Here is a 141,988-nt window from a genome sequence, read left to right on the forward strand (position 1 = left end):
ATTTTCCAAATCCACAGTTCCAAGTTAGAAATTAGATTTAGGTGAAGGGCTTTTAAAAACATGACCTAAAGTCGTTATTGCCCCTGAATGTCTAATAACACAAATGATCTACACTCAAAACAATGGAGCGACTGACAGAATGCTAATACAACTATGGACATATTGTTAGTCAGTCCACAAAGGCAAGAGACAGTTCAGTTCCTCTTACTACAAGAAGAGGGGGCAGAAAGGATGCCAAATTATATGTGAGAGAATCCAACATATAAAACTGTGGACATGTGCCATTTTAGTCTCAAGAGTCGTTACAACTCTATCGAGCAGTCAGAGGTGAATAATCATGAACCTATAACAGTGGTTTTATATGTAACATGTACAGAGACAGCAAACAGCAAGTACACATCAGAACACTATGCAACTGTAACATCTAGAAAATCGCTGTCCATAAACAACAACAGTACAAGCTGAAAATAAAATCCCATTTTTCTTTTTATGTTTTCAACAGACAAATAAAGATAATTTGCATTGTAGTGGGTCACAAAGAAATGAAGGCTCACATGCTGACATGCTGACAGACTCTAAAATGGTCCTAAAAGGCGTCTTCCTTCGTCAGAATAGTGTTTCCTTTTATCTTGTCAGTCAGAAGGGTTGTAGTCATTGTGGTCATTCTTAGAGCAGGAAAGGAGCATTTTGTCCAGTTCCTCAGCTCATCAACACTGTACATAGTGGTTTCTTTAAGACCATTCAGTTCATGACACAGACAGACCACAAGATTTTTATTTTTTGTTTTTTTGTCATTGTCCCTTGTAGGCAAGCCAGTAGTTGTGTGCAGATCTCCTCAGCTGGATGTTATAGGTGAGAATGTTGACAAACTAGAGTTAGGAGAAGGTGTTCAGGCTTCCGAGCTCAGGGAGGTCCGTGTGGGACTGGGAGGAAGGCGAGCAGCTGCACTGTGCTCTGTACGGAAGCTGTAATCATACTGACAAAGGGACAGGCAAACATCACCATCTTATAACATGGACTCACGGAAAAGACCAACACAGTACACAGAATTAAAACCAGCTGCCAACCAGCTGTTATTCACAATAGTAACTCAAAGCAAGATGCACAGTGGCCTCTAGTGGACACAGTAAGTGATAACAGTCAATTTAAAGTGAGAGCACTATTCTCCTATCTGTCTACTTACTTCTTTCTCAATATCAGCCACTGACTTTATTGTGATGCCCATCAGATCCACCTGCTGCAGCTGTAAACAGAAAACAAAGATAGTTAGTGTTTCATGTTCATTATTATTTAACCCATTACTGCTACATATATTTTCAGTCATTATGAGTATTAACATCACCCACAGAACATCTTTCAGTCAAAAGCAATAACTAGCTTACGGTTTACATTTACATAATTTTTATGTAAATGTAGACAGGCTGAAACAAATAAACTGCTGGATACATCCCATACAACCATTAAACCATTAGTCCAATCAAAACAATCACAACCTTCCACAGGATAAACAGAACATTCAACTCAAAGGTTATATAACTTACATCAGATGAAGCACATGCAAACTTCTCAGAAATCATGAAAGGCACTCCGTCCATTGCTGAAAATACAGATACAAATGAACACTATTAATCCAGAGTGAAAGCTACGGAGAAGCCCAGTAGTTGGAATGACCCTGGATTCCAAAGTAAATTAAAGTAAAGTTTTGAATATTGCCAAGACATTAAGAAAAAAAATTATATACTGACACCTACGTAGTTATATTATTAGCATACTCTTTTAGGTTCTTACAACAATATATTTTTTTATATATTTTGCTTTAACAAAATATATTATATATTTTAAGTTTTTTTTTTTAGCAATTAGGTAAAATTCTAGTTATTACTGACAATCAGTTGCAACCATTCAATGCCTCAGAAAACGGAAGCTTTCCTTCAACAACACAGTTTATAGAGAGGAGGGAAGTTGCTGATCTCAGTTTGGGATTTCAACAAATGGTGGAATACTTTGAAAATCTCCTCAATCCCAGTGAGACTCCGTTTGTTAAAGAAACAGATGTAGGGGACACAGAGGTGAACTGATCCATCACCCAGGCAGTGGCAGGACACTGAGGCTGTATGACATCCGTCCTGAGTACCTCAAGTGTCTGGATGGTGTGAGGTTACCTTGGCTGACAAGCCTTAAACATTGCTTGGAAGGTGGGGACCTTGCCTTTGGACTGAACAGCAGGGTTGTCCCTCATTCAGAGAGAGCGTGTTCCTATAAGGGAATCCCGCGTAACATAGCATACTACACAGTACTGAGGAGGGATCAGACAATGGTCAAACCTTAGATTCAGCAGTATGAGTCCTTTGTTAAGAGCTGTCCTTCCTACGAACGACAAGAGCAGGAGCCTGTTCTGGATTACCAGTTTATTTACCATTAAATTTCAGTATGACCTAAGTCAACGACTCTGTTCATTATGGTTAGAATTTTTAGGTGCAGCTAGGGACCAGGTGAGGTCTGGTTTAGGGACCATAGAATGTGATCTCTGCTTTTTGCAAGTAACGCTGTCCTATTGGCTTCTTTGTAGCAGCACCTTCAGTGAGACAGTTTGTAGCTATGATGAGAATCAGCAAGTCCATGGTTCTCAGTTGAAAAAGGGCAGTTTGCTTTCTTCATCTTGGAAAAGAGTTCCTGCGTCAAGTGGGAGAGTCGTAGTATGAGTGAGGGAAGAACAGAGCAGGAGACTGACAAACGGAACAGTCTCTCAGCAGCAGAAATGCAGTCAGTCACTTGTCAGGAGAGAGTCTGGGGGTCACTGCTTGAACATCTCCCGCTACAACCCGGATAAAAATGGCCACATGATGGTAGTAGTAGTAGTAGTAGTAGTGGTAGTTGAAGCTGATAATAAGTCAGGGACTAGTTACTGACCTGAAATCGCATAGAGGTTGGAGTTCTGGTGTTCATAGTCTGGTCTTGTGGTGTTTTTCCCTCTGAAGCTGGCTGGTAGCGTCATTGAAATATGCCTTAGGAAAAAAAGGGGAATCAAAAAGACAAATAAACAACAGAACAGTGGATCTATAACATTTGTTTGTACTGTGTTGCCTTCAAGTTTCAGATTTCTCTTGACCAACAGTGGTGGTACTAGCTAGAATCATTTTGTGACACTTAGTTCACTTAGTTTCTGGGGTTTCTGTTATGGTCTTAAACTTAAGCCCATTAAAGTTTCAATGTACTTTTATTGTAACAGTCTACTCTTTTTTGTCTCTAGTTCTTTTGGCATTTAAAGCAGTTTAAGCAACCAGGTTACACGCAATAATATTTGCTCCTATCCACCCCTTAAGGAATATTTGCTGAAGGACAGTTAGCATCTGCAGTTCTGCAAGAAAAATGAGAGTGGACATACTTGAGCATAGGAGCTGGTGCGACTGGCACTGAGCTGGAGGAGGAGTTCAAATTCTGGATGTTGTTGGTACTAGGTGTGTGTGTGGAGTCCTGGGCCCGAGGGACGTTCCCCATTCGATACCAGATCCCCATGTTGTTCAGCTCCCTGTCAAAAAAGCCAATAAGCAGGAATAAAGAAAATTGACGATACTGAACAAAACATGTTTACATCAAATTCATCAACTGTGACATTTTTAATTTTTACACCTAGTTTCACTTTTCCATTGGAAAACTTAATCCACGCAAGTATTTCATGAAACCGCTTTAGATGTGGAAGCTTCTTAACATATGTTAAGACATAACATTTGAAACATCATTCACAAATAGTGACTTAATATAAAAAGGTAAAACACATTTAAGCTAGCATGCGATTGCTAGCCACTCACCCTATAAATGTATATTGTGGAGGAGCCTGTTTCGAGCGTCCCAGAATGCGGATGTCACAGATGGCTGCCTCTGTGGAATCCCTTGGGATGAATTTAATGCAGAGTCTCCTCTTCCTAAAGGCCTGTTCCTCTGTTGCACACAAGGGGCAAACAAACTTAGAGTCACTGCAAACAGGAAGCTGTGTACAGTGGTTCTATGAAGTTCCTATTAGTCTGTTAATATGTATGCTTCAGAAATATTGTGATGCAGTGCCTTTCACCTTCGCTTGATAACTTACGAGTGTCAACAGTCTCCTGGATTGGGATGAAGCCCACAGGCAGAGTGTCTTTTATGTCTATCAGCTTCATGTCCACAAGAACATTGCCTAAATGACTCTGTGACATGATAGGAAGAGGGGATAGTAAAACAGAATCAAAGGGAACAAAAACGACATAATATTCTCATGTAAACAACTAGTGCAGGAAGTTAGTAAATTTACATTTTCTTTAGAAAAGACTCTGGTGAAGCAGAGGTAGCGAGTCACTTTGGATTTGAAAAGGCCATCTTTCCACAGGTCAGCATCCAGGCCATCTGTTGTTGTAGAGACCTGGTAGCAGGTAAGAGAGAGGGGGGCATTACAAAGGCAGATAAAGTCTTTGGTTGCAGGGTTTCATTTGAGTCAAGAGGTTTACTGTGGGGCAATATTAATACATAATGGTTTTCATGGATGCACCACAATAAAAAAAAATAATAAAAAAAAATACACATAAGTAATAATAAGACATCTAGTACAGCTGTTACTATCACACCTAGGCCAATTCCATTTTTTTCATAGTAACATTTAGAATTCATGTGCAGCTTCCCAGTAACTTCTCAGTAACCTACCACATCATATCCAGTGGGTGCCCTGTTCCTGGAGGCTACTACTCCCACTCCTGTGATTGGATCCATGGGCATCTCTGGCAAAGCTTCAGACAGATCTCGAACCTCAGGCATTTCTGTAGAGTTCTAAAACCAAAACCAATACAAAACAGCATTTAGACAAGCCGATGAGTAAAGTGTGACAGATACAATAACCTCAGCCAATGTATGGTTATCTGAAAGAAAACAAGCTGTAACTCTAACTTTTTTAATTCCAGTATAGTATAAAGTGCATAGTAATTTTTGTTGTAGTGGATGTGGTTGCTATGAGTGTAAGCTGATCACCATGTACAGGTCATTATGATGTAACACATGCTGTACATCAACACAGATGAGGAGCGTCAGCTTTGGAGGCCATTACATGAGGTGGAGTTTGAAAATAATATGTGCAGAGATGAACAAAATCAATAAGTAAATCAATACATTTTTGGATGTTTTGGCAAAGAAGTATCAGTAAACTGCTGCAACCACTGAAATATTCAATCATTTATCTGATTCACTGTATGGTTTTAATAAAGACTTCAAGCTGTGAGTTCAATGATTTAAAATATTAAGCTAAGATGGCTGGATTTGGATAACAGAGAACAGAACAGTTGATTCTAGGCAGGAACATAATTTTTATGGTGGCATGTCTCCCAATGAGTGATATGAGCAGGCGCTGCCAGCATTTGAAGGAACCCACTGTTCTCTTTATTAATGAGGAATAAATTAGTTCTGTCAGGTCTATAGAGCCCGATAGAAGTGTGTTAGTGTAACTACTGCTACCAATATCTCACTCCATGTGCTCAAGCCTACTTACCAAGCAAGTTTTGCCACTATGGTTCTACAGTTCTTTTCCCTTGACCACTGCACAGCTTTCTCCCTCATCATTTGCAAATCTCCACACAGTGGAGAAATCCTTCTGAGCCCGCCTAGACAACACAGACCTCCTACATAGCATCTCCTTGGCTACTAGCTCTCTGTTCAGAGTCATGGCGCGCACACACTTGTCCTTCCATCCATGTGAGGACAGCCACTGACATAATGCATTCCCTAGCCGTCACAACTCAAGGCACAATTCAAAACCTTGCACAAACCCTTGTAAATACAGAATTCTAAGCTTAGCCTCAAAACCAAATATTAACTCTAAAACAGTCCTTCAAAGTCTTGAGGACCACTCAAACAGGACCGGTTTCAAATTGAGAATCACTGTTCATGACTAATGCACAAAAAATCTTGTAGTGAAGTCCAGCAGTTGAACATCAGCATATTCCGCCCATAGCATGGAGTTGATTGTTTTAATCCAGGGGTGTCAAACTCGAGCCACCCTCTTTCTGGTTCTTCAAGTCTCCTGCCCTTGCTCCTACTGAAGACTAAATTTAGGTGTGTTCAGTCAATCAACAGCTGGATAAGCCAACTGACACACACCTGATCCGGGTAATCAGCAGCACACACATCCCACTAAGATGACATTTTGCTGAGCACATCGGTCAAAAGAGAAGAAGAAGTAGTATTTACTGTCAAATGTCACATATGTTACAATGACATTTTTCCTCTGCATTTAACTCATCCTCTACGAACGTGTGGCATTCCGCATCCCAGGACAATGCTCTATCCACTGAGCCACCATAATGTGTCTATTAGATAGCCGTCCAGGGGTCATGCTTTCAGAATTCAACTAGTACTAATTTAGAATATATCTGACTATGTTGCCATGATTACTAACTAAATTTTGGAAACTGTATTCCTAAAACTGCATCAATCGCGCTCTATAAACGATAGTGATGGCTGGTTTTACTAGAGAAATATGAACAAAGGCTAACTTGAGTTCAGTGGACGGCTTTGTACTGGTGTACAACCACATCTATGTGATTTGAAAGTAAAAAGTAACACTGACGCAGATGACACTGACAGCAAGGAATGCAAACTTTCATGGGGACACATTTAGTAAAAAGATGTAACATAAAGGTTCCAAATAACTTATTAATAAAAAATACACAGTGTAACCAACATATTATAACAACACACACAATAATACAATTATACCATAGACAAAATGGGCCATTTTCATCACGACTAAAGGAACAGTTACATAACAAATCTACCATTTGAACTTTTGAAGTACACATTAACATTCAGTAATATTATGGTTTTTACAGTAACATTTACCAATAGTAAACATCATCCCTATCAACACTTATGTGTAAAGTCACAAAGACAGAAAAGTCAGACCAGTCTGTAACAAGGAGGCATCACTGCTTAGAAAGACCATCAGTAACTAAATATTAACTGTGTCCATAACTAAGACATACGTATCGATTCATGTGGGTACCCTAAGTTTTAGTTTAAAACAAACCTTTACAAAAATGACTAACCTTATGACAGCAAACCCTTAAATACATCGAACCTGTGTCTGGACCGCGACGTAGTTTGTCAGCTGTAGCCCAACAGGAGAAAGGCTACTGCTGCTTCGCTAACAAGCTAGCCAACTAGCCTAGCACGCTAGCAGTAACGTTATCCAAACACCAGCAGCGACCATCGGACAAGGCTGTCAAACCCTAACGCTGGCTATAGTTTTTCTCCTGACCGTCCCTGGAAACAAATGTTGTCTATTGTTCGATTTAAAACATTATCATACACATGTAAATGACTGTAACATTAAACCACCAACGACGAACTCCGAGTTGGATGCCAGTCTGTCACTCGGAGCAACCGAATTTGCATTAGCTGCTAATGTTTGCTAATTTGCTAACAAGCGTGAGTCCACTCACCCAGCGAGAATATTAGTCGGACACGACCGGTCTTTGTGTCTTAGAGTTAATTCTCTTTCGCTCCTTTTTCACAGTTCCAGAAAGACCGGTCTTTGTGGAATAAGTGTATTTAACGGAGCGAAACAAAACGCCAGCTGCCGTGTGTATATTAGCATAGCGGTTCTCCAGCTAGCGGTTTCTGAAGCTAGGTTTCTGATGAAGCTGCTGCGGGAGCGACCCTCCAACTGGAGGAACCGTCGCCTCCACCCCCGCCTCGTGTCTACGCACTGAACAGAACCTGACACTTGATGTCGAACATCTATACGCGTTTTTACATATTTTATAAACCTAGTAACCAACATTCTTAATACGTTTAGGTGCAGACATTTCTACTGAAAAAGGGCTTGTGCTTGACTAACAGCTTACTTACAAGTAATAGGGCAGAGAGCGTCCAACAAATGTATAATAATAATAATAATAATAATAATAATAATAATAATAATAATAATAATAATAATAATAATAGGACATTTCAGAGGGATTCGACCTTTTCCTACAGAATATTGGAATAATAGCTCGCCAAAACTCATAAAGGCTATTTGGCTTTAAACATATAGAAACAATTATGATGTTCTTATTCTGTTTTCTTAATCCCTTTCCCTCCTTACAAGTGGCAGTTATTACACGGTGCAGGCTCCTCAGAACATTCAACACATCCTTGCACACAACTATAGAGGGTCCAACAAACAGAGCACACACTGAAAGTCAGCTTGCACTGCTCACACACCACAAGACAGTCCTAAAACTGGACTCCTGCACTCAAACTCTGTACCATTTGAACCAGACTGTTGCTAAGTGCCTTTGTTATTGTTACACTTTTGCGCTGTAGGTCTTATATAGTGTTGCAGTTTGAATTCCATATGCTTGTAATCACTATATAGACTCGTAGTCACTATATGCTTGAGGTCATATTCATTTCCGGACCTCTTTTGTTGTCCTGTTGCCATGGTGACTTGTAATATCTTCACTCCATTGATCAGGGCTTTGTATCGTCACGGTGCACGCGCTTAACTCTAAGTCAATCAACTCAGAGTTGCTTACACCAACTCTTCTCAGCTGTTCTGAAACCGAAAACTCTGTGTAAGTCAACTTAGTCTAACACTTAAAAAGTGTTAGACTGGTCGTCTATGGAGGCTGAAAGAGGAGGGTGGACTTGAAACAGAAGAAAGAGGAGAAAAAGGCAAGAGGAGACTATTAATGTAGTTCATGAGTTGCATAATATAGTGGAGATAAAATACAGGGAAAATGTCCTGATAAATGAACTTTATTGATCCCACATTGGGGATGGTAACCTCTATATTTTAACCCACTCCTGGGGAGCAGTGAGCAGCCACGATGCAGCACCTGGGGAGTATGAAGTGTATTGGTACGTCACACTCGCACACCTGGTGATCAAAAGTCTGTGGAAACAGGTGCAGGTGTGGTGGTGGAAAATTCAGGAGCAGAAGTGGAAATCAGAACATCAGAACGTTTGAGTGTGTTTGCAGGGGAGTTGGTTGCAATCAGGGTGGCACTGAGGTCAGTGGAGCATAGTGGGTGGAGGAGGGTTTTAACCTGAAGTGACTCTCTTTCAGTATTAAAGTCTTTACATCGGAAAAGAGCAAAGTATCATCAGGATGTTTGGTTTGACGTTTTGGAGTTATTAACTAGAAACAGTAACGGGGAGATTGTGATGATATGAGCTTTATAGGAAAAGAGTGGTTGGATAGGGTGGCGAAAAAAGCAATGCAGCAGAGGAAGGTTGAAGAAAATGTTAAATTGCCAAAGATGAAAGAGCAAGTTATTTTAAGTAGGTCAAGAATCTGACAAAAGAGCTGAAAAATAAGCAAAGGAGGGTCTTAAGCATGAGCAAACTGACATCACTCTAGCATTGTCAAAGTCTGAGGGGGAGAGTGTGGTGAGGAGGAAGGTAAATGAAAAATGTCAGTACTGCTGGGACCAGGGGACAAAGGGCAGATATTTGTATAGGTTGCAGAAGAAAGTGGGAGAGGACAGAGGGTGGAGCAGGAAAAGACGAGAAGAGGTGGCTTTGACCAGTAACTTAAACAGCACTCTGCATATACTGGGGACTTCCTGTAGATGGCAGCAAGGCAACAACTTTGGATGCCGGCTGCCGTGAATCCTCAAAAGAAGAAGAAGTAGCAAGCTGAGCACAGGTGATCATGCTAAAGAAGTTAGCATTATCACTAATGAATTTTTTTATTGTCACTGCTGGTGGTATGCGCAGATATAACTGTGGTGGGCATGTCATCGTATGTGACATATAAAGGTGAGAAGCTATTATTGATTCGCTAACGTTAATCTGTCTGGGAGGCTAAGATAGCAGCTAACCATAAACAAATAGCTATGGAAAGCTTTTGTGATTTTAATTCTGAAAAAGCGTCTTGGCTAATGTAATACGAGCTGTTTACTTTGCATGGGCATCCGTTTTATAGTTTTATACTAAGTATATAGCCAATACCAGTTATTGTTTGAGGACACGGTCTTTGCTAGCGTTGTTGTGTTGTTAAAGCTACCTAATTAGCGAGGTTCAGAATAGCAAGGAAACAATAGCGTCTGGTCAGCTAATGTCAGACTAGTCCCCTGTAGTTAACACGTCAGTGGGTACCTAGATAGGTTATTGTCATTCTAGGACATTGTTGTCATTTATACGAAACTTTTCCCTGTGGAGAAGCTGCCTATATAACGGCCAACATGCGAAAACAAACTTGTCATCACACTGTATCGGCATTAGCGACAGTTATCATCCGCTGCAAAAGGTCTTTGCAGGAACTAGCCTCTGATCCTGAAATAAGGGCCAGTAAAATGTGTGAAAGTGTGTGACGATGTTTTATTAGCCTATAGCGTCTTAACCACTCACATCGTGTTGCTGCATCATGTTTTAACAAACAAACAGTATTTGCTCTCTTAGGTTAATCTACGACCTGTTTCCTTGTTCCTTGTCTAGGCTCCTATTACCGTGCTGCATTTATCAACAGCTTTTGTTCGTAGTGTAAATAATAAACACAGTCAAGTCTCTTCATTTGTTTATAATTCACTATAAGTGAGTGAAGTCAAGTGACAGTATCACTTTAAGATCACACACTTGTTCTGACAGTTCTGAAATTTCCAACCTTTAAATAGTTAAATATATTAATTGCACACATTAACTTAAAGTTGCACCGTTGCATTAATTTACATCAAGAGATTTTTAGACTACTGGCATAGTTAACGGGCTTTGAAGTTGTTGTTTTTTTTAATTGTATGCTTTAGCAAGTGTTTTGGCCAGAATTGGGCAAATTACATTACAATTATGTTATATAAAACTAAACGACTGTATGTTACTTATTAGACTTAGAAGTCAGACGTTTTACTTATTTGTCATAACCGCATATAATAACTAGATAATAATATCTCCAAACAGATTGTGGGATCTGCCGGATTGAGGGAAAAGGAATGGAAAAGATGACTCTCTACTTGTCATCAGTTCCTGCTTTAACACTTTCAGATAGAGACTGAAAGGAAGCAAAAGGCATCTTCTGGCATTCGGACAAGAAGTCCAAAACTCCAAGCCAGACTACATAAAGCAGAGAAATATGGCTTTCTTGGACAATCCAGGAATTATTCTGGCACACATCAGACAGTCTCATGTGACAAGTGATGACACGGGAATGTGTGAGATGGTACTAATCGACCAGGATGTGGATTTGGAGAAGTGCCAGGTGTCTCTGGTAACCAGCAGCAGCTGTGGGTCAACGGGGTCAAGCTCCCAGAGTGATGGGGGCAGCAGTGTGACGGACAATCATGCCTGTGACCTTTCTCAGTCCATGGACATTACCTCAAGTTGGGACTTTGGCATCCGCCGGCGTTCCAATACAGGTACACTGCAGTCTCTCCTGTTGTTACAGACGCAGGAACTAGAAAGTATGTTCTGTTGTTATAGAGGATTTGAGCTTAGTGCCTGAAATTAATAAATGTTCTGAGGGGAGAAGCATGGACCACTTGAGGCACAAGTCTCTACTTGTATGCTTATATGCTCCATAAATTAAGAGTCTTTAGATTATACAGTCAGGCCAGAGTTGCTGGATTGTTGATAGAAAGATTTGTTACTTACCTGCTTTAAGATTAAGAACTGGAAATGTGTAGATGTCTCTGTCAACACAGGCGCAGGAAACCTGGGGCAACTGTAAAATCACAGCACTTTGTGATTTGAAAAACGATGACTTCATTTACTGTGTATTTTGTGACTTTGTCTTCCATGTGACAGAAGGTTTAATGCTGTTATTTATTTTCAGCCCAAAGACTTGAAAGGCTAAGAAAAGAGAGGCAAAACCAAATCAAATGTAAAAACATTCAGTGGAAAGAGAGGACATCCTCACAATCAGGTAATTTTTAAAAGCAAACTTTTAAAACCCTGTGTATTGAAACATCAATATAACTTTATTGTGAGCTATAAGGGAATTTAAAAATCTGAATGCTATTTTTTAGTTGTAGTATTTTTCTGCATAAATGAGAGAACTATTCCTTTGAATTTTTCTGGTAACATCTTGTTAGTGTATTAAAATATGCTGCCAGTAAATTGTTGGTTTAAAAATAGGGTATAAAATAAGTCCAAAAGTAAGATTATCAAAGCCCAGTTTTACATAAAACTTTACATAAACCTGGATTTACTATGTGGACATTTGGTTGACAAGATTATGAATGCATTTGAAGAATATTATACAAGAAAAGGTACCTTCTATGTGCCACCAACAGATCATTAGAGCTTATCTCTCCACATTTACATTTGATGTAAAACGACATGTCTCGAAACAAAACCATACAGTATGTGAATGCTACTGCAGTGAAAATCACCCCACGTCTTTTGCTGCATTTTGTTTTTGTTCTCTGATTTTTGTCCAGTGGAGGATCTGGGATCTCTGTTTGAAAAACGTGACTTCAAAGACAGGCTGCGAACAACAGGTATCAAGTCCACCCTCTCGCTGCGACTGGAGCAATGTCCCCAGCAGCTCAACAACCCCTTTAATGAATACTCCAAATTTGATGGCAAGGTGAGTTAGTCCACTTTGTAATTAAGTTTATGTTTTTGCTCAATTGCCTATTACCTGAAATGTTATTCTATTTAAAAAGTTGGGTTTTACCTTAAGTCTTTGGACAGACAGTCCCTTTTGTCGGTTGTCCAGATGCACAAACATAAAATGAAGTATTGATTTATTCCTTCTTGTTTTAGGGCCACGTTGGCACAACAGCCACAAAAAAGATTGATGTCTACCTCTCAATGCAGCTGGCTCAGGAGAAAATACATCCCATGACAGTAGTGACCATTGCCAATGCTCGTGTTCACGACCTCATTGGGCTCATCTGTTGGCAGTATACGAGCGAGGGTCGAGAACCTAAACTCAAGCGAGTACAAATGCTTGTTAACAGTAGTTCTGTTTTGCTCTTCCTCTGCCTATCTCCACTCATCTGTCATGTCTCCTCACAGTGAGGATGTCAATGCCTACTGCCTCCACATTGCAGAGGATGATGGAGAGGTGGATACTGATTTCCCACCACTGGACTCCAATGAGCCAATTCACAAGTTTGGTTTCAGTACCCTGGCCCTGGTGGAAAAATACTCCTCACCTGGCCTTGCTTCCAGACAGTCTCTCTTTGTCAGAATGTAAGTAACAACCGAGAGTGTCACAGATCACAAAAAAACATTTATTTGGCTATTCTTATGACCCCCCCCCTCCTCCCTACAATATTCAAAATACCCAGTGTGTATCAATAAAATTCAGAAAATGTATGCTCCTTTAGATTTGTGGTCACATTTTATATGAATTGCTGTTTATATGGATTTTCTCATGGCACAACACTTATATAAATAAGAAAAGATATAGAAAGGAGTTAACTTAGCAATTAATCAGCAGCCTATGTTGAACTGCAAAGGGTAATCTAAAATAATAGATACATTTTGGTCTATGACACTACAAATATAAAACATATTCATGCATCAGTGTTTGCACGAAGGTGTGGTTATCGCCAAAACTAAATATTTCTAATTAACTTTGCAAAAAATAGTATGATGGGTGTTTTACATTGTGAATGTATGATATTTAATTAATTGTATATTGCTATTATGTGGTTTCATTAGTGTTTTGCTGTGGTTATAGAAAAAACTTTTAATTGTGTTAAATTAGATTTTAAAAAGTAAAGCAATATTCTGTAAACGTAATAAAACAAAAAATATTAGAATAGTATTTGCATTACAGTCGGTTCACTATAGTGAAAACAGGTTAATACTTGAGGTGTGCTGTCAGAGCTGTATTATTGCAGTTTCAGTTTTGTCAGTATGTAAATGACTTGCCTACTTACTATTTTTTCTTAATTTTTTCCATTATAGAAATGCTGCTCACGGTTTCTCTCTCATCCCTGTGGACAGCATGAAAGTAACAATGAAGGATATTCTCCAGAAAGCACTCAGGAAAAGAAAAGGCTCACAGAAAGACTCAGGTAATGACACATATCAGGTAATAGATACTACCAACACACCAGATACAGTCAGGTGTCTGGTTTTCTTATCAGGGTGCAGCCTCACACATTGGCACAGTGTATGTAATTAAAGAAACTATGTAACAATGTAAAGAAACTAAGTACTATGCAGTTTAGATAATGTGTGGTAAACTACTCTGATGTTAAGCCACAGGACTCATTCACATTTAGAGGAGCATTGGTCATTTGCTGTGTTTCTTTCTCTTTGCCTCAAATACAAATAAGACTTGTTATCACTTCCCTATTAGAGATGAAATGTATCCACTGCACCTTCCTGTAACTGGTAGTGTTGATCTGTACAACCAACAACATTCCATTTTCTATGCTAGTTTGTTTGTTGTTGGACCTCGTGGTATGTCCTAGTAAGTGTTTCTCAGTTTGGCCCTTTTTCATGCTGGTTTTCACAAACCTGGACCTCTGTCTTGCATTGTGAGTAGAACAGCGATAAAGTTGATTTCACAAAAATGTTGGTTCAAAATGTCAACAACAACCCACGAAACTGCGACAATTAGGTACGAAGGCAATCCTAAAATTGAGGTTTCCTATTTTTTTCCTTTTATTTTCTAAAATATTTACATCAGTTTAAAGTTTGAATTGATATAAACTTTTCTATATAACCACCATTTGGGTTGATGCATTTTTGTAGAGGCTAATGCCCGTGTCATGTCAAAATGCAGAGAGCAACCAGAGTGATCCGCCGGTCTTCACTCCTTTTTTCCTCAACCTTCGCAGCTGTCTGGTCGGAATTGACGGTCTCCCTCTCTTGTTGTTTGTCATGAATTTCATTACGGCCGGCTGTAAACTATCAAAAGTTAATTATATTCCAGCCTTTAAAATAACTTACTTTGGGCATTGCCCTCATGTTAAATATTATCATATTGGTAGAGTTTGTATTACATGTCAAGAGACTTGATGGAGTTGACTGTATCATACCACACAAACCACACAAAGGTCAAAGTGTGAAGAACAGCAAACATTTGGATGACGTGGTTTTACAGCCCCATGTAAAGGTGCCACGTCTTGAACCATGACAGCAATGTTGGATGCTGCAGTGTAATAAGAGGTCAGGATGAAAGGAGCCGCCTCCGAAATAGGATGTGCTCAAATGCCAAGTAAACCCATGTAACCTGTGGGCAGTAGATAAGGAAGTATTGAATGGTGCTTGGTCACATTATCAGGGAAACTGTGGTGACATTTCGGCAGGCTGACGAAGATCTGCCAGTTGGGTTTGTTACTTCCTTTCATATTTTCCTCTTTCATTAGTACAGAAGACAGATTGACCGGCCAAAAGTTATATTAGCAATTTGTAAACTTTACCTTGTGTCAAGATTTTTAAATATTTATTATCCTCACACAGAAACAGTGCAATGAAAATATTAAGAAGCAGACACTTTTATTCCAGTTTAACAGGAATCAACAGTTTTGATGTTGCCCTTTTATTATATGCTCTTGAAGGATTTACCCGATCCCCTTTGTTGTCCCATAGCCAATTATTAGTGGCCAAGATAAATCGCCTTAAACCTCCCCATACTGTATGTTTTTTATGAGCTCTAAGGGACTATTGACATTGCTATAATCTTTGACCAGTTCCCAGAGGATCAGGTACTGATGTGCTTTTTATTTCCACCCCTACTTTTCTTAAGCTTCTATCCCTACAATTCCTTATCAGGGGACTATCATTGTAAATAATTGAAGCTGATAAGATTAGACGAAAATTTATCCTACAGTTTATTTGCTGTGGTTGAAACTAAGGCAACAGTAGGTGGAGCTGTGTTAGAATAAGCATGCATAGGCCACCTGATGTGTTTGTTTATTTTTATCTTAATGAGAAAATTATGCATTAACAATTTAAATGAATAAAAAAAAATAGTTTATGTTGCCTTTAAGGCATTGTTGCCATTAACTGAGGCAGCATTTGTTGATAATTATAATTATATATAATGTGAAATAAATGATACTGTTAATACTATTAATGGAATACAAAGAATAAAAAAGTAACATTTATAATAATGATAAATGTGTATTAACAAAAGTAGGTGAACAAGAAAAGCCAAATTATGTTGCTGTTGTTTGACTCCGTCTTTCTCTAGGGCCAATGTATCGTCTGGAGAAGCAGACAGAGCCTAATGTTGCAGTAGACCTGGAGTCCACACTGGAGAGCCAGAACACCCTGGAGTTCTGTCTGGTCCGGGAAAATAGTAAGTACTCCTAGGAGGTAATGCGTCTTATGCCATATCTTCTTAGTGATTCCACAGTAGAGCTTTCCAGTTACCAGTGATTGAAAGAATAAATCATTGTCCAGAGCTGCATGTAATCAGAAATATATTTATCATAATTCATATATAAACAATCCCTTAATACAAACTAAGGTTGTTTGAGGTAAAGATTATTATATTTTAATTGTTTGAAAAGCTGTTTTTGATATTTGTTTTTCTTTCCTTCTCAGGTTCCAGGGGTGAGGAGAGCTCAGAGGAAGACCCTCCTATTGATATTACTACAGTACAAGACATGCTGAGCAGCCACCACTATAAGTCCTTCAAGATCAGTATGATCCACAAGCTGAGATTCACCACAGATGTCCAGCTAGGTACACGTGTAGTAATATTGGCTGCAAATCTGAGGCACAGTACTTTTGTTCAAAATAATCAGTGGCACGTTTACTACTAAATGTCAGTGGGCCATGGAAATATTTTGGTAAGATGGTAGGAACCTAGTTGAGTCTACTGTATTAAATTTTTCTTAAAGTTGTCAAAAGTTGTCGGCTAAATGTGAACACTTCACCGTCTACAGTATGAGGATGGTTTTGAAATGGATAAGACTGTAAATCTGGTTACTGTGTTGTTTCCTGACAACCAAGACTTCTCAAATAGATAAACTAATGTATGATAATGATATTGGTGCTAAATGAAAGTCCAGAGGAAAAGTGAAAAAAAGTAAAAAAAAAAAAAGAAATACTGGAAACTTTTATATTAATCTGAAATTTAATTAATCTGCTTGCACTAAGGGGCTTTTTGGTGTTTTCTATAGACGTTCTATGACATTCATCTATTTTTTTCAGGCATTTCAGGTGAGAAAGTGGAGATCGATCCTGTCACTAATCAGAAGGCCAGTATTAAGTTCCTAATTCGGCAGAAACCCATCTCCATCGACTCGGACCACCTCTGTGCCTGTGACCTTGTAGAGGAAAGAAGCCCCAGTGAGTCAAACATGGAAATAATGGCTGTACACATTATGATAGTAGAAAGTTTCACTTCCTTTTACATGTGTAGACATGAAACCTAATGCAGCGGTCTTTGGTTTTAGTCAAAATAACTGGTTATTGACTCCTAGTTTGTTCAACTCTAACTCGAGTCACTTTTCTGTTTTGTGGTCTTTATCCCAGTTTGTGTAGTTTTGATATGGCCCCATTGGTGAAAACGGCAGCTGCTTTGCCTCACAGACATTTAGTTGATCACTGTGAAAATGAATCACCTACCATCAACCAAAGCAGAAGAAATGTTCTCACAAGGCTTGAAATGGCATATTTTAGCCACTTCAAATTATACTTGAAACATTCATGGATAACAGCAGCTAATTTCCATTACGAATACACTGTACTGCTGAATCGTTTTTTGACTCATTATTTGCTTTGTATCAGATTGGATTACATGGCGTCATGTTAGAGCTGACTAAGCCATTACAGGCTTTAATTGGTTAAATACGATGAATTTTAGATTTGAATTTATTGATTTCTTCCTCTTCTTTTCTTTGTATACTCACAGCGGACCATTACCCAAAATAAATCTTCTTAATCTGAACATTAATCGGAAATATTTACAACAAAAAGGGTTGATATACATAATGTGTCACTTCTATCTCATCATGCATATTTTGCTCTTACAGGTCATGCAATATTTAAACTCACTTATTTGAGCAACCATGAATACAAGCACCTCTTCTTTGAGTCTGATGCTGCTACTGTCAATGAAATAGTGCTAAAGGTGAGTTCTGCTTGTGTTGTGTTTACAAAAAGTTAACATTTCTTGTTGGTTTTTAGTCTTAAATCTGTAGTCTATTTGTTACATTTTATTAATATAAGAGGATTTTACTTCACTGTTGGTTTGCAGGTGAATTACATCCTGGAGTCCCGTGCCAGCACCTCTCGAGCTGATTATTTTGCCCAGAAGCAGCGAAAACTGAACCGCCGGACCAGCTTCAGTTTTCAAAAGGAAAAGAAGTCTGGTCAGTAGAAAGAATGAGGCTGCTTCGACTATAAACAAGGCCAAGAGTCAGGGAAGACCAAGAAAATGAAATGGAGCAGCAGTAAAATATAGACAATAGAGACACATCCCTGCTCTAGAGGAAACATGACGAAGTAAAGAGAATCCACAAATGAAACCGCACTAATTTTCTTTCTTTATTTTAATTTAAATTTTATTTTAGTTTTTTTAATATATATACAAAAGTAAAAAGAAGACGTGTGGGACAGAGCTGTGGTTGTACTTTTGCTGTTTATGCTCATTCATTGTCTCGAAATTCTGGCCTCTAGGACAGATCTGTACAGCTTCAGTGTGATGGTTGTGTACATCCAACAGAAAAGAACTTGCTATGTGGTAAATGTTGGCTTCTGTTCTCAAGCTTCATGAACTTTAACATGTGCGAAGAAACCTTTTACATTTTTTATGTTTTGTAGATAGACTTTTTAAGATTAGGAAATGAATTGATAAGAACAACAATAGTCCATGTGGGTTTTTAAAATACTCACCTGCCATGAACTCAGATCCTGAATCAAACATCATCTGCATCATTAAAGCAGCAGTTTGGTAACTGGTGATTTATTACATGCATTTAAAGTTAAAGTGTATGCTGTGTAAAACAAAAAACATTATTTGCATAATAAACCACTTTAACAAAAACTAAACATGCTTCTGCATAAAAATGTTGTATCAGGAAAAAAAACTGTTAAAATCAAAAAAGTCCTTTTTAAAATTTTCTCCTTGTGGTGTGATAAATTAATATAAGAATGCAGTATTGCCAGGGTGGGATCACAGGGAGGATGATTTTCAATATGAACAGTTTGAGTTTGTGCAGTGTTTTAATTCTAGTCTTTCTAGTACTTTGTAGTACAGTGGTTTGCTGAATTCACTGCAGCTTGGGCCGATCGCCCAGCACTCAGAACATGTGGACGTCTTAGTTAAATGCTATATTGGTCCTTTCCCATTCAACAGTGACTTCAAACATGGCTGCATCATGTCTGTAACACAGTGACGTGACAGTCGTGTCCAGAAAGGCAACAAAGCCAGTGTGTCAGCTCTGCTGTCGGTCTGTGAACGCGTGACTATAGGAAGCTCCAGTCTCCGCCAACACATTTATTAGTCTGCATTCATAGTGCATCGATCTGGGAAGCGGGTGTGTCCTTGAGCAAGACTGTGGCTGCCCACTGCTCACTTAGGGGAGAGGTCCAAGCAGAATCCTGCCCTGCTGGGATCAAGAAAGTTTCAATCATTATTAAATAGTTATTTTGTTGACATGCATGTGTTTTTTATTTTATTTTCAATTCCTATTAATTTGTCTATGTCACATCAGTCATCCACCATAGAAACAGTATGTTACAGGCACTCTGCTCTGTGGCCAAACACAGCAACCTACAGTCTGATCCGACTCACTGACGCCTGCAGGATCAGCAGACTACATGACTCCTGTGCTCCCAGTGTGGCTCAGTGAGTGCTCAGTCGCCCACAACGCCATCATCTGTTCACCAATTGTCCGTCCTTGGACCAGGTTGTGTAGTTGTTGACCCCTGCACACCGTGGATGTCTCACACTTTGTTCCTCAGATCCTTGCTCTACCATTGTCCACCTTTTGACACCTTAACAAATTACTGTTCACTTTTCTGACTCATCCCACTGCTCAACAGGAGCCATTGTAACAAGAGCCCACGTCACCTGTCTTTGACTTGTATTGAATTGAGCATTCTGACGTTTCCCATAAGAAGAAAAAGAAACAGCAGAAACAGGAAACGCTTTAGGTCACTGCCATCATTTGAGACTGTGAACTGGCGACAACTCAGAACCTTCCTTGTATAACTAGAAAACATGCTGCCATGGTACTGTACTGTATATGTACAGTACCATGGCAGGTAGGTAGGAGGTAGGGTCATTTGCAGGCATTTTGAGCACTGGCTCTTGGGAAAACCTGCTGGCAAAAAGTTATACAAAGTTATGTAAAATTTTGTAATTCATGGTTCTTATATTTAATCTTATGGTGATCGTGCTGTGATTGTTGGAGCTCAAGCTGCTTTATATCACCGAATAGACAAGAGTCTAAGCTTTCAAACGGTGTACGATATGCCTAGGTGACAAAATTGGACATATCATAAATCCACTACAGAGTCTGGGGAGGGGGGAGGCCTGTGCCACATTTCAGATTCAAGTGTCACTGTTTGCCTTCATTACTAGTGTTTTCTGTTACATATGAGTCACAACAAAAGTAATATGGTGGACAGAATCTACTGTTATGCTGAAACTGTTATGAGCCTGCTGCAGTTTGACGTGGAGTTGGGATACAGGGATACGTCATGGACACGCGTACATATAGAGCGGTAGTAAGGTCACACTAATTGTTTTACATGGTTTCATACTTTTGACAAATAATGAAAACAGAAACACAGATCAGTTAGAGAAGTTTGTAACTTGTGCCTCTGGTTTCATGGAAGCATGCAATAAAAGGATCTCATGGTTATAGGATGTCTGTTTTACACCTGAGCCAAGCACACGTCTGGTCACACATGCACAAATCTTCTCATTATATTCGGCGTAGAAAACCATTTAGTGCTGTAATGAGGCACAGAGGACAATACAAATGATGATTATGCTCAGACCTCCGATATGTATTAGCTCATCTCAGCAAAGAACTCATTTCACTGTAGCACTTTGTTGTGGCTTTAAAATGATTTTAATCCCATAGACCTTATATTAATCATTGTTGTAGGATGGTTTCACGGATGCTGATCTCACTGTTGTAGACAGTCCTTCTACTGGATGTGAGGTCTGACAGCCCGCTGGCGGATGCGTTTGTCACGGCACATGGACTGAAGCATTTCAGTGTTTTACTTACCTGAACATAATCCCTCTTAATATATTCTCCATGTTCCGATTATTTTTTTTAAATTATATCAAAATATAACGTGAAGGTTTTTGCCATTGCTGCTCACTGGCTTTATAGCAGTAATATGACTGACACCAACTGTGCTCAAGGAACAATTTCTCAGTTGTTGGACGTTCTGAGCCACTGCTAAGCCTTTTGTGGGTTACTTTTATAGTAAATGGACTGGTGCCAGAAACCCTGCAAAGTGTCTCTGGACTCCACATCGCTCACTGCACCACTGCTTTAGGAATGAGGCTAAGTTGACACTGCATTTCGTTGCTGCTGCTGTTGAAGAAGGGATCTGTTCCACTGTGATCCACTCACTACTCCTCCGACAGCGGGCGCGTTTGCGTCAGTTTGCTGTATTGGCTGTTACAGTACTGCGTGACATTGCTGGACACCAGCATGCAACAACGCATAATGCATAAGTGGACATGTGCTTTCAAACAACGGGAAACATGGCTGAGTAGTTAATCTAATTAGACTGAGACGTGTTGCACCAGGTTATTTTTTTTGCTAGACCTTCTCCCGTCTTTTAAAGCAACATATATCTCATTTATATATATATATATATATATATATATATATATATATATATATATATATATATAATCATTTGTACAATGTTGTTTTCACCTTTTAGTGTCACAATATTTTTAGTAATGGGGCTTGATTTTTTTTTACTATGTTCAGATATAGAAGCCACTAATCTACAGTGAAAGGCGCTGCTTGACATTGAGCTGAAACATTCAGTGTGACCCCTCCCCGAGCTTTCATTTACTCAGATGGCCTACATTCTGCAAAGAAACATGCACACACGCACACACACACACACATGCAAACCCGCACGCACGCACGCACGCACACACATGCAAACCCTCCTACCCAGAGTCAGCGTTGGCGTCTCAGAGCAGTCGTATTGATCCTGACCACACTCCAACTGGTCTCTTGAATGAACAGCATTGCGTTAATGTGCAGCACTTAGCCGAGCTCCCACAGTCCTGTCAACCAGCCAGCAGCTTCAACAGATTCTTAGCCGAGTGGATTGATGACCGGCCCAAAGAATGAGGCCCTCGCTGATTTACATTCTTTCACTGTCATGGCCTACATTCAGTCTGGTCTCAAACACACTCATCACTGTAGAGAACGCTTGAGGACGTTGAATGATTTGCTGATTTATGTTAACAGTGACAGGGAGGGGTCTCTCATCTTCACGCTGCGGGACTCAATCAGGTAAGAGAGGGAGAGAAACACAAAACAGACACAGGAGAAGAGCCCACACTCAAGACAAGAGTCAGAATCACATCCTGGTTTCCTTTTCATCCCCAGGTCCTGAGATAAAACCTGTGCAGACCAGGTCAGCACTAAAATAAATCCATAGTCGCCAGTTTGTCTACACTGTACAGGATTTGATGTGCACAACGTCACACAACAGCTCAGCAAAGAAACTGTGCAGCGAAGAGGGAATTTTATCCCAGTCTCTGTGTCCTTGTTTAATTAGTTGATCGCAGGCTTTAGAAGCTTGGACCTAATACCACTGTGTTTCTACGGAGTGAGAACTGTGGGAGCTGCTAATCCTTGCCTACATTTAGTGGTGGTCGCTCCTGCTCCACAGAGGACAAATATTAAATGTAGGAGAGAGGAAGTAAACGCAAAAACCAACCACTGACTAAGACTGATCCTTCATTCGATCTTCAGTAACTTCACAAATGTGTTGGCTGTTGACCCATTAAACGTATGACAAACAGTAAGTTGAATCTGTAAGGTTAGAATCTGTAAGGTGATAATTCTAATAAATGTTTATTATTAAATTCACTGAATGATGGAGTCAGACTGAGAGCAGAGCATTATCAAACCATACATTTGCTGAACTTGCTCCATTTTAGTTTATGTCACTGACGGGATATTTTTGACGGGTTTTTTTAAACCTTTAATATCTGTGGGACAGAAATGAATTGATTTGAAAATTCAATACTTACTAAAATGAAATAAAATGAACCTAACTGTGTGGTTTGCTTTGCCTCAAGAACAGACAGCCCAGAGGTTTCCATTCCATTTATTAGATATGGTTTATAAATAGACACACTCAGACACATATGTTAAAAGTATAAAAAATACAAGATTACAGGATTTTCTAGATAATTTTATGAGGTCTCTTTTTCATAGCCTTTGACACAATATTTTCATCTGAATCACTGACATAAATGGAAAAGTCCTTTTTTTTCTCAAACAGCATGGTAGAGCTCACTGTCAGCCCTCCGTTGAGCAAGCTGCTGTCATCAGTGACGTGTTAAATGAAACCAGAGCAAAGAAAACAGAAACACATGCAACTAGCAACTTTTCACGGAACCTGTACATCCCCTGTGAGCCAAATAGGTGGAACTGGTATGTAAATATATATTTATATATGTGCTTCAAGTTTCATTGTGTGTGATACGAACACTAAGGAAATCTGCTATTACAAGAGGGACGCTTTAAATGGGGCATGATGGATTATGGGAACAGCTTTATTCAACCCTTACTGCACCTCACCATCATCACATGAAACGAGTCATTTGTCAGAGGGGTCTGAACATGAACTAAACCTTTAGTGCTTTTTTTTTTTTAGCTAAATATAACTTTTAAATCACTATATGTGCTGGCTGGAATTTGAGATATAGAATGGTTCAGAAACTGACAATATAAATCACATGTAATAAAAGAAGTGCAGCACAAATACACAACTAATGTCTTCGAGCTTTTAAGTGCCTCCAGCAAGTTACCAAAGCTTTTCTCTTTCAGTTTTTGTTATAGATTTTGTTGATTGTTTTTGCCCATAAATCTGTAAAGGTAAATAGTTTCTTTTTGGTTAATTTCTTTTACTTTTTAGTCTCTGTACTGTAACAGAGGCTTTAATTATAGTCCATCTGTGCCAAACTGAACTAACAGTGGCAATTCTTAACAATGCACAGGTCTTTGTCAATAGGAATCGTGTTAGTCACAGAAGTAAGCTGTCCAGAGCAAAGTGCCATTAATAATTAAAAGGAAGAGGTCTGGAAGCACCAGGAGCGAATGTCCAGCCAGGTAAAACATTTGTCTGAACACCAGCCTGTTCACCATCTGCTAACGCTCCCCCACAGTTGTGTGGCGCTGACGTAGCATCATGCTATGAAGTGGCCACAGCGACAATGGTCAGATTCACAATGGTTTTAGTCCAACTTGGTTGATGGTTTCGTCTTCAGCACAGCAGCAGCCAAAGCTAAGGCCTCACACAATCCTCTCCGTCCTCACACAGAGCAGCCCCAGTCTAAACTCCAAATCTATGAAACATTAATGACACCTGAAAGTAACAGTTCACAGTCACCTGAAACAATCTTAAGGAGAAAAAACTGAACTAAAGGTCTTGTTGAATAAATGTACAAATATTTTTTTCAATCGTTTTCTCACATTATTGTTTACAGAGTATGGATTAAAAATAAAAAATGTCTACTGCTCAATGCAAACAGTGAAAGGTTCTGAAGCCTTTCTAAACCAGTGCATGTCTCACACACTGCAGCTACTGTGCCAGATCTGGCGCACCTTTTTTAATGACAATAACGCTCGCTGCTAATTCAAATATTTTTATTTGTATATCTAAAAATACAACTTGTTGATGTCAGTGGTATAGGAAATTGCATGATTTGTTTTTATAGTAGGCAACTGTCACTATTCACAGTGTTTAAATCCAAACTGTACAGGCCCACGTCGACTGCATGGCTTGTAACTGGCACCATTTGACTCTCCAAAGGGGGATGCTGCTTTCAAGTTCAGCACAGAAACTCTACGAATCAGAGTTGAAGAACTTCTCAATACAGTCTCTATCTAAAGTATTATATTATAGTCAGGACATATTATTTATCACTACAGTACTTACACTTTATCAACATAAAACGATGTGCCTATACAGCACAACTATCTGTTTTGTATATTTTTATTTTCACAATTTTTTTGATTGATGGTTGATGCTGCCACCAAATGTTTAACCATCTATTTTAACCCTTTCATGTGTGTACATGTATGCATATACAGTATACACATACACACGTATATATATATATATATATATATATATACACACACACACATACATACATACATATATATCCTTTTACAAGAATGTGCTACTTTGCAAGCAACTTTGCATAGACAGTGTTTACTGCGTGTAGCTAATAAAATAATTTCATTTTCATTTTCTGCATGATATACTATTGTAGTGACATATGAAAAATAGTTATGTTGTACTTGTTCCAGAAACTGATTCTCTGATTAAAAGAGCTCCACAGAGCAAATAGAAAGTACTTAGTTATTTAAAAAAACCACACACCAAAATGTGAGTTTGGGTAAACTCTACCTAAATGAATGAACTGTAACAGTGCATGACCCAGATACGGAAAAATGACGTAGTGGATAGAAAGTATGTACTTTTTTACCTAAAAAAACTTAAATACATGTAGTCCTTACTGTATTCATTTTTCTAGTCTGCATGTGACAGAAAATATTCAGATGAAGAATAATACTGAAAAAGCAGACATGAATATATATAATTTTGATAACAAAATACTTATCTACAAATGTTTGTAACTGGTTGATACAGTATAAATTTGTGTAGCAATATATATATTCTTTATACACAGTATACAACAAAACATAGTTTATGCCTATGCAGTTTTTATTAGAATTGCAAATGATTTCAAATAATGTCATCTTACAAAGATTGTATTATATATTGTATGTTAAGGAGTTTAGGGTATATGATGTTAAACACTACATGTTCAAGAAAAAAATGTAATGAAAGTGAACCATTTTTATTTAGTTAATTACTCTCTTTTTCGTTCTTTTGGACTTTGTGATAAATGTCGATGATATCGTTTATACTTAATGTTTTATTCGTGTTGACCCTCAGGTCTACTGTGTTTTGTTGTATACTGTACATATCAACAACAAAGGTGCACTTAAATGATATCATCAAGAAGATGCGGAGTGCCGACCCAGTCCAGTGTCCTGGGCTCAGAGGCAGCCATGATCATGCACATAAACTGTTTACCAGTCCTTTTATCAATTGGATAAATAGTTGTGGGTGTGAACCTTCTGTTACTCTCTACAAACTCACAGAGCTGCTGGTACACCTTTGGGTATTCGTGGCGTAAAAAAACTCCTCGTATTCTTAACTCTCGCTGTATATTGATAAAACAGATTTCCCTGGCTTTCCTGCCTTCCTCTCCCTCTTTGTCAATATCTGCTGTTCCTGGGGGTGGAGTGAGAATCAGTGTTTCCATGTCATTCTCCTTCTTGTGAACCTTTCTCTCAGGGCTAAAGGAAGCTAGTGCTACCTTTGCATATTTTCTGACAGTTGGAGCTTGGTTTCTTGGTGATGGCCCACCAGGCAATTGCTCACCGACAGCAATGGATACATTCAAGATGAAACATTCGTTAGGGTCATACTCCTTACCAGCCTCCTGAAGCTCCTTACAATACTCCCCTAGGTTGTCCTTAAAACTCTCAAGCTCTCGAAGTGACAGGTATGTGGGAGACATAAGAAGACTATCCAGGCCATACTGCAGGAAGTTACTGGATGCTGCAGGATTTGGAAAACCAAGGAAGAGAACTCCCCTGCCTCGGGAAAGGTAGCCTACTTTGGCAATACGGGAGAAGGCTTTATGGACCTCAACAGTCTCCCGGCAGTGTTTGATGATATGACGGCACGTGCTGCCAATTCTTCCGTACAGGCAGCTTTCTTTATGAATGTCCCAGTCCTCCCTGCGACAGTTCCTAGAACAGTAGTAGGTGTAGCAACTGTGGCAGGATTTAAAATACAGGCAAGCATTAAACATGGTTTCTGTTCTCCGGCATTTGTTGTTAGAGCACATCATTGTATCATCCTCATCTGGGCTCTGGTCAGGTGAGCACTCCTCTGCACTCTTCATTGCATCACTAGCACCATCCATATCTTGGAAAGCATCTGGATTAATTCTTATTGAGGTTGGCTGCTTGTCGAAAGGGGCTGGTTCTTCTGAACCTACCTTTGAGCCTTTTCTGGAAAGAGATACTGCTTCTTCTTCATCAATCAACTTCTTTAACTGATCTAGAATGTCTTCGCTGGCCCGTCTACTAGGTGGTTTGTAGTCAGTCACAAGGTCTGCCAGAAGCTCATCAAGTTGTTCAAGGCTTTGTTGCAGTGAGGCGTTGTCATGTGTCTTCTCTTTGGTTGAGCTTTCAAAATCATGTTGCGACAGTTCAGGACCTTCTGTGCTTCTGGAGTTAAGAATGTCCCAACTGGCAGACCGTGCTTCTGGCTTATTAAGGCTGCCAGGTCGTATGTCATTATCTGTGATTGTTATCTCAGGGGTGACAAACCACAGTTTACTCGCAGTGGTCTTCGATGACTCTGTCGGGCTTTTGTCAATTAGTGAGTTATCAGACATTGATAAGGCTGCGTAACGTCGTGGTGAACTGGAGAGATTGACCACCACTGGTTGGGGTTTTTCACCTTTGCTGGCTGCAGGCTTCCTGGAGTCCAAAAGATCATCATAACTCTGACCCCGCTGAACAGGAAGAGGCTGTTCCCTCTCTACATGAGAGTTGAGAATATTGTCCCAAGACCTTGAGTAGGATTTGGAATCAGTACCAATTCTCTGGGATGCCACACATGGGCTGGCGTACCAAGGTGTTAACGCAGGATCTTGCTGGACTCTGGTCGGAGTAACTTGAGATACATAAGAAGCAGGATTGGTGGAATAACCAGATGCGTCTGAGCCATACCAGTCCTCTGGTTGTGCCTGAATGACTCTAGCATGCCTTCGGCCCTCAGTGTAATATGCCCTTGCAGGGATATGGTGCTCTGGCGGCACTGCATACATGTCACTGGAATAATAAAACCTAGGTGGAGCAGTTTGGATTTGATAAGACCTTGGATCATCACCATAGAAAATTCTACTTGGAGGTGTCTGTATAATGTATGGACCTGGTTCGTTTGCTGCATAGTGTTTGGGGTACCCCGCTTGGACAGAGAATGGATAATGTTCCACCTCAGGATAGAACGGTCTTGTAGCCACAGCATGCACTGTTCGAGTCCTTGGATCTTGTACATATTGCATTTTAGGAGTATGAGAATATGTTTGTCCTGGTGTTAAATGCTCATTGTGAAAGTAGGAACCTTGCTGAGCAAGAGTGGTGGTAACATATCTCGCTGGATCATCTGCATAAAAAAACTTTGTTGGCACATTAGGACTGGAATGAGCTCTTCGTTCCCTTCCATAGTAATCACTTGATGAAGGCATTCTTTGCAAGTGAATCTCCGTGGGTTGTAGGTAAGTATTTGGCATGCTACGGGAATATTGATAAGCTTGCCTACTCGCTGTACCTAAGGAGTCAGTCGGAGTTGGTGTTCTTGAATAAGAGAAATGGCGTGGCACGGTTAGACTCCTACTCCCTGCGCTGTGGTGTCTCTGCCAGGGTATGTCCACTTGAGCTGTGTCCTGTTTCCTTCCGGAACAATGCAATGCTTCATCATCAGGTTTAATGTCCACCCTACACCGGACGTGAGGACTTGTTGCTGGTTTTTCTAGTCCTCCCTCCACAGAATAATCAGCAGCATAGTGAGGCGAATATCTGCTGCTGTCCCCTATTTGAGGCTGCAGCTTAATGGGATGTACTTCATGCATGTGAGCCCTAGTTGCTGCGTAGGAAGACTCCCTACGTGGTGATACTTCTGGTCTCCAGCGAGAGTCTCTTGAAGTCCTTTGGCTCTCCCTGCCCTTCCTCCCTGAAGATGAGAACCCCTCAAAAGACACAGGAGTCAGACAGGTCTGAACACGAGGGGCACTTTTTGACCTAGTCCTTCTTTTATGTTCTTGGGCAGGTACTTCACTGGCCATATCAGAAGCCATCATTTGAGGCGTTAACCTGTGGCTGAAAATATCTGGAGCAGAAAAGCGGTATCTTTGTTGGTGGCCCAAGGCATTCCAGGCAGCCTCTGGGTTGCCTGCATGCCTATCAACCTTCTTGTATGGGGACTCCATTGAGTACTTGTGTGATTTTGGATACTCCAATGACTTATAGTCAAAGTTACGGCAGTACCTCTTACTGACTTTGTTCTTACTGTCCTCCAGTGTGTTGTAATTTATAGAATCACATTGTTTGGAGTTTTGCAAGGACTTGTAGTGTGAAGAAATGGGAATCACTTTTATATCACGATGCACAGTTGAAACCAGTATGTCAGGTGGGTCTGTGCGTGTCATTTTAAAGGGCCTCCTCTAGTTTTCTCCATCAAGTTTCTTTAATATTGATGTTTTCTGGAAAGATAGAGAGAGACAATCATTTTACTGGGGGACAATAATTCTACATTTGCAGAGAAAGTAAACAGAATTATTCTTTGCACTTGACCTGCTACCTAAATACAGTTACTTCATATTACATCTGTTGGAAAACATATCAGTCCAATTGGTCCAGAACAAAAATGTGAATAAATGCAATCACAGTTGTCAAACATAACAAACACAGAATGTTTGTGCAGTTATTAAAGCTTGAATAAACTAGTGAGCTGCCTTGATGACCTCTTTTTGAACTCTGATGTTCTGACGAATTTCAAGGATGGCAACTGCTGAAGTGCTTAAACATAAATGCATGTGCCTTAATTAAACAACAACCAGAAATAACAGCACAGGTGTAACTATTTGCTTTAAGCTGTAATTCTTGACTTCCAACCTTAAAACCAATAAACCAATTTATTTTATAAATAAATATTGATACAACTTGAACACTGAGATCTGGAATTGTAGGTTTGACGAGAGGCTAGCTCAAAAAAGGCTTTAATTTGCTGTTTAGTTGTGGCTATGCAACCTACTGTGAATCAAAACACACAGCTGATATCCTGTGTATTTGTGAAAAGAACCTTCACATACGCGACTGAAAACATAAACGGGAGACACTTTATTTCTGTTAAGGAAGAAACAGCAGACACAGGCTCAGTGTGGGCAGCCTCTCTCACCTGGTTGGGGTGAGGGAATAGTGAAGAGCATCGCCTTTGATCAGATAATCAGTAACATTATGTAGGAGTTATTTTTACTTTGTCTCAATCTCCACACAGAAAGGCACATGGGCAGCCCTGAAATCTAACCAACAACCGTGCTAACCGCTACACCACCACCGCGCCTCATGCACTTTATCTATCTAGATAAAACCGTATTGTCACACTACTGCTTAAAAACTGCAGTGAGTGCTTACCTGTTTCTAAAAGTGGATTATTATTGTTGTACTATGGTATGTCTTCTTCTGATGAGGCATTAAATACAAGTAAATACAAGATTGTGTCATACAGTAAGTGACAGAAGAATTATTCTTTGAATACCAATAAATGCATTTCCAAATAAGTTCATGATGCGTTTCATTGTTAACAGTTGCAGCAGCATGGAGGAACTCGGGGCTGAAGAGACAAAGAATGGCTCCAGTGTAAAGGATGTCACTGTATGAGTATTACTTATGGTCAGTGGCCATAGGGAGCACTGTGTTGTGGTGCATTGTGGGGATTTTTCTTTGCAGGCTCTCAACACCCTAGAACATGTCTGACTCCAAGGGGAGAACTTGCTCACCCTTTTTAAAGCTCCCCTCCCCCAATACAACACGCATGACTACATACCGACTCAGCCATGTTCTAATGCACATACTGTACACGGTATTTATCATCATCGTCATCATCATCATCATCATCATCATCATCATCATCATCATCAGGCTTCTAGTGTTGTTATGTTGTGCTGTCTGTGTATCTTGGTTTACGTCAGTGTTGCTCTGTGTCATGTCTCATTCAAAGACCACACTAGTTGTTAGCTCAGCACATTCAGTATGAAAGATCATCAGATTCCTCCCTCAGCAGAGTCCTGCTCTCACAAAGTGCTGCCCTCAGGTCACGCTCAGGTTGCACACGCTGATCAACATGGACCGCACAATGGCCCCAACCACGAATCCAAGCATGAGTTATAACTGTGATACACATTATCTGCTGAGAGGCCTGAATGGTGCACGGCCCGTCACAAAACAGCCAAAGTTGTGCACATCCCAGTGCTGAGTGATGTGACAGGATTCAACTTTAGGACTTTAAACAACTTGAGGCGCATTTAGACATTAAGTAAGTCTACAACTCAGCAGGAGGGTGTTAGGAGGAAATGGCTGGATGCCATTAAGTCTCTGCTGTTTTATTGTCCCTTTACATATTATTAATACAGTTTAGATTCAATAAAACTATCACTTGCTTTACCAAAGTCAAAACAACTGCTCTACTTGTCCAGCTGTTCTTCTCTGCCATACCAAGGCTCTCTCTACACCCACTTACACACTACATTCTATGGGGAATGGTCTCTTGGTTAAGACACGTGCTTTGTTGGCCCCGCCCCCACCAGAAGCTACATCCTTTACTCAGACACGCTCTGTGACGGTTTGCTCTCTGCCGTTCCGTCTTTGCGTGTTCAGTTCTGTGATGGTTCGCTAACCTACGCTTGCTCTGTGTTTGGCAGCCTCCTTAGACACTGTCTCCCCTATTCAAAGCTTCCATTCTGTCCCTGGGTGATATTTTTGGTAATATGTGCAGATTTATATTAGTGCAGATATTTTTGTATTTAACACGATAGATCATCAGATTCAACACTGATGTAAACTGATATTGTGATTGCGGTAGTTGTCCTCCTGTGGGACCATTAAGTTACTGTTGCTGCCAAGTCAGACATGTAACTACTGTATGAGACAAGAATGGGAATACGCTCAATTCTAGTTCAGCCACTGACGGCCATGTTGTTAGTGGAGGGTCAGTTCACTGAGCCTGTCCAGCCTGCAAACATCATCAAACTGGATTATCAGGAATTACTGAATTATTCAGATCCCTTCAACGCTGGAGAGCATCCACTAAGTGTTTGTTCAGTGTTTGTGTGCTAATATTTTATAGTTATTTATTTTATTTACAGCAGATTGCATTAGCTTCTCATCGTTATATAGTCTGGAATAGAATAAATAATAAAATCCTTGTCCTTACTTGTCCTCCTTCTTATCTCCCACAGTTGTGCTTCTCCATCTCTGGAGATCATCATCATCTGACACTAACCTCTGTGTGTCCAGTGTGTGGTTTCTGGCCCGACTGACCTGCTCGTGTTGTGTTTGCTTTCTGTTCTTGTTCTACGTTTCTCTATTCATGACTATCTAAACCAATCTAACATGTGCTTCTCTGAAGAAGAAACCGATCGAACCAAAGCTTGGATAAATGCCACTGCAGCACTACTGTCATATCTCTTGGCTTCTGACTGTCCTAAATTCCAGTAGAGTAGCCTGCATCACGTGCCTCAGCCTCTTCACTGACGTATCCCGTTCCATAGCTGACTCTTCAGATCTATAATGGTGTTTCCTGCTCCATTCCCCACATCCATTTGCAGGATTGTGTCTGCTTCTGTCCATGTTGGGGCTGAGTCTGACACTGTACAGTTGCTAGAAGACACTGCATGCATGTCGGTTTTATTTTGTATGTCTAATGCTACCTCACACATCACATAGACTGTAGTAGGAACACATGTTGTTAATATCTATCATTAAAGGTGTATTCACAGCACCGCTCAGTTCACTGATCCATCAATTCCAACATATGTTATGGAGCGACTGCTGATAGTTCTGGCTCTGTTCTCATCAGCAGCAGACTTTATACAGCTGTCCTAGCGACACACACTAAACACTGAGGCCTGCCCTGATGCACCTCACTGTCAGACCAGGCACTCAAGGAGATTTTAAGCAGGAAAAGCTGTAAAAATTAAACCTGTCACACCTCTAACAACGCAGGTATACTAGAGGTATACTGTACTCCAGAGGTAAGGGCAAGACCCAGGATGTACAGGCAAACCATGTGATAGACCATATAAATGAATCAAATCACATGTGATGCTGTCTAAGCAAATGTTTTAATCTCCCTAAATACAAAGTTTCAGGGTCAAAAAGTCCAAATACTCCAGTGGTGAAGGATCTCCTGGTTCATGTGGTGTCAGGCCTCCTCTGTGCTTGTCTGACACCACAGAGCAGAGACAACTGTGGTGTCCTCAATGACTTCATGTGGTTACACACTGACAGCAACACTGTAAGTTGCACTACGCTTCTATACTGATGATACTGGACTGTGTGTCCACGTGAAGACAAATGAGCGCTCAACTGATCAGAACTGCATGGTTTCTCCAGTGGCTGATATTAAAACAAATGGCATCAGGCATTCATATGTGACATAGTCAGATCATAATAACATGTATGTGTTACGCTGGCTTGGTGTTAGCTGTATCATGTTTTCAGGCCTGATACTTCTTAATAGTTTTGCACCAAGAGGTTGCATCTATTCTAGATAAGAGTCAGTGAGCATTCTAATCCATCCCTGATAACCTTTATGGGTTACGTGGACTCTGACTGATAATATGCTGCATCATGGCCTTAGATGCATGTCAGAAATGTCCTCAAATGTCCTCACGTCTGATCCATCTGCCTGCCATGATCAGCATACTGAGTCATAATCTAACTAAAGACAAATGAAGAACGCTGTAATGTGATTGTAGGCGTTGGGTTGGTGTCAGCGTTTGGCCTCAGCTGCATTTTCCTCTCTCCATCATTGTCTTCAGAGACATTCCTATATGTGGCCACCTGGGTACTGGAGGCTAGACCTTAATGAATGAATAATGCAAAGATCATCCTGAAATCACGAGTTACTCAATCAGTAAGTAATGAGACTGTTTCTGTGTGTCTGTCTATGTGTCTACAGTATGTGTCTGTCTGTCTATCTATCTATCTATCTATCTATCTATCTATCTATCTATCTATCTATCTATCTATCTATCCATCCATCCATCCATCCATCCATCTATCTATCTATCTATCTATCTATCTATCTATCTATCTATCTATCCATCTATCCATCTATCTATCTATACACCGCATTTAACCTCTCTACTTCAACAGTGTGGTGCTGATGTCTGTTCTGGGATCAAATTAACTTTGTGGAGTAACGCATCAAGTAGGAACAAACGTCGCATTGACGCGCTGACTTAGCAAACGCTGCATACTGGGCTGCAACCGCTGCTGCCGCCGCTGCCTGAAGCCTGAATCCTGATGAGGATGATGTCAGTGTTCAAGGATGGGAATAGCCCGCATCAGTCCAACAGCAGCCGGAGGAAGCGAACCGGCCTGGACAGCGATGAGCGCAGCAGATACGACGCTGCACGTTGTGCGCTCGGAGCGTGTAGCAAATCACGTTCGCTGCGTCCGCACATATTTCCGTCCGAACCGCGTTCAGGCAAAAGACAGAATCAAACGACACGGGAGGAGGAGGCGAGGACAGGAATCTGTGCTGCAGTCAGGAGCGATGCACCATCCTGAGCTGCAGCAGAGCACAGCAACACGGCGCTGCATCCTGTAAAAAGGCTCCATGTCTTACCGCATCAGTCCGGACTCCCAGCCTGCGCTTATCCATTTTTGTCAGGGATGCGATATGAGGCAGTACGAGAGTGTTTTCCCTATGACGACATCGGGCATGTGCACTAGGTAAAACTGCAATATCCGCCTTATTGGTCAGACTCCCCGGATTTGTTCCAGCCCCCCTCCTAAACGATACTCCGTTGGATGATTGCTGCGCAACCCTGCTGCACCAACCACATCATTGTGGCCGCACCTCCCCCCACCTCCACCCTGTCTCTCTCTCTCTCTCTCGCCTGCAGCACTGACAGGAGCTTCAAACCTCTGCCAAGGAGGGTGTGATTCCCTCCGTATTCCATCTGCTTGCCTGTAACGAACATATTTGCAAGAAGGGAATCTGTTGAGCACAGTCATGCTGCCATCAGGTGGGGCGAGCGTTAGATCCCAAGGCTCCGCAGTAGGCAGACGCCATTGCAAAATATGAGGGTAATCCAGATCTACAGGGAGGCGAGGGTTTTTCTGCTTAGACATGGACTGCACGACTCCCCAAGTATTACCCAGTATTACCAGGCCAATGCAGTGATGCAAGAGTGGGATGTGGTTTTCTAAATTGTTTAAAGCTATTTTATTTCATTTGTGTCCCTTCAACCAAACTAGACAGGGTTTTTCATCCTGGATATAATGAAAACCGTCAGACAAGACCAAATATTGGTTGGTGCTATACTGTACAGCTGTCTAGGTGAGAAACACAGCTGAAGAGTTGTATTGAGTTTAATAGGAGCATGGCTAAGAGAAACATGGTTAAAAATAGAACAAGGCATACAATAAAAATCAACGCAAGGTCCTGTCAAGTAATAAATAATTCTGAAATGCAAGATAATGATTGTATGTAAACATTTGTAAGATCCAGCTTTATAAATACACTGACTTAGAACTGAATAGTCTGATGTGGGCAGTGGATGTGGGAGCAGACGCTTTTAGGTATGAGTCATGTCATAAATAACCTCAACAAAGTTAAAAGAACAAATCAAATCAGGTTAAAAAGAAGAAATAGGCCAGACAGGGATATTATTAGTATTAGTATTGAAATACTTTCATTCATATCTTCAAATCAAATGGTAGTTTATTTAAATTAGGCCAAAGCACTTTTTCTCACAGCAAGAATGACTACGATCTTTTCTCGAGGTATGTTGCATTATGTTGCATTCAGCTGTTTTGGTGGAGTCCTGTTCTTTTGGTTCCCTCTCATCATCACCAGTTTGTTGAAGTCATACAGTAGAAAGGATTAACTTGTGCTTGTGAAGAGACAGATTACTGGCGGATTATCCTATGATTACATAATGTCAAAAAAAGGGCAAAACAAAAGCGTCTGCAAATGTTTCTCAGCAAAAATAGTAGAATATTAAACTAAATGTGATTAAATCATTTAAGAAGACAAGCTTTGATTTTCTGATTTGATTTGCATTAGCAATTTACCGGGGATCATCTGACAGGTGAGGTAAAATACAGAAGTAGAGCCATAAAAACTCTTATTAGACTTTTTACTACTAACTACATCTGTACATGTTGTTGAAGAGTTCAGTTGGGTTCAGGTGAGTTGTTCCACCCTCACCTACAGCAGTCACAAAAACATTCTCAGCTGTTTCATGACATGCATACTGCATAGGCTATACTTCACACCAACCACCAGTTCCCTCCTAGAATGTTGTTTAATCACCATTCATGACGCACACATTCCTGTTTCCTGACCTGGACTGATTGACCTCTGGTTATGAGTGTGAACATACATACACAGAAGATTTCACTACGACATTATTTCTGACTGGATTTATCCCCGTGTGCTTATGTGAAGAAAGGTTGTGAATCAGTGCATGTGCTACTTTAACTCTAAAGGGGAGTCTTTATTGGTGTATTGGTTTCATTGTATGTCTGGGGACCAAGTGAAACAGTCGCGACGAGGAGGGATTCTCCACATAAACGGGCATTTACCTTCACTTACCGGCATCTTGTTGCCGTGAAAACAAATCCCACAGCGCTCACCGTCACTGCGTACACAACCAACTCCATTTAACGACACCATGACTCTAATCACAGACGCTTTCCTGTCTGAGAACCACCCCGGTCAACTGTTCCTCCGGGCGCAGCCATCTTGGTGTCACCGGCTCAACGGCCCGACCAGGTCACCGTTTAGTTTCCGTTCCTCTTAACCCATATCAATCATTTTTTCCTATTATTATTATTATTATTATTATTACTATTATTATTATTATTATTAGTAGTAGTAGTAGTAGTAGTAGTAGTAGTAGTAGTAGTAGTAGTAGTAGTAGTACTGTAGTAGTAGTAGTATTAACTTCCTGTGATTACTTCACTTTCTTACTTTTGGTCCTCTACAGTATTGTTATTATTACAATTTTTACTGTTACAATGTATGTGTTTTGTATATTGTGTGCAAATCGTTAATATGTTCATTTTGAGTTTTAGAATTTAGATGCTGACACGCCTGTATTCACTGGACGCTGAAATCTATAATCTTATAAATGTATTTTCAACATATTCAGGAGACAAACTGCTTATTAAGAGCAAACTGTGGCTGGATCACAGATCTAGTGGAAAGGTCAGCTGTCAGAGGTGCAGTAGCTGGTTGGCTGTTGGGCTGTGAACTGACATCACTACTGTCAAGCTGCTGCACAGCAGATATAAATAAAAGACATTACACAGAGCGTTTTTTTTTTTCAGTCAGTCAGTCGCTGGGGCTGCACCTCTCTCCCTCTCTCCTGCCGTGTTGACATTTTGGCATCATCTTTAAATGGGCAGATTGGGTTACACACACCTGCAAGCGATACAGGCTCATGAATATTTTCCTCTTCATAAATTATTACAGAACAGAGAGTTCCATCCAGCCATCCGGCACTGAGCGTGGATTAGCGCTACCAAAATGGACATCTCCGCTCTGCCCAACAACAACCACCCGGAGAAGTTCCTCCAGCTGGACGTTGGAATGCTTCCCGCCACACACGGCATGTTCCAGGTCGGCGCTGTCATGTCCAGTCAGAAACACTGGCAGAACAGAGTCTACTCACAGGTGATGACTAACCACCATGCTGTGCGTTTGTCCTCGTGTGTCTTCAATTAATTTCTTAGAGATGATGATGAGTGTGGACATTTGTTGAGCTAATTGTTTCTATGAGAGAATTAGACAGTGGTACATTCTGTATTTATATATTTATCAGCTTATATTTGGATCAAAAATCTATAAAAATGGTCATTAGCTTTATTCCAAGGTTCTGATAGGTTGCCTTGTGTACGGTGTGTCTCAAATATCCCATCTCTGAATCTCCCAAAACAGATTTGACTTTTCCCTTGTCTCCACAGAGGGAAGGAACAACAGAGAGCAGGTTCTCATCTCCAGAGAAAAGTCCGGTGCTGTTTGTGGACAGATACCTGGAGAGACACATCACCCCAGTCACGCTGAAGTCCAACATTAAAAGGAATCCTCTGTACATGGACGTAAGTCGAGCGGATGCAGGGGACAAAGAGAAGTCCAAGCCGTCCTGGACTGTGCAGGACTACGACACACAGACAAGCCACGCCAACCTCACAGATTACTTAAAGGTAATGAAAAGGTAGGAGGAGAGGCTGTGGAGACTGACTGGACCAACTGTACGGGTACAAAGAAAAGGGAACAAACTGATTAAAGACTAAACTTGATGATGTGAAGTCAAAGAATGCTTTCATTTGTGTTTGTTCCATGTAACAAACATTAGAAAACATAGTGACACAGAACCTACAACTATTTAACTATTGTATATTTTACAATATGTGGAGTCTGTTGTACGCAACCACCTGCTAATCACTAAATATCAATGTACGTCATCTTACAATAACTAACAATATCAATCCTGTGAAGAAGAAAATAAATCACATATCTTTCCTTTTCTTCACAGAAGGATATGAAGACTGCTAAAGATCTGGACTTCTGGCTGGAGGATCTCTACACACCAGGATTTGACTCTTTGCTGAAAAAGAAACAAGCGGAACAGAGAAAAAGCAAACTCTGTAAAATTATTTTGTGGGTTACTTTCTCTGTTTGTGCCATTCTTGTTGTCATCATAGTTCCAGTTGTGGTTCTAAAACAGAAAAATTGATAAAACTGTCCGTGAAGATGCCCGGTAGTGATAAAAACCAACGATTCAGGGCCTCAGAGTCTGTGAGTCGTCCTGAAGCAAACACTGAGCGTTCGGTGCAGACGTGGGAGCCTCCTATAGGTGAGGCTTCAGATTTGGTGAGTTCTGACTCCCAAACCTGGGAGGATGCAGGACATGCAGCTCTACTCTGCTACAGTGCTGTCTTAGTGCTGTAAAGCATGTACAATATATATTATTAGTTTAGTTTTTAAATGTTTATATGGTCTTGCTCAACAGTGCCTGTTTAACCTCTTTCAGCAGCATCATTGGCTTTTAGACATCCCATAAACTAAGAGGAAGCTGAGCTCAGATCAGGCACTTCACCTGCTTTTGAATCCAGACACTTCCATACATACTGTATATAAACATAAACATATATAATAACTATAATAATGCACCATAATAAAAATAACCACTAGCAACAATAGATAATAGAGTGAGAACTAACCTGACAGCACTGTTGCCGTATGTCCCACTATTGCATTTAGTGAAACAACAGAACTAAGATCACTCAGCAAATGGGTGATGCGTGTACGTACCACCTGTAAAAGCCAAGATGACAAATGGGGCCCGGCTGCCGCACCCTGCTGAGCAGATGGAAGGAGCCCAGTAACCAAAACAAACACAGCAGATGCTGTGAGCCACGACGCACGCACAACTGCTGGGCGTGGTTGTAACTGTATGTATGATTTTCTAAAAGCTTGGCGGTACTAACTGCAGCTTGTTCTTCAATTTGGATGAACCTGCTGCTGTTTCAGATGTGTGATCTGTGTTAAGCCTGTGTTACTGTTTGTTTTGTAGGATGTCTGATCTCTAGTGGTGTGAATGGGCAGGAGCAAGTGAAGACTCAGTTCTGTTTTTATGCTGGTACTTAACAATGATGATGTTTGATTTTGAGACTAATAGATGTCTTTGCAAAATGTTTGTTTATTGTGTAACCAGAAAAGTCTGCTTTGCTAGATTTTATCCATTTGTGGACACGATTCAATCTGTTGGCCAAACACTAGGCTAAGGATCAGGTAGTTCCAGTGTTTGGATGTGGGTTTTGTAAGATGTTTCACTATTTAAGAATTTGGTGAGATATGAGTCCGATGTATTGAACCATATCTGAGGCTGGTTTGAAAGCGTCTAGGCAGAGTCTAGGCAGGACCGTCAGATAGTAGGGACTGCGCTGATTGGGTCTCATTCCAATGCTGTCATTGATTGGAATCATTTTGCTCTATGAGGTCTGAGTCCAGAGGAACATCAAATCACAAGTATCACATTTTGCTGGACTTGAGTGTGATTATTTATTTATTTAGTGACAGTGTCTTTTGTCCAGTTGAGTTTCGACTGATGGTTGAGTTCTGGAGAAACAACAATACATCAGTAAATTCCTTGCTTTGTCTAATTGTTGCAGCTAATGGTTTGATGAGAATAGTGCAAAGTGAGTGACCCTGTGGTGCCTCGGTGCAGAGTAAACCATGGAGAGATTTAGCCATTTGTCTGAACTATAATTAAATCACCGAATTCTGCAGCACAGCATAATCTTATCCCTGTTGAAGTTGGCGAATCATGATCTTACCTCTGTTAATGTATCATCTGTATCTGTGCACATGAAAAAGTTCAACAAGGAACTAATTAAAACTGCAGAGAACCAAACCGATTTCATTTATTTATTGCAATAAAGATGTACAAAGGATTGGTAATCACAAACATTAAAATATTAGAAAAAGCATATCTGTCACTGTTAACAGTACAGTGTATCAAAATGTGACTGCTTCAACTGTCTGGTTGATTTCATCCATGGCTGCATAAAAGAAGGAGAACACCAGTTCAATCTGCCCGTGTCTTTATCAATCTGCCAATTCTTCCAATACACATTGAAAAGTTAAGGAAACAAAAAAAAACAAACAAAAAACACATTTTCAGAAATCAATGGCAAAATACTTAGAGAAAAAAAACACGCAAATTAACTTCAAACTAAAACCAAAATATAGCAATAAGACAAAACAGTAGATACATTTTGGACTAAAATAAATAAATTGCCCAAGTTGAAATTCATGGTTATTATTTCACCCCCAGATTTTAAGCGATTAGACTAGGAAATGTATTTACAGGTTAACTCGTTTACATTGTGGATGATGATGCACCCACCATTGCCAGATATTATGATTTCCTTTTTTCCATACTATCCATCATCATCATCATAGATGACAGATGGAAACTGCAGAGGAGGAGCTTTGGCAAGAATTACAAATATGAATTTCAAATGACACGGTGTCAGTACAGCTGATATTTGGTATTAAACAGTAGAACATTGGCGTTATGTCAAGCTACAGATTGGAATAGAAATGAAGGAAATGATACACACAAACTTGTATCTCACTTGAAAACGTTGACAGGAGATCTTCAGTTACATTTTGTGCGACATCAATAATTACCCCCCCGGTCACATTTTCTATTCCTCTGCATCCAATAACTGTTACTGTACAATGCAGCATTATCTCTTTGTAGTGTCTGAATGCTTTGATTCTTTTGCAAACACATGTTAACATCTTTGATAAAAGTCCAGTATGTGCTTCTATTAACAATACATCAATAGCTGAACGTTAGAATGCCAGGTAAAGTTGACTTGGGTAACTGTTGGCTACTTTAAAAGTCACTCAAAGGTTTAAAAGGAATTTGAGATTTATAAGAAAAAAATCATTTGAACTCAAAGAAGCAGAGATAATATCGTGACCCTTTGAATTCAGTTCAGTCTGATTGGCTCTGGCAGGTTCCTAACACCTGAAGGTCACCAACAGATCTGTCTGGGTTCATAACATGTTCAATCAGATGTTTGTGAGCTACAGAAGGACCTCCACAGATGGTACAATACATGTTTGTATAGGAAATTGAAAAGTACTCAGTATGTTTAACACACAAGTGAGCACAAGAATGTGCAGTTAACGTGTACAGTATTGGATGTTTATATACAGTCATACCAATGCCCTCCCAACATAAGAGACATATATGCATGTGTATGCACAATCCTGGCCTGGATGTGTGATGGGTAATGGGATGCAGCAGAATGAAGCAGCACTATGCAGCAAATGTACAAGGGAACGGAAAACAAAGGGAGATAATACGTTTGCTACCTTCTAGCAGTAGTGTTCATTATTACAGAGTACATTCAACTAACCTACAAATGATGTCACATTCTTTAAGTTTGCATACAGTCAATGACGGAACACATGAAAGTACTGGGACATGCAAAACGCTGCGAGGCGAACTCAGACGACCCTGTTTTATTCACTTAGATTTGTGGCAGTGTCTGATCCATAACCATGACCTCCAGAAGCCGTAAAAGACCGGTGGGTGCGGGTTGGCCAAGATTTTAAGCGATTTACCAGCTAACCAGCACCATTCCATCGATTCCAAACACCAATGGATCAAAGTCATTTATGAGGCTAACACGCTGAAGTGCATCGTCTGGTGACTGACTCATTCAAGTAGCTTTTTCAGTGCAGGACATTTGGTTATAAACCCTAAAAAAAAGGTTCTTTATGTGGATGACAGAATAATGATGGTTGTCAGGACCTGGCAGCTGACTCTCCACTGGTGACTGGGCAATTAAGTGTGGCTTCCGTTGTGGATGTGTGAATGAGGACACCAGTTCAAGAGATGACAGATGAAACAACTTATTTTTAGGATAGGATGGATGGTACGAGTTGTGACAGCTAGATCCCAACAGCTCCCACCTAAAGAGCCAGTTCGGGCTTAGACGGGAGGTGGGACCACCAAGGGGGAAATTTCAGGTCTCAGGTTGGTTGACTAGAAAACATAAAAAGCATCTAAATATAAGCGACACACATAACGGCCGTGTTGGCCTCAGGGACGCTCTGTGACTTTGTCCTGTAAGACTGGGACTCCCAGCCAGTCGGCCAAAACCAGGGAAGCCTTTTGGATTAAATGCCTTCAAGAGATTTTGCCGAGCCCAGCTGCTACTGAACAGCACATCTGAGACTAGCGCGGCCTGGATGACATACTCTCCACAGTCATGCAAACGCGTGGTCACCAGTTTACATTCTAGAGGTTGGCTCGGCTTCAGGTTTCTACATCCATGGCAGATTGCATGAAGTGCAATCATACCAACTATGAGCCAGTTACATTAGAGCCGTGGTTTTCTCTCATAAGTCACAACCTAATTATGGTCAAGGACCAGAGTAGAACAGGCTGCAACCTTAAAGCCATTACAAACTGTAATAATGTGTCTATACGGCTGTTGGGGCCATGGTTAAAAGGCTACAGGCCAGTGCTCTTTATAAGTAGGAAGGAAGGAAGAGATGTGCTTAAAAAGGCCCTAAAATAAACTGAGGCAAGTAGATCAGTTCACATAAAGAAGTGACTTTTATTACCAGTATGGATGCAACACAAGCTTATATGCATAGAGGTATCTCTTTACTCTACCTTGACACATTCTAAGGTCACATTCTTCCTGCCAGCAAGTCCACTGTAAAGCACACAGACGGTTGTGTTTCTCTACGGGGAAGAGAGACACCTGCCACGATGCCACAACCGGCGCTGCGATACCGACGCTGGCAAAGTGTTCTTCACCAGCAGCCTAGAGCAAGCGATGCGACAGACTGAAGCAGGTGGACCATGTGAAGCAAAGCAAGGACAAAACAACACACATATTTACAGAGGACAACGGTCCTGAACCGCTTCTCTAACACGCGACTAACGGATCTGCATTTATCCACAAACTGTCGAGCCAGTATGGCTTATAAGATAAAAGGAACTCATGACAATCGTTAGTTCTAGCGTTAAGGCAAAGTTTTAACAAGCTTGTTGGTTGGAGACGCTTCACAGATATTAAAAAGCAAAAAGTTCAAAGAAACACATCAGTTAGTCAGCAGCTACATGGGAGAGACTGTCGTTCTACCCAACCGGGCGAATGGAAAAGCAGGGCCACTTTTCGAAAAACAAAAAAAGACAAGGTCGTGAATAAGAACCACAAAGGTTTCAGGCGCAGTGCCTGAAAATGTGAATTGTGTTGTGTGTTGGAATTATCCAGCTTTATAAGGAAGACTCAAAAGTAAATAAAATGTAAAAGCTATGCCAAAAACAAACATGGTGAAGAAAACGTAAAATGGCGAGAAGGATACATGAAAAAAAATCTTCAAGTTCATGCAATCCACTCATAAATACAAGACGCCAACTAAGAAGAAATCACATTAAAAACTTATTAAAACTAATATCCATCCTACAACTAGCCATATCATCAATCTGGATAGAGATCACACTTATTCCATCTGATTCCATTGGAAGGCACATCCATAAGGCTTTAAAAAGTGTAGTAAAGCTTTCTGCACGGTTCTTTCCCAAAAGTTAAGGAAAAATTAGGGTGATTATTGCTGCATTACAAAAGAAGACAAAAAAACAACTGGTCCATTTAACCGAACAAGAATGACATCAGGATCTTTCCGTATCATGTGAAAGAAAATGCAAAACCTGTGCAAGACTGCAAAAAAAAAAAATCAGATTTTGGTGAGAAAACTAGCACTATGAAAGGGGAACCCCGTACAGCTTGGAATAAATAGAGGGGAAGGAGTAGTCTGGGACACCCGGCAATTTCAATTTCACCTGCTTTAGTTTTTTGAGATTCCCAGCATTGTTTCTAACAGTGGCCGCATTGTCTAGTGTCTCTGGAGGGTATATGTGCTGCACTGGACTGGAGCCAGTATATATATATATATACACACCTGTATACATATACGTATACGTATACATATACATATATATATATACACACCTGTGTGTGTGTGTGTGTGTGTGTGTGTGCTCTCAGTCTCAGGAGGGTACGTGAGTAGTTTCTTCTTCGCTCGTGCGTGTTTAGGAGTAGAAGGTGAGAACGCTCTGGTGGTTGCCACGCACCAGGAGGATGGGTGGCAGGTCCTTGGACAAAACCTCCAGCCAGGCCATGTACAGGGCACTGGACACTGCACCCTTCCTGGCCAGTGGCAGGCTCCTGTACGAGTGGGAAACAAGAGAGGAGGCAGTTTGAGCAGCTGGAGAGAGGAAATAAATTCATTTAATAAGTACTGCTTCCACAACTGTATTGGATTCTAATAGACAATGATAACAAATACTAGTGGTACCAGATTGTAGTAACTAATTCAGAAAAACAAATTGATGTTACACTTCCCATTAACATCACATTATTTATGCTCTGAGGTGGGGGTGGTGGCAGGCTGGCACCAATAATAGTTATAAGCGTTATTTCAGGTTGACACAATTCAAAAGCTCATTTCGGTAATGAAATGTTATCTGCTCATACAGTAACAAGAGAAGACTCCTTCATCCATCTCAACCTCTCTGAGATCAAACTAAATGTAGCCAGTATGTCTTCAGATGGTCCAGTACCATTTTCTGAAGCATATCCGGGCTGAATCTGATCAATATTCAAATGCATTCTTAGTTTCAGGATTTGATATATGATTGTTCCATACTATCTATAATTAAGGTCAGTGGGTATAATAATAAGCTGTATGCGCTTACATAACAATGAGGTTGGCTGTGCTCGAGTGCTCCTTCAGCAGCTCGTTGAGTCTGATCTGACGATTAGTCTGAAGAACAAAGCAAACACAAACACGGAAATGCAGCTTGGCAAAAAGTACTTTTGGTTTCTTGCTATTCAATCTATCAGTGAACAGTGAATCACAGCAAGTGGGGAGGGTCTGACCTTGGCCCGATACAGCTCCAGCTCATTGTCTGTGATCCTCCAGGGTTCACTGTTCTTTAGTGTCTCTGCTGCGTCCTGCTCCATGTCGTCTTCCTTCAGTCGATATGGCTCGATCAGCTCCTCAAAACCGGCCACGCTGCAAAGAAGAATTACAACTCCTATTTAACTCAACGCTGACCAATTAATTCACACTGAGTATTGTTCCTTATTAATAAAGTGGCTCTTAGGCCCCATCCTGAAAACATCACTTGTAGAGGCTTTACCTTCAATTAGTACTGGATCACATCTCTTATAACAGGCTATACTGTAGCACAGGCCTTTAGAGCAGCTGCAGTCAAATATTTAGTAGTAAAAACCTACTCCTGCCTAACGAGAATTTCAAATTAAAAATTCCCTTTTCCTTACAAAACACTTAATGATCAAGGTCCAATATGGCTGAGGTCACTCTGAACCATTTTGTAGCCAAGATGTTTAGACAGGTGTCTGTGATGCCTTCTGGATACACAGGGCTCCTCTATTCTTCATTCCTTTCTGTAAACCCACTTACAGCACAGTTCACCAATCATATAAGAATATGCAGAATACTAGTATAGAATTAAATTTGTTTTTCATTTCATTTATACAATGACTAAATAATAAATTCCTTTGCTGTAGAAAGTGATTTTTTTATTCAAGGTCAAGTGGTAGAATCTAAGCTTCTCCCAGTGAACCACTGATAATTGTAATTGTTACTACAACTGTAACTAACCTCACCTTATACTGTAGTCACCATCTAAATATTTGGGCAATATTTTATTAATATTTTTTCCATGGTGGAATTAGCCATCACCTCTTCAGTATGCATGTGTGTGTGTATATATACACACACACACACACACACACACACACACACACACACACACACATATATATATATATATATATATATATATATAAGTAAGTATATATAAGGACTTATAAGTCCTAAGTATATATATATATATATATATATATATATATATATATATATATATATATATATATATATATCTCTATCTATATATATATATATATATATATATATATATATATATATATATATATATATACTTTAAATTGTACATACTTTTGATCCTGCTCTTGTTTTATAACTGTACTGCTGCGGCAATGTGGAAATTTCCCCATTGTGGGACGAATAAAGAACTATCTTATCTCTTATTTTAGAGTTCATGTCTTTACACAAACTCATCACAAGAGGGCAGCACTGATTCACTCTGGCCACAAACACATCTACTTCTCTATTTTTGTATTGGTGATGATCAAACTGGTGAAATTCTGCACCATAAATGTTAAAATACTACAATAAATACAAAAAATATCCTCAAAACCTCCAGTTTCTGAAAGTTTAGCAACAGATTGGTGGTCCTCGATGATGTCTGACTATAAAAACAAATAATGTACTTGGTTTGTGAGTTACGACCTGAAACCTATGAACCTGTTGGAAAATTTAGTTACACTGTGTAAATGATCATATAACTGTGCTAGAATAAGACTATAATAGATATAATAGTGAGGGGTTAATTAATCATTAATCATTAATTAATCAATTAATGTTCTAAATGAAGGACTGTATGTGTGATTTTACTTTTGTTTGATGATGCAGAAACTACTAATCCAGGTAAAAAACATCAAACAGCGTAATTTTTGTGGGAATCATTTGTAGGTTTTGTCAGGTCTGGTCTTCATTGCTGACTGCCCTTTATCTGATTGTGTTTTGTTTGAGAAATTAAATTTAAATATGCAAGTCCAGCACAGCAAGCGAGGGGGTAGTGTTGAAGTTTATTAAACAAGACTTACTGCTCCTTCTTGGGCTTGGTGTTTATGTCCCCCAGCACCGTGATGTCTGAGAAATCTATCCTGAACTTGCTCAGAAGAGTGGCCATCCTGCACAGAAAAAGGACAAACAGGGATTTTAGGAATAAATAATTAAAAACAGCTCTAAAAATAAAGGGTTTAGTCGAAAAGGCTGAAGAGAGAGAAGTTCAGAGTGATCTGACCCTGAAAGTCTAGTGAAGCCTGTTAAATTGTTCTGTTTGAACTTACTGCTGAGGAAACTCACTCCCAAACGTCCACGTTCAAAGAAGCGAGTGCTTGAAGTTTAAAAAAAAAAAAAATCAATAACAATTGTTTCCGACTGCTTTCAGTGAATTAATCACTTTCTCTGCCAGCCTGTGGTGTTTAATGGAGACACACCATAATTCCGACAAGACTTAGAACCAAGTATTACTCTACACAAAAATTCACACTAAAATAAATACAGGATTGTATTGTGTATAACTATTATAACAGTCTAATATTGTATATTTATTTGACTATTTGTTCAATGTGCCACAAGATTATACTTACTATGACACAGTGAAACTGAGAGCAAGAGTATGACGGGCTGCTGTGGTTTAAATAAAGATGATTTATTTTGATGCCTTAGAATGAAGCTTTGTGACTGAGCTCCCCACGCAGCCCAAGCTCTCGCCATGTGTCTTTCTCATGTCTAGATGATATATATTATATTATATTATATATTATATTATTATATTATATTATATTATGTTCAAACACAACAGGCAATGATTTTTTAAAATCTGTTCACAGTAAATACAGCCATGTGACAGAGAAATGTCAGCTGATGAAATTACTTATACATTCCTCAAACTACCACACGGAGAATTTCAAAGTGCAAGTAGAGATGTGTGCTCACATAGAGATAAAAGGCCAGGCTGCTAGCAGCAAGCTAATTTTAGCCAACAAAAGGACGTAGGAAGCAGCTGTAGGGGACAATGTGATACTGAGAAGGGGGAAGAGAGAAAAAGAGAAGGTGCACACGTGTCTTTAAATGGCTGCATAGACAAATATTTGATCCAAATGACCATTGTGAGGACAATCAGGTCTCTGATGACATTAGGCCAATATTTGGTTTAGGTTTGAGAATAAATTAGACAGCCAAGTGAAATAGTTAGGAGATTAGATCCCAGTCAGTCCTCACAAGTATAGAAAGACTGTGTGTGGAACAACAGTAATGGTGTCACATGACACTGTGCTAAAAGCTGACTCGGTCATGAACGTTTAAGATGTAAAATACTTCACTCTTAAAGAAACGGTTCACCATTATTTGCAACGGCCCAATTTGTTTTCTGGAGGTAATATCTGGCGCAGATGGAGCATTTTTTCACCCGGTTTACGAAGAGTAAAAAAATTTAAATATAACATCACTTATCCTACATTTAAGACCAGACTGAGTGAATAGAGCACGTGAGCAGTATTTACTGTTCCTACATGGTGACAACAGGCAATAGCTACACATGCTATAAAATGAACTGGGCAGATTACAGTACTCTAACAACACAAGCAGTTCTTTGTCCATTTCAGTTGAACTGTAACTAATAACGAATTAACAGTTGCAAGAGACAGAGAGCAAGGACAGACGCTTTTCCATGCTTCATTTTTAAACCAAACTCAGATGCTCTCACAGAAACAAGCGCAAAACAACATACAAATAGGTGAATGATGAAATGAAAGAAAAAAAAAAAGTGCCTACTCCACATTGCCTGAGTGAAATCTAGAATCAATTGTTGTAATGAGCTTTGGTTAGCAAAGCCCTGTTTCATAACTAATGGCTTTAATGAAGCTGAACTGTGGAAGGATTATTACCGCAAAGCAGACAGAATGGTCACATGATGTGTTGTGTTTCCAAAAAATGTTTTCCTGTTTCCATTCATTAACCTAACTTACTGATTACTAGTTTACCAAGAATTGAAACGTTTCAAGGTGTCAGCTCGCCATAGCTCACTAATGAGATATGAGGCTAATTCAGAAGAACCCTCTCATAATAAAACCCAGTCATCATCCACATCTCTCTCTTATTTCCCTTTCAAATAAAGCGATCATCCTGGAGGCCGACATTCTTCTGTAACACAAATATGTACGACTTGCAACTGTGTTACCTACTGTATCTAGTTTCAGGTCATATTCAGGTAGAAACTGTAAATTCATCAATTCATCAGTTGAATCACTTGTTCTTGTGAAAGGTTGCGAGAAAACTACACTGTCAGGCAAAAAACCCAGTGTGCGAAGTAAGTAAAAACTTGAACTATCCTAGGGGTGAGTAATTCATATTTAGTTAAATTCTTTTGCTTTACGTAACAATTAGCAAGTAATTATGATTTTAACTGCTGTAGGTTCAACTTAAGTAAATTAATGTGTGTTTCAATTTGATAAATAACTAAATCCCAGCTGTATGTTGCTTGATCTATTTTATCTGGAGTCATTATGCCAGTGATCAGTGAATAGCTTCATGTACAGTGCTTTAGGACTACGGCTCCTCTGATAAAAATACAAGAAGGCAAGACTTTCTAACACTTGCTTTACATGAACAGAATCGTAATAGAGGTGGTATTATCTAATATTAACCAATAGACTTAGTATTAGTAACAATTTCACCTGTGCCATTCATTGGTGAATGCATCGTGTGCACAGTGTGTCAGATTATTTTTACTGAATGAGGATGATCTACACGACTCACGCTCTGCGATCATGATCAATCCTGTTGATCTTTCCTCCAATGAACACACGGATCTTGCAATCCTTCCACCTCTTCTTGTTGGTGAGCAGGTAGGGGATCAGCAAGGTCAGGCCTGATCGAGAGAAACAGTTGTTAAAAATAACAAGTCATGTAAAAATGAACATCTCACGCGACATGAAAGACAAATTTCTTCAGCCAGTAGGAGTCAGTGCTGCAGTGGCTAAGACATAATTCCTGACGGGGCTCACACGCAGCACCTTTCCCATTTCCCAAAACCCTGTTAATAGTATCTGACTTCCAATTGGTGGTAAAACACTAAGCACCGCAATACATGAACTGTATCACTTTCACTGAAGCTACAGCCTTTCAGAAATTCCCGCACCAATAAGTGTCAGTGTCACGCTGGCATTAGTTAAGAGGCTGTCATCTGAAGTGTCACATGCCAGGAACACATGAGCCATGCCTCTGGCCCCACATATTCCCAGCCTGATGGATTGACAGAAATCATCTCATTGAATGAGTCTGATTTTGCTGGCCTGTTGACTGTGGTCTACAACGAGAGACTACATTGGTACACATTAATCACATAAAAACCTCTTACTGTACATTGTTATTGCGGCTACAGGATAATACCTGGCGCCATGCCAGTGTGCACCCAGGTTATGTGGTGAAGGTAATTTATCCCCCCCTCAAATGTGCATCTCACCTCCGTCATCAAACAGCCACCAGACATCCACCGTGCCTTTTCCTTGTTTCTGCTGGAACTGCTGGCTGGCCTCCAGCAGCCTCTGGTCAGACACATTCAGCGGTACAGTCGGGCTTTTCTTGTCTGCAAGAATGGTTGCCAAAAAACACAAACACAACACCAACAGAGAAAAACACATTTAGACCACAAAGTGAAACTGAAGATGCAGTCAACTTCTTATACTCGGAGTCCTGAGACCAACTCGGGCGGCGAGTCAAATTTATACATTTGTGTTATGACTGTTGCTGGATAAAGGTGTGAGCACTAAAATGAAAAAAGGAGGAAAAAAATTAAAATACTAAATTAAAATCCAACAGGATGAGCTTTTAAGCACAAATACTACAGCTACTCAGTGTTTCCCCAGTAGATCTTCATTCTAGAGCGATCTACATTTCCGTCTCCCATATCAGCGGTTTTACCTTTTTTAACGAAACATGTCCAAAAAAGAAGCAGAAGAGCAGCATGAAAATATCAAAACAATAGTTATTCGAATTGATTAAAATAGTTTGACCATTGTGCGTCAAATAATAACTTAACTAACTATAGATTGGCCACTGCCTTTAATAATAATTAGGCTTAACCCCTAACCCTGCTGCACAATGAGTACTTTTAGTTCAGCAAAGACATTTCTAACCAGATGTGGCTCGAGCTATGGTTGTACATGTATTATATAGATAATATAATATCTATATCTAGATAATATAGAACAGATGAGTCTGTGAGTTACACATAAATAATACATTAGTTGATATTTTTCTGTCTGTTGTAATTGGGAAATAATGCAGCATTACATTTGAAACCTTAACAATAATATAAAAATATGCTTTGGAAAATAATCACCAAAAACGAAAAGCTGGTTGCAGTTAATGGGCTAAAACAGGCAAGTGTGCTGATATGGGTGCAGCAGCAGACCTGGACCTCTAGCAGTCAAATTTGTGGGAGCTGAAATAAACTAAGCAAGAGATGGTTTTCTGTTTATGTATTTGTTTACTTTGGTTTAGTGATCCAGGGGAGACACCCTAATATTTACAGCAAACAATCAGGAAGAGAAGATGCAAGAGGAGTTAACAAGAGGAGTTAACTGGACTTTGTGGGAATATGAAGACTTGAGAGCAGTTTCCATCCTGGAGGACAAAGTTACCAGAAAACGGCCACCTCTAGAGAGAACAAGAAATACAGACTGGAGGAAATTGAAATGTTGGCATACACAGTAACTTGGATTGAGTTAGGCACTTTTAAATACAGCTCAACCGCCAAAACTGGGCTTGAGCGGAGAGCAGGAGGAAAAGACAAAATGTTATTTTCTAAAGGCCAAGTAGCTAATGAGCTGGAAACATTGGATAGAAAGAGAGCGAGGAAGACACAAGAAACAGTAGGATGTAGATCAGTCAAATGAAATGCCAGAAAGAAAGAGCATAAAGAAAGGAACATGATTTACTGTTTAAGTAATAGTGAGGCAGAGGAGCAAAGCAGAGAAAGAAGAACGGTTAAAGAAACTCAATAAAGTTATCTCCTGCCTTTTTTCAACAGTGGCTGAGTCGTAGCTTTGCCATCATCGTCATCATCTGGGAAATGTGAAACAAAGGGAGACAAAAAAAAATCATAATTGAGGTGTAATGCTGACTTAATGTGCCACGATGAACAGGAAAACATAAAAAATACACACTGTACATACACAGAGCAGACACAGTTACCACATGGTCCAGAGGAGAAAACATGAGCTTTGAAAAACACGGAAAAACCTGAACCTTGTTTCCTCTGGTAGGAGTTTTAACAGGGAGCACAAGATTTTCTCCTAAACTAAAATAGCAGCAGCTGTGCCAGAACTGCCATGTTAAATTAAACCGGCTTCCACTGGTCATCAAGTGTTGTACTGGACGGGGACATGTGAGAGCATAATGTGCATTTGACTCACTTCTAATACTCAAAGCTCCATTTACTCCTGTGTTGGGCAAGAAGCCAAAACTTCCACTAAAGAGGAGGCTGATTAAGAACAGAAGGGAACTGGGCAAAGAGTCTCTGTTAGCTCAGGTAGGAGCTTTAAGAGGATTACACAAACCAAGGCATTCAACTTTATTTTGCTACATACAGTGCATGTGTTACACTACAGTACAAAGCAACTCCCGAACATCTAAAAGAATCTATATTCCTTTTAATCCAGGTGAGACAAAGCAAGTTAACGTAAAAAACACAATCTGCGAAACAAGACTGAGAATTAACATTTGTTTGTGCATCAAGGTCACTATGAAAAAAAATAAAAATTAAGCTGTGAATAAAATAAAATTTATTAACTAGTGATGTTTAACATAAGCTTAACTTCAGTTCAAAGTTTGAACAAAACAGGGTAAAGTTCAAACTTGTCATTCGTCTAACATGTCCAATTGGAGCCATCTGTGTATTCAACAAGGACCCAAGTACTATGGTTCTAAAAAAAACAAATCTACCTGACCTAGTTGAGCAGAAAAAGGCTCTCAGTTCTTCAATGAGTGTAAATATTTAAAACTAGAGCTCCCACACTCCTCTACATGGAGATATTTACTGATGCAAGTTCCCAAACTTTTACTTACGACGTCAACTGAAGGAAAAACGCTTCACCACAACTTAAACTACATGTAAACAATGTCTCAAATCACAAACAGCCCTTTGAAGTTGTGTGAGAAAGTAGAGCCTGGTCCCCACGGTGACAAGACACGACACACGCAGTACGCTGTGGCCCCGGACATCTGTACACTAGGAACTAGGCCCAGTGGGATGACGGAGGTCACGGGCCACAAGGGTGACTTCCTGTCAGAAGTGTGTGTGGGCAGATGTGTGTGTGTGTGTGTGTGTGTGTGTGTGTGTGTGTGTGTGTGTGTGTGCGCGCGCAGAGACAGAATAAGGGAGGTCATTTATGGATTAGGAAGGATGTGAGAATACTACAAAAGTAATTTCACAGAAGTGTAAACGTCCCCTTTCACTCACGGACTGAGTGAAATCAACATAACATTTCAGGGTATTAAACAGCTGATCTGCATGTGTTAATAGTACTCGCGAGTGAGTGGGTGTGTGTGTGAATGGTGTTTAATTTATCGTGCAGTCAGAGCATGGGGGAATACAAGCAAATGGAAAATGTCTAGTCATAGGCCTAATCAAGTGAACGTGAAAGAACATAACATGTTTGAATTGATTGCTCACGTAAATATGTAAATACTCTAATCAAATTAATTTAAAATTCTATGTCCCTAGTATGATGAAAATACTGTCTCACATGGGTGCGATTAAACAAAAACAACAGTTATTTGTAGATACAATCTATAATGAATTTCAGATGAATGTAGAGTCATTCACACAGATGCTGACCAACCTTTCTGCAGAGCCGGACTGTTCTGGAGGCTGGTGGCTTTGGAGGACGGCTTGGACGAATCAGCTTCAGAGTCCTTGCTGGTGTCTATGGACACAATCACATCTTTCATCCCTGAGGACTTCTCCTGAGAGGACAGCAATTCATCTGGGAGGAGAATAATATATATAATGGCAGAAGTAAATGACTCGGATAATAGAGTCAGGTTAAGAAAAGAACCTCAAAGTTAAGCAGAGTCTATGCAGGAAAATAAAGTCAGTTAGTTGCAGATGACTGCGCACCTTCATTTTAAGAAACCTGTTTTCTGTGACAATGTAGAACAAGGCCATAGGCAATCTGTTCCTGCGCGTATGTTCAGTAAAATGTGAAAAACACTTCTTATTAATTACATGATACCAAATCCAGAGCAGTAAGATGTGTGAGATTGGCTATTCTTGCATTCACGATCTGTAATTATGGAAAAAATAAAACATCCCCAGTCCACTGTCTATGACAGATATTGCCAATTTCAGTAGAACGAAAACAGTCCCACCCTATTCATACAGAAAAACAAATGTATCAAAAAAAAAAGTGTGCTTATGCATGTCTGATACCATGTCCTTGGATATGGGACACATCCAATCCTTCTTGAAGTCGCAGAATAACAGCACCAAACTGGAAGTCAAAGGCATCGCTGAGAAGAAGGAACACACAAAATGTTTTATCAGACAATGCCACAACAAAGCTACTGTAAAAACACCCACTAAGATCAAAAAGGCCAGGTTCAAACATCCTTCTCATGCTTTCTAGAGGAATATTGTTGTTTGCACACTGGCATAGCTACTTGCTGGGTGGAAAGTAAAGGCCACATTTTTTAGAGTATTAAGACTGATTTAAATATTGTAGGGCTGAACTATGACCTTCAGCTCGAAAAGCTATAATCCCTGCATGTTACAATGAGTCTTACATGATTCAGCAGGGAAGCAAGATTTCACATGTACGAGTGGGAAGATTAAAACTAAAACTGAATAAAGTGGGTTTATTAGTATTAGGTCAGGTCTCACTTTACCTTGCATTTGTGTATATAAAACTTGTGTATTACTTTAGGCTCTAGCAAATGTGGTTTAATGTGGTTTTATATATTCAAGTGAATTGGACCTACTGGATCATACTGATGTACGTCTCCACATTCATCATGTCACCGTCTCTCCAGTCATTCTTAAAGCCCAGTACCAGGGTATTTGGCTTCAGGCGACCCAGGCCAGCAGCCTTAAAAGGGAAACAGACTAATGAATATAGAGTCAACAGTCACACTGCTGCATAGAACATACATTTGAGTAATAAATGAATATATATGCATATATATATATTTTTTATTTTATTGTTTTTAAATATTTTTTGCATTTTGGAATCCAAAAGAACCAGAATTCAAATATAACTAACAAAATTAAAACAATAACCATATGTAATAATGAATACAATTATGCTGAATCAGAAAATATTTCTTTTTAAAATTTGCCCTCAAACTTGATGAAATACATGACATTAGAATTTTGCTCCTATTAACACTGTTGTCTCAGCGACATCCTCTAGTGTAATGCAGGCTGGATAGACGCAAGGCCCTATTTATAGCACAATTCTCTCAGTGCTCTTGTTCTACCTGCAGCAGGTACTGTGTGCCCTGCCTCAAATCCTCAGCAAACACAGATGTGTAGAAGGCTTTGGTCTCATTCTTCAGCAGCCAGCGCTGGTACCGTGACTGCTCAGTGGCAATATCTTTGAAGTTTGGCCTTCGGTAGCCCTGCGGGGAGACGCACACACACACGTTAACTGTGACTAAAGCCAGAGCCTCTAGAAGCTTGGAATAGATTACACGATTGTGTAAATAAATCTGTAGGTCTAGGCGTCACTGGATGCTTCATTTCATCAGGTTATAGCCACAGGGTGAAGGTTTCAACCTGAAGTCCTTCTTTAATCTTCTCATCAACAAGTTTATTTATTTCCACAGAAAATAGCTCACAAATCTGTTCCTCAGCCATTGACTGGGAATGTTTACACCATTTAATTTGTTCTCCTAATGGAAGCAATGCAAGCAGGCAGCAGGGCAGATCAGAGGCCACTTGCAAAGGGGTGGTGTGTTTCACAGAGCCAGAGTAGTAGCCTGCACAGAGCATGCATTCATCCACACAAAATGGCCTTTCTATTGTAAGCCAGTTACTGTAGGCCTACTAGGCCACAGTGGCTCACTGATGAGTTTGTGACCTCTAAGGTGAGTCTTAAAACAAACAAAAAAAACAAATGACTGGATTATATTACTAATACAATTATATAATACTATTCCTAAAAAATACCTGATTATTATTATTACAACTCTAAGATACATATAGAATTTACAAAATCTGTTTTTTTGAAAATTTTTTTTTATTATGAATTCTAATCTGTGAAGTAAAAGTGTGATGGAAACACAAATGTATTTTTTTTTTTTAGGTTTTTGCAAATTTGATCACTTTTAATGAAGAATGTACTTCATTGGGAGCAGCTGGGAGTTTGGGCATGTGAACAGATATTCAGTGGAAAACCATTCTGTAACAGATTCTCGTTCCAATCTTCCTGTTTACTCGATTCAGAGTGTTACAAAAAGATACAAAGCTCCAAGAAAACAGTAAAGAAGCTATTTCTAAAGGTAAAGTTTTACTCATATAAATACTCATTTTACTGTTGCAAGGTTAGATCAGTTCCTCACAATAAATAATTGTAAGAATTTAAAATTAATATAAAAGATTGTAAGGATTTTAGAATATTAATATTATATTTATGCAGAAATAGAGTAGAGGGCTCATACACTTTCAAAACCACTGCAGTCCAACAAGAAGTCCTTTTCAATCAATAACATGCTTATATCAGTAATTACGATTTGTGTGTTGAGTGGATAAGACCATTGTGGGTTTTAAAAAAAAATATGCCCACAAAAACGACAAAAAACACAAACAACAGGAGCCTCTTATCTTCTGCTTACCATGCGTATGTGACCACAGATCATCAGGCCCACATTCTTAGTAAAGCTGTGTACCAGATCCAGAAGAGCCGGCCGAGAGTTCGGGTAACCAGTCATCACCAAACATTGGGGTCTACAGCCAGACAAAACCAAAAGTACACACATTTCAATCCAGGTGAGACAAAGCAAGTTAACGCCAAAAAACAAACATCTTTGACACGACTGACAGTCAACATCCTTAACTATAATCCCTGTCAAGATATAGGTTTATGTATGTTGCTGGCCTAAAACCTCTTTCTTCTTTTGTTGTATTTTTCTCAAGGAAACAGGACTTTCAGGACCAGCCAAACGCAAACCCATGTTTACCTTAAGCTTTGTACCTCTGACTGTGTGAAAAAGACACAAAGTATACCTGTGCTTTAACTAGACACATTTAAACTATGACATAGTTTGAATTAACAGCTGTGAGACTAACAAGCACTACTAGCTTGTATAATTGCACTCATCTCTTATCGTGACCTTCACAGTGACCTCTAGACTTGTTAGCACAGGAGCAGCGTAGCGTACATCAAAGCAAATATGTTAAGCACCTTGGGATTTAATAGATGAACAATAAGGAGCTCAGCGGTACAAACGAGTCCTTCTGAAGACGCCATCAGATGTGGTTTAATCTCTCAATTGGTTTGATGCCATGGGTACATCCCAGAAGAAAAGTAACTTTGGGATGTTCCCATCACTGAGAACCACATCATAATGTGATACATACGTTTCTTTATACTCACAAATTAAAAGGGGTTTTATCGCATTACAGCTGTCTGGCTGTATTATAGATCTTTTTCAGCTTCAAAGACTGTAGGTTTTCTCAGTAAGCAGTTAGCTGGTTAGTGTTTAGTACCTGAAGTTCTTGATGTGGTCCTCCACTCCACTGAGGTGCAAAGTGTGTGTTAGCGCTTCATGGTAGGTCAGAGCCTGAGTTGAAGAGCCCCAGTTCACATCTGTAGGGGAGAATGCACGCAGGCAGAGACACACAGTGCCAGTGAGAGGAGTGTTTACAGGTCGTCCTTCTGGGCCAAAGGCTGCGTGACCCATGTGGTTTTACAGGCACTGGGAATGCCTCCTGTGTGTGTGTAGCTGCAAGTCAAACTGAGCGTATACACAGGTGTGTTCTGAGTTGCACGCTCCCACAGCCACAGGACAGATCAAAATCACAAAATACTCCTAACAAAAATAAAGAAACTATTTAGTGAATAAATACTTTCTTTAAGCCAAGGACAGAGGTCCATTAATAAAACTGTTTTTTAAGGCTACAATAAACACAAACAGTTGAAATAAGGCTTAAAGGCTGAGGACAATCAAACTCAATTTTTGCAAATGATCAAATCAAAGCAGCTATTTTTCCTTTTCCACTAGGCTACTTCACATACTCTTTTTCAGCCAATAAAACGGATTCCAAAAGACTAAATCTTTGTTGTACAGTTAAGAATCAATGATTTTATTTATATTTAGTAATTTCCCCATTGCGGGACAACAAAGGTATTCTATCTATCATTGGAAAAACAAACTAGCAGAAAGTTCTTTTAGATAAACAAAACAAATATATTGTACATATTGCATGTTTTTCATGTTATTGAATGACTTTCATTTTACTATAAACAACATTCACATAAATTGAATGCTTTAGGGAAATTAAGGGTCAAACAATGCCAATAATTTCTGTTACTCACCTGGTTTCTTGTAGCTGACATAGATGTAGAGGCCCAGCACAATGCCATTAGTGAGGAGAGCTGCCCACCAGTTGATGACAAACATCACCACACAGCAGAGAATAGCTCCAGCCAGAGAAACCCACATGTTGTAGTATTTGAAGCTGGGACGCCAACCTAGAGCACCAATCAACATAAGTCACAACAGCTCAACGCAAAGCAGGAGTACATAAGCCAGGTTTAAACCAATTCATGGTGGTAGTTATGTACGGTAAAATATTATAATAAGTATTATATTTATGTTAACTTCATGTTCATAAATTTGATTTGTCTGACTGGACCCGGACCAAATTTAAGTCAGACCTTAATCAAAAGGAAAAAAAAAAATCAGAGGAAATAAAATAATATTTTGGTAATAATGTCCAGCATTAACATAGTAAATGTTGCTACTAAAGAGCATGGATGAAGCTAAAGTTGTATATGAGCTTGAGGTTAAAAGAATGGGAGTTAGCAGTCTGTTAGAGTCAAGACCAGAGTTATATCAGCTATTAGGGACCATATTCACATATGTAATTATTATTAGGTACAGAAACTATACTAGTGGTATTTTAGTGATGGGAAACACTTGGACTCTGTGTAGGCGTAAGACAAACCACAGGACATAAAGGGTACATTGTTAGGGGTTTTAAATGTCCCCATAGTAAGGAGCCATTAGCCCTAGAGCCAAAACACCAAATGTGGTTTTGTAGTTTGTGGTTGGAGAGGCAATACAATCCATTACTGAATTTCTGTAATATTCTTGGCCTCTAATTTAGCCATGTACCATTTAAGTCCAAGTAATTGTATGACCCACTTGGAGGACTTAGAAGCAGATAAAGAATCTGTACCTGGAATTCTGCTAGAGCTTTGGTATTGAGAAGGAAAGAGCACAGAACTTAATAAAAAAATTAAATAAAAATCAGCTGTGCACATTTCATCCAAATATTCATTGTGAAATTTTAAGGATACGCTCCCCCAAGTTACAAAAGGATTTATTCTTTCATTTACCATTGTCTTTTAGTACATAAAAACTAGCTCATGCCTGAGCTAGTTGCCTAATGAGGTCTCTTGGTTAGCAAGCTAGTTCTGTCAATTTATATTGTAAATCTATTTTGTAATTAATGTTGCATGTACATAGCACCTTGGTCATGGAGGAACATTGTTTCGTTTCTCTATGTACTGAACTGTATATGGCTCAAATGACAATAAAAAGTCTACTTGACCTGCTTGACTTGACAGTTTGGATTTGGGCTATTTTACCTATGTGCGAAACTTCTACTTTGATCACTAACACAGTGGTGAATGGAGCAGAAATTCCATGCAATCAATACTCTTTAAATAAATACCACCAAACAAGTCCCATTTGCACAGCAATAAATACATTTGTAGGTTTTAGTTAAACTCAACAAAAGCTGTTCAGGGTGACCGGGAAAAACGATCTCAATAAAATGACTACCAAGATCTAATCGTTGGGTCAGACGTGTTCTCACTAGAAGAAATAATCTGTCTGGTTTCATTGTGAAGTGGTGGTTCCTTTACAGGAGGAGACGCACCACCACAGAAAACGTGCACCACAGAAATTTACATCAATAATACAGTAATGCAAAAGACTATTACATTTTCTGATGTTGCCCATGTGGCTTTTCTTGAATTTTTTTTTTTTAATTTTTACAACAAGTTTTGTATTCACACAAGGACTAATGTAGACATGACACAGACCTTATACTAGGGGGTTGTAGGATAAAATCCAAAACCTTTATATGCATCTGAAGCAAAATTATATATTTATCATAATGGATTGGAGTAAGACCTAAAAATAAACATTATAAGTCTTCATAAAACATTTAAGCTGTTGCATTTAGTAGTTTGCACAATATTAACTCTAAAACAGTGCACATGGAAAACATTAGCTCATTTTGAAGTTGATGGCAGAAACTTATCTGTTTGGAATTGAGTTTGTAAGTTCACCATAATTGTCTTTACCCACCAGTTCCATGGCTTGGTTACAGCAACCCAAGAATTACCACAATCAACTGATCAGCCAAGACATTTGTATGTAAAAGTCAGAGAAAATCAGGAGAGGTTTCATTGCCTTAGCAAACCTCCCTTGTGTTGAGGGATAACAGCTGTTATTCTATACTTTTCATCAGAGCTAATATGACTGACCACTCCTACCATGTTCCCAGATGGTGAGCATGTTAGCAGACTGCTCACAAGTAGAGTATTACCGAGCTAAGATTACCTAGGCACCAAGTGTCCCCTTGCATATATGCAGTGATGATCAATGCACCAGTATGAAAAAAAATGACAAGAGCACATGACTGCTGCACCTCTCTGGGCACGCGGATATGATCCGTCATATGCTATGTAAGCTCTTTGAATGCACCACAGCTCAGGACTGTCTATTATCTATCTATATAACCCCGTCATCTCCCATCACTGTTAAATGTCATAATATGCATGACCCTGATGAACTGCTTGCTTTTAAAAGCAGATGATGTATTTCTCTTGTTTCTGGGGCTTGCTCTTACCTGGAGAATTAGCCAGTGAGGCATGGAAAACAGAGAAGTTGATCAAAGCATAAGACGCCAAGAAGAAGTTGGAGATGATGGGGGCGATTGTATTCAGCTCAGCTGAAATGCAAACACACAAAAACAGTAACTCAACAAATAGTTTTTACTATTGTACAACATGTTTCTTACATATTTTCAGATGAAAACCCATGTAATTAAAAACTAATGTAGTATAGATTTGTATTTAAAATATTAACATGTTTAAAGTAAACACCCAATTTAAACCACAGTACAGATAAATTCATTACAGGATCATTTATAGCTTATTTGTGCCAATATAATCATATTTGTATTTATATTTTGTTAATTATTACTGTAAATCACAAACCATGTAGTCTTATTTCGTATGAGTCCATAAAACTATAAAACTGAGCAGTGTGTACAGACGTACCTATGAGGATAAAGGCAAGAGCAATACCGAAGGTCAAGATATAGCCTCTAAGGGGCTCATTGTTCTTGCCATAGCCTTTTGCAAACATGCCCAGGCCGGGGTAGATGTTATCCTTGCATAAAGCCTGTAAGAAACAAAACAACAACTGAGTTCTACCTATGTATAATAAAAAGATACAAAATGAATCACAAGGCATATCTAAAAACTGTATTATTTTAGTAAAAGGCACCTGAAACACTTTAGGGGCACTGACTAAAGATGCCAGAGCCGAGGACAGCGTAGCAGAGAAGATTCCAGCTGTGATTATGGGCCCAAAACCAGAAACTAAGCTCATCACCTAAAGATAAATGCAAATCAAACTGTTTAACATGTAGACATAAAGACGTGATGTAACATTAATATTCAAACGTCAAACGGAGAAACACCATACCTGAAAGTCATTATGGAGTCCATACTGGCAGCTGCCTTCATTGCTCTTACAGGTAGTGAAGTCATAGCCAAATTTGCAGGCAGCATCGGTGCAGTTCATGAACTGAGAACTGACCGTGTCATTCATATTCCCACTAGCATCCCTCACAATACAGGAACCTAGAGAGTATGGTGTGCTTTTTTTTAATACCAAACACATTTGAAAATGATGTAGAAAATATGATTAATAGCAGGTACTAAACCTGTTGAAACAGCAACACCCAGGTAGACGATTCCTGTTATCAATATGGCGAGAAGGGTTCCTCTGGGAATGGCTAGCTGTGGATCCTGCAGCAAACAACCACAACAGATGCAACAAAAACAACCTTTATATATTTAACAATTTAATTTCGGCCAAGTTTTTAAATGATATCATTAGTCCTGTAATTGGCACATTTAAGATCATAAGCTCAAATTCGTTCTTTAAACAACATTTTATTATGTTTCACTGTATCCCTGTAAATACAGTAAATTATATATATCTGCACAGAATTGTTTATATGGAGCAAGTTGGCCTGGTTTAATGCATTCATACAAATGTTGCATTAAGATAAACCTCTTATTTAAGTTTGCGGATGTCACTTGTGACTTACAGCAAGGTCTCCTGAAATGTTAGCTCCAGCCAGAATACCAGTGGCTGCAGGGAAGAAGATTGCAAAAACTGAGAAGAATGTCTCGTCACGGAAATCCGGACCCATATTCTCCCACATAATGGAACCTGAGAAGAAGTTTAAAATGACAAAAAGTCAGTCTGCAACCTCTAGCCTCATATAGGGTCTTCTTGATTGTGGGTGCAGCATACCGTCATAACCAAAGAAACCAGCAGGCTCCTTTGACTTTACAGGGATGAAGGTTCCGATGAAGAAGTTGATGATAGCTGTAATTAGGACTACAAGCAAGAAGACCTGAGCCTGTACAAAATAAATTACTTTAGTCAATAATACAGGACTCACATAGTGTTTGTCAGAATTAGTCTGTGTAAAAAGTCCTGGACAAATACTTTCATAGCATTCTGACCGTGTTCATCAAGATAAAAAGTTGATAAGTTGTGAAAGTAATTAAAAGACAAATATGTTTACAAAATATTTCTTGGTAAAAAAAAAAAAGAGGAATAATTAATAGTAGCAGAAATAGCACTTAGCTTGTTTAGCTTCATTAGATTGTGTTCATACCTTGGCCTCCCATTCCATTCCTGCCACGGAGATCCCTAGCAGCAGAATAACTGTGATGGTTCCAACTATTCGAATATCATTAGTCTGATCAGTCATGATGGCATCCATACCCTGAGACAGAATTCAAATGGACACATTAAACTGAATTTACTTGTACTTGACTTGAGTATGCAGTTTCTAATTTTCAACGGCAGGTTTTGATTTGAGACTTCAAAATGCTCATATGTAAAAATGTGACTGTGGAAAGTAAACTATTCATGTGTATCAGCCTTGTAACGTGACTGACTAATGCAACATAGTCTCCTAAGGTCTCCTGGAGTCCTTACCTAGCCCACTTGTAGATCTGAATATATATACACAGTACAAGAATGGATTGTGTTGGTCAATAGCACTAAGCTGTCAGTCACAAGTGTCAAAAAAAGGTGGCACCACAGAAAGAACTAACTGTATGAAAGCACAATGCATTAACTTGTAACTTGTAATTAACTTACAGCAAGAAGTTCCACTACAGTTTCGGCAAAGCCCACTACATACATGGCTACAGCCACTGCATTGGCGAAAGCAAAGATGAGACCAATGGAGCCTCCAAACTCTGGCCCTAGGCTCCTTGAAATTAAATAATACGCTCCACCTGCAGAAAAAAGAAATTAGACAATGCATTAGCAAATTAATTATTATATCATATGGTGAATTTACTGTTATTTTATATAACAGAATAGTATGATTTTCAATACTGAATGGCAGTTAAAGAAAACATGGGCTGAACAGTCAGTTCCACCAGAGATGAGGTTAAGGAGAGGTCTTATGATGCTATGATAGTATGTAGAGACTGCTATTGAGCTTTTGTTAACATGTAGCTAACATGCAGAGAAACACACACCTTTGATGGCACAAAATTGTGATTTTAACAAGTACATAATTAAATTTGCTGATTTAGTCTGGAGGGAACTTTGAATTAGTTTCTGGTTCAGTTGTATTTTGTCTTAAAAATGATGCGTAGTGTAACAATCTCTTATTCTCCAGCTGTAGTAAAGAAAAGGTACAGTCTCTGCAGCCACACCCGATTCTCCTGCACATGTCTGTCTTGACTTATAACCTGGTTACATATATACAGGAAATCTGTGTTGTAAGATTTACATTCATAGTTCTTCACCTTGAATATAGAAACCAGGTTTTCCTTTTACCTGAGCGCCGAGAGATTAGCTGGATATAGAAAGCTAATGGTCACCTGTTTAAGTAAGTGCATGTAAATGTATTGATTATTTTTATTCTGCCAATTAGTTGTTTGTCACCATGCATCTACTTCTGGCTCTAGACTTTAGTGGCTTGTAACAAAGCAGCCAAAAATTAGGAATAGGCCTGTCTGCTGAATTCAGGAGCAGACAGAAGGTTTTTGTGTATGACACGACAGCTCACAGTTGGAAATAATATTTATAAAATTTATAAATGGCAATTATAATGTCACACAAATCACACAAAAAAACTCTTCTACATAATTGTATGAGCTTATGCTGCACTGGCCCATTATCATACATTACTCCTCAGCTGCACCACAGAAGCTGTAGGACTCTATGCAGCTCCAAACTATGGAGGTGTGACAAGATGACATTTAATGAATGCCTCAAAATAAATAAATGACGCACAAGTGACTCAGCAACATCATAATATATCAACTTTAAATGTCATCTAATATTGGCTTTTTACTTTTTTTCTGGATAATAGAAATTCCCACCGGTATGGATCTTATTTTGTGACATAAAATACTCCTCTTATTTTGTGACATGAAATACTCCCTGAGCCAAAAAAAGCTTAAAAAAAATAACCTACTGACAACATCTTACTCATGCTTGAGTACTGTGAAGTAATATTGCGCACTGCAGCCTGAAGGACCGTTAACGTTACTTTAAAGCATGCAAACCCACCCAGTGAGTGCATGCCCTCGCAAACCACAAAATGAATGAACATCAAAATACACGATTGGTTTAACTGAAGTCAAACAAGTGACAGAATCCTGCTCCACCCCCTACGATTATCATTTTTATTGCTTGCTTTTGTCCACAAAAAGTCCATTCATATGCAAAAGAGGGCCAGCAACAATACCTTTAAAACTTTAATGACATTGCCTAGCATGTCTTTTTCTTTTAGCAGCTATAGTAACACAGCACTTGTCGTATCACAAAAAGACAAATTACTCAAACAAGGAGAGAACGAATTTCATATACAATTAAATTTACTGCTTACTCCTATTACCTGGAAAAAACTAGAACTCAAACTCAACTAAACTGCTGTTTCACTGACATGAACACCTTCTGAGTCTATAGCTGTTCCTATATGTATAGTTATTTATTTATAATATAATCAAAAAGACAAATCTAGTTGTAATTCTAGTAACAAGTTGTAAGCACATGTCTAGTTGTGTATATGGTTGCACAACATCCAATATAGGTTTCAATTCAGTTCAGTATATTTATATGGAACCTATTCACATAAGTCATTAAAGCTTAAGTAAAATTTAAGTGAATAAATTTAAAATCAAATCCTATACTGTATTCAAATAGCAACAATGGAGGGGAAAACCTCCCTCTAACGGAAAAAACCTCCTGCAACACCAGACTCAAGGTAGGTAACCATCTGCCTGGACCAGATTGGATGAGGGAATAGAGAAAAAAAAAAGAACAGAAGACAAAAGAGCAGCAACAGCAACAACAGAAAACAGACAGGACAGTTGGACCAGCAGCTGTACACTGGAGACACACAGCTCCGAATCTGATGATACCTGTAGAAGGTTATGGATGGAGAAACACAACTAAGAGAGGAAAAAAGACACAATTAATCATACACATGTAAGTGGAAAGCAGGAGGAATTTTAAGGAAAAGTGTATGAGAGAAGTCTGGTAGCTAAAGGCTCTGGGTCCCATTCTACATTTAGAAACTCTAGGAACCAAGGTGACCAGAGGTCTGAGAATAAGGTGTTCTATTGGATGACACTGTGATGTCAGTTTTTTTTTGACTAATTTTAATGCAGTCATTGTTTTATGTTTTATTGTGTTGATGAGAGTGGTAAAAAAACACTATTATGTATATACTATAGATTAATATTGTTTATACAGTACTATCTCACGGTATTGAACTAGCATGCAGCACAGTGACCAACCAACCAAAACTTTGATTATAACATAGACCACAACACTAACATAAAGTCAACACTTATCTGAAACATGAAACAATATAGACCTACTTACAAAACAGAAAAAAACTCTTTTGCCTGATCCAGCCTCTCAGGAATGTGTTCATATGACCTGTCTGACCCCCCCACAATGTTTCCATTCACTTTAACAAAGGCTACAAAATATTAAATTTCATCACTGACACAACTGACTTTTGTTTTACGCTTATTTTACTTGGCTATAAAGAGGACACAATACTGCACTGTGATAGATGACTGATATCTGCTCACACTGCTTAGAACTGCACAGATGAATTACCTTGTCTCATACTAAGCAGCAGGAAAAGAGGAGATGTTACATGAGAACCCTCCTCCTCACAGGGGTGAAAAAAGTCACAGCTTTTCTTCTTTTTTTTCTGACTATAGGGAGAAAATGTGTATACCTCCTCGTACAAAGCCGTTGGTGGCGATGGCAGAAGTGGAGAGGCCGGTGATGGTGGTAACAGCTGTAGCCATAGCAACAATCAAACATGATAGAGCTGGAAAAGAAAGCAGAGTTTAAGTTTCATTAGTCTTTTAATCAAAACACTTTTTTGCCAGCCTTCTGCTCAGTCCGAGAGCTCTGTTTAACACAGAAGCGCTGCCATGAAGAGCAGCTGCTTTGGCGAAAGTCGGCCACATGTGTTGCGTTGTGAAGATATTCCACGTCGAGGTGAAGAATCATTAACAAATGCCAGTGAGTGTCAAAACATAAAGTTGTGAAGTGAAAAAAAAAATCAATAAGAAGAACTGAAGTGGGACCTCAGGAAACCCCAAAGTATCATTAAACATTGGCCGTGTGTCACAGGGCTTGGTAACATCGCACAACTGTGAGGTCTGAACTTAGCACTTACATACAACTTTCACTTCACAAGTGAAACACTGGCAGAGAATCTATCAGACCTGCCTGACTACTCTCCCCTCAGCCTGCATCATGGAACCTTTTAAACTAATCATCAAATGTCACCATGTGAAGTTTGCTTTTATGCATCTTACTCTGCCTAATGTTTTGTATTGGTGTAAAACTGTCTTCAAGGTTGAAAAGAACTTTGTGAAAGAATATTGTGACTCTCTGTAATAAATTAATATATCAATTAAAAAAAACATGGATTAATCTAAGACCCACATTTTTAACTATGTGGAAAATATTAAAAAATATTTGCAGAAAAAGTGTATTGCCGAGCATTCCATTATTAATACTTTAAATAACAATTTATGTTCAGTAAACTGTAACTACTCAGGGCTGGAAAAAACAAATAGTTGACTTACCAATTCCAGCCTGACCCACGATCCATGACATGCGGATGAAGAGCATCACACCCCAAATGTTCAACATGCAGCGAACCTGCAAGAGGAGATGTTATGTCTGGTACTGCTGCACATACAGTAACATGAATTTAGAGAAAACGGTACACAAGAACAACTAAGGGCCAACTTGAAACACAGCAAAACTGTGTTTGTGGATAACGGCACACTAAAAGTTGTAGATTTGTGTTTATGTAGTGCAGGGTTATGTTGTCATAATTAATAAATGTCTAACTACCATACAGTATAGAAGTAAAAGTGCCACACCTCCAGTTAACCCCTTGTACAGTTTCAAAACTGGATTTAAAGACTTCTCATGTATGATCACCAAAATAAAGCTAAATAAAGTGTGTCCATCTCAGTGCTTCTCATATAAATGTGCTGTAGCTGTTAGAGGTTTCAAGGCAGTAAAGGCCTGAAGGTGGTCATACTGTGCTCCAGAAGTAAGTTGCTTCTATACTGTACATGTATTTTTGTTTTACATGGCACCTTTAGCCCCCCCAAAAAAGGACTTTGCATGACATACTTGCATCTTGATGTCACAACTCTTGTCATTCTCTTGATGAATGTTTCTTTTGTTTGAGTATGGGCATTTGTGTCTTGTGCAAGTGTGTGAGTGAACAGATGTTTGCATTGCTTTGGCATCAAACCCACTTCTAGTCCACAGATTTTTATGTTACATAGATGTAATCTACATTATCTTGTGCTTTTAAAGTGGCTTTGAGCAAAACAGAGCATCTCAGCTTTAGCGGGACAGGTTTAAGGGGGCACAACTGATTCTAAGACCCTGTCTTCTGGACAAAGAAGATTATACTAAGACCATGCCTAGAGATACCTGACCTGAAGTACTGGACGGTTTATATTATAGAGGAAGTTTGAAATAGCAATGTCAAAATAAAAGCAGGATGATAATATCCAGACACTTCATATAATGAAAAATTCATCCTCTGGCGACTTAACAAAAAGGCATTCAGTAAAAGTAAACAAGCACCACGGACAGCTTGGCATGGACTCCAATGTTCACTTGTAATGTAGGTGATTTCTTTCTAAGTGGTTTAACCACCAAACAGCTAGGCCACAATTTGAACAAATAGTAATTCACACTCAGGGTCCAAAATCCTTAACAGAGTGCCATCTACATGGGCTTTTAGTTCAAATTACACTGCATAGTGGCACAGAATATGCTTTGATATACTTTAGTTACTGTATGTGACCATACACAAGACCACACAATTCAAAGCTTAAACAGAGCATATGGGTCACCTTTTAGTTAGGGACTGCAAATAAAAAGCTAACTACACACAGAGAAGAGGCTTCAACATTCACTCATCAATGTAGTTATTTAATTAAACTGTATAAAATAAAACAGGCTGATATGATTGATTTAGATAAGAGTAATCAAGAAGTACTAAATATAACAAATAATCTGAAATATCTATTTCGTTCATATATCGCCTTGGTGAAGACAAAATATGTAATGACTCACCAACACCCCTTTAATCCAGCCAAATTTGACAACTCCTTTGGACTCTGCTGATTCTTTTGTAGCGCTGTCTTCTGGCGGTGTGAGCTCATCTCCGTTTGCAAACCCATCCTCGAAAGGCTCCTAAAAGAAAAAGACAAAATCATAATTACACCCCAAAATATATTATGAAACATGAAGAAACCATGCTTTTACTGCGAGTAGAGAACAAGGAAGCAGTGTGAGGAAAATCATTTTAGGAAACATGTTATACATCAACATTTTATTCATTTTGCCTGCATAGGAGTTAAATTTTGTTTAACTTTGGAAAAAACAGTGAGAAAGTAGTGTCACACCTTTGAGTTACTTCAAACCTACTATGGGATAGTTTAACAGAATAAAGCCTGCTCATTGCCTGCTTATACCGTAAATGCTTGTTCTAAGAAGGTTTTTCTTTTTGGTATATGTTAAGGTCAACTTCGTAGAGAATTGACCAGATCTAATCTCCAGCTAATTTAAAGCAAAAGTTTGCTGTGAGCAAATCCTGTAGCTGGCAAGTGTTATTTCTCTTCACCAACACCACCTTTTTAAAAATAGACCAATCCATTGACAGGAAGTCTGATGTTTTAACAGTTTAAACGGACGTTCTTCCTCCTGTTTACAGACAGTCTTGTGACATTGTGACCTCCATGCCAGGAGTCTGGGAAAACAGCGTGTTGTCTTTCCTGCAGTTAAAGTACCAGTAATAAGGTCTGTAAACCAAATCCTTTTCACTTATTTTAAAGTTTTCTCTAATACCTTCCCTTTATTCAGTTTTACTAGGTCTGTACATAAAAGGGTGTCAGGCAAAACAAAACTTAACAGCTTGACTTTGGGACAGCTTTGACCTACAACCAAAAAAAAACTGGGGAAGGCTTGTTGCATGCCACAAAACTGTTAGGGGTGGCAAAAGCGCAGTTGGTAGGGAGGCCGTCCTCTAACCGCAAGTTGTGTCAAAGTGCCCTTGGGCAAGACACTGAACCCCAAGTTGCTTATGATGTTTCAAGAGAGCGCCAGTGCATGGCAGCTGCTGGTGAGTGCATGGATAAATGAGAAACTACTGTAAAGCGCTTTGGACCCCAGATGGGGTGTTTAAATGCATGAAATAAATGTGGGCTATTTACCATTTAGGTCAAATACTTCAACCCTAAATTTTGTTATGCGTATGTTTAATGCCAATAAACTCTTCTGATTCTGACACAGAAGCAAAGATAGTAATGACATTATTGCTCTTCAGTTACTCACAGCTATAATTCACAGCTATATTATTTAGTTCAACTATTTGGTCCATGAGTTCTTGGCTGCTTCTGTGATTAATGTGATTCTTGTCTGTCAGTTTAGGTGGACAGCCCATGTACATAAGATCAATGTGCTGGGTTAAAAACTATAATTATGTCTTTGGCTTGAGTGAAAATAAAAACTTTTACCCATACAGTATATGTTAACACAGCATTGATTCTGTAGAAATAATTATCTAATTTTCCTTTACACTGCACATTTAGGCAGTTTCCTGGATATGGTTGACTTTGAGATTATGGATCCTCCTTTGCTGTACCATTTAACAGAAGCAGAGCAGAAAAATGTGCATTAATATACAGCAGCTGTAGCCTGCTGACTGAGTTGTAGGGATTGATCAGCAGTAATGTGTTCTTACCCCTGGGGTCTCTACCAACAGATGGGGACAGTGACCAACTGTGTCACCTTACAAGCACTGACACACGTTAAAAAGATCATGAACAAGATGACAGGCTATTTTTGTGTAATATGTGTGTGTTACGTACAGTATATGTACATATTTATGTATATATACACACACGCACACAATAATGCATTTTTTACTATTGCTTTTTTTATATATACACACATGTATTTTATTTTTTTTATGGATCATAGACAGACGGACGGACAGACATAAGAAGGATGGATGGATGGATGGATGGATGGATGGATGGATGGATGGATGGATTTTTTTTTTGTACTTGAAACTTGCATGTGAGACACTGCATGTCTGTAGTTCAAATCAGAAATGGGCCAAAATCTATGATTAGATAACAAAATGCCAAATAGATGTAAATGAACATCTCAGTAAGGACATTCTCTCATAATAATCCAATAATGCTGTCATGTGTTGTATCAAAAGCTGAGTTGAGGTAAGCCGTGATCATCACTAAGGTTTAATTCACCTAGGCCATCTGTCAATTTGAACAACCTGTATTTGTCCCTCCCCTGAATCAGCAATACTGCTGAGACCTGGCACTGGGCTAGCTGGGCTGAGGAGAGCCAAGATCCCTTTCAATGTCAAGATCACATCTGTTACAAATGTATTTTACACTTACAGAGAACTGAATGCTTAAAATTTATAATATATGACTCAGTTGAACAGACGTTGCTTTTAGGATTTACTCAATCCAAAATGGGGGTCCTTTTAAAAAACATTTAAAAGATGTTTACGCTTAAATTATGTATGACATGCAAACAAAATCAAAATTAAGAGAACATAAAAGGTTCTCCCCACATGGGTATACAGTGACGTTACACACGCTGCAGCATCGCCCAAAGTCGCCACAAAGTTTATGTTTATTTCATACAAATGAAAAGACCTGCTCCCATCAATGTTTAGAGGTTAGCTAACAATTAGCTGGTCGCCATAAAAAAATCTGTGCATTTTTACGTAGTGTAACAAGTGTCCTTGAGATACTTTCACTGTTCATATATATTTTTAAGTTATTTTACAATGGAGCTACAAGCAGTGCTGTCCCTCCAGAAAAACAACTCTAGCTTATTAGCTACCATGTAAATGCCTAGCTAGTATGGATAACTAAGATAACATTACATCATGTCAGCTTAGTTATCCAGCAGGTTCAAATTCTTTTAAATTAATAAACAAATTTACTTATTTTAGACCGAGACCTCTTATGACTGTTTTGTGCTGAGAAATACAATACATTTGGGATCGCAAAGAAAAAAATAGATTTAAACAAACGTTTATCTTAAAGTTTTTTTTAAAAGGTTCTGGTCTTAGAATTTATTCATTTTTTGTATTAGAAGAAAAAAAATTATTCATATTTTATTATATAACAAATGGTATGTGTAAATTTCATCTTTGACAACCAGTAAAACAATAGCAGGAAGTATACTATGGTCCATCCCTATGGTACACTCACCACTAGTCACCAATGTCAGGTCCCAGACAAAAAAGAAAAAGATAATAAAATGAATCACTGAAGGGAAAAAAAAAATCTTGGCAGACGATACACTGGTATCAGTTCAAAATATTGCCAAAAAAAAAAAAAAAAAAAAAAGAACGATAATTTCCTCCATCTGCCATGATGCAGACGGCATGCCCTTCCTGTCTACATAAGTCACACATTCTTTTAAGTATTAGGTATCCCAAACATTTTGCACAACCACAAAGGGCATTAAATGAAGACGTTCAGTGACCTTCTAGATGTGAATTGACCATGTAGTCTGCTGTAGACTGAGTAAAGACAGTGACTGTGTTAGAGAATTATAAAAAAGTGATTATGTGATTCAAAGACAAACAAGAGTAGAAATTATACGGACGATAAAACATGCTACTTTGATAAAAATATGCTTAACACATGTTCTCAAACATTTGCCACTGTTCCCATTCTGTCTTTAGAGCACTCTATGTAATGCAAAGTTACAATAAGCAAGAATTATAACAGGAACACCTTTATGTGACTGAAAGCAACTTAAACAATTCACAGATTATTACATAAGATTTTAGCACAAAATTAAGCGGCTGACATGCCTAACTGGCCAAATGTCCCGTTATGCTGCTGAAATCGTTATGCAACATAGAAATCAAGGTCAGCTCCCATTGTGTGGCTTTGCGCACCCTGTCAACCAGTGAGTACACTCAGTTGATAGACAGAATAGTGTCAAAATTGATTCCATTCTGCCTCTGTCTCATTTCCCACCATGAAGGCAAACAGTATTCCTTGTTCCTAACTTTATTAATAACTATACTGCAGGGCTGCAACTAAGTACTCTGTCAATTATATATTTGATTAATCGGATAAAAGAAAAAATATATTATTGGATGTTTTGCTTTATAGAAGTGCCTTTAGGGGTCTTTTTTTAACTAAATTTAGATTTTGTCTCTTTCTCAAACAAAACACAAAATCCAGCGTTTGAACAATAAAACTTTAATACGCTTGCTTGGTTTATTTATATTTTGGATAGAGTTTTGTTCTAATGCAGATCTGCAGCAGCTCCAGTCAACCTGACTATGGGAGAAAACCCACAAAGACACATATTTTAATGCTGCTCATACATTTTGTGTCTGCACCGTTTAAGTTGCGCTGTTCTTTGGTTCGGACGCTGGTGGCGGAACAGATTAAGTAACAAAGTAACTTTAAACACAGCAGCAAAAGTCGTCACATGATGGATAAACAGCGTTTGTTACCGCTGCTACATCCTGGACACCAGTGTTTCATTCTTACCTTCTCCTGTGTCGCTGTAGTATTTACAAACCACGAGCTGTACTTTGTATGACTTGCAGGTTAACTTTGTCTTTGTTTATATGAATATGAAGAAATTAGGGCACAGCCTTTCTCCTGCTTGGTTTGTTTTCTCTCGCATTTCGCCACCGACTGCGTTATTTTGCTGTTTACTTAATACTTCAATCAACACAACCTTTCAAGTTTCACCTCAAAGATAACCATAATATCTAGCAATGCTGTTGCAAATAAACTCAGCAGACCGTGCTAAAGGTTTTAAAGTCTCCTAAATAAAAAATAAATAAAAAAAACTTTATTTATTGAGCAGACAGATGAATGATTGATGAATGATAGCAGGGATATGATTTACAACAATAGTGATTACCTAGTTTAGGTGTGTTCAGTGAATCAGCAGTTAACAGTAGCTCTTGAGAACCAGCATTGGGCACCCTGCCTTAGTGGATAAATTCAAAGTCCAGGTGCAAAAGCACTGGAAACAAATCAACAAGGATTGGAGGAAGGCAAATACTTAATGATAGCATTTGTACAGGGTTTACTCTGAAAACCTTGATATTTCTGAATCAAAAGACATACAGTAACAGCAAGACCCCCAGATGGGGTCAGGACCAGGTGTATTGTTGGTAAGTTTCTGAGCTACAGAAATAGAAATATACTGAACTGCTGAGACAAGCCTGGTAAAAAAGGGTTAATTTGGCCAGATTGCAAGATCAGCCTTGATCTCAACTACCCACAAGGAAACCTTGAGAAATCAGAAGTGTCCTCATTGAAAACAACAGATTCCAGATCCTGTACCAGTCCATTACTATGAACAGGGTATGAGAATACACAACACAGGGAAGAAAAGCAACAGCAAACACAGGACTTGATGGAAGACGCTACCAAACCCAGAGGTCCACTGAGCTTTAAACATGATTATAATAAAGTATTCAAAACAAAACTTTGAAAATTAGATGAACTGGTTAGAAGAGATTGGGTCTGACATAGGTTATGTTTTGTCTATCAGCGCAGGAGAGGGCCCTCAGACATAGGAGATATCCCTCAGAGAGGACCAGAAGACCAAGGAGTGAAAACACACCATTTAGGTTATTCTGTTCATTTTAGTACTGTTTTAAGTTTCTAGGTTCACACTATGCCATTTGTTTCATGTTAGTAAACTGACCTCATATTGTTATACAAAGTGTTTAAACTGTTTGGGGTTTAAAACTTAATCACATCAAAGAGGTAGCATTAAAAATAACCTCTTCTAACATTACTGGGGTCCTGAACCCAATTAAGAGAAGTTTGACAGAAAAAAGAAAAAGACATAATCACGAGGGATTTAAAATGTGCCAAACTCAGAACTTTAGACATTCAAAGGTCATTAAAATACAAACATATTTGAGTCAAAATATAAGCAGATCTTTTTTTAAATATCACAAATAAGTGGTAAGCTCGAAAAAAGTACTGACATTAATAAATGTCTATGCTCCACAAGGGAGTGACTGAACACTGTATAGACATGTTCTGGAGTTGATAGTTAGTTTTAAGGGGGTTATAATTTGCAGTGAAGGTTTTAATCTCCTACTAAACCGGGAAACTGATTCATCAGGGGTCCACAGAACTGACTTTTGCTTAAGAAGATAAATCTGTTATTAAGGGAACTTAGCATCATAAATGTGTGGAGTTATACCCAAATACCATGCCATACTTTGTCGACATCAGACCCAAGCACAGCTGCAAACAGTTTAAATCAGGAAACCACAAAGCCTGAAAACATTAGTAATAACGAATTGCATGACTCTATTATAGTTAGGTAAAAAAAAAAGACAACTTAAAACCCAAGAACTATATCTACTACAGTTGGTTTCATTCCAGAACTCAAAGCCGAGAAAAAAAAAAAGCCAATGACACAAGATGAGTTAGTGAATATCATCTACATGGCTGAAGCCACACAAAGACCGGCTTTGCAACAACAATGACAGAGCATCGAGAGCTTATCGAGGCAGTGCAAACTTTTCTATGAGCAAAACCATCATTAGTAACGACGCCTGCTTGCACTTTATGAAACAGTCATGCAGTCTAAAATTTAGGTGAGGCTTTAATTAAAATTCAGGTACTCATTGCCACTGGATGGAGGCTTCTTTTCAACAAATTGGTATCAATACAGACCAACGAACAATTCGTCCACTATAAATTATCAACATACTAGTCAAAAAACAAATAAGACTCTGTGCGTGTGTGTGCGCGCATGCAAGAGAGAGAGAGAGAAAAGCTGTACCTGCCAGATCGCCCATTAAAACTATACATGACATCATGGAAAACCAGACATCAGTACAGGCACTTAGTTTTACTGTAGAGAATTGTGTTAGGTTGCGCAAGACTGGAGCACTTAAATTAGAAGTTACAATGCAACTTTGTTATGGGTGAAGTTTGAAGTACATTTTATTGCTTCAGTGATTAAGTGCGATAGTACAAATATTGTGTGTGGTACACATATGAAACCCTAGTGAACAGAAAACATTCCAAACTTTCTTCGAGCTGGAAATGTTTTGTTTTTGCCTAAATGACTGACCTTATGCAACATTTGCAAAAGCAAAAGAATATATATATATATATATATATATTTTTTAATTTTATTCCGTCATTAGACAGGTGTGCAGGCTTTATTTGAAGTATCACCATATAGTGTAAACCAGAACATCAGCAACCGTGGTATACCGTGGTGGTGTTCAGGTATAGTAGTAGTAGTAGTAGTAGTAGTAGTGTGGAAGTTACTTTTGCTGAGAATTTTTAACAATTTCCACAGTCACAATCTTCATGGGAGTTGGTTAAATGTGCATTAAATGTTGCTGCTCCCCAGTTTGTTGCTGCAAATTCCTTCTGCTTAATTCTTTGTATAAATATTCTATTAATATATCATTAGTTAATAATTTACAACATCTGGCAGCCTTTATTGGCTTAAGAAAATGTTTGCCAACATTTCTGTAGCACCGTCAACACTGTGTCCTGTATTAGTTTACATTTGAGGGCTAAGAATCTTTTGACCTCTATCTGATACTGAATTTTCAGATACCCATTACATGCTGTCAGTCCCCTGACCTCATGTCATGACTATCAGTGTCTGAAAGGATGATCAGATATCCATTGTCTCCGACTTCGCACCATTGTTCGGGAAAACCTCCCACCACTTGGCTCTTTATTCTTTTTACCAAACTGAAACTCTCACAGAATTTGATTCCCTGCTGACCACTGGTGCCCACTGAGGAAACAGAACTGGCCTCACCTGACACTGTGGAGATTTTTGTTTTGGAATTGTGTCAAATTACTATTTGCCTCCAGCATAAGTGTTAACATGGAGTAACTGCAGCTGTGAAGGGATTTAGAACAAGAGGCAGTTTTGTGTTGGCCTAAGGTTTTGCAATCAACAGCCTGCTAAACAATTACTGGTGTGTTCGTATTTATCTAATGTATTATTATTTAAATACAGAACTAATATATTCTATAATTTATAATCTAAATTATAAATATCTACACAGCCGAACCTACCAGAATCCAGTGACTGCAGTTAGTCTACATGCTGTAATTCTAATTATTTACGCACAGGAGAGATTTACAACAAGAAATCTTTTACCAAAGACAAAACCCAGCAAACCTGAAACCAGCTGTCAAAACCCATCCTTACTGCTTGATAGCCTTGATTATTTTCGAAAGAAATCGCACATCTGCATTGTTTAATAGTAATTTCTACCTGACCTATGCTAAAAAAATTCTTCATTGCGTGAAAAGGTTTTTAGTTAAAATTTCATTTTTATGAACATCATGTTCCAAAAGGGCACAAGTACTCATCAATAAGCACACTTCTTTTGCTAGTTAAACAGTGTACTCTGGATTTTTTTGCTTTTCTGTCATTTCAGACTTTCCATCCCATATGCTTGATTTACAGAGGTTTACCGAGAACAATTTGATCTTGCAGAGGAATGAACCTCTACTGCACTGTGGATACATCCTGTTATATGGTTTGCATGTGTGCATCACAAAACATACATGTGGGAGCTTGTAAACGTGTCTATAAAAAGTCTGCCAGATGTCCATAATTGGAACGACAATCTGACAGGAAGCTTATTGTAGCTCTGCCCCAACACAGTCCTGTCAGCTAACCTTCAAACATCTTTGACTTCAAACCATTTCCTTCAGAGCAGCCTGCGATGTCAGCTGGATACACAGTTGATAACTTAAATGCCGTGTGCACACACACAAACACACACACACACACACACAGGCTCTCATTGTGTCACGTCCTCAGTTCAAGGTGAATAATTATGATCTGGAAGCCTTGACGGTTTTCTTAGCCATGTATTAAAAAAAGAACAAAAGACACCATTTATTTCCTATTTAGACAAACTGCCCATTTCACCTCTCCTGACGACAGTACAAAACAATTTTTGTTAATATGACACAAGATATTGCTTTTCTTATTTAAACCTAGGCGTATAGTTGCATGTCATAGTGTTTCACCACACTATAAATTGGTAATGAAAGTACTTTTTGTTGTGCAGTTTCTCCCCAATCCTCTGGTGAGTTTTGCTGAGACCCTCGTTGGAGGGTTGGAAATCAATGTATCAACATGTGCCCCATGTGCTGTGACTTTGTTACCCTCGGGTGAACGTAGTGTGCGTGCATTGTGACGTGCTGCCAGCCGTGCAGGGTTACAGCAGGAGCTGGACTGTAACAGGAAATGTGATTATAAAGGTCAACAATGTTGTGTTCTGTAAGCAAGGCCACATTATACTGCTGGTAGAAAGCAAACTACAGTAGTTTGTAGGCAACTGTATACTATGCTTGACTTTTTTTTCTTTTAAAATAACTTTGTTTTTTGCATTTACCTGATAATTACTTGTAATACTTTGGTTGTCTCTGATGACGAGGTTGGAATTATGGGTAATTACTCATAGAAACTCAGAGAACCAATGTTAGAATGATGCTACAAAACTTGTGACCAAGCTGTAAAAACACAAAAACAGCACTCCACCACTTTTTTGTGTCCTTAGTTAAATGTTTGTGGGAATGCATTTCAACCTAAAACATTAGTAGCATCATTTCGAATTTGATACAGACTAAAACTATTCTTTAGATTAAGCCATTTGGTTCTTATCAACTTTTAACAATAGCCCAATGGGAACAATATGCTTTTTAGTGTCCCACTGTGCTTTTCTACTGGCCTCAGGCATGAACAGCCATTACCATTTGGTTGAGTCAATACAGACACAGTTCAATCTGTACTATCTCTCTCTAGGGTGGATCTTCGCTATATGAAGCAAGGGTGCCTTTCAAAACTGAATTTACACAAAAACATTTCAGACTGATTATTTGTCAGCTTATAAGTGTACTTTGAATAAAAAGTTGTTTCTAAAAATATCAAAATATAACAAAGGCTGTCACTAGCAAGATTTGGGCATATGTAATGTCTATTAACATTTAAACACAAGTTTCCTGAACAAACTCACACAGATGATAATGGTTTTAAAACGAGCCTACAGTGGGAACAAGCAGGTGACAAAGAAACAACTGCTACTAGGTATCAGGTGAGTCAGACATTTGTTTGAGCACCTTAGTAACCAAACACATTGTACAGTATTTATTAAGCTACCTGTTGTTCCTTTATCACGTCTGCAGCTGCCTCCTATTATCACCAGACATGTCATCTTACATTTTAAAAAATAGCATTTGATGGGCCTTTACCTGGCACAGGTAAATACAAATGGAACAAATTTAGAAAATGATGACGTGCTTAGTGTAACAGAACATCCATAATCAGCTGGAGTAATACAACAACATATACTTTAAAAGCATAATTCTAGTGTGAATATGAATCGCAGGTCACATCGGCCCCATACCCTCAGTAGCTTCCCTTTAGTGTCCATGGTTACCAGTGCTTGGGCGTGTTTATGAAGCTAAAAAGGAATTGATGATAACAAAGCATTAGAGATGCTGTACAGCCAATCTCCAGAGACACTGGAATATAAACTTGCAATTTGTATCCTTAAATCACATGAGCACTATGAAACTCCAAAACAAACAGGGCAGAAAAGGAATTGTGAAATAGCATGTTTACATTTCTTATGCTTATTAGTGTGAAATATTATTTCATGAGGAGTATTTGAAATAGTTTTCACTTCACAGGAGTCTTGTCACTTCTGACCTTAATGGGGTCATGAAAATGAAGCAAACCATATACACATACGTAAATGTTGAGCTCTCTATGGCAGAATCGCACGAATTGCACCCTTGCAGCTTACGAGACAGATCGACTCTAGCTGCTCACCAACACCAAGACAAAGACTGTGGCATCTGTTGTAGGAGCTATGGCATTTGAGCCACTGACGGTGGCATCAATATTTAAGCGCAATGCGTTTATGCCTGGCCGCTCTGGACTGACTAAATCTGCTTGGTCACCATTTCCTGGGTACCTCATCAATATAGATCTGTAGTCTGCCACTTTTCAAGAGGATAGTGAAACATTTCCAGTCTGTCCATTGAGATGATGACCCCGCACAAACACATACAGTACTTCTATTTTTCTACTGTGAGACTGCCCCAAACAGAATCCAAAAAACAGCCATTATCAACACCAAAGTAAATGCAGCAGCACTCCAACTCTACACTGAATGACTCATTGATTAGTAAAGGTCATAGGCAACAGTCAATTGGTACAGTGGAATTTCCATTCCATGTTTGACCTGGGCACTGTACAGAGGGAACGACTCTTTAAAAGGCAAACACCGGCATCACCATGACCCTCAACAGCACTAACCTCCAAAATTCAAAGTCTCAAACTAATTACGTGTTTTAATCAGTCAGTCCATACAGTATATGCTGGCTTTAGTAATTTAGTGGTGATGAAACAGGTTTAGACCTGATATTATACTCGATACTTGACATAGCCAGAGGACACAAAAGAGGCCCTCAGTCAGCTACACAACCTTGAGAAAATAGGAGACGAGTTTGTCATCACCAGCCACTTCATGGTGGGATATGAGAATGGCTCCTCAGCTGATTCAAAGATTAAAAAACCAAACGCACCAGTGTTCATTCAGAACCCAGTGTACCTACATGTACATCAGACTAATGCAACATAGAATTTCAAAACTGTAACTAATTTGCACTGCACAGGAGAGTCTTGCATGTCAGACAGTAACGGTTTCATGCCCCGAGTTTTACAGTCAAGCTGCGTCCACTGACCTGGAACAACATTTGTTTTGACTTGTTGGAATTCTATGAAGCAGAGATGAAGCACACTATACATCCTGCAGCTCTGATTTTCTAATTTCAATAACATAAAAAACACACACATTAGACATCTTGCAAAGGAAGCCCACAGACATAAGTAGATAAAAGCCCAAACACTTTGAAATCACTATCAGTAAATGAAACTACAGGAATAACTTAACACACTGGTGCTGGTTATGTTTTGTTACTCCCGGAACAGCAATAACAAGTTTAATCCTTTGGGTGTTGCATCACATCCTGTGCATTATTACACTGCACATACCATGTCCAGGAGGAACAGTATTGCCGGGAGCAGAAAAGGCCAATATAAGAGTAATTAACCCAATAAGAAATGGTTCACTAACAAAATGTGGCACTTTGAAGTCCCTGAAATTAAGGGACATTCTAGGAAGAGAACCTTAGGCACAACTTTGGTTCATGTGTCATGCTTTGAATGTGTACTGTATGTACCATTTACAGTCTCCAAAGTTGACAGCTCAATGGGCGTTGAAAGTGTGTTAGAGTTCAGCAGAATTCCTGTCATTTTTAAAGTGGTGGAGGCATAAAAACTATACAGACTGCTGTTATTTGTCTGTTTCAATCTGGAACTGTATGATGACATTGTCTCCACCAGCCTCATGTTCTCATTTAATTAATCCACACAGTTAAATCAATAGTTTAATTGCACCAATTTTGGTAATTTACTAATTAAGAAAGCTCCTTTACAGTATTCTAGAAATTAATTATCTACAATATCACTACATCCTCATCAAGTTTACCTCCCATAGAAAGCAGCGTTTGAGGCACGTTAATAAAAAGCAGCTGTCTTTTAGATTTGATCACTTCTTTTCTTATTTTCAGTGGCATTATATTGGTTGTATTTGGGTCACTGCATAGCATGAAGTCAGTTTCAGTCTTTAAGTTCTGGCCCATGACTGTTTTCAGCATTGGAATGTGGACCTAGTGGACTCAACTATCACATGATCATTAAGGCTTTGAATAGTGATGCTGGACTTGCCTAAACTCAGCAGCTGAGTTTGGGCAAAAATAATAATGTAACATAAAATGCACAAATTAAACAAACTCCAGAAGAAAGAAGGCTTCTTCTTCATCTTATCAAACCCACATGGGTAAAAGCAGTGACTAGTGTTTTACAGGTTTGTGGCATGAACTCCAAAACTTTATCTGTGAACAACAAAAACAGCCAAACAGAAATGCCAAAGACATGTTCAAGGTCACACAAAATTATTATCTCCATTACACATTTTAGATGGTAAAATGCATGCACGCACACGTGCACACACACATGCACACACGCATACGCACGCACGCGCTGGTTGCAAGTTGCTTAAAAAGTATAGTTCCATTGATGAGGGCTGGGATAACAGGTGCTTATCAAACATGTTGCTTTGGGCCTTTTTAGTTCAGCATTATTGCTGCACTTTAAAACCCTGTTCCATTCATAGTACACCACAAAACATAATTGTTGCATTTTCTTAATGACACATTTTTGCCATCACACAAGCAGCTGATTTAAGTGAACATAACATCCATAGAGAGTAACCTAATCAGTCAAGTCAGCTGTTGTTGAGTTTTCCTAGAGGGAACACTTGACGGGACATGTCTGAAGCTCATTACTACAAAAACTGAATTCCAAATAACTGACAGAAGAGTTTTTTCTGATTTTGGAAATCCCATGGGCCAATTGTTATGGACAGCAGATGCTATTGATGCTATTAATAGAGTCTCGTCCAAAAACACTTATATGTGACCAGGAAAAAACAGGCATTAACACGTCACTAACAGCTGCACAGGAATAATAAAGAAATCTGATCTGTCTACGGATGTTTATAAAGGTGTACTTAATCAGTCTGGGTATCAACGAATGAGCTGAAATACTCATTCTGGTCCAGACAATCTCAGCCAGCACCAAACGACTATGACACTTAATAAAACAGCAGCTATGTTGCTTATATAACTCTACCCAACGCCGTACACTGTACTGAATGACAGCTTGCAGCCAAGCTCCTCATTTTCAAGACATTCTCGGTTCTGTTTTAGGCTTTCAAATCTGTCAGTGCCAAACAGACGCAGCAGTCGTGCCGGTTCGCTGTGACCTAGAAGAGGCGTTCAAGGGAAGGCGCACGCTGCTCTGTGAACGGGCTGCAAACAGAGGAAAAGCCCGTGGCCTGGACCGAAGCCAGAGCGCGTGGAACTTCATGACGTTAACGTGTGAGCGCTTCACGTGCTGCCACCTGGACGGTGCGTTCAGGCTTCCCTGTGTGTGGAGAACGACACACGGTGGCTCCTACCTTATCCAGCTCGTCGTGCAACTCTGACAGGGTGGGTCTGATGAGTTTCTCCCCCAGCGGCGCCGCCGTCTGCCGGTAAAAGTCGATGTTGGGTACGGCATCAATGGTGTTGTGGCCAAAAGTCCTTAGGTAATAGGTGTTGGTGTGAGTGTCATAGTGGTAGTGATGCTGGCCGCCCGTGGATGAGTGCAAGCTGGTTTCGCTCATCACCGTATCCCCGTTCTGTAGCCCCTCGTTCGGCGCCGTGTCCGGAGAGGCCGCGTTTGACGCTCCACTCGGATCCGCGAAGTTCACCACTCGAAACCGGCCCTTGGCTTCCTCCGCGGCGACCTCCGACTCAACGCCCGAACAGTCTGGAACAACTGGGAGGGTGGTCGGATCGCCGGAGGGGAGCGTGCTGGAGGTGTCGGAGTTCGGGGACTTTTCCTCCATGATGCCCGCCGCCTCGGAAACGAGGTCCACCTGGAAGCGGCTCTGGCTGGGCGTCGGACCGGGCGGCCTCGGTCCAGCATCAGGGCTTAGGAAATCATTCTGTGTAGCGGCGTTCTCTGCCGTGGCGGGAGGCGCAGAGGATGGCGCTGACATGGCACAAATAGCACCAATTAACGGGGCGACCGTGCGCGGAAAATAGCGTAATAGTCCGCAAAACTTAAGTGGAGGAAGTGTGGAAGACCGAGAGTCCACCCCGTGACAAACGCACAGTTGGTTCCTATTTACAAAGAAGAACACGCTGTTCAGCCAGGAACGCGCGAGGCGTACGTACTGAGAGTGGTTCTGGTGAAGAATAGCTCGTTAGCTAAGTCAAAACATGAGGCTACAGCCTGAAAACTTTCAGCTACTCTCCCCGTTCCTAATCTGCGCCAGTGAGCCAACAATTGTCCTGTTCTCTTCGCTAACTCGTCTCGGAACCACGGGTCCAACGTCCATCCACCTCCGGGCTTTCGGTAGTTCGGAGCAGGATGCTGTTGTCGACCTTGCAGCGACTGCTTCTCGATATCCACAGCTTCCCTCACTGGTTTTATACACACTGCAGTTTCCAACGCTAAAGGGTGGGCTCCCGCTGCGAGCGACCTCGCGAGAACTCATCCATCGTGTCTCTGTTTTTTTCTTTAAGGTGGAAACGAGTTGTCGCGAGAAAACATCCGACTACCTAGTAGGCGTGACGTTATCGTACATGTACGATGGGGAGGAAGAGGGGAGCAGGAGGGGAGGGGTGAAACTGCACCAACAATACTACCTAGTGCATTTGTATGTTTTCATGTGTGCTGCTGTCTCTCTAGATGCTTCCTGTTTGGCTTCACACAGGGGCAAGCTGTGACAAATTGTGAGGTGTATGTCGTAATATTATATGGTTTAACAAGTATGGTGATTGTAGTTACTCTGTTGTTTCCCTTTCCCTGGTAGTATATTGCAGCCAAAGCAGCCCAGGATATACAGGAGTTTCATACTGCTTCATACTTTTACTCCTATTTACCATTTGTACCACTTTTTGAGAAGTTGCCCTTTAAAAGGAGCATGAGGGTCCCGGTCCACATTATTATAGGTGGACACTTTGTTTCCAGTACGTCTCATTGTTATAAAATGTACGACAAGTAGCTCATTCGACCACAACAGCCCTTCATAAAATATTCAGCTGAAATGACCCTAGATTGAAAAGTATTCTTCCCCTTGAGCGACAGAGACAAAAAGTCATGTTAATGGAGGAAATATCTTGTAGAACCAGTTATGGAGGAGGAGGAGGGGGCATCTCCCTCTCACAGTAGGTTAAGGTACAAGGAAGGGAGAAAAAAGAAGTAACAGACAAAATGTGATTGGGGAAAATACTCAGTAGTTTCTGGTGCCATACAGAATCCTCCCAGGAACAAACATGTCATTCAGATCAGTCCATACATTATACTATGTTATTTTATAGTTAACAACAGCACAGACAGGATGGTTGTGACCAGTAACGGAAGTCTGAAGGTGTCTGTGGATGTGGACAGAGGGAGAAACAAAGAGGGAGAGCAAGGAATTAAAATTCTATCCCAGATTTTACAGGGAGCTAACGCAGGGAAGCTAATGTAGGAGAAATGTGATCTCTCTTCTTTAGTCGAGTCAGAGCCAGTGTTGCTGCAACAAGTGAATTTCCCCCTTTGGGATCAATAAAGTCTTATGTTATCTTCCTGTACTTTATCTTGTTTTATCTAGCAATAACACAACTTTGAAATCAATCCTCTCTTCTGCCTGTTCTGTTTTTCTCGTGTGCCGTTTTGACACTACTCCATCTTCACGGACCTTCATGTATTACTGATTTCCAGATTACGTTAACCAACTGCAAAATGTTTTAATCAAGGAAAATTTGCCAGAATTCCATTTCTTCTATGTTGTGTCAACAGCTTAGTGTCCATGTAGGTCTACAAACAGGTCATCTAAGCAGTCTAATGATTCCAGTGAATGAGTAAATCACAGTAATCGATTGATACTTGTGAAACTAACAGCGCCTTGAAGCATCTGTCCATCAGCTGGATAACCACACCAGACCTTTCTTTTTAAGGACTGTTTATTCGGAGGAGAGTTGTATAAGGTTGGGTTATTGCTTTGGAAAATAACACTAAAACCACTAGAGTCATCGTTTTTGAAATCTGATATTTACTTTAAAAACAATAGTTGTTGCCCTTTAAACAATGCAGACTTCAGGCTCTACGCAAATGGTCATGCCCTGTGAATGTCTATGGGTCACTACTGTTGTATCAACATATTAGTTCTGGTGCCATGAGCCATGTAATCATATTTATTAGTATGCCACTTGTCAAGAACAGAAGTCTGTATGACCAAGTGTTTCCAAATCAAACTCAAAAATGCCACGACAATTTAAACACAAACATCTGACTGTGATTAGAGTCAAAGTAATGACAGCTGAAGAGATGCAGAACAAACCAGTGGTTGTTTCTGTGGAAAGAGTACTCATAATTAAAAACACTATGGGAATGGAGCAATATCGTGTTTCATATCACTGCCATTAAATCAGCACTTAATTAAAGATGACTCCAATAAACCAAACACTAACAATAATCGTATGTACAGGATAGAACCAACAAGTCTACACAGACATTCTCATGCAGACATTCTTCGTTTTATTTATATACTGTTGCACCAAATCGTTACAAATGTCACCTGAAGTCACTTTACAAAGTAAAGACCTGACAGAAAACTATGTAAAACCAACCAAATCCTTGTAAAGTTCATACCAGCAAAAAACACAAAACAAAATTGAAAAACATTTTGATGTGATGGCGGTTTGCTGCTGTGTTTCACCATAGCTCCAACTAGCAAAGCTGAAGACTTAACCTGTTGAACCAGTTAACGCAGCCACTTACCTTCAAATAAAAATATTGTAACTAAAAAATCATTGTATTACTGAAGAAATGCGTATACAAAATCATTTTATATTGTAGTATTTTTGGTAGCTTTTGATGTTTCTATATATTTAACAGTATTGAAAGGAACATATTTTGTGAATATATGTATGTATGTGTTCATTAAACTTTTGTGATTCTAATTTTCCAGATTAAACAATTTCTCACTCAGGTGTTTGTAAATGTCAAAGCCTCTGCTGTTCTGTCTGAAGAACAAGCTGCTTCAGGGGTGTGTCGCTCCGTATGCAAACGAGACGTAGATAGATGTAGAATAGAGCCTTTCTTCAAGCTCAGCTGTGATGCAAACCCAGCGTTGAACTCACCTTTCAGCTGAGGTCAGAGGGCAAATATTATCCACGCACAGCCTTTGGCACCTCCTCCTCGCTCCTTCTTTTGCCCGGTAAAGGAAAAAAGACTTTGGTTCGGGCTGTAATGTCCAAAGACTGAGCCTGAGCTGGTCATGGGTGGTGATTGGGTCCAACCTGAGGTGGGACTGTGAGATTTGCTCCCTATGACGACAAGGGGGGAAAAAATCTGAGTGGTTCGTTCTGGGACAGAATTGGATTAATTATCAAAATGGGCAGAAAATAGGGGGACGTGACAATATAGCAAATTGTGTGTTTTTAAACATGGACCAGCCAGAAAAATTGACTGAAAAAGGACTTTGCCCTTTAATGACAATATTTGTTTCTTAGTTTTAGTAAAAAACACAGAATTCAAAGCAAATATTTAGATGCTGGCTCCCCGGATCAAACAATGATGTAGTTAATAACACCCAGCAATACAAACATGACCACCTTCCTAAGGTGTAGCCATCGACCCCATGGTCATGGAGTAAGAGAGACATCTGAGAAGCTGGACCGCTAAAGAAACAAATGGCTTTATATTTTGCCCACAGTACCACAGTAGCCACAACAAACCAGGAACGGAGCGCTTGCTTGTCTAGACGTCTTCTATCGGGTCTGAGCTTCCCTGGACTGGCTGGCTGTATTGCAGAAGGTGCCGTGCTGATAATGACTGTGTGACAGGCTTTGTTATATATTTTCGCGGTGTTGAAGGTCAGACCCCCCCAAGATAGTTTTGCCTGCTCATTAGCCAGGAGGACTGCTAATCCTATTAATGCTGCTCTCTTCAGCAGGAGGCAATTACTGTGACATACACTCACTGACTCCAAACTGTAAAGTAACATGTCATAGTGCATTTTTCTACTGCTAAATACTGTATTTTTAACTTTAATTTTAGCAGTATGTTTTCTGTTAAACAACTCCATCTTCTCTAAGGGATTTAGTTATTAGTAACATGCAGATCTGGGCTTTTATATAAATATAGTGAGAATATATAACCAGTCCAGACCAGTGGCTGCAGTCCATAAAGCAGTTAGTTGTCTTTTTAATAACAACAGGCAAAAAGTTGAAAATGTAAGTGTATGTTATCGCATGCATTTTAGAAACAAAGGAAACTCTGTCTCAGCCTGTCGCCGTTTGTGTGTGTGAATCATACTGTAACCACGTGTTTGGAGACAAAGTAACTGACATGCAATGGTGACATGTGTAGGTGGACGGGTGAAGGGAAAACAGAGGCTCAAGAAGATACAAGTGAGCAGACAAGCGCACGACGAGGGCAGACAACAATAGAGACGTTTTGAATGTAACACTCGAGGATGAAGACGGTGGACAAGAAGTGAAAGCGCAGCACTTAGTAAAAGACAATGGCTGGAGAAAATAACAAGATGCCATTATGCAAACAACGGGCATCCAAGAATCAGGAAGAGATGCATAGAAGGAGCTGTATCAGATTGCCCTGATAAAAATAGCTGGCAGACGGGGCCATATACTATGACATATGTGGAAAAACAAGCTGACACAGTGAAAAAGAGGACAGAGAAGAAACACAGGTAAAAGCTGGAGCGATGTTGAACTGAGGATTGGTCCGGAGTCCCTGATTATTGCACACACACAGTAGCCAGCTTCTAAAACCCACCCCAGGAAAGATGCAAAGCTCTTTTAAGATCAGATTGTATAGTAGTGGTGCTGTACAAAGCTGGGGCTCAAAGAACTTCAGGCTGAGAATGAGTGTTGGTTGCGCAGTCAGATGCTGTGGCCCACTGTTTAGCGTCCAGGCCTCACATCCAGTGCATCCGCATCACAGCGCACTCCCGGCCCACTACTGCCCCCTACAGGCCACACCGCAGATCCCCTTCCTCTGCGTCCTGATCCTACGCAGAACTGCTGCAACAGCCAGTGGTCCGCTCGCTACACCTCCAGCATTTGACGCATCGCTGTGTTATAGCTGTATTACCATTATGTTAATTATAATTATTATCCTATTTATTTATTAGGGCTTTGCTGCCTGTATGGGGTGACTTGTCATGTGTATAACAACAAACTATTGCTGTTGTTAGAAAAAGCACACATAATGATAATTGGCATCACAGCACCTGAGAGGAGGTAACAATTATCTAAATATGAATTCACATTTTCTCATTAGCTGGTTATTAACAATTAGGACTATTTTTGGCACAAGTTTGGCACCAGCTGCCAGAAATCAGCTGATGTTGGAAGCCGAATGTTTTTCAGTACCTGTTGTTTAACTCGTCAGTAACTTTTGCTACTATATTTGTGGGTCTCATTTGCAGGGCTTGAAGTGCACATTTTCAGACAGGCCACTGTCGAGCTATACTGTATATTTACAGACACCATCCAGGTCCCGAAAAAGCAGAATGGTTTTAGATTTAGTTTCTGCTACTTATTTAAGCAGCACTGTGTAGTTCGTTTCCTGTTTGCTCTGACTTATCATAACAATCACATATCCGTGCTCTACTGTACATACCACATGTAAGTTTGCAGTAAACCTTACTTGATTATGCACTTCTCATCTGTTTGCCTGGTGTGTGTGATGTTTAGATCACATCTCTGCAGTTGTAGCAACAGTTGAACAACAGCATAACACATACAGTAACAGGGTCACATGACAGCATGATGCGTAAGACAAGAGTGTGTGGAACTTGAGTACAAAAGCTTTGGAGACAGCTGTAGATGAGGTCACATAATTACTAGGAACATGAGACAGGGAACACACAGAAGTGACGTCATAGCAACGAAGAAGACAGGATGAACGCACCTCCCGCAGGCCTGACATTATATGATAAATGCTGCACCTCCACCTGCCCTAGCAACGTGATTGGTTTTTTTTGATTACGTTTGAAATTCAATGATACCGACAGATGATAATGTAAAAGCCCCTGATGGAATGAGTTGACATTTGTATAAGTGGTCATCATCAGGTTCTGTGAGCTGCTGCCTTCTGTTTTCCCTGAGGTCCTCTACATAGTCAGCTCTCTCTCTCTCTCTCTCTCTCTCTCTCTCTCTCTCTCTCAGCCTCCTCTACACTTGAAGAGGATGTGGAGCCTTTCATCTGGGTCCAGACAGGACTCTCAGCTTCCGGCCCACCTGCCTGACTGACCTACGGCTCCTCTGGGGAGAAGCCTCCGGGTGTTGAGGTTTGTCCGTCAGCGCCAGACTGTTGATCTGCTCCTGTAGGTGTCTGTGCAGTGGATGCTGCTGGTAGAGCAGAGATGAGACCTCTGACCACAGACTGTGTACAAGACAGTAGAAGGACCATTCCTGTAATTACCACAACCTTCCACTAGGAAGAGCTGTTACACAGAGGTTACTAGTTTACTGCTGAGAGCTCAAAAACCCGGCAGTAAAAAACCCAGACTCATTTGTACATGTATATATGCATATAATAAAGAGTGGGTGTGTCCTCAGAAGGTTCAATTCCATTCAGACCTAGGTCGTACTCGACTCGACAATTATGCAGGAATTTTAAATTTGTTTTTTAGAAAACATCACTCCCATTTTATTGGGTCAGCAGGGAACTACTGTACCTACTAGTCAGCAATTGTTTTCTGCCAGGAGGTTGTTATCAGCCATCATTTAAATGACTGAATGTTATAATCTTAACTCATACAGGTTTTTAAGGTTTAAAACTGAGATAAAGACAAAAGCCAGCATTTACCTGAAGCATCACTGCATTAGTTACACAATTATGTGGCATGATGCCAGAGAAAGATCCATTACTTACTTACTTACTTATTTATTTTTAATTATTTATTTATTTATTAGTTTTGAGGTTTGAGCTGTTTGAATGGATGCGCTGATCCCTGCTTGCTGGTCTTCCTGTCTCTGGAGGGGGGCACTGGGGCCAATGGGGGCAGCTGGGCCCTGCCAGGGGGCAGCATGTGGCCTCCTTTAGATGACAGCAGGCGGATCTCTCTCCTGTAGGCGTCGGCCAGCTGTGACTGTGATTTCACCAGCTCATGGAGCCTGCGGATCTCCTCCTGGTCCACGTGTCTCCCGTAATCCTGGAAGTGTTGCCTCTGGACACACAGACAGCAAACCTCAATCTGCTGTAATGGTGACATTAGAACATAGACTGCGGTGTGCGCATCATTTGCATTTGTTAGCATGTGTATCTAAAATAACCAAGTACAATATGCTATTTAACAACAAAAAATAGTGAAAGAGACAGATGGTTGAAGGTGAGTGAATATGGTGGAGGAAATAAAGGATAGAGGAAGACAGAGGAATGATTGACACATCTGTAGGATTAAGGTTGGAGCAGTGGTAAATTAAGTTGAACTACGAATGACGAGACAAACACAACCTGCATCTCATACAGGAGGAAGGTAATAACACACAATAACTAAATGTTAGACTATAGGTTAGTGTATTTATCCTAAAAGACTTAGTACCATTGTCTTCACACTACACATAAATTATAGTTATTTATGTATAAATGAACTCGATGTTTCAAACAGCCCGTTGTGCAGGATAAGAGGGTTGTATGATGCTAAACATTGTAGGAGGTTCAAGTCTGGTGCTTTTCATTATAATCCTCCCTCTAAGGGACCAGTCCTAAACACAGTGCTTCCAGTTTAAATACTGTATAAACAGAGTAAACGGCAATTACCATTTTCCTCTGTCTGGCATTGAGTCTATGCTCCAGTTCCCTCTTCTGGTCAAGGAGATTGTTCATGCTATGAAGTCGCTCTGTGTTAGCCTTGGTCACCTCCATCAGAGCGCTGCGAGCGTCTTCTACCATGGCCTAGACACATACCACACACACATAAAGCCAGGAGGAGAATCAATGAGCTTGTTTGGATATAAGTGCGATTAAACGTTTTCGAACTTTTAGGACACACGCGTAGCTCAGCGTACATCACACTGCCTTATTTCCTTGGCGTACGCAGCTTCACGGAGGAGTTTCTCCTGCTTAAGCTCCTCCAGCCTCCGGTTCCCTGACAGCGTCTGCAGTGCCTCCAGATCCACCTGCCTCCCAAACTTCTGTAACATCACTTTGTCGCACTGCTTCTCCAGCACTGCACCGACACACATACAGCGTCACTGCATCTAACCGTGTCTACTCACACCCTCAGAGGAGCACGCTCAGCCTTACTCTGGATCTTGGCGATCATCTCCTTGCGGTCGTGGATGAGCCGCGTGTGCTGCTGGCGAGCCTGGAAGCTCAGCTCTCTCTGCTGGCCCTTTTCCACCTGCAGCTGTTTGATGCGCTCCTGCAGCCGGCTCAGCTCCATCCTGTCCACCACCAGTGCCTGACTCAGGTCCGATGGCAAAGAGCCATTGGTGACAAATTCAATCTGAGAGAGAGTTGGAAAAGATGAAAGGAATGGAAAAATAGACACAAATATCACATCCTTTAATGCAGAAAAACCAAATCAGTCTCAACTTGAAATGACTGATTTCTTACATAATATAACTTAAAGTGGTTTTCAGGAAATAGATTGTAACAGACCTAAACTGATTATTCTTTTTAGCGCTAATCTGCCACAGGAAGTTCAGCGAGGCCTAATTCTTATCTACAATACTAAAATTACATATGCAGCTTTTTTTATTCCAAAACAAATTATTAAAAAGTTTATGCATGGAAGTAACTAAAGGAATAGAAAATGCAGTTATTGATATTAATCAGGCAACTTAAATATGTCAAATCAGGAATTTGAAAACAATAATATGAATCTTCTGACCTGGTATTATTTGCAGAAAAGATAATTCAATAATACAAATTATAATAAAAAAGTCTGAAGCTGTTTGAGTTTAGTTTGGCTTTGGTTCCAGTACTGAGGATATAAATATTTACCTGGGACAGTCTAAGAGGAACCACGATATGGAGTTCATTCATCTTCTGCTGTTTCTCTTTGTTGACTAGCTCCAGGCCCTCCTCCACCGCCTGTCGACTGCTCTTGACTGATTTCTCCTGCAAAGTCCCACAGAATGAAGATGTCAGTGGGAGAAGCGTGCATGGCGACAGAAGCATGTGAGCAGATGAGATCGGTTTGGACCTTCTTTAGGAGGTTGTCACACTCTTTTTTCACAAGCTCTGCGTTCTTCTTCTCCTCCAGCAGCTGTTCCTCCAGGTCCAGGCGAGACTCGCGCAGCTCCAGCGTCTTCTTAAACAACTCGGGCTCACAGCCTGAAGTAAAGCCAGTGTTTTCACATTGTACTAAACTAAAACCATTGTTCCAATGTAGGGTTTCACTATTGACCTGGTGGGCAAACGCTGTCATTCAAAGGAACTCCTCCCTCCTCTGTTCCGCTGTCATAATCATCATCATGATCATCATCATCATCATCCCAGTCATCATCTTCATTCGAGTCTTCATCACTGCCCGCTTCTTCTTCTGCAAACAGTAAAGTGCATGTTACTACATGAAGCATCACACAGTCACGTGCTCACACCACGTCTCATATCGTCACCTTCATTTGCTTCCTGCTTCTTCTTCTTGACACGTTTGACCTTCTTCTTGAAGACTTTGGTGAGAAAATCTTCAAACTTGGTGGTTTTGCCCAGCAAGGCTTGGAAAGAGGCAAGCAGCACCTTCTCTCTCTCATGGAGTTCAACTATTTCCCTGTGCCTCAGCTCCAGCTGTTCATTACAGTCCTCCAGCCTCGACTAAAGATATATGTAGAAACAAATGAGGGAGGAAATTCACATATTTATTACGTGATAAGTGATTAGAAAAACATAGTGCAATACACAGGTCACGTCCAAGATTTTTTTTGAAAACTGTAATTAATTATTGAATTGTTAATATGTCTAGTAGTATATTGTATTATGCAAGCATGTGTTAACATAATGATATAAACAGATGGTGTCAGTCTACCGTGATGCTGTTCTCCTCTCTGATGCACTCATTCAGCTTCTCCTGCAGGCTGTCCTCCCTCCTCTCGAACTCCTTGAGGAGCAGCAGCTCCTGGTAGAGGACTATCTTGCAGAGGTCGGCCTGCTTCAGCTGCCAGTCCAGATGCACCTTCCTGTGTCGGAGCAGCATAAGCTCTGCGTCGAACTCCCACACTGACCGCTCCATCTAAAGGATCAGCACACATCACATGAGTTCTGGAGGTTCCAGGGGTTTTGTGACAATGGATGTAATCAAATGTTTTAGGGGACCTGCTCTAAGAGCGAGTCCTGCTCATGTAGTAGTATGATCTCATTCTCCCTCTGGAGTTCCTCCTCCAGTTCAGTCAGCTTCACTCCCTCTTCTTCCTCTCTGGTTACAGACGCCATACTCAGAGAACCTTTTTCTTCTTCGTGTCCTTCCTCCTCTTTCCACTCCTGGGCTCCCATTTCTTTCTCGAGCTGCTCCAACAAACTTGTGGCTCCTTCCACCTCCTCATGCTGCGTGGTCTTAACCCTTTTTGAAAAGTAAACCGTTTCACAATATTACAATCCACAGGCAATGAATAGACTGTGTGTATAGCATTTCCTGTGCAGAGCATTTCCTGTACCGCTTTGCTTCCACCCAGACTGAACAGAATATGTGGTACATTGAGGATGCATCAATCATAAATCCTGATGTTGACTGATCTACCTCTCTCCCCTCAGAACGCGGTAACACTCCAAGACGCTGCGGCTGCAACGCGTCTTCTTCTCTGGCGTTTCCTCAGGCAGCATGAAGGGCACAGCTGGAGGTTCGCGACAGAGATGAGCTGGCAAACGCTCCTGGATCTTCTGAAGCTGCTGGGCCTGAGCCTTCAGCCACGACACTAAACCAGCCTTGGAGTCACGCAGCGCCACAACCCGTCTATTCATTTCAGTCTGCAATTCATGCATCTGACGAACCATAGGGATTTGATAAATGGATTTATAATACCAAAAAACACAGGAAGGAAGGATAATGCTAGCGTTGCATTACATTTTCCTCCAGCCCTCTCAGTTCTGCTCTCTTCCTCTCAGCGTTGGTTCTCAGGTGTATGGGCACTGTGAAGTCCTTGGCTGACTTCAGTTTTAAGTCTCCGATGTTCTCTCTGGCTTCCTGGATGGCCTGCAAAGCTTGTGGATCCTCGTAGTTCTCATCTGGCTTCTCTGCATAACTGAGGCACAAACCATATGTCACAAGTATAAGACTAGTAGTTGACACTGCATGCAGCTTGGTGCTGAGCTTGACGCTCACAGTTGTGCCCATTCCTGTTTCCTCTTCTCGATTTTGGCTCGAGCTTGCTCAGCTTTCTCTGCAGCCTTTCTGAGCCTCTCGATCTGCCGATCTCCCAACTTAATCCCTGTGGGACGGGGCGCATCTGGGTGCAACAATTCGTCCTCTGCAGAAACACACTCGATAGATCAAGAATGCCTTTATGTAACATCAACACAATGAAATCCTATTTTTCTACCTTCTATCGTGGTGCTGTTCTTTGCTAGCCCAATGATGGATTTTCTGCGTTCGACTGCAGCAACTTCGTTTGCCTCCGGTTGGGTCGGTGACCTCTGGGCTGAAGCCTGAGTGACAGCAGCCACTCGGTAGGTGGAGACTCTGTTATTACTGCGTATGGCAACCACAGTGACCACATTCTGCAGCGAGTCCCTGAACCTGAAACACGAGAGGGATTTCACTCTAGATGTCTTCACTTCCTAATTTTATTCATTTTAAATCTAATTCTTGACAACCCTGAACTCCTGGACTCCTCTTCCAGACCATAAATGTCCATGATGTTAAGTGAATGAGGTTTTATTTTGTTGCCCTCCTTTAAGAATGAACATTTACAGTAAGTAAATGTTACTTGTGTGCAGTACCAGTCCCGTAGTTGTCTCAGAGCTATGTCACAGCGCTCTTGCTCCCATTCAAACTGCTGTCTAACTTCCATCACCCTCTGAGACTTAAGCTGCTCTGAATAAGCCCTGAAACACGGATGCAGTTGCAGCTCCTAAAAACACAGAACAAGTGTATTAGCGCAAACCTAATCTTCACACATTGTACTTGTATAATGCAATAAATACTACTGAGCAGTTATAGGCGGTAGCTGAATGAAGCTGACCCAGGTGTGTGTGTTACTGTACCTCAGCTTTCAGGCAAACATGCTCTGGCAGACTCCGGTTTTCGATCAGCACGTTATTATAAATTTTACTGAGCTCAGCCAGCTTCCCATGCCTCTCTGCAATTTTCAGCTCAGCCTCCCGACACAGCTGGTCCTTCTCCAGCTTCTGCTTAGCCAGCTCTATGCTGAACAGAGCCAAGGTGGGCATGATGGGATAGGTGGGATAATTACAGCAATTATCATACAGGACAACACTGTGTCACTTTGTAAAAGTGATATTTACACTGACCTGTAAGCTGCTGGATCAACAATGTCCTGAGTAGAAACCTCATTCTCAATACCAGCCTGTCAGAAAAACAGGATTTTAAGATATGTAAAATGATCCAGGACATAAAAGTTTACTAATAAATTGAAATAAAAGTCTAATGTCTAAAGTTAATGTTATGATAATAAACTATTAAGAACTTTCATTCCTAAGAGGGACAGCTTTGACACCTCAACTCAGTTTAAATCACAGAAGACACAGGATGTGGACTGACCCTCGGAGAAGGAACCTTGGTCTGCTGGAGCTTCTGTAGATCTTCTGTAGGAAGCAGGCTGAATGAGAAGATGTTCCCATCATCACCCCCTGTTAGTACAAAGTGGTCATCATGGCTACAGCAAATGTGCTGCAGGTGTCCGTATTGGTTGTCATGGACACTATGACTCCAGCAGTGCTGCATGGATGTGAGGCTGTGGTCCTCCTGCTGCAGGAGGTAAACCCTAATCGAGCCTGAGTGCATCCCACAGAGCAGCAGCTGTCTGTTGGAGCTACAAAAACACACAAACAACAACATGAAGGAAGCTGGTCAATAAATAATACTCATTTGTTACTTTGTACTCCGGGTACCTGAAGGCCACAGTGCGAATCGGATCATTGTCGGTGTTATGAACAGACAAGAAGTCAAAGGGTTCATCCTCCTGTTTGTTTGTGTTCTCACCCTGCTCCTCAGAGAACTTACAGTGATACAGGAAACCTGAGTCATAGCCTCCCTGGGGACGACAGGACAGGAGAACCGCACCTCGCATCAGCTTTAAAGCCTTTTGCCTTGCTTTTTGACCTAAGGCCAAAACCTAACTGTGTGAAATAAATACAGAATGTGTTTGAGTTTGAATATGCACCAAGGACAGCCAGAACTGGCCAGGAAGTGAGTAGAAGCCACAATACAGAGGACTTGGAGGATCTGGGATGTAGATGGGCGGCAGATCCTTCTCCTCTTCTTTGTGTGCGTCTGGCTGTTTTGATTCTTCTGCCTCATCTTCACACTCTTTCTCTTTCTCCTCCTTTATGGTTTGACGCCTTGCTATTTCTTCATCTCTCTTGAAACACACAAGTGCACAAATTATAACATGAACAATGTGAAATTAAAATCATCCATCATTTTAAGTTGTAATATGGCAATAAAGGAAAGAGGAACACTTAAATACCGCATGATCAAATACTATGGGGTAGTGCATGAATATGTACAGTAAGTGAGATGTAATAAGCTATAAAACACAGGACCTGTAAAATAAAACCCCAGTAGATTCAAGTCCAAACCTTGATTCGAGATTTGATGCTTCTGAACCTGAAAAATCTTCTGGGCAGCTCCGGCAGCTGGAAGGTTTTGTTGGGTTTTTCAGCCTTAAGATCAGGACTCTGCACCTCAACCACGTGTCCACTTTGACACAAAATGAGCAGCCTGTTTTCACTCTGGGAAAAAAATTAATAAAATGACTATGTTGACTCATCCTGCGTAGTACAGAGTAAGTAAAGCACATTACTACGTTTTTTCCTTACATGCCACTCAGGTGACCACTCAAGACCCTGCACTGGCCCAGGAACATGAATAAAGCCAATGGGCTCATACTTTCCTCCGACAGTGAAGAAGAAAACAGTGCAGTCTGAACTCTGAGGGGGAAAGGTCAGAAATGTGAGATAAAAAACATGGATTAAAACAGGTATTTAAAGGATATGTGGCACCAAATGAAGAATCCATGACTCAGACCATGATGGCCTCTTACCCCGGTTGCTAAGATGCCTCCGTTTGGCTCAAATGCCAAAGCGGTTACAGGTGCATTGTGGGGTTTAAGGGCCTGTTTGAGGCGCAGCGTTGCATTCCCTTTGGGCCTGTGTCCTGTGCTGACGTGAAGCTTCTGAGGATTGTAGAGCTCCAGTAAGCGAACCACTCCGTCCTCAAAACCAGTCGCCAGTAAACCTCCACTCTCATCCACCTGGAGACAAACGCCACATGTTTTTGTTATGCGTCAGTACACATCATGCTCCCTATCATGCTTACCAATGGTGGAGCCCAGCTGAGAGCGGTTCCGCCCTGACTGAAACGACTGGTGGTCAGTTCTTTCTTGGAGATATAGTCAAATACTTTGACTGAACCTGAGAGAATAACAGTGTTAGTTGTAATGAGTGTGGGTTCCAATTTAAAAGTCTGTATAAGGAAATGTGAGTGACTAACGGTCTAGAGTGGTGGTGGCCATCAAGTGTGAATTCTTTGATACATCTAGACCTCGGATTGCTCCGGCATGGAACGAGAACAGGCACTCTGGACCAGAAGCCTGCAGGTACGCAGACATCCACTGGTTACACTGGGAAAAACTGCTTACTGCACTGTTAAATATTACAACACACGATATGTACAATCTGCTGGGCAGGGAAGCCAAACAAAAACCTGCCGTGAGGCTGAATGAAAGATCAAGTTTCCAGATGGCGCCACTGGAGTCCTGCAGTACAAGATGAAACCGCAGAAACAGTGGAGTTCAAACAAAACCAGTATCAGTATTTTATTAATCAGGTTTGACTTTTGTCTGCTGACCTGAGCAAACCAGATGAAGGAGTCAGGCAGGGAGCTCTTCACCATAGAGGTAAGACACACGCTGTGTCCGACCACCATCTCATTCATGGGCTCGAGCTCAAATCTCCTGCTATTGCTTTTACTGTCAGCTGTGTCAATGCTCCTAAAGTCCCATCCCTGCAAAGTGATTCATGGTATGTAATACTGTGATACACAACAGACCTAAAGTAAATGACATACTGCAGGATATGAGGCAGTTGTATTGCAGGTAAGTTACCCGGACGACACCGTCAGAGCCAAACGTCATCAGCTGTTCATGTTCTAGAGCGAACGGCTGGATCGTCCCCGCGTGGCAGCTCCGTCCCTCCTTACGACAAATCTCCACCTTGATGTAATTCCCATCCCACAGCAGCAGGTTTCCCCATTCTGACCCGGATACAACCTGACGAGAAGACACAAAGGAAGACTTGCATTTTTTTCAAATAAAAATATCCCTAACCCTATTTTATTTTTTCTTTGCCTTATTCTTGATCAGATACACAACACAACACTAACATGTAAATGTCTCTCATTATCTCAAGAAATATCTGTAGTATAAATAGGCCCGAGCTTCACTTTTAGGCAAAATTAATAGATGACAAAATTTGCGCTTCATTGTCAGATATTCGATACAACAGGGAGTTCATTATTTCTCAGTCAATTTCTCAGTGCACAGTAGTGCTGTCCACAATCAGAGACTAGCAGAGTACAGACCTTTCCATCAGGAAGATCCACATAGGCCTCAATGTCAGTGGCTGCTGTTTTCCCAAAGTGTCCCATTAACCCTTGCAGTTTAAGACCTGTGAAGGTGCTGGTCATTTTCCAGAACCTGATAGACAAGAAGAGAGAATTTACAGTATATGCATATATAGTCTAAACTATTTAAGCCGTTAGGTGAGGCAGTGGTTTACTTGATGTGTCCAGATCCTGAGGACGTCAGCAGTTCTGGGTTATAGGGGGAGAAGCTCACTCGGTAGACCTCCTGAGAAACAGCCTTGCAGCTCAGCATCACCTCCTCCTGTCTCCAGTTCCAAAGTGTCAGCAAGTAGTCGGGGGTGCTGCCTACACTGGCCAGCAGGCTGCCGTCAGCATTAAAGTCCACAAAGCTGTACGCGCGTTCCGTGCCACCTAGAGCCATACAGATTCAAACATGCTCATCAAATAATGAAACAACACGTTGGAAAATGTAAGAACCTCTCACGTTTACCTCTGAGGATGCGGTAAGGCTGTAATGAGGGGTATTTATACACTATGATGTTGGGCTGGGTTCCCTTCTCGGCTGCAACAAAGTAGTCTTTGCTTGGATGTGTCTACACACACACACAGATACACAGATGTAATGTTTTTCCACAGCATAAATATAAAGGGTTATAATGACAGGGGTCATCAGACGATTACATTGATCTCCTCTCCCTCTCGTGGTTTCTCTAGATGGACAGAGGTCTTGTGCTATAAAACAATTATGTTTTTATTTGCTGTTTTCTTTTCTGCATTTTGATTTGCGACAGAGCACAAAATAATCTGGGATTATGATCAGTTAGTGGGTCGGTAGTGTCTTCTCAGCACGTGTATGCTGATGCTAACGATGTAGATTAGCTTTGGCGTGCTAACGCTATTGGTTAGCCTCAGCATACACCAACAGTCCTGCCTTCTCACCTTTTTAAGATGTGAATTATTTTAATAAATAAAAGTTTTTAGAAAATTTGTGAATTCTATGTTTATGTATCTTTTTGGGCTGCAACACCGAATTGACGAATCGATAATAGTCGATGTTTGTCGTTATCGATTAATCGGGCTGCTCATTTGACTGAACGTAAGAATGAAACACTGGTGTCCCGGATGTAGCAGCGGTAACAAATGCTGTTTATCCATCACGTGAAGACTCTTCATTAAGTGCTGCTGTGTTAAAAGTTACTTTGTTACTTAATCAAATGGCTGCGCATCATCTTGTGATGAACGGTGCCACCACAGGACTGCGCAATTTAAAGGTGCAAACGCTAAATGTAACAGCAGCATTAAAATGTGACGGCATGGGTTTCAGTTGTCACTGTTGCCTCAGAGTCTCTGTGGAGTTTCCATGTTCTCCCGCATCTCTTCGTGGCTTTTCTCCCACAGTCAGATTATTTTTTAAAAATCGTTAGATCATTCGATTATTAAAATAATTGTTAGTCACATCTTTCTATAATAAAGTCTTAACAGCTCAAAGTCTTTGAATGTTGAGTATATGTCACGTTGACTTACCGTGATGGAGCCAATTCCTCCTCCGCTGCACGAGCGAAGGTATTTCTGCTCTCTAGTGGAAACATCCAGCAGAACAAGAAGGTTACCAGCTATAAATATCAGAGTTCTGTCATCCAGAAGCTTCAGGTTCATCCGCCGCCCACTGTCATAACCGAAGGAGTGACTGGATGGTCGATGCATTAAGGATCAAGATTCGATACAGTGAGCAACACAACATTACACAAATGATAACAACTGTCAGATTAATAAAAGTTGTCGGCCCACATCCCCCAATTATTGCATAAGATCAGCTGTGTACATGTGTACAACATGTGTACCTAATAATGATTCAGGGAACAACTTTTGAAAGAAGGATACGAGAGTTGCAGGAGGTTCTCTGGGATTTCAGAATCAGCTGTGATGACTGGTCTGGAGTAAAGATCCTCATACTTGTAGTACATGTCTGCAGAGAGCACTGATGTTGATTCCTCCTCTGCCGCCGCCTGCATCACTGAGTGATTATGTCAAAATCAAGTAACTGACATTCATTCATGTATTACATTGTGTTTATAAGATTAATTGTTCATCTGCTTCCATGGATTACACCTTAAACAGTTAACTACAAGCCTTAAATTTAGTTGTTGCCCATCTTTCATGGGCAAGACAGTGTAGTATGGTTACCACAGAGGAACAGACTTAAGGCATGTTCGTGTTTGGGAACGGTACTGTTTAAAAACACTTAACTGTAAATAATACTAAATAAGTAACATACTACTTGTATGCCCACATTAGACTTGCTTAAGATTAAATATGCCTCCGGGAAAACAAACAAGCGTGAGGATGACACACAAAATGCTGAGTTTGTTTCAACATTAAGCTGCCAGTTGATGCAGAAGTACTCACTCACTCACTCACTCACTCACTCACTCACTCACTCACTCACTCACTCACTCACTCACTCACTCACTCACTCACTTTAACAACAACGTGTTCGACTTAATTCGTGACAAGAAGTAAAACACAAATATCTCATTTTTCAGACACTCAAAATCTACCTTCAGTGTTTTCTGGTGATGCTGACTGTGAAGCTGTGTTTTCTTGCTCCATGTCTGCGGTTAAATCAACTGCTGCTCTGACTTTTTAATCAGCTAAAAAAGCCATTTCCTACTTAAACAACATGAAATTAAGCCTTTAGAAAATAGAGTAAATGCACCACAACAGTTTTCAAAAACAGTGGTTCATGACATTTGTTATTTCCTCAAGTCAGCATTGGCTAAATTAATAAAAAAAATGTAGGCTTACGTTTCAGTATTACTTCTTGTCCGTTTCAGTTTGAAGGCGTTGCTAAGCAACCCACTAAAAGTCTCTGCTGCAACGCCTGCTGGGTAATGTAGTTCACACTCCTTTCAGCTCTGTTTTAGGACGCCTTATATTGGAATAATAAAGGTTAGTAACATTCATAACATTGTGTTGGCGTGTTACTGTATTTGTGTATTTATATTTATTTTTTAAACTTCTGCTAATTGCAATATGCACATCAATAAAATAACAGACAACATTCGCTGGGCTTTAAATAAGATAAGAACATTTTGTTTTAGATTAAATTTTTATTTATTTTAGCTTTCACGTTGGTTATAATTAACCGGAATAACGACGTGCAAACTCCCTCTTTTTTGTTTTATTTAAACAAACATGGCAACTTCGCTATTGGGCTGAGAGGCTCTTTTAATTGATTCGAATCCCTCAGGGACTAGAACAAACAGACTCTGATACATATTAAACATTTGGCCTGTCTAGCTCATACTAATGTTTGTACACGATGGAAAGGTCCAACGTGTTCTATAAGTTTTCAGCAATAAACAGTTGTCGCAATAATCAACGTTTTACGGCAGCGAACGTCCAACGTGGTTGGACGGTTTGTGCCGTAAAGCGTGTTGGTTAAAGAACGCATGGGACAGAGCTGGGACGTCGTGTGTGAATAACTTAAATGTAAGTAATAGCAATACAGTTGTTGACAATCTTGATATTATAATCAACAGGGCACAAGTACAGTTAAACGAACAATGTTTTAAATGTTATAATTCAATACTGTTTGTTAATGTCTAGTGCTCATATTAATGCTGTAGTTACCTTGTGAAACAGCCCTCTAACCCAGAGTCAAAAATTTAGGTTTAATGTGAATTAACAAATTACGATGTGCAACTAGAAAGTAAACGTTGTAAGTTGATCTATTAATGTGACTTTAACCCAGAATCCAAACCTGAAAGTTTAAAAGGATAAAAAGGTTAGCTTGTAGAACGTTTTCTTTTGGCTCTAACCTTTTTTCAGGATCTTTTGTTCTTCAAGTTTCAGTGAGATTAGGTTATTGTAAAAATGAATTTATGATTTCATAATAACAATAGCAAGGTGTTGATTATTCTTGTTGTTTATTCCAGTATCTCTGTTCTTGTTAAGATGGAGACCAATTCAAGAAAAAAACTTTCTTCGCCAGGTGGAAAGAAGCTCCCAAAGAAAGGAAAAGGTAAGTCATCCTTCCTTCCATCACTAAATACTCCCCCTGTAAGTTTCAGACTTCAGGATTGTCAATAACACATTAATTCCTGTCCAGATTCCATAGGAACCAAGCTTGGTGGAAAGCCAGGGAGTAAACCAGGCGGTAAAAAGCCCTTTAAACCGTACGATAAAGAGAAGAAGAGACTACAGAGTAAGGGGGGAGATGGCAAGAAAGAACACAAACCTTTCTCCAAAGGTGGGATGGGGCAGAGGAAAAGAAAATTGTCATTTGCTGGTGAAAAAGGTGAGAAACCTGTGCTGAACTATTTTAAAATTCTGTGTCCAAGCCTGCGCTTGTATTAAATTAAATATAAAAGACCCTAAACAAAAAACTGAAATGTCAAACCAGGTCCGGACGCTAAAAAGACAAAGAAAGGTGAGTTTAAGCCAAAGAAGGCGGGACTGACAAAAGAAGAGCTTAAGAAGAACAGGCAGCAGATAAAGAAGGATCTGAAGAAGAGCAGACAGCAGGCAGAGAGGCAGGACATGTTCCAGATCATCTGCCATGCCAAAAAAGTGTGGGGAGACCTAAGGAGGTACACACTTGAGTTTCATTTGATGGATTTATTGATTGTGCAGAGCCGTACACCAGCAGCTTACTGACAGATTATGATGGTGGTCTGTGTGTCAACAGGAAGAACTGTGACACTGAACTGAAGAAGAAACTGATGTCTGATCTTCACAATCTGATCCGGGGGAAGATCAAACAGGTTTTCATCTTTTTATTACATTTAGGTTTTTGATTGGATCAGCTGATGGAAGTTAAGCCACAATGACAACACATTCCTTTCCACTTCTGTCTTTTCCTGATAGATGCTTCTGTTTCTTGTTTGTCTTGTATTTCCTCTTAATTTTGTGATGCCTTCATTCTTTGCTACCTCCAGATGGCGTTTGCTCACGACTCTGTGCGAGTGCTGCAGTGTTTCATCCAGTTTGGCAGCAACGAACAGAGACAAGAGGTGTTTGATGAGCTCAAAGGTGAGCCTGGCAGTGAATGTAGTACCCTGCACCAGACGCTTATAGTTTTAGATGGATAACAGGCCCATTTTGAAAAGTGGCCGGAAAGTTATTTTTATTTATTTATTTTTTTTTACTGAAAAGTAGAACATCTGATTAACCGGTTACTTGTCCACTGTGTTGTTTTTCTCCAGATGACATAATCAGTTTGTGTAAGTCGCAGTATGGTAGACATATGGTGAAGAAACTGCTGATGTATGGGTGAGTCAGCTTTCTTCATGTTATATTCTCCATGCTAGTAGATGCCCGAGTTGTATTGTAAATTTTAATTTCATCATATCAGTGAAGCTTCACAAACCATGTATCTGCCGGTAGAGGTAACTTCTGTTTTCTTGTGAAATGCTTCATAGGGACAAGGAGACTGTGGCAGCTGTGATGCAAACATTTAAAGGTCACGTGCGCACGATGCTTCGCCATGCTGCTGCCTCCACCATCATCGAGTACGCCTACAATGACAAAGCCATTCTCTCCCAGAGGCTCATGCTCACCGAGGAGCTTTATGGGAACACCTTCACTGTTTGTAAGGTGTGTACACACAAGTACATGCAGTTACATTTTGAACAAGTTGTTAAACATTTGTTCTTGTGCATCCAGTCGTCCGTGTGTAACACCATTGAGAAGGTGATAGAGGCCAACCCAGATAAGAGAAACAACATCATCGACGAGATGAAGCAGATTCTTACACCCATGGCACAAAAGTAAGAACACGAAGGTTCGAAGGCACAAAGTAGTTGGAGGAAGTAAACATTTCTTAAAGTGTGCTTTAAGACACTAATCACATTTGAAATAGAACAAATGTGATTAAAATATTCAGGAACATGAAAATGTCCCATCTTTATTTCCTTCTTGCCTTTGATTCCCTCTTTTTTTCATCACTGTATCATATTATCACCCACTATGTGACAAAAACTGATGCTGTGTTTTAGAGAACAGGTGATCAAACACTCACTTGTCCACAAAGTCTTCCTGGACTTCTTCCTACATGCGTCTGACAAACAGAGAACCGTAAGCAGCTTGAACACCTCACACATGGTTGAACAATATTAATTATTAGTAAAACAGTACCTTTTTCTAGTATAACTTGTAACAAAGTCAAAATGTATTGTGTAAAATAAAAATAATAGAACTTAACATTACAAAGATTAATACAACAGCAGCAAAATATCATTTTGAATATTATGTTATAATATAATTATTATAATAATTGAGAACCGTCTGTGTTTACTTCTAACATGCTTCCTGTAACACACAAGGAGATGATCGAGTCCATCAGAGAGGCGGTCGTCTACATGGCTCACACACACGATGGTGCACGTGTAGCCATGTATTGTCTGTGGCACGGGACGGCGAAGGTGTGTAAATACGAGCACGCACCCAACTACACACAGCCTCTTTATTCTACTCAAGCTCCAACTTGCTCCTCATCCTCTAAGCTGTAGTTACAACAGGGTGATGTTATGTGGTGAAGACACAGCGCTGTTGCGTGCGCTGCTGGCGGAGCTTCAAGTACCAGTTCTATCCAAATGCAGTATAGTACCGTTTTAATTGTCTTGGTACTGCTGTACCAAATTAATAGCGGTATACTGTGCAACCCCAGTCACATATTAGCAAATTACAGGACAGTGTTGATAATGGTGGACCCACCAGCCGCAGGAGGAACTGTAGGGCCCAGTGCATAGTAGAGTGGTTGAAGGCGGGAGCCTCGGCGATCCAATCTCTGGACAACCAGTCTGGCTATTGGGACATGGAATGTTACTTCACTGGGGGGAAAGGAGCCTGAGCTTGTGCAGGAGGTTGAGCCGTACCGGTCGGTACGGCCACCATGTGTTGGAGTTTTCCCCAGTAGACGAGAGGGTCGCTTCCATGCGTCTTCGGCTCGAGCATAGGGCACTCTCTGTTGTTTGTGCCTATGGGCTGAATAGCAATGAGGGTACACGGACTTCTTGGGGTGTCTGGAGGGAGTGTTGGAAAGCGCTCCAACTGGGGATCCTGATGTTCTGCTGGGGGATTTAAACGCCCACTTAGGCAATGACAGTGATCTTTGGAGAGGTGTGATTTGTATGATTGGCCTCCCTGATATGAACCCGAATGGTGTTATGTCATTGGTAATACCCTCTCTCGGGTAAAGAGAGTGCTGGGCTGTCGACTCATCACCACTTGGTGGTGAGTAGGATCCGCTGGGAGGAAAGGAGGCTGGAACGACTTGGCAGGCCCAAATGTATCGTGAGGGTCTGTTCGTAACATCTGGCCGAACTCTCTGTCAGAGGGACTTATAACTCTCACCTTCGGGAGAGTTTTGACCAAATTCTGAGGATGGCTGGAGACATTGAGTCTGCGTGGACCATGTTCTCCACCTCCCCTGGAAAGTCTATGCCAGGGTACTAGAGAGGTGAATTCGGCCGGTAGTCGAACCTCAAATACAGGAGGAACAATGTGGTTTTTGACCTGGTCGTGGAACGCAGGACCGGCTTTATACCCTTGGCAGGGTGCTTGAGCTGTTCTGGACCCAGGACATGCTGGAGACTGTCTCTCGGTTTCTGTTTGAAACCCATCAGAGCATAGCTGCATGTTTCTCATCCTTCCACTATTGTTGGGGTCTTATTTATCTCAATGAATGAAAGTCAACACCCTTTTTCTCTTCTCTCTTCTCTCAATTACAGAATTTAAAGTGAACCGATTTTTTTTTTTTAATTTTAGCTGTGTAATCTTTGCTGTTGTCTTAATTTGAAAGATTGGTGATTGTAGTTGTTCATATAAAAATGCTAAACCTTATGTAAACATTCAGGTGTTTACACTTGTAAACTGTAAAATGTAAACACTTGTAATGATGTGCATTTCATCTGATCATTTAAATAACATACTGATTAACAATAAGCAAAATGTGAAACCATCTTAGGTAAGTGAGTGTTATTCAGATATGTATTGATTGATCAGAACCAGAGATGATCTCTTTTTCATCTGATCTCAACTTTGTGTGTTTCAGGACAGAAAAGTTATCATCAAAACAATGAAGACATACATGGTGAAGTTTGCTACGGTGAGTTCTGTTATTGACTCAGAACAGAGGAACCCAACACTGTTTTGGACATTTATTAGAGGAAGAAGTCTAAACACATGCATCTATAACATATGCGGCGGGACATGTTGCATCTGCGTCCTCTGTATAAAATCAGACAGTAATATGCAACTTGATCCATGCTCCCAATGACTGACGGGTACTTGTTTACAGGGGGAATATGGTCACCTGGTTCTTCTGGCCATATTTGACTGTGTGGATGACACCAAGCTGGTCAAACAGGCAGTGCTCTCAGTAAGTCTGACATAAGTTTTATTTAGTGACTGCAGAGATGAGAATTGTTGTACTTATTGTCTTTTAAATCTCATCTATTCCCCTGTGCCCCGCCTGTTCAGGAGATCCTGTCATCTCTTGATGAGGTCATCAATAACAAATATGGTAAGAAGGTTCTGTTGTACCTGCTGAGTCCCAGAGACCCAGCTCACCTTCTGCCAGAGATCGTCAAGTTGCTGGAGAAAGGAGACGGAAACGCACACAGGTAAATGCTGACAGTTTGTCTGTTGGTCAACTTCACAACTTGATCACAAACCAGAACAATAATGCTCTTGTTTTCAGAGCTTTATAAAGGACCTGGTGTTGTTCAGCTGGTACAGACCAGCTCCAGTGTATCTGTTGTAATTCACAGTGCTCACCAGTAGGGGTCAGTAACTCTCAGCTCTGAATGCCACTCCAGGAATCATTTGTGGCAAATATTATACGGTTAAAAGTGACTTGTAGGTACCTACGTTACTACTGTGGGCTTCAAATCACACCATTAGTTCTGTCTTCACTGCAGGCAGTCATTGGCAGCTGTTTCTCAGATATTGGTTGATCACTTTATTACTGCTGTAGCACATTGTTGTATATGCATTCAGCTTGAGAAACAGATGCTCAATCTGATTCTCTCATCAGCAAAAAAGACACAGCCATTCGGAGGAAGGAGCTCCTGGATGTCATCTCCCCGCTGCTGCTAGACTATGTCTGTGAAAATGCTTCCACCATGGTGATGGACAAGGCGACCAGTGTCACCATTAGTGACATCTTGGCGTCAGCGTGTGGTGATCTGAGGCCTCCGATGACAGCCATTGCTCAGTTGGCCAATCACAAGTTGGTTCCGGGAGGGAACAATGGAGAGGTGTGTGCATATATACATGCTCGTGTTTCCTCATTGCACAGATTCTGTTTACTTTCATTGTGAGAAGGTTGATTCCATTTAAGTGTCTTCACAAAGTGTCTTAGAGGGAGTTTGGTGTATTTCATTAATTTTCCAGTGGAGCTGGAAAGCTGTGTTCCTGATGATTGAATTAAATTGACCCACCAGATTTGTGTGTGGGACAGGTTTCGGTCATTCTTAAAGTGTGTAGTTACATTGTACATTTTTCTCTGTAGCTTCACATGGCAGAGCATCCAGCAGGGCACCTGGTGCTGAAGTGGCTTATTGAACAGGACATGACACTGGCAGAGGGTGGTAAAGACGGTAAAAGCACACACAATCAAACACAAGAGTTCAACATTAACTTGGACAGTCAGATTCTAATAAACACCATGCTGGTGAATTCTGTGGTGCATTAAGTTGTTTCCAATGCCATGTTTACACTTTTAAACAAATTAGAGCTGGTCCTTCTGACGCATGATTGAACATTAGGATGAGAAATAGTTTCCCATGTTGCATGTGTGAACTGATGGCACTTCCAAAAGAATCATACAAAACAAGCGAGGTGTTAAGCACCTGTCAATACTGTGTCTTATGATAAATACCTGAAATCTCAGGAGTTGTGAACGGATACAATTATACAATGGCACAATTTAAGTCATTTATTTTTTGTTTGAGAATGACAGAAACCAAAGCATCTTTCTTTTTTCTTTCTCCCTCTCTGTGTCTTATGTGGCTTCTCTCAGAGCGCTTCAGCAGGATCCTGGTGGACACAGTAGGAACAGACACACTGAAGACATGGGCCAAAGTTAACAGGGGAGCAATGGTGCTGTGCAGGTCAGTGCCTTTTACACATGGACATTTGAGCACCAAAGTGTTGGGTTTAGATAGAGCTTTTTGTTTTAAAATCATTTTTGCTTGCAGCCTCCTGAACAGCTGTGACAAGTCTGTGGCTGCGGAGGTGAAATCTGCTCTCAAGTCAATGTCTTCAGAGCTCAGAAGCATCAGCAACAACAAAGGAGCTGAAATCCTGCTGGAGAACTTGAACAAGTAGACACTTTATTTAACAACGTGCTCTTCACATCAGCATGGACAGAGGCGTTCCCAACCAGACTGACAGTGGCTGTAGCTGCAGACTGTTGGGAGGGAACAATGGAGGATGTTGGAACCAAACACGTTTAAAATGAGACTCTGTTGTGTGATCACGTACACGTCATAAACCCAAACTATCTATGATGGGTCATCTTTGTGAGCTCATGCTAAGGACTACAGCACAGTAGTCACAGAATCTGAACAGTATTTGATTTGTGCTGTTTGTTTTTGAGCAGTAATGTGACTGATAATTATCAGCAGAGGAAACGGAGTTTAAAAGCAGAGATTTTATAAAGCTAATGGTATTAAAATGATCTTTCCCATAAATGTGTGTGACTCCCAGTAAATTTAGTTCTTCAGGCAAGAAAATTCACAATTGCGACCACACTCGAAGCAGTTCCGAAGATCTGCCTCACTAAAATCAAATATGACACATCTGCCATATCTACAACAGCAGGACTGTGGACCTAAAGCAGCCTGATGAAATCCAGCCATGTCATCATTTGCACCCGTTTAACCCTGAAACATGGTTTCATATCCACTGCAGTGCATTCTGGGTACTGCCCTCATAAGGGTCAAGCTATCTTTGTGCATCACTCCAGTCACTGCAGCTGGGCCGTCCTCAGCTGGACGGCGTCCTCACAGCACTCTGCAAACCTCTTTGCCGCCCGTCTGGTGAAGTGCAGCTTCCCGCGGGCCCTGGTGATGGCCGTGTACTCGTGGGATTTGAGCTTGGCGTAGTAGTCGGAGAACTTGTTGTAGAGGATGGAAATGGGCATTCCGTTCAGGATGATGCCGAAGGAGATGCAGGCGAAGGCGAAGATGCGGCCCAGGTTGGTCTCGGGGAGCATGTCGCCGTAGCCCACCGTGGAAATGCTCACCTGACGAGACAGAACCAGAGGAGCGCCGTCAGGAAAAGCAGCGTCACAGCACGAAGGGATGTTTGTGTCCACGGCGAATGGCTTACAGCGGCCCACCACCATGCCTGTGGTATGGAGGTGAAGTTAGTGTTGTAAACGTCGTGCTCCACAGTGTAGACCATGGCTGAGAACATGAAGATCCCCATGCCAATGAAGAGCAACAGACAGCCCACCTGCACACACACACAGATCAGAACTACTGAACATAAGAGAACATAAGAGAGCTCTTCCTTTGAGGAATTACTTTCAGATATGGTTTCCTGCCTTTGGGTCTGACCTGCTGGTAGCACTGTCTCAGTGTGAAGCCGAAGGCCCTGAGGCCTGTCGAGTGACGAGCCAGCTTCAAAATTCTGAAGATTCGCATCAGGCGCATTATCCTAAGAACCTGACCCACCTACAGAGACAGGAGAAGTATGAGGCCCTGGGTTCTGTTTCACATCCGCCCCTTCGCTTCCTGGTTGTACCTTCCCAACACGAGCCACAGTCTCGATGTCTCCCGAGTGCCGGTGCACGTCCTCGTCCTCGAAGCACTCCAGGATCATCTGCAGGTAGTGCGGCAGGATGGCGATGAGGTCAACAGTGTTCAGCATGCTGCGTCCAAAGCACTTCAGGTCGGGTGTGGACACCAGGCGCAGGAGGTACTCGAGGGTGAAGAAGGCAATGCAGAAGGTCTCAACGTACTCGCCGTAGAACCTGCCACTGGGCTGACCGGACGCTGTCTGCAACACACAGATCACAGCAGAGTCTGTCTGACCTCCTGACCTCTCACACACACACACACACACACACACACACACACACACACACACACACACACACACACACACACACACACACACACCTTGTACTGCATCTCCTCCACAGTGTTGAGCGTCATAGCTACAAGAGAGATCAGAACAAAGATGGAGGAGGCGACGGCCATCAGCTTCGCCATGATGGAGGAGAACGGCTTCTCCATCAGGTTCCAGATTTTCCTTCTGCTGCTTCCAAAGATCATGTAGTCAAATAACACCTCGTTCTCCTCCATCTCCACCTGGAAGATGGAAAAGGAAGATACTCAATACTCTGATACAGAAATAAACCTGCTATAGAAAGTAGAAGACTGATTTCGGATGTGGGTCAGTCATTATCTGAGAAAACAAACAACACTGTAATGACATCTGCATTAAGTCGTCATTCACAGGGCTGTTTTCTTGAAGCAGTCTCTGGCTGAGTACTGTATGGATTATTCATCAGAAGTCACGGATTGCCAACATAGCTATATTTCCTTCTTTTCCATATTAATGATCATATAAGACAGCATAAAACATGATCTAATGCACTGATGGACCAGAATGTCTGTTTCTCTTCAAGCCCGATGAAGCTACTTGGACAACTATCACTTAAAAAATTATTGGTTTTATCATTTTTTATGTCAAACATTAAAAAAGAGGAAGTACAGAACTGTGTAGAGAATCTAATTTATTGTTATTTATTTCAGTTTGGACACTTTAATTACTGTAAAGTGTGAGTTGTAAATCTATTACATATTCTTTTTAATTCTGCACAAATTGTGTTTTTACATCGTACATTTTTTGCCGCTGCTCCGGCAATTGAAGTTTCTAATTTTGGGATGAATACAGTTTATTTTATCATATGTTATTAGCACTTACAGCAAACAACCACGCTTAAAGACTAGTGTGCTCTCTAAGCTGTGTTTAGTTTCAGCAGCTTCTTGTTTGAACAGATCTAAGGTTGCACCTCAGCCATCAGCTGCTTCTGTATCTTCAGCTGCTCGTTGAGCTCATCCTGCCTCTCCTCAAAGGAGATGCGGCAGCAGCGCTGGCTGTTCTTGATTCGGACTCCCCAGTAGTTGATCTCCTCCAGGAAGCTGCGGGGACACAGCTCGTCTTTAATGCAGAGCACACCCGTCCTGATGGAGAACACAGAGGCCACGTTACTCCAGCGGTCCTGAAGCAGAACCAGCGCACACGTGGGGCTCTTGCCTGTAGAAGTTGAAGATAACGTGGAAGATTTGAGGATCTCGATCGAAAAAAAACTCGTTGCTCTGGAAAATGTAGTCGTCACACAGGTCCAGCTTCTTGCTGTGGTCCATGTACGTGGCCAACCTGCCTATCCGTGTCTTGGGATACCTGGCAGCCAGCCTGTAGGGCAGGTGGTACACCTGCAGAGGAGGGGAGCAGACAGGGGCACGGTGAGAATATTGAGAAACCGGTTCCGGTCAGAAGTAATGGTTCCAGCAAACAGATCTGTTGAAGCGGGGTCAAATTACCGTCCCACCAACGTTGATGTTCAGAATCAGCTGTTTGTCTGGAGACAGGAGCAGACGTGAGGGAGACCCAGGAACCTCATCCTCCTCTTCTTCTGCATACTCGGCGTAAAGATCATAGATGTCCCTGCCCAGATCCTTCACAGATGAAGCAAACGGACACATACAAGGATCTGGCTGCCAGCACCAGGTGCCACTGGTTTTTGGGTAAATCACCACACATATTCATCACTGAACTTCTGAATCTCCAGATGTGGGGACGACTAGAGCAGTGCAGAGAAACACAACGCAGTGGGGCAATAAGAACCGACCTGCATGGAGTTCCATGGCTTGAAAGCGTAGATGAGGTCCAGAGCGTCATCGGGCTCGTTGGTGCCTTGGGTCCGGCTGCTCAGTTTGTAGCTGTGGAACAAACTCCTGCTACGCGCTCGGAGGCGGGTCAACATGGTGCTGGATGAGCGGCTCGCAAATGTTTATCGTCCTACACCTACAAGTGAAACCGCTCGGAAGCTACAACGTCACACCAAACACACAGCTGGCATCCTGCACAGGCGCACAAACATGTGAATGGAAACACAAGGAAAGCAGAAATGAGTGAATGTGCAGGCAAAGGAGAGAAGACAGTCAAAGAAAGCATGTCAACGCACATCCAGCTGCCAGGAGCAGACGGCGCCCCTAATGCTGTGCCTGAGATGATCTGGGTGCTTAAGGTTTTAAAGACGATCATCCTCTTCCATCCTTCTCTCTCTCGCTCGCTCCTTCAACATGTCTGACGTCACAACTTCACATCTAGTTAACATCTGGTTAACAGGGGCTGGACAGTGACTTTCATTTATGGATTAAATGCTTTGGTTGACACCAAATGAATTTCGTTTGCAGATATTTTAATTCAAGCGTTACCTTCGTGCATGTACTGTTCCGTGAAGTGCTAATGTTGACATGCAAATGTAAACAGACTGATGCGAACATTAATGTTTGCATCCATGGTTCACTGCTTTCTCTTAAATCAGTTTCAGACTGTGATTCTCGCTGAGTCACCATGTTGGTCAGATCATTTTTGAGGCTGTTTCCCTTTTCCTTCATGTACTGCTCTTGTAACTCAGACCATGAAGGTGAACTATTCATACATCTAAACAGTTTGGAGTTCAGCTGGTCTGCGGTTGCCTTGTGTCTCTCCTGCAGCATTTCTGCAAAGAATACATAGTTGGGAGTCATTTGCTAATAGCGCTTCATGCTGTACATGTTGGGTTAAGTCTGCATATTTTAATTTGTAGATGCCTTTCCTCCGTATGTAACTTGCACTCATCCAACATCTTAGTCCAGATGTGCGTTGGACTGTTTAATAGCCAGACGATTAATCCTTGCAGCAGCTAAACAGGGATAATCAACAAATGATGCCAGACTCATTCCGAATGAAATTAAAGGCTTTGACCGTCTCAACATGAACACACACACCTTCTGCTCATCAGTAATCTGATACAATAAAATTTAACAGGTCATTAAAATGAACTTAAATCTGTAGATTTAATTTCTAAATTTGCATCACATCTGTTTCTTGCAAGAAAAAAAGCCAAAAACTTAGAATCTGTCTATGACACCAGTTAACTACTTAAAAAGGCTACAGGTAAAGTGAAGTCATTGAACAATGTCAGATCAGGTCTAAACTGATTCATTTGGGGTCAATGACGTTCCCGTACAGTAGCTGTGCACCGAGGCGTTGCCCTGCTCAACAGTGAAACCTCATAATATCGCCACGGACCTGCTTATTGGCAAGTGGAATTATTGTCTGCAAGTCCAGTTGCCACTGAACGGCTGTTGCTTTGGGATAAATACAACTTTGTTGCTAAATGTTTGAAGGGTGTCATTGATCAGTGAATTTTGGATTAGACACAAGTACAAACACAACACAAACGTCTGAATTAAGTTTAATTTTGGAGTGATTTGGCAAAATCAGTTTTCAGATACAGTGCTCTTACGTTTTAAGTGTCCCCCTCACTGTACAATGCTTGAAAAAGTTCACAGCAACAGCACAAACATACAAAATTGTTTTACCAAAGTCTGCATTTTGTTTTTTTTTTTGTTTTTCAGTATTTTCTTTCTCGTTAAATACATCTGATCTCTAACCCTGGTACGATGTCCAACCATAGCAAAAATTGATTTCAAGTCAAATGTATACAATCTTATTTACACAAGGAGCATTTCATCAAAGTGCATTGAAGAGAGTCCTGATTGACAATCATGTCTGAGTTATGATGGATTAATATATACAATGTCTACAAATGTGGAATCTCATAACCAATAACAAAAAAAAACTAATTAAAACTAATCCCTTTGACATATTAGTGGTTAGAAATGATCATCCATAAATATTCATACATCTGATCCTGTAGAATAAACGGTGGCAAGATTCTGGAGCAGGTTTTCTGGCGACTGATTGCTCAGATACAGTTCATGTCCTAGTAAGCAGAGCTGATCTACGTGTCCGGAGGAGCGCTGCATCCCATTAGAACACAAGCCTCAGACACCTTTCAATAACTGGAAATTCTACACATTTCCCTTATTGGTTATCTGAGAAGAGGAGCCTCCATTGCCTTTAGGAGTGTGTTTAAACTAATGTCTGAAGAAAAAAAAAACAAAACAAAAAAAAAAAACACTAAAGATAAAAAGTAACACTTTGGATACAACCTGTTGTGACACATAATTCATTGAGTATTCACATAATAAATATTTCCTCCAGTCATCCACCACAGATAATGACATAATGCACTTCAGAAGGCATGTGGTCGTACTATAAGGGCTGTTGCTACAGACAACCACCAGCATGGAATGCCATGCAATGCAATGGGGCTGCCGTAGGAAAAAAACAAAAACGACCATCAGGATAAATCGTCATCTGTGCTCACTATAGAGATCTGGAGGGGGAGAAAGAGTGAGAATTAGTTTATTAAATACAAAAATAATAAAGACTTAAGACACTGGTGTACTATAGCAAGTGCGTTTAAAAGCTCAAACATGTTTAATCTTATTTCAAGCAAAAACCATTTGTGTTATTTTAGGGGTAGCTCGACTTCCTTTGCTCTGTAGAGAAGGACAAGTTAAAGATACAATAGAGCTACGTTTCAGCAGGGAGGCCGATGGCTGAGATTTTCCTGCATGTGGCTGGACTGCAGTTAAATCTGTTTAATCTTTTGCAACACAGTCGGTGAACAATGCCCAAGGATTATAAAAAGGGCACAAGGTGAGGATTACAGTAGAGGACAAACATTGAGCCAAGAAAAATGCACTTCTTTACCTTCCTGTCACTTGGACTGATGAAGGTAAAGATTTATGTATAAGAAATAAAATGTCCTCACTATGAAATTTTGTCTATTCTACATAAGCTGCTGATGATTTACAGCATCAACTCACTGCAGGATAGGTATGTCCCACATTGGCGCCGTGCCGGGTGATGTCAATGTTGAGGTCTTCTTCTGTGGTCTTCAGGTAAACAGGGTTGTCAAAGTTCATGCTCTTCTGGTTCTTCAGCTGCCAGTTTCGCCACATTAAGTAACCGCCTACTGCCGCCATCGCCAGGAGCACTGAACAGGAAGAAGAAGAATGACTTCTCACATGCTTTTTCATGTATTTGAATGCGTAAGTTTCTTTTCAAATAACAAATAATGCTCAAAGCAGATGATGTGGTCATCTGACAATGTGGACATTGTACTCACGGACAGGCAGCACAGCCCAGGCAGCTGCAGACCCTCTAGGTGGGGAATTCACTTGAATAGATGTGCTTACATTGGCTTCTGTATGACAAAACAAACAATACAAAAAAGAACTGTTTAGGGGCATCTCCTTGTTCAGTTCAAGCCCTTCATGTCTTGACAGAAAAAAGGGATGTTAAATTTTGCTTTTTGGGAAGAAACTGCTGATTGAGAGTCAAAAATTAAGCTTCATAAGAATGTACAGAAAAATGTCTTTGATTGGGAAGCAATTCACTGATTTTCTTAGAATGCATTAAAAATGTCTTGAGTTTGACGAGCACATCAAGACTAAACATCTGTTTATTTTTAGATGTATGATTTAAGCTATAACATGAACTCATGAGATCAGATGAGAGACTGCATGCAGGCCATCACAGGACAAAGATGCTCTGCAACGTGTTTATGACACAAAAATGCTGCTTTCGAGTTAAAAGCTTCCTGCCAGACAAGCAACAGTCTGCTAAACTACGACTTCCCCGCCTCAAAATATTTAGTCTACCTAAACATTAATCATCTGACGTAAAGTACGGCCTGTGCTTTAAAACTTGTGTCATAACTTTAAGACCATTATTAAACTTCGATATACTTGTGTGCATTGTTCATCCGTTCAGCAAAAACATCAAGCTGAATTCTTATGCTCACCATGAAGGCCTCAGTGTTTTAATCCCAGGAATGAGTGAGTGACAAGACTGGCAAACAGCTCGCCTGAATGCAGCAGCAGACAAAGGAAAAAAAAAAAAAAAAAAAAAAAAAGCTGCTCTGCTGCTAAACGGCTCAAAGAACCCAGCAAAATACTTCAAGGCTCAGTCAACAAATCTATCTCAAAATGGATACTGGTCCCATAGAACCAGAATAAACTTTCACCTGCATTTTACTTCGTGAGTTTCTGTCAAGCACTCGTGTTTGTGCATCATTGTCTTTAAATAGTTCAAACTTTCATTACAATATTTTTTAATTAAACACCTGCAGTAGGGGAGGAGAAGAGATGTTACAGTATGTCATGCTAATTATGAATCAACTGCGGATTCTGTAACCTGAGGTGGACTCTTCAGGCGCTTCGTTGTCCTTTGAAGAACCTTTGGTAGAAGGGTCTGTCACAGAACCGATCATGCCTCTTGATAACAGAACAGAGCTGCACAAGTTGCCCTATTTTATAAAAGGACACATGTAAGTAGGCCTTCTCTGAAAATAGACGACATCTCTGGAGAGTAAACCAGTAAATAGATAAAATGGGATGCACGATACTCAAGTTTGAAAGAGGCCAAGCCAATTTACAGCTGCTGCTACAGCTACTGGTCCTGGTTATGAGTGTTTCAGTTTGTATCCAAAGTGATGCTCCAGAATCCCTCAACTATGCAATGTCAGCCTTTAACTGTTTGAAAGCTTTGAGTTTGAAACACTCCTGGTTTTCTCAAGGCTGTTAAACGAGTCCCTTGGTGGTTGTTTTAGGTTCAACCCTCAAGTGGAGAACATTGCTTATTACTTCAGTAACAAGATTAGATCTGGTCAAAGCTGCAACGCAACCACACAATGCTCTACAGTTCCTATTGAGTCCAGCTGTGATGGCTGTAAGACTGGATAAATACATTGGTTAGAGGTTTAGTACAGAGCAACAAAGCCTTTGGCTGCAGCCCAAAGAGAAGGAAGGTACAGAAGTATTCAGCGAGTGACAGATATCCCTCTTCTACTCCTCCCATACGGTTCTTAAATAGTCCCAGAAATGCAGACAAGCGTGTAAACACAGTTGAGACACACACACGCCCCTTCTATAAAAAATACGCTCACATTCATCTGAACACAAGCTGCCTGTAGTAGAATAGAACTGCCAAAACTGCACATGGTAGAAATACTAAACTAGTACAAATATTGAACATGTATTGCAGTATCTCAGATGTGCCTCAAATGTTAGTGCATGTGCGTGTTTAGTTTGACTACCACTCCGGTGTGCCTGTTTGAGTTGTGATGAACCTGTAACGAGGACAACAGGTCAAATATGTGGGAACCAGAGTGGGAGCTCTGCTGAGGCTGTGGGAATGAAAATGTTTTCAGGGACGAGTGCATTTACATAAGCTATGTAGCCATCTGGTTGGAATATTCAGCTATTAAAGCTGAATGTCTACTTCCCAAACAGCCAATAAAAAAAAGGAGATGAGTCAGGCAGCAGGCTGGTTTACCCATTATTGTTTTTTGTTCTAGTCACACTGTTTATAAAAGATCATGCCACCATGATACTCGAGGTTAGAGGTCGATCGGCTCTGGTTGCAACTCCCGACAGCGGAAGGATGAGATCAAGCTGGAGCCCTGTCATGCTTGGTTGGCTTCCCGGACACCCGACTCAGAACTCAACTATCTGAAGTATCTGCTACAACTAACGTTAACTCTTGACAAAGACTGTTTAACAGCACACAAGACTACTGTATAGGATCAATATGAGACGTGATTATGAAACACAGCTTCTGTAGATTGTTGGACACCGTATTGGTAAACAGTTTAATAAATTGCTCAAATACAGAGCTTTGTCAATTAATTTTGGATCATGTTTATGTACCAAATCTAAGAGTAAATATTAAGCAAAATCTGACCCTTAATCATATTTCTTACATTCCATACAAGGGAATCTACAAGAAATGAAAACAGAAAATTAAAGTTTAAGGCAGAATTAGTGGAACCAATTTAGTCTCCAAATATATGGCAGTTTTGCCATCTGTATTGTTTTTCAAAAGAGGGAGGAAAAAAAAAGCAGTAGATGGTAGATATGAAAAGTAAAAATACATCCAATTAGGCAGACGTTCAGGAATGTGAGAAGACACCAGAGCAGACTTTTGTTAGGGAGATGGTCCAGTACACTGTACACCAGTGTCTCGCTCCACAGTTCTGAGTCCAATTAGAGAGTTTGTGTGCTGAATTCAGCTGTCAGGTTCATGTGATTCAGTGTGAAAAGGCTAATCTGTGTGAGTTGGCAAAAGGTGGAGGATGGCTCAAGACAAAAACAACTGAAGTACATCAGAAAGAGGGCAGTGTATCCCAGCAACCTTTTCACCAGCATGAAAGAGCGCTAAGGAGGGGCGTGGTTGCAGCTGAATGTTCGTTAATCAAAAGCAGTATCGCTATATTATGCCGTTTCAAACAATGAAGGTAATATGAGGAAAAAGGATTTACAGAATGTTGTTTTTGTTCCCTGGGCATCATGATGGAGAAGCCCAACGCTTAGAGATCAAGAACGGCTGGTTGTCTCTAAAGTGAAACAAGTCAGCTGCTAGGATGACAGCCTTTCAGACTCTCAAACACAGGAGGATACAAAGCTGCAGCAGATACGTGGAGAACAGATTTGACACTTGCCAGAGAGGAACTGAAACAGTGGATCACGTCAACTGACTCAGCTACTGTTCAGCTGTCAGACTAGTAACACAAACAGACAACTGGGCTTGTGGCTGGCATGGATACAGACAGACGCCTCACAGAGGTAACAAACAAAAGGCAACAAGCTTTTGAATGTGATCCAGTTCAACAATCAAGTCAGTTTCTTCTAATAGACTATTCTAAACGGCCAGCCTCCTTTAACCCTTCCTTCTTAATCACATTTTTTAGTGTTATTTTTTCGCAACCTTTTTGGCAAAATAAATATGCTTGTCAGTTTGGCTTTCCTTCACTGAATGATGCTGACAAATGTGTGGATGTATGAATTTAGGGCAGAATTGATAATCTGCGTTCGAGCTGAAGCCCATAAGCCAATCACCTGAGAGGTAAGGATTAGTTATTGAGTTAACGGGGCAAGTAAATTGTGGATCTGACTCATTCCTGAGGTCCTCTTAAACATATTTTTTGTATTATTTACAGGAACGCGTTTGCCGCCTTCACTTACCAGGTCTGCAGCGTAAGCCATCAGCAGCCAGCTCCTGCCCCTCTGGACATACGCAGGTGTACTTAGGAGAGTGTTTGTTGATTTGCGGCGCAGGCAGACACATGTAGCTACAGCCCCCATTTTCACCTCTCTCTGTGCACCAGTTAGTTCCTGCATAGATCACAGCCCTTTAGTTTATGTCCAACTAACTCAACAACTAGACATGCCAGTTGAGTGATCAATGCTGCCTTGCTTATTTTGCCAACGTGGTTCTCACCAGACAATTGAATAAGTTCATGGTACACTATGATGTCCTGGGGGTCATTCAGGTTGCTGGCTAGTGTCACTACATCAGAGCCTGTGAACTTGTTGGCACCATAAATAGCTTCATTTTCACCGTCTGTCCAGAAGACTCGATCCTAGAGAGAAGCCAAGAGAAATCATCAAGCTAAATCTATGAAAAAAAATAAAAAATACTTAACATAATCTACAAATACATAAGATCAAACTTGATGGGGCCGTCTACCAAGAATCAAAAACTGTAAAATGTTTAGTTACAATTTAACTAAGTTGAGAATCACTAATTCAACCATCTTTATGCTAATGGATGCACAATTTCTGCATTACTTTGCTTCTTGCATCTTTATAGCCATCTTAATCTTAGTTACGTCAACATTTAATCAATTTTTAACACAAACACAATGAAAACACAATATTTCAATACCACATACTGTATTGTCCCTAGGTCAGTGTCAGGTTCTGGTATCCTGCCTTTTTAGGGTCATGTAACATTAGTATCATGTCTTACATTTACAAAAACAGTTACCTTGTGTCAAACACCTGAAGCTAATATTTTTCCAGTGTGATTGAGATTCCCCAACTTAGTTTTACAAGAATTACAGCTTTTGAATGTGCTTTTGTTGCATTGATCTATATTTACTGTACATTTGCTTTCATGACTGTACCAAGTAGAAAATAAATAAAGAAAATGATCGGAGCGATGTAAATTTAAAAAATGAGAAAACATTTGGGTGGGGAGAAATAAACATTACTGTAAGTGTAAAAAGATACCCGTAGCACATGTACCTCAAAAACTGTGAGCGCAAAGGGGTGAGCCAGGTAATCAGAGGACTGCAGGACTTTCTTCCTGTTGTCACCATTCAAGTCCACACTACAGAGCATGTGTAGCTTAGAGTCAACCCAGTATAATCTGCCTTTGATCAGGTCTAGAAGGGAGAAGACATTAATTTAATGAGAGAGTATGAACAAGAAAGACAAAGTAAGAGTTAAAAGGCCAGTGAAAGTCAAAGGATTGGAGGGCAGACGGACTCTTAAAAAAAAAAAAAAAAAAAAATCAATACAACATTTCAATAAATAGATCGATTGCTATTCCACAACACAGAAGTTAAAAGTACAGAATTAGATGAGGCCAAACAAGAAATATTTAATTATTTGATCAGTCAAGTGTTTGTGTTGGCAGAAACATGTGAGGTTCCTTCACGCCTGTTATGACTTTGACTTCTCCCCCAAAGGAATCGATAAACTGCATGTTATTAATGACTGTTCTCTTGGAATGCACTGAATGTCAATGATTAATGACACATGCATAGGCAAAATTAAGTTCAGATAATTTCAGATTGTGGGTATGAATTCACTTGTTGGCTAAAGAGTGCATGCTCCGCTTGTCTTGTGTTCTCACCAAGAGTGATTCCATTAGGCCACTGAATATCTGTCGCCACCAGAACCTGTCTGTCCACTCCGTTCATACCAGATTTCTCAATCTTTGCAGGTTCACCCCAGTCAGACCAGTACAGGAATCTGAGACCAACATTTACACGGGCATTAATAAAAAGGCATGTCAGCAACTGGCGATCAATATTTAATTTGATGCAATCAATACGCAAACCTTCCACTTACCCAGACAACGGATCCACAGCAATGGATGCTGGTTCTTTGAGGCCCCTGTTGAACAGAACTTTCTGCTTGGTCCCATTGAAGATGGACACAGAAATGGTTTTGGTGCTGAGGTCAGACCAATACAGGTGTTTGTAGATCCAGTCCACAGCAATACCCACAGGAGTCTGGACATTGTCGATTACTCGTTTATGGGTGCCAGTGTCTTGTCTTTTGTCCAGCTTAGTGCTTTGGGGAAAAGAAAAAAAAGGGGCAATGTCAATTCTCCTTAAGACCCGAATATTTAAGCTCAATTATTCTGTCAAAAAAAAGACTGTCAAATAAAAACATTTAATGTTTTTTTTCTTTACAGGAGCCTTGTTCTTGTAATCTACTGCACCTGTATATGGCCTTCTGGCCCAAGTCAGCCCAGAAGATCATCTGCTGGTCAAAGTCTGCATCCAGTGCCACTGTGTTTCTCTGCTGCTCTACTATCTGAGTATACTCCTTTCTCTCCAGACCCAGACGACGAATATCCCGACGGTTAGTAAAGATCAGGCATGGCTCCTTACCTGTGAAGAGGCAAAGGTCCCAAAGATTACTCAGTTACACCTAACAGTGATGCTGCACGTCTTTGGCTCTTGTTAATACATTTTATTTATAGGAGTTCTATAGTTGCGGGGCAGTGACTGAATGCTCTGTCTCCCATAGTAGTGAGTCAGGCAGAAAGGACAGTGAGCCAAAGAGATGACCAAGACCTGAGGGTACTGGTAGGTATGGTAATATGGAGGAAGCCAGCAAGGTAAGGAGGGGAGATGTATAGAATAACAGTATTTTAAATGGAATAGAGTAATTGATAGTAATTGATTGAGTAATTGATGAATGCACTTTATGCAGAACCAGACTAATGTAACACAATGTATAGTTAGTCCTACTAAAACAGCCTCATTAAGCATTTAACATCTTTCAATTATGTGCCTGTTTTATCATTTTATGTAATGTACAGTATCTGAAGAAAAAAAAAAACAACATCTGTCTCCCCATGAATACTAGAGACTTGGTTAGACGTAGTAAAAAAAAGTTTCTTCAATGTTCATGTTTCTGTTGTAACTTGTATTTTACCTCATCTCATTAAGTAAATAAATAAGTGTTTCAGCAGGACGATACTGCAAAACCCAAGAATGTGCCTCTAGATACTGTAATCCTTTAAGCCAGAGTTTATTATTTTGCTGTTGACTCACCAACAGCCTTGCAGACTCCAGTGGTTGGATCCATCTGGTAGCCATTGTGACATTCACATTTGTATCCTCCCTTCAGGTTGATGCAGATCTGGCTGCAGATGCCAGGGTTCAGACACTCATTGATATCTGCATACAGAAAGACAGAGGACTGGGAAATTAAGAGGTCAAGGAAAAACAACGCAAGGCAGTTATCTGACATGTTTGTTCAATCAAGTCATCTGAATGATTCAATTTGGCTAATAGGTTTGCACATGAGTCTATTACAAATGCACGAGTGCTGAAAAATCTGACAAGGCAATGTTTTGCTAGGTCTGTTAGTTCATGCAGTATATTAAACATTTCAATCTTCATGTACTATTGTCTTTATACATTTATGTTCTATTTATTGGCTAAACAAGCAGACACAATTTACACACCGACAGTGGTTATTTTTTAATTATGCTTTTAGAATTCTTTATATACCTGATTATGATCTGAATTGCACATTTTTATATCTTTTAGACTTTCTGTACACTATATCCTGTTTTAGCATTAAGTGAATATTAAATACACATTCTCCATGTACAATGTAAATTTTATCTGTCCATTTAAAATGAAAATGTTATTAATTTTATCTTTGCAGTATGAAATGTTATTTGTACACAGAAATGAGTAGATTTGTGAAAAAACTGAAATTATGAGCGTTTCTATTATGACACTAATAGAGTACAAATCACCTACCTCCACAGGTCTTGTGGTCAATGAGCTGCAGTCCAGGTGTGCAGTCACACTCAAAGCCAATCACCATGTCTTTGCATATGTGAGAGCATCCTCCATTGTTCAGGAGACATTCATTTAAATCTAGAAATAACAAGTTAACGTTTTAAAAGCTCAAATTTGCTGCTGCATCACTAAAAATTTTGGCTATGAAAAATGACCCATGAAAAACAATAGACATACACTAAAATGCTGAAAATTTGGATTCAAGTATAAATCAACATGCAACAAAGAGTGAAGCCTCTGTTTCTAAAATAACTGTAAATGTTGTCAGAAAACTGGAAACCATTTCACTCACTGCACTCTTTGATGGGTTCGTCGCTCCAGTCAGGACAGTCTCGAGCCTTGTTGCACACTTTGCTCATCTCGATACACTCCCCGCTGCGACATTTGAACTTTTCTGGCCCATTACACTGAGTCACTATGGAGAAATGTATAATAAAAATAAAAAAAAAATAAAAAGTATAATCCTAGTTCAATGTTTGTGCCCTCGCTTGATCCCTAAAGTCTCTTATGGGAAAATAAAATAACTGCCTTTTGAGAGTGCTTCTCATTTATGAATAGTTAAACTACTGTGTGGAACTGCAAATGTTAGTGGAAGATGCAGCAGATATTTTATTTATCATAACTCAAGCTGCTTTCAGGCATTATAAGCCAGTAAAACTAAACAATCATTTCCCGTACAAGACTTTAAAACTTTAAAAAGGGCAAATTCTTACAGTTCACAATCGCCAACAACACAGCAGCGTACCACTTTTGAGACCAGTCACTTTTAGGATTACACTATGCAAACCGTTAATGGTTACACTGCTGTTCTAAAATGCGATGTGTACGATTAATATTCCTCCATAATTAAGTAACTGGCAAAGGTGCTCTAGCTTTAAAGATCAAAGTTGAAGGCATTCTGTGGTGGGTAGGGGTTTGTTGGTTTGGTTTTCTGCTGCGATTGTCAATAGTCTATCAATGCAATAGACTGTTGGTGCAGCCAAGGCGAGAACAGGCTGTTGACGCCTACACAGTTAATATTAATATTGATTAGTCTTCCAGCCAGAGCCAAAATGTGTAAAATGGCTCCTCTACAGAGTAATTCCCCCCCCCCCAAAAAAAAAAAACATCTACAGACCACACCGCTCACTACAAAAGTCAAATTCACAGTTTCAAACATATAGTATAAACGTACTATACCCTCAGGAGAATTTAATTTATACTGAATTGTACACACTGTTTTTGCAGTTAATTTCGTCTGATCCATCGGCGCACTCTCTGAGGCCATTACACTGTCTGCTGCCTAGGATACATTTTCCATCATCACACTTGAACTGATCTGGTCCGCAGGTTTGTACAGCTGCCAAGACACAAACACGTAAGAGTTGAAATTAATGGAAGGTCAATCTTTAAAACAATTTTAAAGAATTAATTAAGCAACCAGTTAAGCTTATTAAACTGCTTTCACAGATAAAAATACAAAAAAAAAAACAAAACAACAAAAACAAAAAACTAAACTACGAGGTTTAGGTTACTGTACTAATGGTCTGGTACATACGACAGTTTGCTTCGTCACTGCCGTCCTTGCAATCAGGGTCTCCATCACACCTCCACTTCTTATGAATGCACTCCCCTGACTGGCACTGCATCTCGCTGGAAGAACACTTGGCTGGTGGCGTCGGGTGACGTCCACAATGAGAGGGAGATTCGTCAGACTGGTCCTGCAAAGTGGACGAGGAGCACATGACCGGCAGAAAAGTTAATAGGTCCACAAGCCTTTCGCATTCAAATGACTGTATGACAATTACAGCTTTAGGTCTAGTTGGAGGTGTAATCTGTAATGAAAGAGATAACTGTCTCATACTATCTAGAGAAAGAAAGACAGACAGAGAGAAACAGACAGACCGATACAACAACGCACCTTCTTGGTAAAAAAGGCACTTTCTATTTCATTTTTGGGCATTAATGAAACACAAACTCATTTTACAGAAACAGTTGTTGAAAGACATGCTTGTCTGTGTGAGCAGATCCAGAAAAAAAAGGTGTGTGCTGGAAATAATACCAAACAAGAGGAATAAGGTTTTAAAAAGTACAAAAAAATAAATAAAAGAAATTACAGCATAACCCACAGCTAACTTGTGTCATTGCCAATCACCACACTACTTACCGTAGCTTTTATTTGAGTTTATCTTTACGACACCATGTATAAACACAGCATTGTGGTAAACTTCTGGTAGTTTCTAAGAATTTGTTTACACAAGTACAACGTCAAGCCTAGTTATAAAAATATGAACGATTAAAAAAAAGCTAAAAATTTACTTCAGCATATGCTACTGCGCTGTGATGATAAAAGAATGTAACCTCCTTTAAAAACTCGTGATCTGCTATTCAGAGCATGTATGTGCGCCATGTCAATGCGTTTGTGCCTTGCCTGGCAGTCAACATCATCGTCGCACACCCAGCTGGCTGGAATACAGGACGAATTTCCACACTGGAATTCACTGGGGCCGCAGGAGGACATCGAACAGTCCAACTCGTCCGAACCGTCACCACAGTCGTCCTCGGCATTGCACACAAAGTTTCGTGAGATGCAACGCCCACTGGCACACGTGAACTCATTTGGAGCACAGGTGATGTTACCTGGAGACAGTTAGGGAAAGTGTAGAATCTGAAAGCGCTGACAGGCTACACATGGTGTAATACTTCATAAAGTAATTGTACATTCTCCATGCGTTACTTCTTAGATTGCAACATTAGAGGACAGGCCAAGGGAAGGGTCATGTTACCACTGAACAATTCATATTGAAGCTTTATATAGAAGCTACATTAAACAGCTTTAGAATGACCAGGGCACATTTACTTAGTATATCTATAGCCAAATTATGTAGTAAAGTAAAAGTCAGTTAAAAAAAAAAGCAGTAAACCTAAACATTTAAATTTTGAAGGTAGATCTGGACCACTGAATCAGACATAGCAGGGTGTAAACAATAAGCGCGACGAAGATATGTAAGCTGCACAGTAATTGATGATTATGCACCATCCTGCTGGATTTATTATTGCCATGACAACCTTTTATAGATCATACCAACCTCAAGTAATACTCAGGTACAAAACATGTTTGGTACAAGGATTTGATAAGTGATTGAAGAGCAGTTTTACAATTTTAGAATGTGTAAAGCTTTTCAGTAGATTGCCACCTACCACAGTTGACCTCATCCTCGCCATTATCACAGTCCTTCTCTCCGTCACATTTCCAGAAGATGGGGATACACTGGGTGGAACCTGCACCGCAGCTAAATTCGTTCACATGACACGTCCTCATATCTGCAGGAGAGAGCGAGCACCATTAATATTACAGTACATTGTTTACATTTGTCATGTCTTTTTGGTTTGTTGTTCAAGTTTTTACTAGTGCAAGACACAATAGTTGATAACAATGAGTGCAGAACAAGAGTTTTTGGCGTGGTTAGACATCGGGACTGCATATTCACCACCTCATATCAAACCTTATGTTACATAATGTACCGTAGATTGTTAGAATATTAACAATTAATGTGGGTGGTGGACTTACAAAATGAGGCTGCACTTTGTCATTTTTCTCAAATAAGCCCAAGTTACTGACTGTCTATAGATGTCACTATTAGCAGCTGTACAGCTACTCAGTCAAACAGTAGCTGGGGACTACAGATAAAATACATAGAGTAGAGGACATCCATTTCACAAGGTAGGTAACTAGATGCCATTACTTTTTAGTATTTTAACGCAACATTGTTTCAATAAAGAACTTTAGACCCGCAGCAGTGTTTAATGCATTTCTACTGTACTTGAATGAGAATTGTGGCATATAAATCAAAAAGAATCATGTTGAATACATCAAATCAATGTGTCGTATTTGGTGCCAACAGTGTCAGACCTTTTAAACCATGGCTGGGTTTTGCTACGGTATTTTGAAATATCAGAACTGATTAAGCACCAAGTTTGCAGTTTTTGCAGCAATGTCCCTTTGGGTGTTTACAAAGTCAGTAGGAACTAGACAACCGGTGCAACACGGAACCAATAATCAATGTTATTGATACATTCATTAACACCACTAAGTAAATGAGTAGTGTTACGGTACATTTTCCAACTCTGAACTGTTCTGGAACAGATAAGGCATACGGTGCCAGCAACAGCATAAACGAAGCAGACATTTCCAGCTAAATGAAATGTTAATGATTAAGGTTCAGTTAATGATAAAATGAAAGGAACTGCAGCTCACTTGGGTTTTAAATAAAGGACTAGCATAAGCCTCATCAAAGCATGCCTTCTTGCACTGCATCTCCTGGCACAAATTCCTGCGTAACAGCTGGTCAAACAGTTCAGTGATATGACGACTATATAACCTCGGCTGACTTGCACGTACACCACTTCAGCCATGACTGGAACTAACACACATACAAACACTACATGGATTACAAAGTGGATTATGTTTTAAAACCTGATTATAACCAACACTGCAACATTCAAGTGTCAAAGACTACACACAATGCACATGACCACGTCATGTTGTTGCAGTTGCACTTCCAGCAAAAGCGCTAATGGCAAAGTCCTTCCTCATTTGACTTCTTACAATGCTGGGACAATATATACAAAAGGAATTGAATACATCTTTAAGTGATTAAATTACTTTAATAAAATCAGAAGTCTGAAATATTTATACAACACTTTGACAACGTGGATGCTTCATTTCTGTATTTTCCTCTCATGCACTCTATAAAGTTATCAGCAGTAGGTTTTGAATAGTGCAATTTAACTTTACTTTCCACTAGAGAGAAAGTAAGAAAAATACTCCAGCACTATAATAACTTACCCAATTGAGGGAAAAAAAAAAGTGCAAAGCTTGTATTTGTCAGATCAGTTAACTTGCATCTAAAGATTCAAACTACTTTGGATATATACACACCCCATATTGTATATCTATGGATGTTGCACTGAAATATATTTTCATTAAAATCAACAAAATCCCAGTTGTGGGAAACTGAAAAACATACAGTTCTAAAACAAAACTTGTATACTGAAACTAAACACTTAGAGTTAATCCCACAAACCCTGTCTGGCTTGACCAAATGCCTAAAGCTGCAGCACAGAGTCACATTTTTTAAGGCTATAGAAGTAAATATCAATAGACAGATAAATAGATAATTGAATACTACTCACGACAAATTGTCACATTCTCATCAGACCCATCCTCACAGTCTGGCTCCCCATCACAGTGCCACCGCTTTGGGACACACTGGCCATTGTGACATACAAAGTCCAACTCTGCACAAGTCTTTTTAACTAGAGCGGGAGAGAAGAGGGACATACTGGTTATACTGGGAAGAGAAGAACAGTTCAGTTAAAGAGGGAAAAGGCTGAACATGAAGCACCTTTTATCAGTATGAAATGTAGGATATACAGAAAAGAAATAGATAGCAAACACCAAACTAAAAACCAAGCAACAGATTTTACTAGCAATTTTTCAACAAACTATCACAGCATGTTGCTTTTGTATAGGTGATCTCTGTGTGTGTAAATAATGCCACAGCATTTTGGTGTGTCTGAGGGATTAAAAAATATATATATATAAATAAAAAATGACATGCTCCACCCTTTGTTATCTTCTCCATGTTAACTCTAGTCAAGCGTGTCTTTTAGTTAAAAGTTTGAACAGCTCTGATCTTAACATCATCCAAGCGAGGTCTATTGTTCTGAAACGCACCTTGTGTATCATCATCTCCCTTTTTTACAAGCTCAATCCCCAACGTCACACAAATCAGACCCTAGGCATTCTGAAGCCACCTTCCATCAGCTCAAATCATATACCCCATCTCCTGGGGGAAGGTTAATTTTCCTGATTTGGTATGCAAGACTATTTGTTACATTTGATAGTGGTCCTTCAATTACCAGGACTTTCCTTTTATATTAATCTAGAGGATGATCCATGCTCTTCAACATCCTGTCATCTCCTTCCATCATTTGTACTTACCTCCCTTTTATATTTCTCCATTCCAGTATCATACAGTATGACCCAGATAGATGTGGGACAGAAGAAAAATGTGAGACTTAATGGTAACACACACAGATCCATATTTAGCCCTGATCTTCTCATCACCAGGTCATTCTGTCTCAAAGGATGTCAAGAAGGTTCTTAGTGGAGTTCATATGACGATGTATTCTAACATGTTTTCGTCATCTCAAAGTCGTGGATGTGAGGATAAGAGAATGCAATAATCAAACTGTCATGTCAGTGAAAAAAAAAAAAAAAAAGTGCATTTCTATCAAATGGAACATTTGGGACCAATGGATCCTTCTGAAGGTTTCAATCTCAAAATCTACAGACACTTAGTCAAATAGTCAAAGGCTTGGACGTGTCATCTGCTTATACACAGTCACAAACATTTTCAGTATTGCTGTAGAATGCTTTGTTGTACTATAGTAAACTACAAACAGCTGTGATTATGCAACAGACCAGCAATGACTTTATAGGTAGATTATTCAAAGTCGCTAACCATTAACAAAAAACCCTCAAATTTGAGCGTTCATATTCTAACCACCATGGCGTCTGGGTGCTTTGCTGGTATTTTTGTCAAGACACTCACAACAGGCACACTTACCCAGCATGGTTATTACATCATCTTGTCATCACATCAGTTTTACACTTAGTGGGATCCTAATTTGTTTTCTAACAGGATAATGATCCTTAATGACACCTCTAAGATATAAGCCATTTGTTCAAGGAGAGAAGCGATTGAGTGCGGTGCCACCTGACCTGGTCCTTTGTGTGTGTGTGTCTCAGCAGAACACACTCACCACAGGCGTTTTCATCACTGCCATCAGTGCAGTCCCTGTCTCCGTCACACTGCCAGACGGTTGGGATGCAGCGACCGTTTCCACACTGGAACTGGTTGGCCTCACATTCTGTCTTGGTACCTGCAAAGACAGACACACACAGAAGTGGTAATGAGGGAAAACTGAAACATCAGTTTGTAAATAGTTTTTTTTTAAAAAACAATTTTACACAGAACTACCTGGAAGAGAAAAGTAACTTATTTTGCATCATCCAAGACTCATTACTGGGAACAGGGATCAAAATTTATTGTACCCCAATCGAACTTCATTTGTCTATTGATTTCAGAGTTTAAGTGGCATTTCTGATATGCCCCGTGGGGTTATTGAGTACTTAGTTTAAACTTGTTTTTAACAGTAACTCTGTTATGCACAATGAGACATCAGTTATTTATAAAACTACAGTAAACTAGTGTCTCATCTGAAGGTCATTGTATGAAAATGTGGAATCTGCCTTTTAAACAGATTAAGTGCATTTTTGCTGTTTTTTTTAATACTTTAATTTACTTAAAAAAAATAGATGTTCTAATGTTACTGTGAGACTACAGTTAAGTGACTAAGTACTAGAGTGTAGTTGCAGAGCAGTGTGTAGTCTGTCATAAGCAGAAGTAGCGATGCCAGGTCTGAAAATAACTTTGACCTTGACGCTCTAGTGCATGTCTGTCCAGGTGGGTAATTGGAGCACAGAGTGATGACAGAAGCCTGGAGAGAGCTTTTTTTTTGGCAACATGCTTCATGGGCAGAATGTCGTGCTGGCCCAGCGGTAAAATGCTACGCTCATTGTTAAACAAACCTAATTAGAAGTAGATAAACTGATTAATGAGTTGTGAAACTGAACGAAAAAAAAAAAAAAAAAAAAAAAAAAAAGATAATCAGCTGATTGTTTTACTACAAAACTGTCACATGGACTAGTGACCTGCTGTGGGAGCCCCAACTACACTGTTCGCCTTGTTTTTAAAAGATTTACAAACTAAAATTAAACATTTAAAAACAACATGGGATGGCATGTTCAACATGACTGGGATGACAGTCTGCCATGCACTGCATCGCACTACAATGACTTTACTACTTTAGTGTCTTTATTGGTGCTTAAATGATTACTGCAAAAATCAGACATACATGTACAGTAGCAACAAAAAAAAACAAAAAAAAACCAAACTTATTACTTACTTCGTAATATAGCGTATTCTTAGTATGAAATACAATTTACAGAACAATCCAAAAGCATTAGCACATTGAACAATTAAAATGCTAATAATATAATGCTATTATAATAAAATCAGTTTTGTCTTGACACTAAATATGGATTGGAAAACTATTACAAACTGTTCTGTAGACAGAGCTTCAAACACCACAGCAGACATCAGTTCAAATCACAACATTAACATGGGTTAATGGCAGGGGATCGAAGTTGCTTTTTAGGAAGCAAGCCACTGATTTTCTGTACAGCACAAGTGCAGAAGAATTCAGGGGAAAAGGCTTTAGTAACCTGTCACACATGTCAGTGATAAATGAAGAGGTGTGCAATGTCTTTTAAATGCAAACATGTATTTACATTGTTCTGCACCAAGCATCACATCTGTATTTGTGATGCTTTTTTTTTTTTATTAAGCCACACTGCATTAAGCCATGTGCCGAATTAGACTTAGTGCTGATGCTGTGAACGGACGAAGACACTGGTGATAAAACGGAGCTGGTCACTTCACAGCCTCAGTCTAACAGAAACACCTTTTCCTATACAATAGTCTTAGTCACTACAAAGGCAGATAGAAAGGACAGAGCATGCAGTGGGGAGACTAAAATACATGGCTTTTCTACCCATTTAATGGCTTTTCTACCGCAGCCGTGACATAAATTGCTTATACTCTTCCCTAGACAGGTGTCAACTTCTTTACTTTGTGAATTCCTTTTTATGTAAAGATAAAAACTTATTGACAACTACTCAATCTAGTCACAACTATTCCATTAAAAAAAGGATTAAGACAAAAAACAAACAAGCATTTATATGAAAAAATAAAAAATTGTATTTTCCATTAAAGATTATAGCAGTAGCACTTACACCAGTTGTGGTTGGAACAAGAGTACAATGACCTTTCATCCACATTACCATTCCAATCACTACAATCAAGGCCTAAATGCTTCATTACATAATGCCACAAAGAGACGTGCCAAAGGCCAACAAGTTTCAAATGGAAACAAAGACAACAAATTCTGCAAATCTTGTTTAAAAACAATGAACAGGGTCAATCACCGAAGCCCATGAAAACGAGTCAGAGAGGACAATACACAGAATTAAACCAGCTTTAGCACAGTTTAATTGGGCATTTAAGGCCTTAGTTCTCAGTTGCTAGCGCTCTATAGCCTGGAAAACAAAGACTCATGGTAAAGAAAAACTGCCTCAATAAATCTAAAGTGGAGCTTTGCATTGAACAAACAAGATTTCCCCACAAGACTAAACAAGAAAGCAACAAACATCCCAAATCTGCCATTTAATAACATTTATTGGTCAATAAAATATTTAGTTTTTTTACATTCCCATCCACGTAAGCAGTGTTCCTCTGGATTGCTGGTAGTGTAGGTTCTAAACTGTCCTCTATATTTAGGAAAGGGGGGGCTCAGTTCAGACTGAACAGGTACAGACACTCCTGACAATGTTCCTGCTCATCGAAATACTTTTTGGTCTGATACAACACTGTTATGTTGGTTACTTGCGGTGAGTGCAAGAACAATATTAGTACTAGGACTAGTTCTATTATGTTAGGTGTATGCAAGTATTTGTATATATCTATATCTATGTGTTGACTTTATGGAAAACTGTACTCAAGTTAGAAGAATCTGGATTTTAGGCCAGAGGCATTTTCTTAAGATACTGCATCTGACAGGGCAGCTTTGCAAATAAATTTACATATTTAAAAGCTAAACAGTGAACTACGGCATACAAACATGAGCCCATTATACAATAAACATTAAGAATTTTATCTCCTGTATTCCCTAATGCATTCCTTTTCAAAAATCCATCACCATACAGTAGGTTATTCCATGTTTACCTCATAAGGCCAGTGTCCTAATTTATCACATCAGCCTGACCTATTGCTCACTGCTGATGCACACAACTGACGAAGAGAAAAAAATCCAAAGGCTCAGTACTAATGCCTCAGCTATGGGCTGATCCGAAATAAATTAACACTTCAACCAAACAAACAAAGTCAGATGTCGCGGGTACACGTGTTTTTCAGAGAACTATGCCAGAACATGTCCAAAGTGATGATAGAGCAATGAACATACAGTACACCGATCAAGTACCACATATCTAGTATCGTAAAAGGAAAGCTACCAGTGTAGGTTAAATTATTATTGTTATTATGCAATGAACTGCAATTCCTGACTTTTGATGGACATGCCACTCCTTTATTACCAATATGAATTTTCTCTTCAGCTTTGCCAAAGTCACATTAGAAAAAAAGTTGTGCACAAGAAAGTATTATCAAGAGAACAGTGAACTGTAATAATCCAAAAATGTCAATGACCAAAAATTTTTTGCTTTAATGCATGTGTTGGAGTGCATCATGTGAAACGTTTACCAAGAACCCAGTTGCAGGGAGGTATATTCCAGTCATTCTAGTAGTCTCTTGGGTTACTCCTCCAGTGTGTCTACAGAAGCCCATTGACTTGCTGTCTGCAGAACTGCACACCCTGCACTTTGATCCAATCAGCACAACAACAGACTTCAGGAACAACTTGAAGTATACAAGCCTGTACAGGGCCCTGTCTTCTACCCTGCAGTGTCACACTCAATATTTAGCTGACATTTAAAGCCTACACTCACCACACTATGCCACTACCACCCTGTAAGGACTTCTTGAAAAGGTTAAAGCTTACTATAACCATATCTGTCTTGTGTCTTTTATATATTTGTTTATGAAACACATTACCACAATCATAAGGAACACTGTGTATTCCTTATGTCTGTGTTCTTTATGACTTAATAAATACAAACCTTAGTTTTCATAGAGAATTTACAGATCAACACAAATTCCATAACATTAGAAGTGTCGCTCAAAGTCATTATAAACCATGTCCCTCTCAAAATAGTAGATCATTGTGTTCTATATACATGCAGTCACTGTGCAGGTCATGGTAATACAATTCTCCCCAGTAACAGAAAGGGTTGGACTATACCACTCCTCCTGTTCACTCTTACCACTTTAAGAACCTCAGGGATTCCAGGTCTAACATAGTACCACAGTAACCACACAAATGAAAACACCTATTTTAAATCAGGCCAGGGTTTCTGCTGCTCTCGTGGCAATTTAATTTGCGTGTCATCTTATTTGAATAGACTCATACATTTAAATGAATGTGTGTTTAAATCTGGTTTGGCACTGAGGGTATATGAAGAGTGCCACAACTACACCCCCTGAAAAAGTAGTGCAATTCATGCATTTTATCCTGCTAACTAGCCAAAAACTACACTGACAACACTCATCGGATGAAAGTTGTAATGTGGAGGTGAAAAAAAATTAAATTAGGTATGTTAATAATAAAACGTCAAAGCAAATTGAGTGCTGGGTTTGCTAGTTGACAGAATTTAGAAAATAAGCACAAATAACTAATTGCATGGAAATGGCTGATACATTTACTCAATATGTCCAAATAAAATGACAAAAAAAAATAAATGTAAAACTTTATATCTTTAAAACTGGAACTACCATGTGTTAAGCTAAGTAGCAATACAGTTTATTTTGTGTCATGATTAATATACTTATGAAAACATATGAACAATAATGAGTTAATTCATTAAGAAATAAACCACGTGACAATTATGGCTTGTGTTATGGGAACGTTTTCTTTTTTACACTAGTTTAAAAATCTGTAAAACATGGGGCGATAATAATTGAACCAATCAGCAGATGAAGCCCAGCTGCAAGCAGCCCTACACGTTCCTCCAGAAGTTAACCTCTGTCACTCCGGTCATAATTAGGCTTTTAATGGGATCACCTGTAGTGGGTGATTGACCGTGGATCCACCTTTCCCTTTATTCCCGTGGCGGTTAGCCTTATTTTACCATCCATGTGATTTCAATGCAATCACCCCCACCCACTCGCCATCTCTGCCTCCGTCGGCTTCCACTTCACGAATAAATAAATAAATTACCACTCTTGGTGGGGGTTGTGGTGGCAGAGAAGAATCCCACGGTGGAAGTAAATGAGAAATCAACACATGCACTGTCGCCAACGCAAAACGAAAAAAAGCAGGGATTTATATGAGAGACTGTGCGTTTATTCACCGTGAAACCAACAGCCCACGGGACCAATGGGTCAAACCTGAGCAGCGACGAGCGTAGTTAGTATGGAAATACACAACACAAACGGGCCTCTCCATCCCTCCCTGCTCCTTTCGTTAATTCCACACGCTGGTGTGGAGCTAAAACATAGCTGTGCTTTAAGAAAAGTACAACCATAATTACATTTTTGAAACACAAACCAAGCAACTGCGTCGCCCCATACGACGCTGTAGCGCGAGGCTGCCTTCGCCTGAGGTGCCGCCGGCCACGGTCATTCCTTCAAGGAGCAGCGAAGACAGGTGTTCCGCGGCTCGGCGGCGTTAGCCGAGTGGAGCGCGCGTTTCCCCGAGCCGCGACTCTTCACGCGCACACACAAACACACACAAGCGCCCACCTGCTCACACACAGCGGACGGGGTACTTACCGCGGACGTTGACGGAGTGCTGGAGACATATTAGCAACGGCAGCAGGATGATTCCCGGTGCGGACGTGACCATCTCTCGCCGTGTACCGTGCACTTGCTAGCCGAGGGCTCGCGGGCTTCCTCCCTTATCTCGCTGCCTCGCGCGGGCCTGCTTGGCTCGGTCTCGGTGTGATTGCGCTTTTTATTCCCCTCTAACCACACATACATTCAACACACGCGCGCGCGCGCATACACACACGCAACAACGGAGAAGAGCTGGAAGGAAACGGCCGCTCCTGCCTGACGACACCGACTGGGCAGCAGCACGCGCTACAGAGGAGCGTGTCCAGCGAGGGGCGAACGGAGAATGAAAACGCACGCGACCGCCGCGCAGACCACGCGCCTTATGAACCCGTCCTACAACCACGCGCCGCGGGGGCCGTTCGGGCTCCCGTTATCTCCTTTCGCGCTCAATCCCATTTCCTAAAGCTGACAGTAACGAGCAGTCCCGCACCGGTGGCCGGTTTGTTAGAGGCGCTACACGGAGCCCGTCACAGCTGAGGAGCTTTTTTTTTCCTTCAGTACGTCTCTGGCACACATTAACCCTTCACTACCCGCACGCAATATAATGACTGGCTATAAAAAGTAGATCCTCTCATAGAAATAAATCATCGCAGTAATTATGTCGGCTAGGATCAGTTTTATATTCAGGCTTTATTTTCAGGCTTGATCCCTGTGTCCACTGCAAACGTGCAGTTTATTCCCGTTTATCATATTTGATCACTGGTTTCCCCAACAAACACACCTTCACCATCAGACTGCCTCAGGCTCCAAAAGCAGGTTTGTCAAACGTACGGCCCGCGGGCCGGATCCGGCCTACAGACGGCTTTAATCCGGCCCTCCATAGGATTTTGTAAAGTATTAAAATGATTATTATGGCTTCTACGTTTAACTTTATGTGCCTTGGCACCCTCTTTTCCCCAATATGTCTCAATGAAAAGTGGACGCAAAGTGAAAAATGCTAATCGTCCTATTTATTCACAGAAGTGAAGTTCTCAGCATGTTGCAGTGCTGAAAGAATATAACAACTATGAGTCTTCATGCCCACAAATTCTGTTGGACAACTTCCAAGGACAGTGAAGGAGACAGAAGGTGAATGGACTGTTTTTACTCTCAGCCAAGACATCAGTGACGCTGCAGTGAAAGCTAGCTACCTCTTTGCTAATGAGATCGCAGTGGCTTCTAACCATTCACTGAGGGTGAATTTGTAAAACCATGCATGATGAAGGCAATATCAGCCTGACAACAAACACACTTTCAGACAGGATTCCCGATCTTTCAGTGGATTTGGACGGCCAGTTGAAGCAAAAAGTAAAGTTGTCAGCGTTTTCAGTTGCAGTTGATGAAAGCACGGCCATTACAGATGTTGTACAACTGGCTATTTAAATCCACAGAGTCGATGGCACATTGATCGTCACCAGTTTGTCTAGTTAGTGCCGATGACATACAGCGTGATACAACAACGTTCTTTCACGTTGAAGCTGTCGTTGTGGTAACTCGCCGCTGGTGATGCAGTTCATTTCCCCTGTGTGCTCGACCCAATGCGTGGCAGACATGAAGCGGTTCAAAGGTAAAGTAATGGGACTGTTACGGGAGTTTGAGCAACGTTTCCAGGTTTTTGGTGAATGGGAGAAAGACTTTAAGGTTTTTGACTGCTATACACAGTGAATCCCTCTGATCTGCCCGTCACATTTGATCACAATCTCTTGCCAGGTTACCCCACATATCTTTGTGAGCAAGTTTTCTGTAATGAGGATAAACATGCCAACCACTTGGATCACATCCTGATGTTTGCTGCCACTCAGGATGTGACGCTTGACATTGATACGCTGGTGAAAGCTAACAGATGCTAGGTACCATATCAGCAGTCAATTTACTGCAAAGTGCTGCATGAGACACCCTGATACTGTAGTTCTGTGATCTGTGATATACTTCTGTGAAAAAAAAGAAAAAAGAGTCTTGAATCATGAACACGTTCAACAGGATTTGAGAGGACAAACCAGTCTCTTAAGCAACTATATGTTAATATTACATCAGATATTAAGGCCCAGTTGTCTGTAACTCATCGTCCAACACTAATAGATTAACTGTTCCATCTGAAGACCTAAATTAAATACGTATCATCTGGAAAGCATACAGTATGTTCAGTGTTTGTCCTACTGTTGAGAGCAGATGTCTCATAATTTAAAGAGCGAATGCTAAATCTCTGAATCAAACTCAGTTGTAACGTTTTCTTCCCTTGATTGTCTGATGCCATTTTGCCCCAGTTTGATCACCGGCCTTTTAGATTTTCCGGAGGGCTGCATGCTGCCAGGTTTCATAGGCTCTGAGAGTTCTTATCAGAGGATTGAACCTCATCTTCAGTGAAGGCTGATGGCTGCTGATACACCCCAAGGCTCATCCTGTCCCAGATTTTCTGCATTGCGTGAAAACCCACACACACGCACACAACCACTGTACAATTGCGTATGAGGACATCTCTGCCTTTCTCTGTTAGTATTTCTTCACAGTAAACACTCAGACCAAATACATTGTTAATTACTGAAAAAACAGGTCTTTATAAAAAATACAACAGGGTAGAAGCATTATTTTTGGGCTCACTAGCAGGATCCTGAGCAGTGATGACTCCTGTCATCTAAACCCTCAGCTCTGCCCATTTCTCCTGGCAAAACCAGCACTGTAACTGACAAAAAGCATCTCAGCTTTCAAGGAGCAGAAAAGTGAGTCTTTATTTTCCCATGGCAGTAAAAGATCAAAATATGTTTTCACAAGCACGACATTCATGGGTGTGCTGCTACAGGTAACTACACGACAATGAAATCCAGTCCAGTAGGGTGGAGTGCAAAAACACAAGCAATAAATTTGCACTCTAAAATGCAAAAAGTGCTGTTCATGTTTTGGATTGCTGGTGCATAAGTCATAAATCAGAGAACACTAATACATCATAGTAGACAATGGCTTATTCAGCAAGCTAATATGAGGACCTATCATCGTCCAAGGAAACGACTGCTACTTATATAAAACCATGTTTTTAACTTAAATAAGGAAGTATATCTGGAGGGTTATGAAATTCTGACTTGTGAAACTCTCTGGATCCTTTTTCTAAGTCTTTAAAAGACCAACGTCATGTTTTTTCATTCACAAGTTTAACAACTGTGGTGTCAGCTATATTTGTTGATCTGCAGAACCGTCTCTGACACACGCGAAACAGTGACTGCTGAAGTAAATATTCATGTGTCGTCATAAGCAAACATGATTCTGCATGTTTAAATCCAACAGATAAAGACTGATCAGTCTGTCAGTAGATTCCATCCTTTCCTTAGATCAAACAACTGCATCGTCGTCTCAGGAGGAATGTGCTGGGACTCTCACCCCTGGATGAAAGCAGGTAATTGTTTAAGCTGGGTTTCTGAAGCTAAAAGACTAAAAGGCTTGTCTGCTCTTCTGGTTGTGCAGTGATTAAGTCAATAATCTAACCTTAAACAAGTCAGGCTACATTACCCTGATGGGTTTTTTTATGTTTCCAATGTAAGAGTTAGTAAATCAAAGAAATGATTTAAATATGATTACTCTGCTCTCATTGGATCATAATTGTTCATTACCGCAGACAGCAACATGTCAAAATGACATGTTGTCATGTTGTTTTTGACCATAGAGTCTTAATACTGTTGGGGCATCTCACAACTGTAAGTTGGAGTTTAAATAAGCTTGGTTCCACAACACGCTAGTCCCACACCATACTGTACATCTCCTGAGATGCAGGAATGTCACTGACTGATAAACCTTGATTGTGTCAGGTCTCAGTTGGAAGGCTGCGCTGCTCTGAAGGATTTTGGTTTGATTATAGCGCCACCACGTGGTGTCATTGAGAAGCTGTCACGCTCCAACCTACTAGGATTATTATTTATATTTGTAATTCCTTTTGCATGATGTTTTTTGTCACCCCAGTTACCTTTAAAACATCAGTAATGTTTTATCAGTAGACTTCCAGCACTTCTGTTGTGCAGCACCTGCGTAATTCTGTGTTACTTGCTGCTCTTTAACTGTTTTTGATCTTCAGGGCTGATAAAATTAAATTAATGTGGAAGTGTCCACTTAAGTCTACTCCACTACTACTAGTTATGTATTGCGCTGAGATTATTTATTTGAAAATTATTTGAACTTGCATTTTATATAATTTGGCTTCCGTTACGTCAACGTCAAAAAAACGCAGTGTAACTTCTCTGGTCACCAGAGGGCGCCATATCATTGGAGGTAGTCATCTTCAAAGTAGAAAGCATACTAGGTAACTGTTGTTATTATGGATATTATTATGATTATTTATGTTTTTCTCAGTACTGTATGAAAGTTTTACAATTATGACTAATATAATAAAATCCCATGGGCAAGACTGACTCAGCATACTGTTAATATCTCCAAAGCACAATAAAAGGTCAGGACATAGCAGCAGCAGTTTTCTTCAAGCAGATCCTGACCCACAGATACACAAATGTTTTGTCCATTCAGTTTCCTCCTTGGACAACTTCCTCACATGCTCAGGTCAAAAACCAAAATCAC

The 141,988-nt window shown here is 40.3% G+C and overlaps 9 protein-coding genes across 16 annotated transcripts in view; 3 read left to right on the forward strand and 6 right to left on the reverse strand.

The window, feature by feature from the left end:
* The window catches only part of mvb12ba (multivesicular body subunit 12Ba), a 9,075-nt gene extending 1,343 nt beyond the window's left edge, over positions 1-7,732 (reverse strand). The window contains exons 1-10 of one of the 2 annotated variants that reach the window (XM_029169468.3): positions 7,461-7,732; positions 4,675-4,797; positions 4,289-4,396; positions 4,088-4,184; positions 3,810-3,939; positions 3,386-3,529; positions 2,911-3,005; positions 1,542-1,597; positions 1,184-1,243; positions 1-976 (exon numbers count right to left, since the gene is read on the reverse strand). The exon at positions 1-976 is cut by the window's left edge and continues 1,343 nt beyond it. In XM_029169468.3, the coding sequence (XP_029025301.1) occupies positions 890-976; positions 1,184-1,243; positions 1,542-1,597; positions 2,911-3,005; positions 3,386-3,529; positions 3,810-3,939; positions 4,088-4,184; positions 4,289-4,396; positions 4,675-4,785 (888 nt within the window). In that variant the 5' untranslated portion in view covers positions 4,786-4,797; positions 7,461-7,732 and the 3' untranslated portion in view covers positions 1-889. Of the gene's footprint in view, positions 977-1,183; positions 1,244-1,541; positions 1,598-2,910; positions 3,006-3,385; positions 3,530-3,809; positions 3,940-4,087; positions 4,185-4,288; positions 4,397-4,674; positions 4,798-7,064; positions 7,328-7,460 lie in introns of those variants that run through there. The other variant, XM_029169467.3, reaches the window with a different exon arrangement.
* Positions 7,733-9,502: 1,770 nt separating this feature from the next.
* Positions 9,503-18,912, forward strand: mapkap1 (MAPK associated protein 1). Of its 2 annotated transcripts, none has more exons than XM_029169681.3 (12): positions 9,503-9,655; positions 10,903-11,357; positions 11,774-11,863; positions 12,381-12,529; positions 12,709-12,881; positions 12,964-13,140; positions 13,864-13,973; positions 16,103-16,210; positions 16,459-16,599; positions 17,071-17,208; positions 17,895-17,992; positions 18,119-18,912. In XM_029169681.3, exons 2-12 carry the CDS (start codon positions 11,075-11,077, stop codon positions 18,239-18,241), a joined length of 1,590 nt encoding a protein of 529 aa, XP_029025514.1. In that variant the 5' UTR covers positions 9,503-9,655; positions 10,903-11,074; the 3' UTR covers positions 18,242-18,912. The 2 variants fall into 2 exon arrangements, with proteins under 2 accessions (XP_029025514.1, XP_029025513.1); XM_029169680.3 differs by having other exon boundaries at positions 9,593-9,768.
* Positions 18,913-23,177: 4,265 nt separating this feature from the next.
* ajm1 (apical junction component 1 homolog) lies at positions 23,178-34,736 on the reverse strand. The gene is made up of 2 exons (XM_029168117.3): positions 34,597-34,736; positions 23,178-29,446 (listed from the first exon to the last, which is right to left on the reverse strand). Exon 2 carries the CDS (start codon positions 29,390-29,392, stop codon positions 26,108-26,110), a length of 3,285 nt encoding a protein of 1,094 aa, XP_029023950.1. The 5' UTR covers positions 29,393-29,446; positions 34,597-34,736; the 3' UTR covers positions 23,178-26,107.
* LOC114866409 (major intrinsically disordered NOTCH2-binding receptor 1-like) lies at positions 33,735-40,665 on the forward strand. Of its 3 annotated transcripts, none has more exons than XM_029168118.3 (4): positions 33,735-33,879; positions 37,456-37,656; positions 37,947-38,186; positions 38,519-40,665. In XM_029168118.3, the coding sequence occupies exons 2-4, from the start codon at positions 37,510-37,512 to the stop codon at positions 38,717-38,719; spliced, it is 588 nt and encodes a 195-aa protein (XP_029023951.1). In that variant the 5' UTR covers positions 33,735-33,879; positions 37,456-37,509; the 3' UTR covers positions 38,720-40,665. The 3 variants fall into 3 exon arrangements, with proteins under 3 accessions (XP_029023951.1, XP_029023952.1, XP_055369181.1); XM_029168119.3 differs by lacking the exon at positions 33,735-33,879 and adding an exon at positions 34,906-36,753; XM_055513206.1 differs by lacking the exon at positions 33,735-33,879 and having other exon boundaries at positions 36,873-37,656.
* slc12a2 (solute carrier family 12 member 2) lies at positions 40,400-84,541 on the reverse strand. 2 transcript variants are annotated; one of them, XM_029168115.2, is made up of 27 exons: positions 83,480-84,540; positions 69,421-69,540; positions 67,899-67,974; positions 67,034-67,129; positions 63,916-64,055; positions 63,425-63,535; positions 63,055-63,163; positions 62,846-62,970; positions 62,456-62,540; positions 62,215-62,372; positions 62,014-62,121; positions 61,785-61,908; positions 61,352-61,453; positions 58,803-58,958; positions 57,974-58,073; positions 57,100-57,211; positions 55,744-55,884; positions 55,246-55,352; positions 54,698-54,777; positions 54,108-54,251; positions 52,282-52,329; positions 50,726-50,848; positions 50,020-50,131; positions 47,301-47,387; positions 45,465-45,600; positions 45,281-45,348; positions 40,400-44,750 (listed from the first exon to the last, which is right to left on the reverse strand). In XM_029168115.2, exons 1-27 carry the CDS (start codon positions 84,062-84,064, stop codon positions 44,615-44,617), a joined length of 3,489 nt encoding a protein of 1,162 aa, XP_029023948.1. In that variant the 5' UTR covers positions 84,065-84,540; the 3' UTR covers positions 40,400-44,614. The 2 variants fall into 2 exon arrangements, with proteins under 2 accessions (XP_029023948.1, XP_029023949.1); XM_029168116.3 differs by lacking the exon at positions 52,282-52,329 and having other exon boundaries at positions 83,480-84,541.
* Positions 84,542-90,754: 6,213 nt separating this feature from the next.
* LOC114867273 (cilia- and flagella-associated protein 44) lies at positions 90,755-102,683 on the reverse strand. Of its 2 annotated transcripts, none has more exons than XM_055513563.1 (35): positions 102,599-102,683; positions 102,352-102,460; positions 101,675-101,807; positions 101,318-101,480; positions 100,284-100,386; positions 99,988-100,204; positions 99,791-99,905; positions 99,315-99,479; positions 99,059-99,214; positions 98,925-98,966; positions 98,702-98,807; positions 98,528-98,622; positions 98,253-98,462; positions 98,029-98,139; positions 97,789-97,941; positions 97,371-97,568; positions 97,099-97,241; positions 96,749-97,019; positions 96,499-96,554; positions 96,232-96,394; positions 95,842-96,098; positions 95,568-95,764; positions 95,351-95,495; positions 95,093-95,270; positions 94,769-95,010; positions 94,348-94,591; positions 94,061-94,264; positions 93,654-93,849; positions 93,443-93,577; positions 93,239-93,369; positions 93,037-93,153; positions 92,335-92,536; positions 92,097-92,257; positions 91,849-91,983; positions 90,755-91,255 (listed from the first exon to the last, which is right to left on the reverse strand). In XM_055513563.1, the coding sequence occupies exons 2-35, from the start codon at positions 102,401-102,403 to the stop codon at positions 90,998-91,000; spliced, it is 5,454 nt and encodes a 1,817-aa protein (XP_055369538.1). In that variant the 5' UTR covers positions 102,404-102,460; positions 102,599-102,683; the 3' UTR covers positions 90,755-90,997. The 2 variants fall into 2 exon arrangements, with proteins under 2 accessions (XP_055369538.1, XP_055369540.1); XM_055513565.1 differs by having other exon boundaries at positions 90,759-91,255; positions 95,968-96,098.
* Positions 102,684-103,154: 471 nt separating this feature from the next.
* On the forward strand, positions 103,155-110,493 carry pum3 (pumilio RNA-binding family member 3). 2 transcript variants are annotated; one of them, XM_029168437.3, is made up of 18 exons: positions 103,155-103,285; positions 103,751-103,817; positions 103,905-104,093; positions 104,199-104,385; positions 104,484-104,559; positions 104,734-104,827; positions 105,001-105,067; positions 105,217-105,391; positions 105,461-105,564; positions 105,793-105,871; positions 106,120-106,218; positions 107,850-107,903; positions 108,096-108,176; positions 108,278-108,420; positions 108,834-109,056; positions 109,311-109,398; positions 109,821-109,911; positions 109,999-110,493. In XM_029168437.3, exons 2-18 carry the CDS (start codon positions 103,751-103,753, stop codon positions 110,126-110,128), a joined length of 1,947 nt encoding a protein of 648 aa, XP_029024270.1. In that variant the 5' UTR covers positions 103,155-103,285; the 3' UTR covers positions 110,129-110,493. The 2 variants fall into 2 exon arrangements, with proteins under 2 accessions (XP_029024270.1, XP_029024269.1); XM_029168436.3 differs by having other exon boundaries at positions 103,174-103,285; positions 103,732-103,817.
* kcnv2a (potassium channel, subfamily V, member 2a) lies at positions 109,723-115,123 on the reverse strand. The gene is made up of 10 exons (XM_055513544.1): positions 114,003-115,123; positions 113,667-113,898; positions 113,359-113,493; positions 113,072-113,250; positions 112,827-112,998; positions 111,928-112,119; positions 111,551-111,805; positions 111,364-111,480; positions 111,134-111,259; positions 109,723-111,047 (listed from the first exon to the last, which is right to left on the reverse strand). Exons 2-10 carry the CDS (start codon positions 113,799-113,801, stop codon positions 110,769-110,771), a joined length of 1,590 nt encoding a protein of 529 aa, XP_055369519.1. The 5' UTR covers positions 113,802-113,898; positions 114,003-115,123; the 3' UTR covers positions 109,723-110,768.
* A 141-nt stretch (positions 115,124-115,264) lies between these two features.
* vldlr (very low density lipoprotein receptor) lies at positions 115,265-137,914 on the reverse strand. Its single transcript, XM_055513537.1, has 19 exons — positions 137,393-137,914; positions 131,649-131,768; positions 130,014-130,136; positions 128,019-128,141; positions 127,256-127,457; positions 126,376-126,545; positions 126,055-126,177; positions 125,131-125,253; positions 124,797-124,916; positions 124,077-124,202; positions 123,236-123,407; positions 122,860-123,084; positions 122,642-122,760; positions 122,029-122,168; positions 121,220-121,361; positions 120,964-121,113; positions 117,066-117,143; positions 116,764-116,933; positions 115,265-116,267 (listed from the first exon to the last, which is right to left on the reverse strand). Exons 1-19 carry the CDS (start codon positions 137,463-137,465, stop codon positions 116,232-116,234), a joined length of 2,535 nt encoding a protein of 844 aa, XP_055369512.1. The 5' UTR covers positions 137,466-137,914; the 3' UTR covers positions 115,265-116,231.
* Between the last annotated feature and the right edge of the window lie 4,074 nt (positions 137,915-141,988).

The sequence above is a fragment of the Betta splendens genome, chromosome 12 (genome assembly GCF_900634795.4).
Source record: "Betta splendens chromosome 12, fBetSpl5.4, whole genome shotgun sequence".
In the NCBI taxonomy this organism is placed as follows: Eukaryota; Metazoa; Chordata; class Actinopteri; order Anabantiformes; family Osphronemidae; genus Betta; species Betta splendens.

Coding starts and splice junctions, on each gene's coding strand:
- LOC114866409 (XM_029168118.3), top strand. CDS start 37,510: ATGGACATCTCCGCTCTGCCCAACAACAACCACCCGGAGAAGTTCCTC. Junction 37,657..37,946: donor AGAACAGAGTCTACTCACAG/GTGATGACTAAC, acceptor TTGTCTCCACAG/AGGGAAGGAACAACAGAGAG. Junction 38,187..38,518: donor ACCTCACAGATTACTTAAAG/GTAATGAAAAGG, acceptor TTTTCTTCACAG/AAGGATATGAAGACTGCTAA.
- pum3 (XM_029168437.3), top strand. CDS start 103,751: ATGGAGACCAATTCAAGAAAAAAACTTTCTTCGCCAGGTGGAAAGAAG. Junction 104,094..104,198: donor GTCATTTGCTGGTGAAAAAG/GTGAGAAACCTG, acceptor ATGTCAAACCAG/GTCCGGACGCTAAAAAGACA. Junction 109,912..109,998: donor GGAGCAATGGTGCTGTGCAG/GTCAGTGCCTTT, acceptor TTTTGCTTGCAG/CCTCCTGAACAGCTGTGACA.
- mapkap1 (XM_029169681.3), top strand. CDS start 11,075: ATGGCTTTCTTGGACAATCCAGGAATTATTCTGGCACACATCAGACAG. Junction 11,358..11,773: donor CCGCCGGCGTTCCAATACAG/GTACACTGCAGT, acceptor ATTTATTTTCAG/CCCAAAGACTTGAAAGGCTA. Junction 12,882..12,963: donor GGTCGAGAACCTAAACTCAA/GCGAGTACAAAT, acceptor GTCTCCTCACAG/TGAGGATGTCAATGCCTACT.
- LOC114867273 (XM_055513563.1), bottom strand. CDS start 102,403: ATGGAGCAAGAAAACACAGCTTCACAGTCAGCATCACCAGAAAACACT. Junction 98,623..98,701: donor GGCCACCACCACTCTAGACC/GTTAGTCACTCA, acceptor TTATTCTCTCAG/GTTCAGTCAAAGTATTTGAC. Junction 92,258..92,334: donor GATGATCGCCAAGATCCAGA/GTAAGGCTGAGC, acceptor GTGTCGGTGCAG/TGCTGGAGAAGCAGTGCGAC.
- kcnv2a (XM_055513544.1), bottom strand. CDS start 113,801: ATGTTGACCCGCCTCCGAGCGCGTAGCAGGAGTTTGTTCCACAGCTAC. Junction 111,260..111,363: donor TGAGACAGTGCTACCAGCAG/GTCAGACCCAAA, acceptor GTGTGTGTGCAG/GTGGGCTGTCTGTTGCTCTT. Junction 111,048..111,133: donor AGGCATGGTGGTGGGCCGCT/GTAAGCCATTCG, acceptor CTGTCTCGTCAG/GTGAGCATTTCCACGGTGGG.
- vldlr (XM_055513537.1), bottom strand. CDS start 137,465: ATGGTCACGTCCGCACCGGGAATCATCCTGCTGCCGTTGCTAATATGT. Junction 127,458..128,018: donor CGAGGATGAGGTCAACTGTG/GTAGGTGGCAAT, acceptor AACTGTCTCCAG/GTAACATCACCTGTGCTCCA. Junction 126,546..127,255: donor GTGTGCGACGATGATGTTGA/CTGCCAGGCAAG, acceptor CTCCTCGTCCAC/TTTGCAGGACCAGTCTGACG.
- slc12a2 (XM_029168115.2), bottom strand. CDS start 84,064: ATGTCAGCGCCATCCTCTGCGCCTCCCGCCACGGCAGAGAACGCCGCT. Junction 54,778..55,245: donor ACGTACATCAGTATGATCCA/GTAGGTCCAATT, acceptor CCTTCTTCTCAG/CGATGCCTTTGACTTCCAGT. Junction 44,751..45,280: donor ACAGCCAACCTCATTGTTAT/GTAAGCGCATAC, acceptor CCACTCGTACAG/GAGCCTGCCACTGGCCAGGA.
- ajm1 (XM_029168117.3), bottom strand. CDS start 29,392: ATGACACGCACAGACCCACCTGACATACTGGTTTCAACTGTGCATCGT.